This window comes from Podarcis filfolensis, assembly GCF_964270895.1.
Source record: "Podarcis filfolensis genome assembly, chromosome: 15".
NCBI classification, from domain to species: Eukaryota; Metazoa; Chordata; class Lepidosauria; order Squamata; family Lacertidae; genus Podarcis; species Podarcis filfolensis.
In genome coordinates this window covers 40,037,350-40,181,528 of record NC_139618.1, presented here as the reverse complement: position 1 = coordinate 40,181,528, position 144,179 = coordinate 40,037,350, and the positions used below count along the sequence as shown (strand labels likewise).

General features: G+C 43.3%; 2 protein-coding genes across 2 annotated transcripts in view; one reads left to right on the top strand and one right to left on the bottom strand.

The window, feature by feature from the left end:
• Positions 1-42,339, bottom strand: part of LOC310750701 (uncharacterized protein) — a 735,887-nt gene extending 693,548 nt beyond the window's left edge. Inside the window, exon 1 of the transcript XR_014542150.1 lies at positions 41,551-42,339. The gene's annotated coding sequence lies outside the window, so the exon portion shown is untranslated. The remainder of the gene's footprint in view (positions 1-41,550) is intronic.
• An 11,730-nt stretch (positions 42,340-54,069) lies between these two features.
• LOC310750532 (uncharacterized protein) lies at positions 54,070-132,179 on the top strand. Its single transcript, XM_083588859.1, has 7 exons — positions 54,070-54,788; positions 56,649-56,762; positions 90,666-90,719; positions 94,125-94,250; positions 128,652-128,707; positions 130,306-130,390; positions 131,053-132,179. Exons 1-7 carry the CDS (start codon positions 54,732-54,734, stop codon positions 131,083-131,085), a joined length of 525 nt encoding a protein of 174 aa, XP_083444985.1. The 5' UTR covers positions 54,070-54,731; the 3' UTR covers positions 131,086-132,179.
• The last annotated feature ends 12,000 nt before the right edge of the window (positions 132,180-144,179 follow it).

The following is a 144,179-nucleotide window of genomic DNA, read 5'->3' as shown; positions in this document are numbered from 1 at the left end:
ACTGCGGCATGCCAATGTAATGTGATGTCATGACATCACGTTACATTGCAAGTGCTACTGCGCACCCATAATCTGGGACCCAAATCGGTGTCCCTGCTTCACCTACTAAGTGCTTACCTGTGAAGCCTGGTTTACAAGTGTGCATCATCTGCAGTTGTGACCAAGAGAAAAAAACAGCCAATTATATCATCCAAACAGTACGAAGTAGTGAAAAATATGCTGATCATGTCCCATGGAAAATCAGAAGTGTCATCAGTTTTTCACTGGTCTGGTCATCATGGAGAATGACACTCTGATTGTACAGTTGCAATCGAAAATATTCATCCACCATTGCAAATCAGGTATATTACCAAAATTTACAGACTTTCAGCTGTTTGCAATGAGCAAATCAAACAAACGCGATGGAAATAGCTCGACCCAATTTGCAACGGGGGTTGAATAGTTTTGATTGCAACTGTACATATTTTCTTTATAGTTCTCATATTCTGGATTGTGATGTCTCCCTCTGTAATCTAAGGTAAACTTTGGTTGATACTCCTGCATATTTTCATATTTATTTTTCTGCCACCATGAGGACTAGAATGTTATTTTTAAAGTAACAATGCTGTGACACTCTGGAAACTACTAAATTATATAGTGGGGAGCACATTCTGTGATTTTCTGGGCAATGGCCATTATTTATCTAGCTCCCCTGCCTACATTCCATACTTGTGACTTTCAAGCTAAAATAACCTTATGCACAAATCATGATCTTACAGTATTTTTCATTGGCAGCAGGCGGAGGTGGGAGAAACATTTTAGTTTTCTTATTTTTATATCTGTGTCTTCTCCCTGCTAATTTCAAAGACAAAAGGCTAAGAGACAAATGAATAGCATGTAGCACACCATCAATTCAAGTCTTTCTCAGAAACAAAACAACAAAAGTCTAAATCAAGTGTCAACTTGTTCCACTGATACTCGAGTATTTATAACTGGAGAACAATTTGGTTGGAGAATGATGGAGGCGAACAGAGATTTAAAAACAACCAAGACCTTATCTGGTGGTCCCTGAAATTATCTCTTGAATAATGTGGTGTCGGGGCTTATCTCAGACGAACACCTTTATCCAAAAAGAACATTACAGTCAATCCTTAACTGTATTTTTCTTTTCTTTTTTGCATTTGTGGGATTATCCTGCTCTAATATGAAGACAGTAACTTGGCGTATTTATAATGTAGTTTTAGATTATGCTATCATTAATATATCTCTTCTTTTTATTGGGGGAAATACCACTGATAATTTTTGCTGTTTTCTGTCCAAACCGCTACCCTTCAGAGGCTTGCCATTAACAACCACTGGTTAATTGCTGTAGAAATAATAGACCTATCAAGTTGGAGGGGATCTTGAGGCTCATCTATTTCAATCCCCCTGCTCAATGAAGACTCTTCAGTTCAGGATTCAACAACTTCATCCTTGGCAGAAGACCACCCATCCTCTGCGCAAACTAGGTCTTCATTCTAATCATCTCTGTAACAAATGAATTTGATTGTTCTGCTAAATGTTTGAGTGTAAGCCATATGATTTGCTTTTCCCAATGTAGGTCTTTATTTACCCCCTTGTTCCTGATGTAGTTATTCACTCACCCCTTCTTCCCTGGCGGGAGGTACATCATATGTACCTCAGATAGAATGTAGTTGATTAAGGGAGCTGTGGACTCAACTTTTCTAAGTCAGCTACCCTGGCCTCAAGCAGAGATGGGAGGACCTGCCAATTTCAGTTCTCTTGGTTTCTCATTTTTCCAGTCTTCAATTCAGTTCCCCACATTTCTGCAGCAACTTGTGATTATTATTTTTTTTTAAATAAAAGATGCTCATGAAAATTCCATATTTCTTCCAAAAACACTTTTAATGCAGTTTTGACTAATGTACACACTTTTGCATGCACTTTCCCCAATATAATGCATTTTTGTACATTTTTCATTAGCGTATTATTTTTTATGCACACTTTCTCTTAATATAGGCATTTTTGTAAACGTTGGTTGGAGAACTGCACCTTGTGGATTAGTGTGAATATCAAAGGATGACTGTTTTTGGGTTTTCTTGATGTTTCAGTAAGTGCAGATTTGATGTATTCACCTTTAAATGGCCCTTACATCCCTTCTGGGTTTTAATTTTCTATTTTTTAAAAAATAAAATTAACTGTATAATCGGGGGGGGGGATACTTAATTCAACTGATTTTATCTCTATGGTAAATTTTTGGGTAACCTCATGGTGCATCACTTAGAAACTATAAAGTTCAGTGGTCAATAAAATGAAATATGATTGAAATGAATAATGAATAATAAATAAAATAAAATAAAATCCTTCCAGTAGCACCTTAGAGACCAACTAAGTTTGTTATTGGTATGAGCTTTCGTGTGCATGCACACTTCTTCAGAAAGCTCATACCAATAACAAACTTATTTCTTTATTTTGTTTCCACTATGGCAGACCAACACGGCTACCTACCTGTAACTAGAATAATAAATAAGTATTTTATGGGTTTGTTCAGAGGTTTTCAATCTTTGTGAGTCAATTCTACCCCTGTGGGGCTCAGAAGCCCAGTTATATCACCCCTTGCCTGCAGAGCTGGCAGCCTCTCACCCTTTTCCCAGCACCCTCCCTTGTGGAGGGTTCCCTGAGCCTCCTCTCCTCTCCCCTCTCCTTGGGAGTCCCCTGGGCAGCCACTGCTGCCATCCCTGGTCCTTGAGCTGCCCCCCGCCCCCCCAAAGAGAGGTGTATCCCAGAGGCACCATTCCCCTGCAAAACCTATAGCCAGGGCTGCTGCAATAAACAGCTGTGCAAGCCTTTGGAAGGCAGAGATGTGAGAGGGCATCTAAGGAGGGAGGAAAGGAAAGAGGTTTAGAGGCCAGTGTTGCCTGCGACATGCCTGACCATCATTCATGGCACACTGCTTGAAAACCATTGGGTTTGTTTATTTGGAAATCAGTGATTTAATATCAAAAGATGAGAGTCCTAGTTCTGTTGTCAAACTCATACTGAGGCCTAACTTGTCCAGTTAATAGGTCTGACCCTTTGCCCGTGGGACTGAGTTGTTTTGTCATCTGGGGCTGCCCAAATACTCACAAATGGAAAAGGGGGACAGGGACAATGCCAGATAGAGCTAGAAATGTGTTTTCCCCCTTTATTTTTAAATTATTAAGCTGACTTCATAATCAATTTAAGGAGAGTAACCGAAGCCTCCTTCTGCCTCTGGATTTGAATTGCTCTACCTTGCATATGATAGTTCTTGTCATGTAAACGCCTGCCTGCAGGGTCATCGTGGCATTAAAGAAATACATGCTCACCCGTGTAATTACAACTGTTGTCCTTTGGGGTGTTTTTGCTGCCAGTGCTGTTGTTACAAGAGCAGCCAAGGGAACTGAAATTGAGCTTCCTGGGAAGACTAAGAATCCCTTGAGAAGAACTTGATTGCCCAGAGAACCTTTTGTTTATTCATTTCAGAATGTATAAAGCACTCTGCATTCAGAGAAAACTCAAGCAGGAAACATAAAATCAATAATAAAATAGTGTTCAAAAGTAAAAAAACAAAAACAAAAAACAAGAAGAATTCAAATCTGCAGACTTAAAATAGACGACTGTTTTGGAAACTGTGAATTAGCGAGGTTTACCTTTTAATCTAAGTTTAGGGCTTATTCGCACTTTTGCTTGTCCCACTACTTTCCCTCAGAGAAGTCCACTCTTTGCTGCTGAATCAGAGCAAACATCAATCGAGTTTTCCGTAGGCTGACGTTTGCGCTGATTTAGCAGTAAAGAGTGGGTTTTCCCAGAGAAAGCAGCAGGGCAAATGGAAAACTGCTCAGACCAATGCCTAGAAAGTACAGGATAAGCGGAAAATTACTCGGACTTGTACTTTCTGGGCATAGGACAAGTGGAAGTGTGAACAAGCCCTTAATCAAAGATCTCCTCCTTCCATAGCTCCAACTTTCCAGAGTGATAGGCATGCTAACCCACAAAACTTCTTTTATTTATATTTTTATTAACTTTTCACATAGCCCATCTTAAGTGCATCACAAGTCTTGCTCTCCTGGCTTCAGCAAAAGGAACCTGAAGCCTGCGGAGCACAGCAGGAACTTGCGCTATGCTCCGCAGGCTTCAGGCGGCTATCCCTGAAGCCTCCAGAGTGCGGAGGGAGCGCTCCCTCTGCGTTTCGGAGGCTTCGCGTTGCTATCGCTGAAGCCAAGGAGCCTGCATTCGTTCTATAGGATGCACACACATTTCCCCTTAATTTTTGGAGGGGAAAAAGTGCATCTTATAGAGTGAAAAATATGGTACTTTCTTATTACTGTTTAAGGGAAAGAAAAAGGAAATTTAAAGAAAACTGAAGGAATTTGAAAGAATTTGAAGGCGCTAAGAAATGTTTTAGAAAGAATACCAAAAAAAAAACCAACCACCCAGTATTTTTTCCCCATAGAGGTTCCACTAATTATACCTCTGCTCAAAAGCATGTTCCATTGTGCTCAGGAACTGCCTATTTGCAGCACTGGATTTAGGTTTGTGCAGGCGGTTCTCTCGCAAAGGGCGCTGAGCCAAGAGGGGCCCCCTGAGATCTACCTACAGACAGGGCATCCTTGCTGTTGATCCTGGTACAGCTCCACTTGCTTCTTTATCCTCCTCCTTCCCTCTCTCCAGATGTCACTGCTGCAGTCAGGAGACTCACTTTTGAAGACCAGACACAGAGGGCAGTCGGGGCAGCTACAGCCTTTGTGGAGATCCTGATCCCAGGGGCACTTCCAGAGATGAGGGGGCAATAAAGGAGGCAAGCACAGCCCCCCCAAGAGCTGCAGGGCATGGTCAGGAGGGACTCTCCTGATGCCAGCTCATGCAGCCTGGGCCCATCAATGTCTCCTTGTGCACCCTGGATATGTAGGGGCTGGACAGGGCGGGTGGCTCTCCTCCTGTTCCTCCTCTTCCCCACTGCTCATAGCTGTCAACACTTCCTGTTTTTAAAGGGAAATTCCCTTATTCCAAATAGAATTCCTCACAAGAAAAGGGAAAAGCTGACAGCTATGCCACTGCTCCAGCAGCACCTCCAAGCAGACCACTTTGCGTTTCTCTTCCTGCAGGGTTTACTGGAAACACTTGCAGCAGGGGCCACCAAATTTTATCCTTGCTCAGGGTGCCCTATTACCAAAGTCTGCCCCTGTTGTTTGTGTTGATATCAAGCCTTGTCAGTCAGAGGAATTTGGCCACCCTCCAGGTGCCTGGCTTGAATCCTTGTGACCTCCTGTCTGCGACTCCCGGCAGGATCAAGGGAGGTCTCCAATCGGCGATTCTTCCCAACGTGAAAGAAGAACACACCATTCCTCCCCCTCCTCCCCCAGGGAGGGGAAAGAGACAGACAGAAATATATCTACATGTCTTTATTTCCGTCGTTCCAGCAGTACAGAGAAAACATGTCTGTACCCTCTGATACCCAGCTGCAGAGAGAGAATAACTCCACCCATGTACTTCCAGTACAGGGTCATGTGACACTCTGAGCTAACATCCGGTGCTCAGTGCACATAATAGACTGTTCCTTGTTCCCACGGTACAGTCCCAAAACATCAACATCCTGTTTGGCTTTCCAGCCATCTGGAGCACTCAGCAGCATTGCTCCTTTTTCGTAACAACCTCCCCCAAAAGAATCAATGCGTGTTGCGGCATGCATAGTGTGATCCAGAGAAGAAAACAAACAGTTGTTATACACATAACACTCCCCTGTTGTTTCAGTTCCACCCTTGGAACTACCCGCCACTGGTTTCCCCAGTGTACCTCTCTGGTTGTCTGGCCTCCAAGGAATGAGTGCATCTGCATTACCTCGGCTAGCAACTCTCTGTTGTGTCTTTGTCTCTGACTTAGACACAGCTCCAACCTGTCCTCGGTTGTGTACAACAGCAACACATGCAACAGCTAAATTAGCATACTCTTCTGAGTACCTTTTGGGTGGTTCGCCCTTTGTGACTCTCTCAGACCTGCGTATGAGGTGCTGATCCTCTCTGCTCACTGGTTCTGTCTCAGGACTCTTAGGAGAACCAGTTCCAATAGTAAACAGTGGTTCATCCTTCACCTGTGAAGGTCTATCCATTGTGTGAGATTTCCTCTCAATGACTGTGACAACTGAGCTCTCTGAGCTATCACTGTCGCTCTCAGTACCACTGTAATCTGTAAAATCATCATCATCATCTGAATCGTCCTCTGTGGGAAATGTGTGTACTATCACTCTCTCCTTTTCAGGAACACTCTCTAGAAATTTTGTGAGAATCACCTGACCAGATTCAGACAAAATTACTCTGTAGAGACCCTTTTCATATCCCACAAAAATGCCTCTGGCATTCTTTACTCCACCTGGAGCTTCTGTCCTCACATGAGACCCAAAAACCTTGAAATGGGCAACAGAAGGTTTTCTCTGGAACAGTTTCTCAAAAGGAAAACTTCCCAACTCTTTTGAAACCTTTCTCACCCACGCATGACAAAACGACATGAGTGACTCCGCCCAGAACTCATGTGGCAGATGTGAACTAAGCAATTGCGCATTCATCCCCTTTTGCAATACTTTGTTCACCCGTACACAGACACCCCTGTTCCACGCTTCCGCTGAAACAGCAACCTTGTGTCTTATCCCTTCCTTCTGCAGGAACCTCTGGAAATCCTGTAAAAGAAAAATCTGCTTCTCATCTGTGAAAAGACAATCAATGTTAGCATCATGCATATCTTTAACCTTGTCACAAAACTCCTGAAACCTTTCCAAGGCTTCCTGTGGTTTCTTTAACACATAAACCCAGACAAAGTTAGAGAAATGATCCACACACACAAGATAAAATCTTGCATTGCCTCTAGATGGTTCTAGAGGACCAATCACATCAGCATACACCCGCTGAAACGCTCTGTCGACCCTGGCCACCTTCTTGGCGCTCGTTTTGGTCACACCTGCAAGAGAAATCAAGTTAGACTCAGAATTACATTCCATGTAATCACTTTGCTCAAAGTCCAACAAATACAGTCCACCTTTCTGTCTGGCAGAAAGATATAACTCTCCATCTTTGAAGATCTTGCAGCTCTTATCATCATAGGACAGTTTCAGTCCTTTCTTTGCAATCTGCGAAACACTCAGCAGATTGAACTTCAATTCAGGAACCAAGTAAACATTGTGTATAGTCAGGTTCAGACTCTTAAGATACACAGTTCCAACCCCGGTCGCTTCCAGCTTCTGACCGTTGGCTTGTTCCACAGCGAAGCTTTGCTTCTTAAACGTTGAAAAAAGCGCCTTGTGTGGGGACATATGAAAATTACAGCCCGTATCGATCACAAACGAGTGTTCAACATCTGGCGTGGTTCCTTTCGCCATCAGGGCCTTTGCAGGTTTCACCGAAGACTTGGTATGACCTTTGCCTGCTGCCTCAGGCTTTGCTGAGCGGCCCTTCGCTCCTTTCGGCTGGCGTGGCTTCTTGCAGCTCCGCTGAAGATGCCCAGCCTGTCCGCAATTGTAACATCGGACAGCGTTCAAAGCTACAGCATCCTCTCCAGTAGCTACATCAGTGGGGGAATTAGAACTCCGTTCTTCCCTCCCCCTGTCCTTGGCATCCATTTTGAATCCAAGTCTCAGCTCTCTCACTCGAGCTAGTTAAAATCCCAAAAGCTCCTTTTGAGCTGTCTTTCTGCCTCTCTCTCAGGCAGGCAATCTCCAAGCTGTCTCAAAGTCAAAACAACTTTCGCTTTCCCGGCTCTGACTGAGCCAGCCCCAGGTGTCAGTAGTTTTCCACTTTCCTGACTGTCGTTGCTTAGCAACTGTGCATACCTCTTCGTTATCTCACCGCAAATATGCCTGGTATGCAAGGCTAGGCTCTCAGAGCTGTTTTTCCAAACGCAGCTCTCTCGTGAACCAGAGAATAAATCAATCTGCATTCACACTTTTAGCCCGATATTCAGCATACCTTTTTGGGGCTCCGTTGCTTGGAAAACACCCCCTCTTGGTTTCCAGCCGCTCAGCCTCTGGCAGCAATGCAGACGTTATCTTCTTTCCTTGGTGCAGAGGATGGCACACGATCCATCAACCTCTCACCTCTCATGCTGATTCCCATGGATCAGATAACCAGCAGCGTTTGCTACCATATTTTGATATCAAGCCTTGTCAGTCAGAGGAATTTGGCCACCCTCCAGGTGCCCGGCTTGAATCCTTGTGACCTCCTGTCTGCGACTCCCGGCAGGATCAAGGGAGGTCTCCAATCGGCGATTCTTCCCAACGTGAAAGAAGAACACACCATTCCTCCCCCTCCTCCCCCAGGGAGGGGAAAGAGACAGACAGAAATATATCTACATGTCTTTATTTCCGTCGTTCCAGCAGTACAGAGAAAACATGTCTGTACCCTCTGATACCCAGCTGCAGAGAGAGAATAACTCCACCCATGTACTTCCAGTACAGGGTCATGTGACACTCTGAGCTAACATCCGGTGCTCAGTGCACATAATAGACTGTTCCTTGTTCCCACGGTACAGTCCCAAAACATCAACATCCTGTTTGGCTTTCCAGCCATCTGGAGCACTCAGCAGCATTGCTCCTTTTTCGTAACAGTTTGCTCACTGCTCAAATAAAACTGCAGTTCTTCCACATTTCCTTTATCCTTCCTGCATCTTCTCAGACACTATGATGCCCATACAGGACCATGTAATCAGATCATAACCTCAACTCTGACATCAGTTCCTTAGCTGTTCCTCGTGTCTAACTAGAGCTTGAATACTATTGAGTTTTTGAGAACCAATTCATGTAGCCATTATAGAAGTATTACAGTATGCAGAACAATCTGTGTCAGCTCTCTCCTGGGAAAAGCTGGTTAGGTGCGTCTGTTGCCACAATGTATGACTGAAATTTTGGCACATGGCTTTGTGTGTGTGTGTGTGTGTGTGTGTGTGTGTGTGTGTGTGCATGACCTGTATTGAAAGTTGAATCCAGAACAATGCAGAGAATGTCTATGGAATGGGAGAAAGCACATTTTAGATTTCCAATGTTTCAAAGCCTCCTTCCATGCTCTTGTGTTGAACATCATTAGGAGATGTTTATTTTTTTAGTAACACCTATCAGATACTTAAGTCCTTTTAACTTTCATTTACTTTTTTCTTCTTTGATTGATGAGATGCCATTTTACATCATTTTATTCTTGGTCTGCAAGTTGTATTTCAGTTCAGGAGTAGGGCATGCTTGTGAGTGTGGAGGAGTCTCTGTAGGACAATTATGAAACATCATAATAGTCCTAGATAACTGGAAAGCTGTCCTATAAATGTCACAGATAACTCACAGCATGAGGTGAACTGACAAAAGGAGCTTTCAAAATCTGGCAATATAATTAATGACCTTGCATGGTTTCACAACAACAGCAAGAGAAAAACACTTGGGAGTAGAAATTCCTAAAAATCTAATCTTTAAACTCTTTGCTGCCCATCCTTACAGATTGGCAGCAATGAGTTCAAAGATTAGATTTATTGGCTGTGATTGCTTGCATCCTTTTCCCGTCTCCAATCCTCAAACACTTACTTGTTGTAATGGCCTTCTAAGGGTTGTGGCCAGTTTTTCATATTCAGAGTAGATCTATTGAAATTAATATATATGAAGAAGAGAAGAAGAGTTTGGATTTGATATCCCGCTTTATCACTACCCGAAGGAGTCTCAAAGCGGCTAACAATCTCCTTTCCCTTCCTCCCCACAACAAACACTCTGTGAGGTGAGTGGGGCTGAGAGACTTCAGAGAAATGTGACTAGCCCAGGGTCACCCAGCAGCTGCATGTGGAGGAGTGGGGAAGCGAACCCGGTTCACTAGATTATGAGTCTACCGCTCTTAACCACTACACCACACTGGCTCTTTAAATATATGACTAATTTAAATGAGTCAACTCTAAGTAGAATTTAGTTGAATACAGTCCTATGTTCTCAGAGGCTGGGCTGGTACACATACTTGAAACCAACAAGTTAAAATACCCAATGCTATAATAATGAAAAATGGAATAGCTGTTAATGTCCATTAAGCCCATACCTCTTAGGAGTACTGCAAGGTGTGGGGAACAGGATCTGACCAGCAGGTTGAATCCTGACCTCCCCCACCCTCCATTTTGACAGATATGTGAGGCCTTCCCTCTGCCTGTCACATATCACAGTGATATCAGAGGTGCCAAACTAAAAGAAAGTCCTTCGTGGGCATGGCTTACACCTTGAGCTGTGACTGCAGAGGAATATCCTATGAAGCAAATTAATATTTGTGCTTAAATCAAGCCCATGAATACTTGGGCAAGTATTAATAGGTTTGTTGTTTTGTTGTTTAGTCATTTAGTCGTGTCCGACTCTTCATGACCCCATGGACCAGAGCACGCCATAATAGGTTAGTTGATGCAATTCATTGGTTGTGATTAAGAGAAGGCCTTTTGTTACTTGGTGGAGATTGGCAGTGCACTTGGGGCCTGTTGGGTAAGTAAGAATAATCATCTCTATTTCATTTTCATGTTTTCATTCTACTTTTAATTTGTATACCACCTTTATATATTGCTATACACAAGGCTGTTTATAGCAACGAAATATACAGCAAATAACACATACCTTATAATAATCTGATCCAATACAAAAAGTCATAATAAACATAATAAACATAATAAACATAATAAACATAATAAACATAATAAACATAATAATAATAATAATAATAATAATAATAATTTATATCCCGCCCTCCCCAGCCGAAGCCGGGCTCAGGGCGGCTAACAACACTAAAATAGTGCAACATTCTAAAAACATTATAAAAATTAATTAACATCAAAACTGATGGCAACCATAGACTAAAGTTCTGTAAAGGTTGCAGGTTGGAGCCGCAGCCGAAAAAGCCCTGGCTTTTAACTTTAAAATATGGGACTTTAAAATGGGACGATTCATATCAAATAAAGTAATATACAACGATTGATTAGAGAATAATATTAGACAATAAAATTAACTCTCAAAACATCAGCAAATAATAATTAAACTGAAATTAACAACTACAACAATTAACTACTAAACTATGATCAATAAAAATAAGTCACAATGCATAAAATACATACAAAACCATATAAGAGGATCAAATTGAGAAACAAAGACACACGGTTTATAAAACTATCTCCCCCCCCCCGCCTCCTTTCTTCCCTGCTGTTTTTGCTGTTCTTGAAGTCATGGCCTGGGAGAGGCTAGTTAACTCAGCTGGACTACTTAACCCCAGTGGACTCCCACTGCCAGTACCAGCCTCCACAACATAAGCAAATCTGAAGTCCAGACTTGAGGGTACTTCTGTCCCTATCCAGTCTCACCAGTATAGCAGTTGTACTTTTTGACCCCAGGATTCTTAAGCTCAGCACTTTGTCCAATGATTTTGCTATAAATCTTGCATTTTAAAGGGTCTGAACTCCATAGCCTAAGGATTACTGTAACACCATGGAAGGTTTGTATCTCCAGATGCCATAAAACTTTGTTATCTAGCAACTTGGATCCCGTTAGTAAGAGACTGGGGGAATTAACGATGTAACACTATGACATGAAGACAGCAAGTTTTATATGAAGATTAACTTTTATAGAAGTCAACTGCACAAACGTGGGAAAAATAATGAAAGGTACTGAGAGGAGTTGTAATGACCCCATTCAAGTTTCAGTTTCAGGCTAGAAGCATGGGTATGTACTTTGGCAAAAGATTACGGAGGCTTTGCTTGGCTTAAATTTGATGGGACGATTTATGTGTGTGGGGGCTGATTAGACTGCCATGATCTCAGGGCTGAAAAGTGTTCAAGGACAGAAACAAATTGCCTTTCTCAATTCCCATAGCTAGGTGGTGACTGCAACTCAGACAAAAAAGAGAAACAGCAAAAACGTGCAAGTAATTCTTCCATTTGTTTCTAAAATTGCATTTGCCCATAGTTGTTGTGACAACATGGAATCCAGTTTAATTTTTGTAATAGATTCAAGTTTTAAAAGAAGGTTCTGGTTCTGTGGTTTTGTGTTATCCACAGTTTCCAGTGTAAACTCCTGAGCCTTCTAACCAGGTTTGTAGCCCAGGATAAATGAGAAAAAGAATTCTGAAGTCCTGACACAAACTCCTGATTCAGGTTCTACCTCTTGAATCTAAGCTCTAAGCCTTGGGAGAATGAGTGGTCAAGGACAATGGGAGTTGTAGTCTCAGATGGCACCAGGTTGGGGAACACTGGTCCAGGTATAAGAGAAGGGAAAATGAATCTGCAGAATACACACACACACACACACACACACACACACACAGAAAACATTCCTCCCCCCTTAAATCTTTGGTATCTGGGAGTTAAGTACCATTGGGGGAAGTCATGTGCTTTAAGTGTATGCTTCGTATGCAGCCCCCGTCTGAATCTTGAAATGAATCATACAACCAGACCTAGAATCTAATTTAAACAGCTTTAAATATACCTATACTTAGATTTGAATTGTTTCCCTCATGTGCCAAGTTTAGCATTTTGTGTTGCTGCTATAGTTCACATTATATATACACATGTGAGCCCCCACACACTCAACAGATAAGCAAAGCTGTAGCACCTCTTTCATGTCATCCTGAATACAACATCTTGATAAGAATGCAAAATGTGTCACCTTCTGCCAAAAGCAGCTTGGTATTGTTTTCTCTTGTGAGAGTCAAACCTTTTCATTTGTTAGAATTACTTTCCAGACATTCAAACTGATTTAATTATCACAGACAATAGAAAGCAGCACTGAAATAAGATTAGTTGAGGAAAAAATCAGATCAAGATATAAATTGTATGTTTTCTCTCTCCCCCCTCCCCCATTTCTACCTTCACTTTGGAGCAATCAACATTTCTTAGTCTGTGAGAAGCAACCCGAGTCACTTTCCTTTTGTTTCATTTTTGTTGGACAAGACCCTGATGAGATGGACAAGACCCCACCTGTTTTCCAGTAGATGGTTCAGTTTTTCAGCATAAGCTGAAAATTTAAGATAATTGTAGTCTACAAATAGGCATTGATTTGTTGAAACATACAAAGAGGGGAAATTAATGCCTGTACGTGTGTGTGTGTGTGTGTGTGTGTGTGTGTGTTACCACAACAGTTTGGGTTGCTTCCAGTTAAGTTACTAATGTCCATTAACTTTAATGGGTCTACTTTTAGTAGAACTAGCACTTGATACAACCCATTTTCTCAATGCAGGCGTTCAGTTTGCATGTCCAGTGAATGGTCATGGGGGTGGCACCTGACTCTGTCCCTCGTGCTGCATCTCTTTATGGATGCTTGAATGGGCCTTCCAGGTGTACAGACAAAGGACTCTGTTGTCATGATTGAGGTAGGGATGGCAGAATCTGTCAATTTCAGTTTCTCATTTTCCACCATCTTAAATTCAGTTCTCTATATCAATTTGCATTTTTAAAAGTTCTCATGAAAATTATTCAGCATTTTAGTGTTTATCCCACAATACATATCTTTGTGTGCAACTTTTCCTAACATACACATTTTCGCAAAGCAATTTTGCCTAACAGTGCACTTTTTTGCATTTTATTTGCACTATTATATGCATTTTTATGTACACTTTACCCTACTATAAACATTTCAAAATATTATTATTGCTTGGCTGGAGAACTGCATTGCAAACATCAGAAAAGGTCATGGAAAGTAAGAATTAGAGGGGGACTTCCAGAGAGGAAATGACAGACTAGGATATCAACTGCTGGCACTCCCATCTGCAGAGATAATTATATGGTGATTAATATAATCAAGATCATCAGAGTTTCAACAACTGCTATCCTTCAAAATCTGATCAAGGGACCACTTGTTAATGATTTGCTCATACATCTTCATCATGATACCATTAGGTGGTGACTTGAGTGTGTTACTCACTGAACCAGATAGAAGTTCACAAAACTTAGTTAGTCAGAAGTGGTGCTTTATATTGAATTAGCCTTCACACATTTTCAAGTGCAGAGTGCTCAAGAGTAGAGAAACCCAGAAGATACATTGATGGGTGGACTGGGCCTTTGATCAATTGTCTTTCTTGGGGACTCACAATTTGCCATCCACAGAGCTTAGTCTAACCTTCTGGCTTTGGAATATTCTCTCAAACATGAACCTGGTTCCAGTTCACTTTACCAGCTGTAGACTTTCTTCTTCTGTAAAGTCTCTGGGTAATGAGATCTTTGACTTAGGGAATGTAGTTCTTGTTTTGATGAGAGAGCATAGCTAAACTATGAAATTTGTTCCCACAAGCAGTGATGGTCACCAACTTGGATGACTTTAAAAGGAGATTAGACAAATTCAGAGAAGGTAAGGGCAATCAATGGCTACCTCCACTGTTGGAAGCAGAATGTGTCTGAATGCCAGTTGCTTGGAATCACAAGTGGATAAAATGCTCTTGCATCTGGTTGGCCACTATAAGGACAGAATGCTGGACTAGATAGGCCATTGTCCTGATCCAGAAGACTTTTCTTATGAGAGTACTCATTTGTTTATTATATTGTGAATTTGTTGTGTTTTAAAATGTTGCTATTTGCCCCATAGTATTCTGAAAAAGGGCAGAATACTATTAATTTAAATAAATGATTTAAAACTAAACAAAACAAAACAAAACATGGGGGTAGGTCAGTGAGTGAGATCCAAATATGCAGAAATACATGTTCATTCATTGGAACCTGTTAGCTGAACACTTCTTGGGAAACCTCATTTGCCCAAGTTTCTCAGATGTGCATTCACCCATACTTTGTTCCAGACATTATATGCCAGTTGTACTGCCACACACATAAATTAATTATGTGCTTCCTGAATTATTTCCTTAGGCATGGGAGGTCTCTTTCAAAATACATCCAGATATTTCCATTGAAAATAATTGCTGTTTTGCCACAATTGTGACTTGTAAGGCTTCTCAAATATTGGTACCTGTTACTTCCTCATGAAGAGCTTTATTGCTTGCAAAATCCTGCTCACTTTCAAGATTCAGATGCTAACATCTAGAAGGGTAGAGACCACCGTGCCAGAAAGCAGGGAGCTGAGCTGACTCTCTTGTCTAGGAAATGTTTATGGGTTGTTTTTGTTCCAACAGCCAGTGGTTCTACGTACTCTTCTAGCTAGAGTGTCTGGAAATGAACACAGGATGTCCCCATAGCACAAACTGTCATGAGTTACTTCGTCACTCAGCCTAGAAATACTTTTGGAAACAGAAATAGAAGCCCATTTATACCACATGACTACAAGGTGGAAGGGAAGCATACAGTTTTATGCTGTTTCAGTCATTGAGATGTTAGCTTAGTGGTAGAACATCTGCATTATGTATAGAAGGTTCCAGGTTCAGTCCCTGGTATCTCCAGGTAGGAATTGTAATGTTAGCTGCCTGAAACCCTGAAGAACTGCTGTGTTGATGTAGACAATACTGAAGTAGATGGACCAATGGTGTGACTCAATGCAAGCCTAGTTCCTATGTTCCCAAGAGCCAGGGCACATAAATACAGGCCAAAATAGATCAATGACGCATTCATCCAAATGATTGATGTGCCTTCTAAGTATGGCTGAGAATGAAATTAGCCACTTTCAATCCACTCCACAGATATACAATCTGGATACGAGACTGTACATTTGCTGGAGCTTGAAAAGTGAATTGCTGTGGCAGTATTCACTGCCTCAACCAGCATTTTCTTCCACATCAGAGACAAAAACGAATGTATAGCTTGCTTTTTATATTTAAAAAGTTGGCAAATATTCACAGGGCACTCGATGTGCTCTTCTATTTGGGTCAGAACCATACAATACACGGAGATAAGACATTCTTCCAGAGCTCCATTAGTCAAAAGAATGTGCTCAGTTTTTGGACCCTCTTCCCTCAAGTATCTCGTCACATTTCCACCCACCTTAGGAAAGTTTCACACCAGAGGTATTTAGAAAATACTAGATTATTAGGCAATGGAAGTGGTAGCACATTTGATTTGCATGCAAGAGGCTTCATGTTTGATCCCCAGCATCTCCAGGTATGGCTGGACAGACTCCTGCCTGAATCCCTGGAGAGCTTCTGTCAGTCAGAAGCTAGATGAACCATTGGTCTGACTAAGTATAAGGCAGCTTCCTATCTCCCATGTGTACCTGTCTGTCCTTTATTATAACAGGTGTTACAGTAACAAAAGAATATTCCAGGAGATCAGACATGAGAAAAGGCCTTTATACAAATTTACTTCAAAACATGATGTTTACATAATAACAAGATATGCCCCAAGAGCATAGAACATATAGAAAAACCACATACAATAGATTTTTTAGAAGCTTACTGAAAATTCTAAGGAGCTTATTGTTTCCTTAAAAGTATTACCCAGTGTTTCTGAGCTGTTACCATGGAGAAGAGGAGAAACTAGGAGATTTCCTGACTGTCAGGGAGTTCTCCTGTTAGGAGTGATCCAACCCTCAGGTGGTTGTTGCATAGCTGTCAACTTTCAGATTTGAAAATAAGGGACCAGCAGCCAAAATAAGGGGCCTGCAGCCTCACTCCAGTCTTCCTGTCCTCCTGCAGTCTGGTCAAACTCATGCTGGTAGCTTCGAGAACACTGTCCAATCAACTTTGTAACCAGAGGTTCAACTGAATAGAATCTGAATCACATGCACCACAAGGCCTATGCAGCCTCAACTTAAGATGGCTCCCCAGCCTGGCTTTGCACTGCAAAGTTTGCAGCAGCACGTGCAACAAAATGGCATCCAGCATTCAAAAAACCCCTCAGCTTGCATTAACTAGCCACACACAAGGCATGCAAGCTCTACCCCCCAGTCGTTCTTAGACTTCTTATTGGGTGAGCAACATAGCCAAGCAACACAGTTGGAGCCTCCCTCCTCCCTGGCCGGCAGGGAGGGAGGAAGAGGAGCTGCTTCCTTTGAAATTTAAGGGATATCATTTAAGGGACATTTAAGGGACATCCATCAATAAGGGACAGCAGCGGGACATGGCGCTGGAATAAGGGACTGTCCCTTCAAATAAGGGACACTTGACAGCTATGGGTTGTTGTTTCTTTTGTTGTTGTTGTTTTAAAGAGATTTCCCAATTGCACAAATTCTTATCAGACAAATGAGTGCAAAGCATGCTTTGCTCCTTGCTTACAATTAGGGGCATTTTCTCCATACAGGTTAGTAGTTCTTATCTGCTATGCAGTAACTGAGAGGACAATCCAGTGGCCTTTGCACTTATTTAAATACCAACTTAGAAAATATTATTACTGCCTCTCAAACCCAAGGCTTCTCCAGTTTGCACAAAGGTTGCCTGTTAAGCACAACTCAGCTGGTGGCTTAAACTGGCCCATTTTTAAAATTATTATTATTGAACAAATTATCAATCCATTTAATCAATTACAATATTACCCCCCCCCCATCCCTCCACAACAGCGGCAAGAGTCTTGATTGTACAAGGATGGAAGAATGAGGAAATCCCAATGAAAGAACAATGGCAAGAAAAATTGATGAACTATGCAGAGTTGGCTAAATTGACATACAAATTGCAGGACAAGGACAACTGCGACTTTAAGAAAGAATGGGAGCTTTTTACAAATTATCTAAAAAGACAACAAAATGAACTGGACTCCTTGGCAGGTTTTGAATAAACATCCACACATTTATTAGGTGAACATATGATAGACAAAATAAAGATATGTACAATTTTATAATATGCAGAGAACGATATGTGTAAAGAAATCAGAGAGGGGAGCTGAGGGAAGTCTTTCGTGGGAGGGAAATTGGCCCATTTTTAACTGGCAGTCAATAGGGCTTGCTCTGAAGGCTTTCAGGACTGACTGCTGTCAGCTTGCAAAGGAAACAGGACAAGTCCTGACACCATGCTGTTCTTCTTTGGGTGGTTGTAGGCTCAGAGGTGAGGGGCATATGTATGGGCTAAAAAAGAAATGAATGTGGGAGATTTTGCAGTCAAACACCACTGCATGATTGCTAGTTGGTATTTGAAGGGGTTAAGGATCACAGAGTAGGGTCAGTGAGCTCATGCCCCATCACCCCCAGTGAGGGAGGAAGTGATGTATTTCTTCTCTTCTCTTCCTTTCCTTATTCTCTTCTTTGTGATTTGAGCCATGGAGGGAGTATGTGCCTCACTATAGCTCCCAGCTTCAGACGTGTCTGAAGCACATTGCTGTATACCTGCTAAAGAATATTTTGCCTGCATTTTCTATTCTTGCAGCATAGGACAATATGTAACTGAGACCTTAAATCCATAACTAAAGTATATATTTAATTTATTTCAGTGTGCAGTCTATTCACTGCAAGCAGGGGTAGAAGGAGGTCAGCTGCCACATGCAAGTGATGCACAATAAAGAAAAGTTTAACAACCTATATTCTACACTTCACTAAACTGCTTAACAATGATATTTAAATTCTGCTATGGGCTGTCTCTTGTCTGAGAGTCTGTAAAACCCCACACTTTTCCTTGTTATGGGTCTATAGAGGAGTAAATATAATTAATATATTCTCTTCCAATTCCCATCAAAGAAAGCAGGACCACACACACCAGTTCCTGATTAAAAACATCCATGCACAGACCTTGGCTTGTGCTTGTCTTAGCCAGCAAAGAGCTCTAGCAGCTACATTTACCCTTTGCCTTTGAATATTTTCCTGCTCAGCACTTCAGCCCTGGTTCTGATAAGTTCTTACAGTGATGATTTAGTTCTAGGATCAAAACAATTTCATGCTGTATTTTCATTCTTTCAGCCATAAAAAATAAATGCCAACAGTACCTTACTTGTTAATCAGCCAGTCTTCTTCTGAACTCATTTGTCATGTTCATAATTTTTAAAGAAGATAGAGCTAGTCTTCTTCTGAGCGGAACTCCTTATTGGTCATTACTCTAAGTTTTGTGCCACAAGGATCTTTAGGCAAAGTTCGAATATTGTTTTATGACTCTGAAACTCTGACTTGACTAATAATGAAGTGAAAAGGCAGAGAGAGAAAAACCAATGGGACTGAATCAAATTTAAGATGAGAATAAATCAATATCATCTTTGCCTGCTACTTTCAACATTTTGCTACAGGAACAACGGTAAGGCAGACTCAATAGCAAGCTGTTCACAGCTAGAGACTTGCAAGATACAGGAAAGCACAAGACTGCATGATAAGAATTCTTAAGCAAGAGTTCAAAGGCCTCTGGGACAAAGATGAATGTTTTCCTCTAATCCATGATACTCTGATATGGCATTTTAGCACACATGCTATAATGGTGATGTTTGATTCCAACTTGAGTATGCAAAGATGGCAGAGACTGGGACAGTTAGCATGCTCAAACACCCTTCCACATATGGCCAGAACAGAACTTCAGAAACACCTGAACAGCCCTTATAATAGCATAATTGTGGGGGTATCTGACACTAGAAGGCATCTGAAGATTTAGTGAGCTTATACAGTTTGTGAAACAACACATTTTGGTTCATCATAACCTTCCTTAGGTCATAAGATTAAAGTTGATGTGTCAAGGCAACACTGGGAATCAACCGAACTGTTTTAGGGAATTTTATTGTTTCAAGGACTATTACTTACTGCTGTTGGTAAAGCACTTAAAGCTTGGGCTTCTTACAGATCAAAGAAAGCAATAGCTGCAAGTGGGTAACAGAAACGTCCATCCCCCCATCAATTGGATGGCTGTTTTTCAGCAATCTATCCTTTTGTTTTTTTTCTGTGCTGTCGCACCCTAATGCAAGGGTCAGCAAGCTTTTTCAGGAGGGGGCCGGTCCACTATCCCTCAGACCTTGTGGGGGGCCGGACTATATTTTGAAGAGAGAGAAAAATAACGAATTCCTATGCCCCACAAATAACCCAGAGATGCATTTTAAATAAAAGGACACATTCTACTCATGTAAAAACACCAGGCAGGCCCCACAAATAAGCCTGAGATGCATTTTAAATAAAAGGGCACATTCTACTCATGTAAAAACATGCTGATTCCTGGACTGTTCACAGGCCAGATTTAGAAGGCAGTTGGGCCGGATCCAGCCCCTGGGCCTTAGTTTGCCTAAAGGTAAAGGTAAAGGGACCCCTGACCATTAGGTCCAGTCGTGACCGACTCCGGGGTTGCGGCGCTCATCTCGCTTTATTGGCCGAGGGAGCCGGCATACAGCTTCCGGGTTATGTGGCCAGCATGACTAAGCCGCTTCTGGCGAACCAGAGCAGCGCACGGAAACGCCATTTACCTTCCCGCCAGAGCAGTACCTATTTATCTACTTGCACTTTGACGTGCTTTCGAACTGCTAGGTTGGCAGGAGCAGGGACAGAGCAACGGGAGCTCACCCCATCGTGGGGATTCAAACCGCCGACCTTCTGATCGGCAAGTCCTAGGCTCTGTGGTTTAACCCACAGCGCCATCCGTGTCCATGCCCTAATGTGTATCAATGCATGAATTATGGGGAAAAGAATAAGCATACCCTTTACGAAATTCACATGCAATTTAGCTAAATCATACCCCCAAAACTTGAATAAAAGCCGTAGCTAAGACATCCATCACAAAAGCTGCCCTTCAGAAATCTGAGCAGTGGTGTATATACTTTGTAAAAAATTTTTGAATAAATTATATATGCAATTGGGGTGGTGGTGGTGGGAGTTTGTACATGTCACTGTTACTACTTCCCTACTATTCCTGTTAGTACTGCTGCCTCTACTTAGATTACCAGACTGGTGAAAATATAATATCTGCATTCTTTTCTGTTCTTTCTGCTTCTGATAAGTTGCAGCTTCTTTTCAACCTTAAAATAAAAGAGGCTTTAAAAATAAGAAGCTAAGCACATTTCTGCTTTCACAGAGCACCTAGCCACATTAATCCAAATGTTTATCATGACGCATCCACCACTGCTGTAATTATTGATGGCTGATTTCTTGGGATGTGCAATGCTGTGCCAACTGGTTGCTTCTGAGTTCTGAGAGTATTTGTATGTAAACTGTTACTAATGGTGGAGTATACTTCAATTAATGTTTACATAGGAGAACAAACTTAAAGGAAATCTAGTTGTTCTCTGGCACTGTGAGCAGCTGGAAAACACCTTCAGAAACTTTAAAAAAGATATACACAGTTAGCATTCCATGAAAAGAGGAAGGAGAGGTAATACCCAATTTTGCTAAAAGAAGAATGCAGTTGCGCGTCGAGGTCCCCCAGGCCACCCCAATAACTCACACTTCACACATCAATTTTTGTTTAAGGTTTTTGGCAGGCCACAACTTTATTTAAACAGACACACATGAGTGGTTGCTTAGACATTGGTTACGACTATCTGTCCTTGCCCCAGGGACAGAACTGACTTCTGGATTCCAGTGGAAGCCAGTCAGGGAGAACCATATTGGGGAGAAATGAAGCTGGGCATCAGTCCCCCATCTCTCACCCTCATGCCCCCTGGGGCTTGCACGGCCCAAGTCCGATGCCAGGGACTAGGACGAAAGGGATGGCAAGCCCCTGGATTCCTTTAATGGAATTCCCTTTCCGCACCACCATTGGAGGGGTAGGCACTTACCCCTCCACCAACCAATTTTAACCAATGCCTAACCGCAACCTTACAAGTTGTGACGATTTGCTACGCAGTAGGCAAAAACCAAATGCCCCCAGCCAATCAGCCAAATGGACAAAATTCCTACCAGGCCCCTGCCCCAAGGCAGACGACCCCATGACAGGCATAGCAAGGTCAGAGGACAATGAATGGGGGGGGGGGGGTAAGGGAGGGTGGGCGGGTGATCTTGGCAAGCAGCCAAGAGCCCTGTATTGAAGACCTCTGACCCCTCCCACACTTTAGCAACATAACATTCTCCCCAGCAACACTCCTTGCCCAATCACAGCATGTGGCCAATTTGCCCAACAACAGTGGGGTGGCCTTTTGGCCCCCACCGCAACACGTGCTCTCTATTATGGAGATCACTCCATGACTGAAACGAGGAGGGTGGAGGAAAAGGAGGAGAATCTGAGGTGAGATTCAAATGCCCATTTAAACTCTCAGAGTGGAACTCTTCCCAAAGCTTCATTCTGCCTGACTCATTTTTATAAGTCATCTGGGCATGTGGCAAGGTCTGTTTGCTCAGATATGGGTACAAGGGAGCAAAAGATAGAGGGGCTGCTCCACATTTAGAAAGCAAATTAAATATATGTTGCTTGACAAGACACTTAATAAGGGGTGTCGGGACTACATATGCAGAATGTATAAACCGTGGTAATTAAGCTTTAGTGGAGACAATTTAGGCTGTCAGTCTAAATGCTTATGACATTCCCTTTCCTAATTTTGTCTGCCTTTGCAGTGTGAATCAGTCTATTTAAATTAGTTTATGCAACAAAACAAAACGTTTCTTTTCTAAGCAGGATAATCCAGGTATCTTCTAGAGCAGAAACACACACACACTTTTTGGTGTGCAATGCAAAAGACAGTTGTTCCTGCAAAGTACATGAGGAATTGCGATAACGGGATTGTGTGTGTTCAAATAAAATCCTCTAGAGACAGTTACGAAGTTTTGCAATATTTCTGGATCCATTTGCTTGTATATTCCTAGTATTTAAATGCTGGCAAAAAGCCCTGCCAAAGCAGCTCACATAAGCATTTATAATCATAAAATACAACTAAAACAATCTCATAACTACAAGACTAAAAACAGCAGTGTGCTCTTGTTTGTGTGTTTGTATAACCTTGTATAGCAATTCTGATCAAACAGATTAAAACACCCACTTCAAACAATTAAATACCCAGCTCAGCAACTTATTGAAATGGGAAAAATCTTTACAGTCTTGTTTTAAAAGCTAATAAAGATGTATATGCTTTGGGAGAGAATTCCACAAATGTGGGGCCACCACTGAAGTGGTTCTGTCTTTACTGTCCATTAGTCTAAAATATCTTAATGGTGGACTCATGAGCAGGGCCTCTGCAGCCAATATTAAAGCCCAGGTGGGTTTGTATGGGTGCAAGTAGTAACTGTGATATAATAAAGCAGTAACATGGGGAAGCAGAGCAGTGATGGCTTTCTTCCTCCTATGTTGAGGGAATGATGGTGTCACGTACTGGAGTGGCATTTACTATTTGCTAGTGTTCTTGAAGCTATCAGTATGAGTTTGACCAAACTGCGGGAGGCAGTGGAAGACAGGAGTGCCTGGTGTGCTCTGGTCCATAGGGTCATGAAGAGTCGGACATGACTAAACAACTAAACAACAAAAAAAGTGATGTAAACCTGGGTGGAGAAGGGCTGGCCATATTCTTCCTCATTTTGGTGATATGTATAGCATTTCTGTTAAAAGTTACAGTGGTACCTCAGGTTACATACGCTTCAGGTTACATACGCTTCAGGTTACATACTGTCAGAGCTGCCCGAGGTCCCAGCTCACAAAGGACCAACGCCGCTTCGTTGTTAAGTACGAAAGTCTTTATTGAAGTTCAGTTTCACTTCCAGAGCCGCAGCGTGCAGCTCTACGTCTCAAAGTCTAGACCGCTGATGCTCCGTCTGAATCTCCTCCCCCCAGACACCAGTTTAAGACTCTAGCCTTGCTCCACCTCTTCCTCTGTTCTTTCCGCCTCTGGTTCCGCCTGTCCGTCGGGGTCTCGCCCTTTCTAGACTCTTCTGACGCTGAATCCCCTGAGCCTTCCCTCTCCCTCCGGCGGGCTTTAGGAGCTGGTTCCCAATCCGGGTCTCCTGCTGTCCCCCGCGCCTGTACATTTGAACTTGGCGCGCGCGCCCAGCCAGCAACTTTCCTCCTGACCGTTTCACTGCTGCTGTCACTGCTTCCCCCTTCGGGGAGGCTAGCTGCAACTGACCTCCCCTCCGTTTCCCCACTCTCCGATGGAGGCGTGGTCAGCCCTGACTCATCTTCTCTCCCCGCTGGAGGAGACGCTGGTCCTGACACCTGTGACTCTCCCCCCCCCCACTACGCTCTGGTGGGGAAACTGGTCCTGATCCCCCGCTGCTGCTTTGGGGTTCCCCGCTGGCTCCTTGTTTCTGGTGCGTCCCCCCTGGCACCTCCCTTGCCCTGACCATCGGCGCCCCCTTCTGGGAATCTTCTGATTCGCTGGAGAAGCTCATGGAATCTCTCGGGTCACTGTCATACTCCCCTACGCTGCCCTCGGATTCTTCCCCTTCGCTCTCCATTTCCTCTCTCCCCTGTGCTCCTGCTCCCGAGCCCCTGACACATACGCTTCAGGTTACAGACTCTGCTAACCTAGAAATAGTGCTTCAGGTTAAGTACTTTGCTTCAGGATGAGAACAGAAATCGTGCTCTGGTGGCGCGGCAGCAGCAGGAGTCCCCATTAGCTAAAGTGGTGCTTCAGGTTAAGTACAGTTTCAGGTTAAGTACGGACCTCCGGAACAAATTAAGTACTTAACCCGAGGTACCACTGTATAGCAGTAATTCCTAAATTTGCATCTATCTTTATAAATATAAACCCTTATAAACCTGGCATTCACAAATTTTATGCACATTTCTTTTTTTCATGTGGTGTAGTGGTTAAAAGTGGTAGACTCGTAATCTGGTGAACTGGGTTCGCATCTCTGCTCCTCCACATGTAGCTGCTGGATGACCTTGGACTAGTCACACTTCTCTGAAGTCTCTCAGCCCCACTCACCTCACAGAGTTTTTGTTGTAGGTGAAGAAGGGAAAGGAGAATGGTAGCCACTTTGAGGCTCCTTAGGGTAGTGATAAAGCGGGATATCAAATCCAAACACTTCTCTTCTTATCAAAAGAAGAGGAAAAAAAATACAGATGGAAAAGTAACAAAGTAAAGAAAGAGAGAAGGTTCTGTGGAGGGTGGTACTGGACATTATGCAGCTTCAATACAGACATGAATCAACAGAAGTCTAGTGTCCAGATCAAGGGAAGTCATAGTACCACTCTATTCTGCCTTGGTCAGACCACACCTGGAATCCTGTGTCCAATTCAGGGCACCATAATTTAAGAAGGATATTGACAAGCTGGAACGTGGTCAGAGGAGGGCAACCAAGATGATCTAGGGTCTGGAAACCAAGCTTTATGAGAAGCACTTGAAGGAGCTGGGTGTGTTTAGCCTGGAAAAGAGGAGACTGAAAGGAGATATGATTGCCACCTTCAAATATCTGAAAGGCTGTCACATGGAATCATAGAATCTTAAAGTTGGAAGGGAACCATGGGTCATATAGTCCAGCCCCCTGCAACGCAGGAATCTCAGCTGAAGAATCCATGACAGATGGCCATCCAACCTCTGCTTCAAAACCTCCAAGGAAGGAGGTTTGAGTCCTACCCTCCAGAGCAGGAGAAAACAAGCATGCTCCCTCCTCCATGTGACAACGGTCTCCCTTGGGAGGTTGTGGTTTTTAAGCAGAGATTGAATGGCCATCTGACATGGATGCCGAAATTCCTACATTGAAGGGGGCTGGTCTACATGACGCTTCCAACTCTACAGTTCTGTTATTTTATAGAACATAAGTACAGCAGATTATTTTTGAGGTGTACTTTTGTTGTTGTTTAGTTGTTTAGTGGTGTCCGACTCTTAGTGACCCCATGGACCAGAGCATGCCAGAAAAGCAAATACTGCAATTATTACTAGTATGTTGAGGTGGATCAGATAAATTGTTAATCTTAATCCCTTGGTTTTCTTATCATGTGTGCACTTTATGTACTGTGCAGTTCAAGCCCTTTTGGCCCCCCCCCCGGAAGCATCAGGGGTTTTAGCGAATGTTGACCCACTGAAATTAGTAGATGTGGTGAACTTAGATCCATTAATTTAAATGGATCTACTCTAAGTAGAAACCCATTCTGCTCTTTTTTGTGATGCAGTTTCTCTACTTTAGTGATGCAGTTCATTCATTTGCAGTTGTCAGAACATAGACCTGTGGTCTACAAACCGCTCATTCCCTTTGCATGATGTTCACGCTCCTGTATAAAAATTAAAGGTGGCTTTCAAAATGTACCATGCAGAAAACAGCTTTGCAAAGCATAAGAAATACATGCTGAGCAGGCAATTATAAGCTTTCTCCCAGAAATGAGAATTTTAACTGCAAGTAAATGGCTTGAAAGATAACAGGCTCAGTGAGCATAATGGCTTTTAGGCAGATGGGGGATAATGCTTCCCTTAAAAAAGAAGCTTGTACAATAACTATAATATTTTACTCTTCTATGACACTTTCATCTTTATTTCGCAAACAACGTTTATTGGTAAGCCAGTATTTCTTTCTAATCAGATCTTTTGGCAACGGCGTAGGCTCTGTGTTTTGTGAAAAGCAGCTGCATTTTGGAGCAAATGAATTTTGATAGCTTAGAATACGATGGCGCATCTTGGAACAGTTATATGAATGCATATAATTTGCATTTTTATCTTTTGTGGTCCCCCCACCCCCCCTTCAGCATCTCCTATAAGCAGCAATGGAATGCTGGTCTGCTCAGCCTTACAGTGGCTGGTCCATTTCAATTTGCTGACCTGTTTCCACTAGTCTTTTGTTGGTGTTAGAACTGTTTCTCTCCTGAGTGGAAGATCCTGAGACAAAGGGGTGGAAACAGAGGGTGATACCTGGCACATTGCCAGGACAGGTTCAGCTGCAGGTCAGCACAGAGACTCAGAGACAAGTAATAAATTTAATTCTTTATTCAAGAAAACAGCATGCAAGCAGAGACTGCCCCCCCCCCCAGTTGTCAGGACTGACAATCTGCGTCTCCTACTTCCTCCTAAGTCTCCTCCCCAGCTGGGTGTCTCCCAAGCAGCCTTAAGCTATGCCTGGAAGGGACCATCTGTGCCCTTTGTTCTGTTACACACAAGGCTCTTCATGACCTTGGAGACAAAAGGGGAGGGGAACTTACTACAGTAGGAAAGGCAAGCTCCGTGGATACTTCTGACACCCTTGCCCCTCCTTCACGGCTTCATATGCAGAGTCTGAATTGCTTCCTGAATCTGGCTCTTCTCTCTCACTCAAGCCTGTTGCTTCTTCAGCATCCAATCATTCTGTCCCCCCTCTTTATCCTCAGATCTTTTCTCAATGTTCCACCACCACTCCCCTAGCTCTAAGCCTTCCTCTTCTGGGGAACCTTCCACCACTCCTTGTCATCCAGCCAGTCCCTGACACACATCAGGGGACAGAGCCTGGTAGGACAGGAAAAGAACATATAAGGCTGGTTAGCCAACATGGTGCCCACCAAATGTTGATGGGCCACAATTCCCATCCTCCCTGAGTCTTAGCCATGCCAGCTGGAGTTGGAGTCCAGCAACATCTGGAGGGTATGATGTTGGCTATCCCTTTTATAAGGTGTCCACTTACACATTGCCAAAAGAGAGGAATCATTACCAAAACAGAGGATACAGATTTGCATAAAGTTTATGTATGATTTTTATGCAAATATGTGTGATGCTCAGTCTGCTATATAGCTGCAAACTCTATATGAATTTCTCCTAATGCACACATTTTTGTATGCTATGCCAGTACACTCTTAACCCTCGTTATGCACTTTTGTAAATGTTGCTTAGCTGGAGAAATGCACAATGAGGTATGAATTTGAAAGGATGGCCGTGTTTTGGTTTGTGTATTGTTTCAGAAAGTGTGAATTAGGCAGGTTTGCTTTTAAATGCAAATTGAAACGAGTTTCTCTTCATTCCTAATCTTGGCTGCTGATTTGTTATATTTTGTAGCTAAAATTAATGTTTTCGATAAGTTTGTAGTCTGAAAAGAACAACAACAAGTTGGACTTCCTGTGGGCAGTGATAAGGCTACTGCGGCCTGTATAGCCAGCATGGTACAATGGTTACAATCCCAAATTTGGGCTGCAGATATAGAAAGACTTAACTGAGATTGTCATTGAATTCTGTGGTGTTTACTGCTGAGTAGACCTTTTTAGGATTGAAGTCTTAAGAGCAGCAGTGCTTCAATTAAGCTGACAATAGAGGGGGTGTTAGAACCTCTGCCTTGCACACCCTGAGCTACCAATGCTGCCGTTCTGTTCACACAACAGCACTTCTCCTCCCTCTCCCCTTCCCTGCATTCCCCTTTGCACCCTCAAAATCTGCTCCAGAGAATTGGAGAACCTCCAGAGCAGTTTTCTGGGGACATAGAAAGGCACCATTTTATGTTCCAGCCTGTATTTGTCACATACAGCACTGTTTCTGTTCACCTGCAGTTCATCTTCTTCCAAAAACTACGTCATTCATCGTTCACCATGGCAAAATAACTTTCACAATTCATGTGATTAATTGCATAAGTTATGTACCGGTACGTTATATTGTCATTATATTATCCCACCCCGTTCATTTCAATGCAAAGGAAACATAATGCTAAAGGGGGGGGGCAATCAATTGTGCGTCATTTGCAGACTAAAAACAACAACTGTATTTGCGGGATTGGTTTCCTTTCCAAACACGGGACAAATATGTGAACATTGGCAATTTCTGTGCATGTTTATTTTCATCAGGATTCTCCAACATCCCTATTTTGTTTACTTTATCTACCATAGAAGAATGTGGGGAGAGGACAATTTGTTTCAATGCTGAGATCTGTGGCATTTTTAAATGGTAATTTCTATTTTGGTACATATTGCTTAATACATTATCTTGAAAAATAAAATATACAAACCCCCACTAGCCCACTTAGCTAATTAAAAACAGGACTCATCATCCTAATTAGATCTGTTTTGATGTTTTAGCATTTTTTCCCATGGAACATTTCCCTCTTCCTCTCCTTCCCAAGTCACATTGCTCCCATGGATTCTCATTATTCACAATTAGATATTGGAATACGCGTGTTTCATAAAGAGGAGCAAGCAAAGCCCTTGCAAAACACGAAGCACATTTGGAAAAATGGGGACTTGATTGGTTATTTAGTTCCTATACTGCTTAATACATTTATCTCTGCTCAATGTATAGAAAACTGAAGCAACAACAGACAACTTAAAATACCACAAAACAGTTATAGATAAAAATGCTACATTAGTACAGATTTACTAATATATATAAATCAATATCAATTCATCAATATCAATCAAATCAATATCAATTCTGACACACCCTCCCTCTCAGCCTCCAGGTTCTCACACCTGGTGCAAACTCTCAGCTCACTCAACAAAGTCTCACCATGATAAGAGTTCCTGGAAACATCACCCTTGTCTCTCACCCTGGACTTGCTATTTTATGGGCAGGTCCAAGGTGGGTGGCACTTCCTCAGGCTGCCCACAGGTATGTCTCATTCCACACAGGTATGTCCCATTCCAGGTACAGTAGGTTGGCTGAGTTTCCCAGGCTGTCCAAAGAAAGGGAAGAGTTCTTTCTTCACCCTCAGTCCTGTCTTGGCTGGTGTGGTGATAGGACAGGGATGGGAACATCTGACCCACCTTAGCAAGGGTGTAGCTCAGCAATACCTGGAGGGCCAAAGGCTCCACACACCTGAATAAAGCAGAGTTTTTATGTCCTTAAATTAGTTTCTGGTAGCTGCGGAAAGGGTAGGAATTTCCCAGTGTAGGAATTTGTGGAGGGTTGTAAAGAAACAGCTCAGTTGGTTAGAGGCTGGTGCTGATAATGCAAAAGTTGCAGGTTTGGTCCCCGTATGGGACAGCTGCATATTCCTGCATTTCAGGAACGACAAGATGATCCTGAGGGTCCCTTGCAATGCTACAATTGTATGATTCTATGATACCTCTCTCTAAGATAAAACTGCATTGGACGAAGAAATCACAATACTTTTGAAAGGTGCTGGCTTGGATCCAATGGTGGTGTTGTGCAAGGTGAAAGAAAGAGAAGTGAGGGTGCCCAGTTTAACTAGTTTCCCCTTCTCCCTACATACAAACTATGCAATTCTGCAGAGTCCCCACCCCTGGGGCAGTAGCTGTTGGAAGAGGGAGGAGCAGGGTGCTGTAGCAGGATGTGGGTAGTAAGAAATCCCTGTTAGGAACCAAGCTGTGTGTTAGAGAGGGAGAGGGAGCGAACAAACAATTACCAGGCTGGTCTGTGCTTCACACTTGAAACACAGTGTTTATTCTCAGTACATTGAAATACATTATGACTTGACAGAAAAGAGGGGGTGGGGGTGAAACAAATTACTTTGCCTTTTAAATCAGGAGAAGAGGAAGCTTTGGAATGGTTGAATACTTGGCAAACCACTGGCAGTGCAAACTTCAAGACACTTAAGGACTTGGGCTGAAGCTGATTTATGACTATGAGTCGCAGTATTTCAGTAAACCATTGCCCAGGACAGAGTGCAAGTACTGTACCATCCCTGGCTATGATTTATGGCATTATGCGAGTATCATTGGTCCAGGATAATTGCACCAGTGCATTCCTACCTAATCAAAACTTTGGTCACTCAGCATTTTTCATATTGACTGGCTAGCAGCAACTATATATGATCTTAGCCCTACACAGACCTGTAGCGTGCAAAATATGTGCCCTATTGTTCAACTGCAGACATTTCCTCATAGGGTGATGCTACCGTACTAAATGTATTAAACCGTACTACTGTATTAAATGCAGCCATCATTACTGGATGCAGCATGGTGGATGTGCCTATTTATTTAAATGCATGGCTTGCATCTAAACCCATTGACAGAAGGCTTATCAGTAACTGCCAGCTGCAACAGTTAAATAGAGTTCCCATGTTCATGGGCAACATACATCCGAATAGTGGTGGAATCAAAGAATTATCAGGTTGGGGACAGTTGACCAAGAACCACTCTTGAACTTTACAGAGCAAAAAACAAGAAGTACCTGCAAAATTATCTTTGTAAGAAATAATATATCATGTTTTAATGCCCCAAGCATTTTTTTTAAAAATGATTTTTATCTTCCACTATAAAGTTTTCAAACCAGACACCATCTTGAAAAGATCTGTAGTCATGGTCCATGAAGTCTTTGTGCATGAGGTGAAGTGCTGCCACTACACTGCCCTCTTGGTTGCCATGATGCTGCCACCCTCTAGGACTGGTATAGGCAAGAGCACGTTGGTTTGGCTTGGGCATGGACATACATTGCCTGCCCCCAACCCAACCCTTCTGCCACCTTGACATCATACTGCCCCACCCCACCCTGGCCCCAACAAGTGGCAGCACTGCCACACCAGGAGGGTGACACAGCAGCACCTTACCCCAAGCATTGCAACTGTTCCTTTGTTAGAAGCATAAAACTGGACAAGGTAGACAAGCCTTCTTCATCCTGGTGTCATCCAGATGTTTTGGACTACAACCCTCTGTTGGGATTCGCAGGATACTGAGTAAGTCTGCAGGCTTCAACAGGCTGATGCAATACTCTGTGAAGTGCTGGGTCAGAGTGACTCAGCAGGAATATGATTGGCTATCACCTGTTTTAAAAGGAAAGCCTGTTCAACAGTAACTGTGGTGGTTGTGTGGTGGTTGTGCTGTGGCGTGGTGATGCTGTGGTGGAGAGTATTCGTTTGCCTTAAGGAGCAGGTACTCTGTATGGACTGTTTTTGTAAATACCTGTATATAGCTCACATTAAAAAGACTGCACTGGGAAAAACCTGGGACTCTGAGCGTTTCTGCTAAAAGCTGCGCGAGGAATTCGCGACACGCTCATCATCCCTTACCATTGGCAATGTTGGCTATGACTGATGAAATGTAGTCCAATAAAAACTGGAGGGCACCAGGTTGGGGAAGGCTGAGGTAGATCTTGAGCTCATGTTCTTTTGAGTGTACTGAGTGAACACACTTTATGTCAAGAAATACTTCTATGTGGCAATGACCACAAAGAACATTTCCAATTTGCTTTGCTCCATTAATTCAGGGAGAAGACTCTGTGGACGTCAACAGTGGCTGGAATTTTCCAGCATCTTCATAAATAACTGCAGAGCCTCCATTTTTGGATATATCAACAGAGATCTTTCTATTTGTCAATCCAATGTAGTCCAGTGACAAGTTAAACCATCAGATGATTTACAGCTTGGGGGGAGGGGAACTCTCATCTGAAAAAGTAAGCTTCTCAAAGTGATTTTTATGTGTGTGTGCCAAGATGATTTACTTAAAATTTCTTGTCATCTGAATTGGTCATGCCACTTAGCAAATCCTCTCCAGATCCAAGTAATGCATAAAAGGTCTCTCATGTTTCATTTTGCTGAATCAATACTTATTGCCATTGTTTCAATTAAGGAGGTTGATTGCAGTAAGCTCACGGCAGTCAACAAGATGCCATTGTGATCCATCAAAGGAAGTGATTCACTAACCTTGAGGGAAGGAGGAACTAAAAATAGCATTGCCTGCAATCCTTTTCTTCTACACACAGCTTCCTTGCAACTTCCAGTAATCAGGATCCTGTCAAAAATAAATTTTATCTAACCACTCTTCAGTGGCTCACAGAGCAAACAGCCATAGATGTTTCCAGTTATTTACATCACTGAACCAGCATTGCCATGGAGGCTAAGGATGGAAGTAGAATCCATTGAACTGGGGTTCTGAAGTAGAATCTCTCAAGCTTTACTGCCCAGACCGTGGTATGGCTTGCACTGGGTTGAACCTTCAGTGATAATTTTGGACCATTCAGGAGCAAATGGCAAGGGGTTAGCAAGCTTGTTCAGGAGGGGGACAGTCCATTGTCCCTCAAACCTTGTGGTGGGCCGGACTAAATTTTTTGGGGGGAAATGAACGAATTCCTATGCCCCACAAATAACCCAGAGATGCATTTTAAATAAAAGCACACATTCTACTCATGTAAAAACACGCTGACTCCTGGACCATTCACGGGCTGGATTTAGAAGGCGGTTGGGCCAGATCCGGCCCCCAGGCCTTAGTATGCCTACCCATGGGTTGAACTATGCAGTAGATGACCATTGGGATCACTTCTAAGTCTACAGTTCTATGAGTCAGCTCAGTCCAGTGTACAGCCTGTCAACACTTCCTGGAACTCTGAAAACAACTACCAGAAAGGCAGATGAAAAACCTGGACATACTGCTAACAGCTATGCTTGAAGATGATGCTTAGTAACAGGTCTTCATTGTGTGGGGAAAATCAGTTGTCCTGTGCAGACAAGATGAAATGGGTGGATCAGCTCATGGCTGAGGGAATGAGATTTGGCCTCATGGTCCCCCCTTTGTGTCCTAATCAGGGGGAACTTTCATGTACCTAGGATTGCTCTACATGGGGATACCTGCAGGTTACAACAGTGACTATCCACATATTTCATGTGGTCTGCACAGGGCAATTTATTCTGTAAGTTTTCAGATGTTTGATGATAGCCATAGGTATATTAGGAATGAGAATTTCTATCCTGACTTAGGGGTCATGAGAGAGGTTGAATAAGTTGGCTGAGGCTACCTCTGGTTTGCTTTCCCTGTACATAAAACTCAAATAACAATTCTTCTGTATACGTGATCTATGACTAACGGAACCTTAAGACATAAATCATTTTAATGGGATTTCCTATGTTAAATCAAACTGGAATTCTCTAGTGCAAAATGCTCTCTCTCGGATTAGTCAGTTACAACAAAAGATGTTCAAACCCTTCAAGAGACAGTAATGTGTGGTGGGGAAGATATGCTCCATTTACTTTTCAGAGCTTGCGTAGAGCTCATCATCGTCTGCATATACAGGACCACTTTTGCCACCAGTTGACTGGGTTTATGCCAAAGGTAGGGATTCTCAGGTCAGGTGGGTCAAATGCACCTCCAAGCCTTTGTTCCCCAGGACTCTCCTCAGCCACACCTCTCACCATCTCCTCTGTGCACCCTCCTCATGTGTTTCTCCCTGGCTGGAATGTATCCTTGAAGTCTGATGATACCTCTTACTTGCCTGGATGGAGAACAGAGAGGGGTATAAACAGGGCCAGGCCAAGACACTTTGGCACCTGAGGTGGACCCCATAATGGTACCCCCTCCCTACCAGGGAAGAAGGGATGAGGGAAGCTCTTCATCAGAAACAAGGGGGAAAGAAAGCTCTACATTAGGATCTGCTGCCCCTGTGGATCCTGCTGCCTGAGGCAGTTGCCTCACCTTGCCTCATGGTTGGGCCAGACCTGGGCATATGAAAATGTGTGCAGACACCTGCTTACTGTAAAATTTACACACACACACACACACACACACACACACTTTTGCATCTAGCCCAGCCCACTACTGACATGTGGCCCTCAGAAGAGAATGTGGCTCTCAGGCTAAAAATTGTCCCCCATCTTTAGTTTGGACATTCCAATAAGATATGGAGCTCCTCCTCATTACATTTCTTAATGTCTCTGGCCTGCCTTCAGCCCCCTTCCTATAAGTAAACTTGCATAACATGATATCTTCCAATTCATTTGTAAATCTAAAACAGCTGCAGATGAAATCTGAGATGCAGTGATAATTGATCTTGAAATGATCAATATTCCCATTTGAATTGAAGCATTCCTTCTAAGTTATGGTTAAATTTAAATCTATTGATTTAAATTTTTTATAGTTAGCTTTTCAAATTATTTCCCCCTACAGCAGCTTACATTGAAAAGGCCACACTCAGTGTGGTCTTTCAGTGGACAGGCAATTGTATCCCACCCCCCTGCTGAGAGCCTGAGGGCCCTGCCCTGCCTCTCTGCACTGGGTCCAGGGAGGGGCCTGACAGGCTTCATAAAGACTGCGGCTGCTGCTGCTGCTCAACAGAGCGCTGCTGCTTCTTTTAAATTGTTTTTAAATTTTTTTTTAAATGTCTTTTTAATTTTTTTTAGTGTGTTAACAGTTTTTAACCTACATCCTATGCCCTTTTTAAAATGGGGGGGTTGTTGGGCTGCTTTTGATTTTTTTTATTGTGTGCTTTGTGGTTTTGTGTTCTGATTTTATCATGTGGTATAGGGCAGTATATAAATTCTACTACTACTACTACTATTATAACTATCTTCTAGATGATGATCAGCCATAGACATTATGTAACACTACAAGATGCACAGACTTGGTTTGGTTAAGCAAGACAAAAATGGGAATAGCTGGATATCATCAGATTTTTCTAAAATTTAACTTTGCAACAAATGTTGCCAGCTAATTCCAGAGAATGGTCAATGAGCTCCCTCTAGTGCAAGATGAATGGCTAGCACCCAGATTTCCTTATTGTCATTTTAAACAGTTCATAGAATCATAGACTCATAGAATTGTAGAGTTGGAAGGGACCCTGAGGGTCATCTAGTCCAACCCCCTGCAGTGCAGGAATCCTGCCCACAGTCATGCCTGGGTGAGCTTGAACTACCAAACATGTTTAACAGCTAGACTCACATTTTATGTTCTGCATTATAACTTTATTGCATGCTTATTTTTATCATTGCTCTCCTTCAATAAAGGTTTTTTCCCCTCCTCCTCCTCCTGAATTCTAATTTCTGGAACACTGATGTTTTTAGTGCAAATTAGTGTAAATTAGTATAAATCAATGGGAAGTCACAGGTCCTGCCCTGAAGGCTTAGAATCAAAAATTGTGGTGGGGAACCTCCAGTCTGCAGGCCTAATTAGACATGACAACCCTCCGCATTGGATCCGCTGCAAGGTTTTGTCCAAGCCATGCCCACCTGTCAATCATGAAATCATAGATGACATTGGGGTGGGGCAAGGAAAAACATGAGCCCCTGACCAAAAGAAAAAAGAAAAGAATACAAGAAGTACCAACAGTGGAAGATTGGCAGATGAAGATGATGGATTTTTCGGAGCTGGCCGACCTGACTAGAAGAGTCCGCAACCAGAAGGAGGAGGAGTACCAGGAAGAATGGATGAAATTTAAAGACTATTTAGTTAAATATGTTAAGATAACTTAATTGGAAAAGCTTGCAAATATTAGATAGGCTTAGGATTTAAATATGTAAGGATAGGATTTAAGATGTTTAAAGATAAATTAGAAAGAATGAAAGATGTTAAGTGGCCAAGTTAATTTTTTGAGAAATTTGATTTTGGAAAACCGTTAAAATGATATATAATGAAATTCAACCAAAGGGATTTGAGGAAGTCACTTAATAATGTTACCAAGATTCAAATAGGATGTATGTATGTTTGTTTGCTTGTTTTAAAATTTTTGGAAAATTAATAAAAAAAATTGGAAAAAAAGAAAAGAAAAGAAAAGAAAAGGCAATCTGCTGGTAGCTGGTGCCTGCAAAATGCTGCAGCTTTGCCCATGCAGCTTGATTTCGAACTGTGCAGGCTACATCAAAATAACTATGTCAAAATGCCCAGCGGGTGTTGGGGGACTCTTGGCATTTGGAAATGGTCCCCCAGTCCTAAATCAACCTGAGGGAAGTCAAGTGGAGCTAGATGTAGGACCAGTAGATGGGAACATCATTTCTGGAGCACTGAAGGGGAGGGCTAGCGCATGCATGCCATTCCCCCCATAATGCACTTTGCCCCCCTTTTGAATGCACAAAGAAGGCTGTTCTAGGGGAGAAATCAGTATGTTTGAAAGCTACTTTATTAGTGGAGCTGGCTTTGTTGAAATCCTTTGCACCCATACTCAGGGAAGGTGGCAGGGGGCATGAAAGTTGTGCATCAGAAGCACTGAATCTTGCAGGAGTGCCAACTTGAATAAAATATTGTGGGGGGCCCAGGTAAGCCCTGCCCTGCACAATCTATCACATGACGCAGTGCACACACACCATTTGAATGGGAATGCCCATCAACTTCGTGGGGGCTCAGCCTCCTCAAATATTTTATTGTGGGGGCTGAAGCTCCCACAGCCTGTAGAAGTTGGCTCCTATGGGGTCTTGGTAGTGCACCCAGAGATTCCCCTTCCATGTTTGCCCACACATGTTATATGAACACCCAAATTAGGATACACAGAGAGATGTGAGTTTGGTGAGAAGAGACCTGTTTTGGCATTCTAATTCCCTCAAAGAATGAGAATGACATGACAGATAGCAGGAGCGAGTGCACCAGTTCCACCCCACACATCCCTGCACCATTCTCCTGGAGATGGAATCAGGTGTTCTTTCCTTTCTTGCTGGAATGGAGCTGTAGTAATGAGAGAAGCAGGAGGAATCCGACCCAGTTCACATTTAAATGTGAATCTTCCAAATTCACACTTCCCAAAGCAACACAAGAACTGAAGCACAGCATTCTTCAAAATGTTGTAACGGGTGCAGCAATGGAGACGCTAGGGTAATATGTGTCTCCATAAAACTGCATATATTAGTGAGGAAAAATGTATTTTGTTAGGGAAAACTGCTTTGCAAAACTGAATACTAATAATGTGTATATTTGGAGATAAATATTAAAATGATGAAATCTCACGGGGCATAAAATAGCAAACTCATATAGAAATAGGGAGGACTGAAGTTAAGATTAGAAAAAAGAGAGAAAGAAACTGTAATTGACATGCTCACGCATCCCTAGCTATATCAGAACCGAACTAGATGTGACATTAATTGTTTGAAGGCAATTAATATGTGCTGTTTTAGAAGAAAAAATATATAAGGAAGGTAATGGAGATTGCCCTCTGAATGCAAATAGCAGAACTGTAGAGAGCAGTTTTCATGGGGATCATGGGGTTTGTGTTTGTGCAAATTCCTTGCCTCCACCTCTCGTGGTCCCTGCCATATCCTACCTGCAGATCCTTCACATTACCCTACTCATCCTAGTTGCACATTGACTGCATTCAGATAATGAATGTTGCACCTATGTTGCTTCCTTATGTGTGACTGGGGACAGACGCTTACTTGCTTTGCCTCTTCAGTTACGAAGCAAAGGATCTTTTGCAGAAAGATTTCGTCTTGAAAAGGACCCAAGATCTGAGCAGCTGTTCCTCTGTTACCTTCTGCCTGCCTTTCCCCAAAATGGATTAAGAAAGATCAGCAAATGTTTTTGGCAAGCGTTAATCAGATCTCCAACTTTTAGCACAACATAAGCACCACTCCCAGTTTTATTTTAACATTGCTTCAAATGTCAACATTGTGCGGAGGATACTGCCTGCAATGGGACCTGCTTCTAGATAATCCCTTTGTGTTTACTGAGACAAATGTCTCAATAAACTACTTGCATGCTGATTGCAAACATAAAGGTTGCTTCGTTTTGAAAACTGTGATCTCTCTCTCCCTTTCTCTGTGTGTGGGGTGGGGGGCGAGGGAGTGCTGAAGTGGCATATGTTTTACTATCCTGGGGCTTTATTAATGAGCAACATTTCGTTATAAGCTAATTGAAACCTCTAGGCAGCTATTATTACTTTGAAATTGAGATGCCAGATAGGAAGACATGGAGCAGGTGAGCAGAAAGCATAATAGCAGTAATTCTTTCATTGGGAAGTGGAAAGAAAAGCACCGGAGGAAGCGGCGGAGGGGAAGCCACACATTTTGCTAGCTTCAAGACATATAAATGGGAAGCACTTAACTTGGGAAGGTTGCTGAAAGTTTTGACCAGTCTGCCTTAGAATGTACGTGATTTACGTCGTCTTTGCTTGGTCACTGTGATTGGAAGGAGATTATGGAGATTACATGAAGCCTGTAGACTGCTGTGGCAGGCACCCAAGATGCTGAACACATGTCTGTTCCTTATTTATATTGCTTTCTATTTAGTCTAGTGGAAAAAGTAGCGGGGGTGGGGGGCAGAAAAGAGCCAAATGGAAGGAAAGATGGGGGAAACCTCCAGGTATGCGGAAGTATGTGGAGTAAGACCAACATGTTTCAAATACTAACCACCTTCAGGACCCCCCATTCATAATATTTCATTTTAAAAATAGAAGACTGTATTATGTAAATCATTTCTATGGAGTCGAAGTTTGATAACAGGCAGTAAAAGAACAACAACCGTGGTCTGTAGATGAAATTTTAACCAAACTTGACCATGAAATAGTAGACTATATAATAAGGGACCATTTTGATATTTAAAAAAAGTAACAATAAAAAGCATTGTTGCAAAGGCAGAAAACTCTAAACCACCTACTTATTTGGTTGCCATGGCTTCAATGGAAACCTGTTAACCAACCAATTATTGAGTGTTATAGAAGGATAGTCATGTACATAGCAGGCTTGTTGAAAACCAGTGAACTTAAGTAACATGTCCTTGTCTTACTTAATTGGGAATAAGCTTCACAGAATTCAATAGGACTTATTTTTTAGTAGAGAGGGGTTGCGTCCAATGCTGGCCTACTCAGAGTAGAGTCACTGGAACTAATGGGCATGAGAATCTTGTGTCCCATCATTTCAATGGGTCTACTCTGAGTAGGACTTAGTTGACTGCAACCTGTGGTAAAGATGGCACTGATAGTTGGATATCGTTCATTACTTGTATGACTCAAAACAAATGTAGGCAATTATTGTATTCAGCTTAGTCAAGCACCATAAGATCCAGGAAGAAATAAATTTAAAAGTCAATTAAGAAGATGCTGGAAGATATCTCCTTGTTCATGCTAGACACCTAGTAAAATTGGACTGGGGGAGGCAGGGATTATCAGACAGCACCACGGCAACTTCGTGTTTCCTTCTTCTAAAAAGGAGGAACACATTATTACTTGTACAATCAAAAAAAAATTAGTAATAAAATGCTTATTCTATAGATTTGGCTTGCTTTTTTTGTGCTGTTACTTAAAAATCTTCACAATAGATCTTGGGTTTCTCTCCTAGAATAACCAAAGAGAAAAACCTGTTTTATCAAAGGAGTGGTTGCTACAATGGCTACACCAGTTCGTATAAAATAAAAGCACCAGGGATCTAATTGAAAGGAAGGGCTTTTTAAAAAAATAAAAAAAAGGTTGTAAAACTGGCAAGGCATGAAATCTAAGAGCCTGCAAAGCCAAGTGGGTAAGAAAAATGTTTCTGGCATGTTGAAATTTGATTCCTCCCACTCTGATGCATTCTCATACTGAATGTAGATGAAATATGAATGTAGCCTCTGTGGCCTTGCAGGGGGAAATGGATAGTTGGTTCTAAGGCCTGTGTGAGGGTTTCTTCATTCATTATCATCAACTCACATTAACAGCAGTAATTAGTCAATGCCAAACCAGCCGATGTCACTGAATTGTCTGAGACTAATTAAGCACAAATATTTCTTGCTTTCAATTTTTTTAAAAGAACCAATCTCTTAGCATGAAACTTTACATGGTTCTTCTGAAATACTAAGAGCAAGGTGGGCTGTTGCGTTTTGAATGGTAGCCAAATAAGTTCCACTCCCATTAAAAGCAATGGGCATGATGAACTTAGCTCCATTCATTTCAATAGGTCTACAGATGAGAGGCCTGGAGGGAGAAAGAAGGGAGACTTCATCCTGTGTTCTGAGCTTGTGTTTGTTCCTCCAACACCTCAGCTATTTCTAGGAGACACTAAACGGTTCTTGATCATGGCTTTCATCCATGAATCAGCCATCAGCTGAGCAACCCCTGTTGGCCCCAAACGGTGAAGAGTTCTGGTTCCAGTTAGCTATGGCAGTTTTAGTACACCTGATATAATCGTGCTGTTTAAACTATTGAATTGTATTGCATAGTTCATCAGGATGGACTTTTTAATTTTTATTTGTATTGCACCATGTACATTGATTGTGCTATATAAATAAATAAATAACAACAACAACTTTGGGTGCATTCAGATCCTGGGATCACTGCGTTGGTTTTTCTAGTTATAGCGCTAGTTCCCCACTGTTAGCTAGGAAAACTCACCAGAACAATGCAGGTAACCTAATTTGATGAAGTTTCAAGTAGAACCTTCAGTGGGACAGTGCCTCTCAGGTTCAGGATGGTGCATCACCTCTTCCTCACTGTCCTGCATTAGGAGAGATACCTCTACCAGGACCCTAAATCTATTTCTCCATCTCCCTCATTTTAAGCTGGTTAATAACATTTCTGCTGGATCAGGTCAGTGGGCCATCTAGTCCAGCATTTGTTCTCCTAGTGGAAAGCCAGATGCCCATGGGAAGCAGGACCTGGGAGCAACAGCACTCTCCCATCCTATGGTTTCCAGCAACTGCATGGTTTCCAGAAGCATACCACCTGGTGGACAATAGGAACAGAGGGCATGTACATTCATTGATTGAATTGGTGGCCTTGTGTTCTGACCAAGGATGCCCCTCCTTGCTTTCACCATCTGCATACTCTGACAAAAGTAACACAAGCCAATTAGGAGAAGGCAATAAAAGCATGGAATAGGCCCGAAACAAGAAAGGTGCTCATTGCAGCCAATCAGAGAACCCTTCCCTAAAACTGTATGTTTGTTATTGTGCTGTGTATTTCCTACATCTTGTGTAAATTGGAAATACCAATAAAAACATTTTGAAACTGCAGCTGGCTGATCTTATACTATCTTAAGGGACTGTTTCCACACAGTGAAAAGCCTACCAAGTGGCTCTCAGACAGGACAAAAGGAAATAAAAGCCAATTTTTTCCTATCTGAGAAAACACTGCTATGTTGGTGGGGAACTGAGGAGCGCTGCATATATGCACCTGCGTGAATCAGTTCTTCAACCAGTCTTTTTCCAGAGCGAGGGCTTTTTCCAGGTCTTTCTCTTCCAGCGTCTGACCTAGGACAAGACCTGGAAAGAGTGAAGCTGGTCGGAGCACCGTAGCAACTGCTCCTTGGAGTTCTGAGGCAGTTAGAATGCAGCTTGCTTTGAACGCTCGGAAGAACACAAATCATAACTCCAGGGTACTGGTCGTTTGGAACAGTTGGCAACTGCTTGGAGGCAGTTTGCATTTGAATACCAGTGTGATTCTGCAACTTTTAAAATACACTTTTTTGTTAGATGTAAGCTTATGTAAAGATTGGATGCAAAATGTGGAAATAAACACCCCAGCTGCCAGTTTCAAAGGAATGAGCAAGCAAGATTTGAAATAAACAAATACACAGATAACATTGGGTTTGAACACCACTTTTAATTACAGCAACTTTATTCACTAGTACTGGTGGATCTGATTGTCCAGTATCCCTTTTCTAAAAATGGAAAATTTTATAAAAACTCTATGGGGACAGACAAGTATTATCTCCCTATTAGTCTGACAGAGGTGTGGAGATGTCTGGTACTGTGAAATAATTTCTTGCTTAAGTTAGGGCCACTTTGTAAATTCATGATGAGGGGGATCTTTGAGTTTCCCAGCTCATTAGTTGCTTTCCTGGTCACTCGAATATCCATTCTCCCTACAGTCACTGTGTTGGTCCCCAGGTAGATGACTCCTTTCAGATTCGGTGATGTTCATGTGCTATGGACTCAAAATATTTCTTTGTAGATTTACAGGTCTTCTACAGAGACTTTTTCTGAACATGCTCGTAGGGATTCCTTCCCTTATAAAACGTGGGACTGAAAATATCCAGCAATCCCAATCTGAACCCCTGAATGGGAGACCGCCCTCAGCGGCGGAGCAAGCCGACTGGGCGCCTGGGGCAGTGTACGTGCCCTGTGCCCAGGGGCAGGGCCAGCCGCCCGCGGGGATGGGGCCAGCTGCCTGCGGGGCGAGGGGCACGACGCTCCATGGGGCCTCCGAGGAGTCTGTCTGCCTCCTCCCACTCAGCCACCCTACATCTGAGGGAGAGGCAGGGGTAGACCGTTTGGGGCAGCACGGAGCCTGTGGGCGCCCAAGCCACGGCGTCTCTGTATAGATAACAATTTTGCCGTGTTGTAGCAGGAAATCTCTTCCTAAATACCTGTGGTCTTCTGTCAAAGTCATTCCTAGCTGTAAATCACTGTGGGAAAGCTGTAAGGGGCAGAATTGTATTTACGGCAACGATAAAAACTGGAACTCAGTTCCGGCTCCTCTCAGGTTGGCCCTGTTGCCATTATAAGAGAGCAAGGAAGACGTTCGTGGTGAGTTCCAGCACCTCTTTTTCCAGCAAAATAGCACAGAGTTTCTACCTTGGGGCCTGCTCCACTGTCATGTTTGGTGTTTTTTGTTTTAGTAAACCATTTTGAAGGTTTTTTAAAATAAATAAACAATAAATATGAATAAAATATCACAAGCCAAAACTCAATCCATCCTGTAGATTTAAGTATCTGTCCATAGTCGCCTACTTGTTCTCAGAGGCCCAGAATCCACATTTCTTTGTAAGAAAATATGAAATAAAGTAAAACCATTTTTGCAGGCAAAACTAAAAATAAATAAATAAATGCGGGGGGGGGGGTGAGAAGAAATTTTCTACACCGGGTACCACCTGACCTTCCTTAAGGCCCCCTCCACTGTCATGTTTGGTGTTCAGCAGCAGGAGTTTTTGAAGGAATCCTGTAAGCAGGGCCAGTTGGGGGGGAGGTGTTGCAGGGGGGGCATTTGGCCTGAGGCAAAACCTCAAAGTGGGCCTCAGATTTAGTCACTTCTTAATATTTTTGGTATTTGATTCTTCTCTCAGCTTGTTTCTACCTGCAGCAGACCAAAATGTGACTCCCACTCTCAGCTTAGAGCTGCAAACAAGCAAATGAGAGGTGTTATTTGGTAAAAGACATGGTTCCTTTTGTTCGCAGATATTTCATCATATTTAATTACATCTCACTTCTTTGGTGTGTGGCGCTATTTTGTTTTGTGTTCCACCATTTAAAATTTTTTATTCTGCCTACAGCTGGAAGTGGCCTAGGTCTCTCTGGACCACTGAAACCGGGTGTCCCTGATCATTGTTCTTGCTGGCCAGGGCTGGGAGCAGCACCCAGGCACTCAAAGGCTTGGACAGTATTCTCTGTAAAACGGACTGCAAACACACACACAGAGGAAGCATGCCCCAGAACCTTTTGCGATTTGCAGTGTTTCTGAAGAAAATTCAAAAAGCACCATAGACGGTAGAGTCTGCAGTGAAATAAGCACTCCAGCATAAGTTTGCGATGAGATAACATTCTTTTTATTGTTAAAAGAGATATAGCATAAATATCTACAGGAAAATATAACTTATACTTTTCATTTATTCCCCCTATTTATAGTTAACCCTATGTTGTAAGCATCCCAGGGTGGGATACAGAAACATTCAGTTAAAAACAACAACAGAATATGGATAAGAAAATAAATATACACAACGTCCCCTGCTTCCATTTTAAAAAAAGCCAGTCACCGGATGGGAACCATTCCTTAGCCATATTGCTACTGAGCCTGGCATGGTTTCCGTTTTAATATGACTTTTATATCTCCACCAAATAGTGGGTTTTTCTTCTTCACATTCCAGTGTCACAGAAGAGAAGTACTGTCTGTATTTCATGCTTAGCTTTGGGTTTTCAGTGTCTGTAACACTTTCTGGGTCATTTACAAATTTTGGCTTAGAAGTGTTTATTTCACTCATTTTTCCAAAAATATTTTTCACCCAGAACCAGTGTTCCACTTAACAGCTGGAAAGCTGCAGCAAGAAACCCAATATAGATGGCCATTCCAGCACGTTGTTCTGTGGGAATCAGAGACACTCCCAAATTCCTTCGTTTGTTAATACAGAATGAAGATTCCATGCAATGGAAATCAGTACACAAGTACCCGCTGCCAAGTCCATCCTTGCTCCAATTGAAAAGAAGGTATAAATGAAATTCTTGTCTTTTCCCGGCTCAAAGATGTTGCATAGAGCAAAGGTCATCCAAAGAACGGTCACCGCATTGGCCACTGAGGCCATTGGCATCAAGTCCTGGGCCACAATGATTTCATCTGGCAGGGACTCTTCATCACTGAATGGTATACATATCATGTTGGTTTTCTTCATAGTAACTCTTCTTACAGAACAGGCACCCCAGATGCCAATGCCCACAATGCCTTGCTGGTTGCTGCCCATGATTTTGTCCACTTGCCACACTCTCCAGTCAAGGTTGGCAGATGTGGAGCAGATGCTCATTAGGCAGCCCAGGACAGCCAGGAGAAAGGCAGCTAGCTGCACGCAGGACACCCTGCACAACAGGCGGACTGGGAAGGACCCATCATGCGCCTGGGGTGGAAGTTCCGCTTTAGTGCTGGGAAGGCTAGCGATAGAAGGCATGCTGGAGAAAAACACAGACAAAAGATAACCGTTAGATACTTCGGCACAGTATCATATGGACATCTCCGAAAGTTTGAGCAAATAGTGATGTGCAGCTAAAACAATGCCACCATTCCATCAACTGTATAAACTGGTAAAATATTAATACATGACATGACTGAATGGCATACACAGAAAAAGCAGAAGAGGGGTCACCCCCTACTTATAGTTAATGAACTCTGAATAAAAAAGGTTATTCCTGCTCTTAAGTCTCCACACATGAAGTTAGAGGCACAAGCATGTCTGCTTCTTAAGTTGTTGCCATCTGTTATGATACAGTTCAACCCCCACCCCACCCCCACTTAAAATCTGGGGGGAAGTTGGGAAGAATCAACAGCACATAGCAGTTAGCTGGTGGTGCACTAGACACCGTCTCCTTCCCTGTTTAATACCTGTAACTTCTTCAATGAGAGCCAGCACCTCCTTCCTGCTTTCCAAGATCTGTTTTGTCACATATAACCACAATTGGCCATCATTTTTCTGGCTTGGGTGTCACGGTTCTCGGCTAACTTGATTGTAATGAATTTGCAGTCACATCTCTCTTCAATGGGTTCATTTCTTAGAAATTCATCTTTCTAATTTCCTCCATTCTGAAGCACCGCTGAGTTATGAAGAGTTTAAGTGTCCATCAATTAATGTCAAAACACAATGAAATACCCACCAAACTACATTTGACATCCACTAGAATACCAAATGAATTTACTAATGGCCTGCTCCTCTGCTATGAGAATCTTAGGAATTTGTGGAGATGGGGAAAGAGGCTCTTTTTACAAAATGTGAATTGGCCATTTATTAGGGCTCTTCAGTCCTTTTGAGAACTAGCATAATGATTTGTTTGAACTATCAGCAGTCCACAGGACCAAAAGGGATTTTTGTTCTGGGTTTCCTGGTGAGGTCTGTTGTGTTCTTAAGGAGCTAACCTAAGTAACCATCAAGTGTTTCCTATTTGGTGGTTAGTTTTTAACCTCTCATTGCTCCCGGAGCCTTGCTTGTGTGGTGGGCTTATTCTGTTTAATTGTTTTAAAATTTATATCAAAATTTTCTGGCATCCATGGAGTTGTATCGTGTTAAGTTCCACTCAGAATTCTCCCAATGAAATCAACTGAGATGGAACTATACTGAGTAGGATTTGCATTTAATACAAACCAAAGTCTTCAAGGCAGCTTACAAGCCAATCAGTAGTGAAATCCACATAAGTTTAAATTTAACAGTTTAAGAAAACAAACAGTCTGAAAGCAGACCACTTCATTAGCAAGAGCATTAAATAGGAACAAATACTGCATTGTCATTTGCCAAAAGTATAAAAAGGGATGAAGAATCCTTTTCAGCCTGAAGGCCATAGTCTATTCTAGGCAGCCTTCAGAGACCATATTCCAGTAGCTGGAACTTTTGCCTTTGTAGGGTACGCTAGATTCGATGCAAACTGACACACTCCATCTAGGGAAGCAAGAGGCATTATCAGAGTTCAAGGACACAGTCTGGTCCACTCAAGCACAGCTGAGAAAATATGGTCTGAGAAGAATATGGAGGGTCACTTTAAGACACTTGAAGATATTTATATGCTAATGCAAGAAGCCTTTGAGCCAAGATGGGTGAACAGGAGTGCTTGGTTTTTAGAAAATAGCCTTTATATAGTGGGCATAACAGAAACCTGGTGGAACAGAGAACCAATAAAAGGTAAAAAGGTAAAGGACCCCTGGATGGTTAAGTCCAGTTGAATTCAACTATGGGGTGTGGTGCCTGTCTCCGCTTTCAGGCCAAGAGAGCCAGCTTTCTGGGTCCTGTGGCCACCATCACTAAACCACTTCTGGTGCAGCCGAACACTGTGATAGAAACCAGAGCGCATAGAAAAGCCTCTTACCTTCCTGCGACAGCTGTACCTATTTATCTTCTTGTGCTGGTGTGCTCATTGAGGGGCAGTATTTCAATTTGAGCAGGAAAATGAGAGTACCCCTAAACATTTTTAAAGAAAAAAAGCACTGCCTGGTTGTAATAACAGGTGACTTCAGCTACACTACATAGTACTATTAATTATACTACTAGCTACATAGTACTATTAATTATATATACATATAAATGTCCAATTGCCAAGAAAATCCAACATGGTCATGTTTGATTTCAAAAGAGGAAACTTCACCAAAATGAATATATTGATAAAAAGGAAGGGGAAAGGCCAAACCAAGAGGGTCAAAACAGGGCAATTATACAGAAAATGTGTAGATAGAAAAATGCAAGTAAATGAAAATAAGGAGTCGTACCCAACTAACTCCTACTCAGAGTAAATTCATTGAAATTAAGAGACGCCTGCTTCTTGGGAGGAAAGCAATGACAAACCTAGACAGCATCTTAAAAAGTAGAGACATCACCTTGCCAACAAAGGTCCGTATAGTAAAAGCTATGGTTTTCCCAGTAGTGATGTATGGAAGTGAGAGCTGGACCACAAAGAAGGCTGATCGCCAAAGAATTGATGCTTTTGAATTCTGGTGCTGGAGGAGACTCTTGAGAGTCCCATGGACTGCAAGAAGATCAAATGTATCCATTCTTAAGGAAATCAGCCCCGAGTGCTCACTGGAAGGACAGATCGTGAAGCTGAGGCTCCAATACTTTGGCCACCTCATGAGAAAAGAAGACTCCCTGGAAAAGACCCTGATGTTGGGAAAGATGGAGGGCACAAGGAGAAGGGGACGACAGAGGACGAGATGGTTGGATAGTGTCTTCGAAGCTACAAACATGAGTTTGACCAAACTGCGGGAGGCAGTGGAAGACAGAAGTGCCTGGCGTGCTCTGGTCCAGGGGGTCACGAAGAGTCGGACACGACTAAACGACTAAACAACAACAACAACAACAAAGTTTATTAATTTCAGTTTGTATACCCTGAGTAGGACTAGCAATGGATATAAACCAATGACTGAGGCTGTGATAAGCACTGGACAATATAGGGCCATCCTGAGCACTACTTTCCAGCACGGCCCCATAATCCCCCCCCCCCCCGGGTCCATCCATCAAGTGCAAAGAGGCTTGGTGCAATGCCCTCGTCCAGAAAGACAACCTATTTACTGATTGGTGGTAGTTTTTCTTTTTACAGCAGATGCCTTGCATGGGGTTTATGTACATGTAGGCTGCTTAGTTCATTTCAACGGGAGAACATAGGAAGCTGCCTTATACCAGGTGAGGCTACTTAGCCCAGTATTGGCAGTAGGTTGGCAGGCAGAGGTGCTTCCTATCATCTGCTACCTAATCATTTAGACTAACATTTCCAGAGACTGAACTTGGGACCTTCTGCACTTATAGCACGCAGAAAGTGCATTCACCTGATGTGCTATTTTTTAAAGGCACACAAAAGGTAAAGCCTTAGAGATCAGCTAAGTTTGTTCTGGGTATAATCGACTGCGTCAGACCAACACGGCTGCCTACCTGAATCTAGAACAAAAGGTCATGTCTTTAGAAGATGCATCCTGGCATCTTTATAGAAGAACAAAAGCCTTTACTTGCTGATGTCTGTTGATTGGGTTGTGATAGGGTGCAGAATAAACCAAATCACAAAGCTGAAGTGTGTTAGAACTTTGGGGTAGCCAAATTGAAATCAACGCGGCCAACATTAGCCAAAACTAGGGAGAGGAGCAAAATTATATTTTGCTGGGATTTTAATGAGAAACTAATTTAGTAAGTACTAATTTTGTACTTTTTGAACCAATATGCAAATTGAAACACAATTATATTTCAAAATTTGCCCTTTGAATTTTGCAATGCAGTTCTCCAGCTAAACAGTGTGTATAAACAATGCATATACTAGGGGAAAGTGTATATATACATATAAATAGATGCATTAATAAAAACAGCATTCAAAAATGCATTATATTAAGGAAAATTTCTTGCAAAATTGTGTATGTATGACAAAAATTTGTACATTAGGACAGTAAAATGCTGAAGGATTTTTTAAACAAAAAACATAAATTGCTACAAAAATGTGGAGAATTTAAGATTTGGAAAAAAAAATAAAAACAGAGGAACTGAAATTGATAGATATCTACTCAGAAATAAATCTTATGGGATTCAATAAGACTTACTCCCACGCAAGTGGTGTTAAAATCGCAATATTCATCCAAGCCCTGGTAATTGTTGTCATTCATGTATAAATCATTCACCTGGAATGGTCAGGTGAATGACTACATTTTGTTTGTGAGTATAAGAAATACTGTATATTCTAGTAGCTAGAGAGCTAAAAATGAAAATGACAATTTAAATAACCCAAATATTTTCTGGAACATAAAAAAATATTTTCAATAATGCCATACTTCCCTTTGTTACGCAAGTATCCATATTTCATTTCTTGTTTGTCCCCGCTAGATGGCACTTACATACCACAACAGCCCAAATGGGTGATGTGAGCGGTCAGCAGGGGACAGCAGCAGGACATAAATCTAAGTGAAATGCTGGGAAAATGTTCTGACTAACTTTATGAAGGAAGGAGAATGGAAGCTTGCCATTATTACAGTGCCTCTGGAACAGAAAGATGGTTTTAAGGCAAGGCGGGGGGGGGGGGACGGACCCTGCTCTTATATATGTCACAAAATGAGCATCTTTCTCTTCAGCTCAAATAATTGTTTCATGATGTCTCTCAGAACCTGCATTGGTAAAATAGGGGACAATTCAGGACAAAATGCACCACAGAATAAGGGGCCCAAAATGGGCCATAAACTTAACTATAAAAAAGCAAATGAAGCTGTGCTTTATGAGAGCAGTGAGTCATATGTGGACCTTGGGAAAGATGGAGCTTTCATCAGAGTTGTCTGTTCAGTACAGCTTGGTAGAGATTGGGTTGGCTTTCCGAAGGAGCAGGCATGATCTGAAAGCAAATCTGAAATGGAAATTCAAATGAGCCTAAAACCTGGATAGCATAGAATGAGGGCTCCCTGTGGATATTCCTACAATTTGTATCTAAATCTGAGTGCACCTAAATCTGAGTTATGGGGGACCACCACTGCTAACATCTCAGCAAAGGAACATTGATATAAGGAATCAGGCAGTCTTTCATTTCATTGACGAGGATGGAGGCTAGTGAGGGGGCTAGCTCCAACTGGAGCACAGGGGGACAGGATCAGTCTATTTCCAGTCTGTCTCACTTTCACGTGTTCAACCATCAGTCCATTCTGCCCCGTTTTTGTGTATGAATTTTTCAAAATACCTTCTGTTGTTTTTGTACTGTTTTAAAAACTGTTTTATCTGGTTCATCATATACATTGAGATACATAAGAATAAGAATATCAAAACAGAGAGAAGGTTGCATTTCAGCTGCGTGCATTTTCTACTAGTTGCTTTTAAGTACTGCTTTTAACTATTTTGTAGCTGCTTTTAACAATGAAAATTCTGAGGTTTTCTGTCTGTCTCTCACACACAGCTGTTGCAGCCTTTATCTTTCAAAGGCAGCACGATCTAAATTAAATAACATCTAAGGCAATAGAAAACACTCAGGTGTAATAGTCAATTTTGATTACTTTGGGCTCTGACTCAAAAGCATAGCACCTTTCATACTTGTTTCTCCACACATTCACTCTATATATGGAGGAGGGAGTAGAGATGAGTCATTGGCCCCACCTACCATCCTCTAGTGTGGAGAAAGAAGTCTGAAAAGAGACACTCATATGCTTATGCTGTCGGCATGCGCGTGTCTGATGTGACTGGAAAGCTCTGCTGGGCAGGGCTGTCAACTGGGCAGAGCAGGTCTATGCTCACATGACTCTATGTGCATGTGCCCTCATGCAGACTTTCCTCTCTGCTTCAAAAGGCCTACTCATTCCCACCACATATGATAAAAAGTGCCTTCTTTTTTCTTGCATTTTCAACATATATTTGAACTGGTCTTATACATTCTTGCTATCTGTACTGGTGTTATGTACCATCTATACATCATTTTCATATAGTTCTCTTTCAGTAAAGAACAATCTGTAAATTTTAAATTAGTTTTCCACAATCTTTCCCAAACTTCAAACATTACATTGTGACCTGTGTCTTGTGCCCATTTAATCATGACTGATTTCACCTCTTCAACTTTTGTTTCCCATTCTAGCAGAATACTATATGCACCCTTCAGCAACTTTACCTTCCCTTCCACTTTCTTTGAAACCTAGATGTCGTGTAACTGAACCCTTTCTTATTGTCTTCTTTGTATATCTCATGTAATTGCCAATAGTGTAACCAACTCTGAAAGTGGTCTTTTATTTCCTCATAATCTCTTAATTTCCATTTTCCTTCATAGTCTTTTAACAAATCCGCAAATGTAAGCCATTTTACTTTTTTACCAAGTGGGAGAAAATACAATTGTTGAAATAATTTGTTATGTTAAAATTGTTAATAAAAATTATTATATATAAAAAGGCCTACTCATTAAGCATCCATTTCATTGCTATCATGCCGTCTCAGAAAGGAGATGCTGTGGGGCAGATAGTAATGGGGAGTTGGAGGTGTATCAAGCATGCCTTGCCCTGCACCTGCTAAGGTAGCCTTCTGGTTTCATATGTGGTAGAGGAGGATGCTCAGATGCCAGTGCTGAAACAAGATTCAGCTGCCAGAATGTCTGGTTTCTGTGTTCAGAACTTGATTGGGATACCTCTCCACTACGGTAAAATCCACTTACAACATCAGTCTTTCGTGGACACCTCGGACCCAATTTGCAGAAGCTTTTCACAAGGGGAAGTATTGAATTGTGACAGCCTCAAGATGTCTAGGGGGTAGGGTGCCAAATGTCCTGGCTCCACTGGCCTCTCTCAACCCTCTATGACAGCAGCCTGTGCACGAACGATGACTTATCCAGGATTTAAACACCACACAGCGTCTTCCTCTTAAGCCCTCTCTCCAATTAGGATAATGGCGTTCTCTTCTCTTTTAGCAGCCGAGGCCGGCCCGCTCGGCGCCATGTTCCTGGCTCCACCTACCAATTGGGATACCCATTTTGTCCTTTGCCACAGGCAGCAAAATGGCTTGGGCCCACCCTGAATGTCAGGTGCTGCAGCCAATGGGTAATTGGAGTGTGGGTGGGCACAACCCTCCTCCATGGTTTGAGTGAATCCATGGATGAGGGATATTTGAAAGGGGTTTATGATAAATCCTAAGGCTCAGCAGGGAGGTGGAACCAATCTGTTTGTTTATTTATCCTATTTATGTACCAAATAAATATAAGTTCTCTGGGGGGCTTCCAATAAAAACTTAAACAACTAAATACAATACAAAACCATTGAAACTGATACAGCACAAATTCTAATCCAGCAGAAAGCAGGCATCAGAAAATGAAGACAGGACAGCAAAATTAAATGCAGCACCAAAGAGTAAGAATATAAGTGAAATCAAGGAAAGGCTTGAAGACTGAAAATGAAATTCTGCCATTTGCAGCAGTGGGGTATGGAAGGAGCAGGCCCCAAAAGAAGTGGCCCCCCAGGTAGCAAAACATTTGGGACATAGTGCTGTCAAGACCTGGTGCCAAAAGGGCTAAGGAGGTCGGAGATGACTGCACCTTGGGATTCCCTCCCTCCTTATCTTGCATAAAGTTTTTCCTAGCTCCTGCCCACTTTTTTTAAAAGCATGTAACTAGACCCATGATCACCAGGGATGCACTGGCGGAGGAAGGCAGGTGCAGGGGGTGCGGTGCGCACTGGGTGTCAGCCGTGAGGTCGGGTGACATCGCTGCGCCACCCCCCCTGCTCGCTGCATGGGCAGTGGGCCACTAGGGACGATGCTGCTGCAGGCAGCTAGCAGTGCCCCCCCATGCTCACCGCCCGGGTGGCAGGAGGCTAAGGACACTCGCCGTGCGGGCGGCTAGCCCTGCCCCCACACCACTCCGGGTGCCAGGGCAGGTAGCTCTGCCCCTGGAGGGACGTAGCAGCAGTGATTTATTATAAAAAACTTCACCTCTGTCCCTCAACCCCTCTTTTCCTACTTTCCTACTGTGTAAAATGCCAGCTGGGGTGAGCACTTGTGGGGGGGGGGGCAGGCGGGTGTCAGCTGGATCTATGACTGTTTAGTTACTTAATAGTTTTTTTAAAAAAAAAGTCTGTGGGGGTTCTGACTTGCTCCAATAACCCTTATCCTAGTAGTTCTTTGATTTTGTTTTATGTTTGTCTGGGGACTCAGCTGTGCAGCTGCAAATAAAACGTTTTAAGTGTGTTGTAAAGTGCAATATACAAATGTGACACTAGATGGCGACAGTGAGCTATGGCAATTTCAACTTTTTTTTTTTTTAAAAAAAAGCATTTTCACAGTGTGTAGTAGACACATGTGTGTAGATTCCACCTGAGTCTTGGGACCCTTTATAGTAAATGTGACTAGTCCAAATAAAGTTCTATGTGTTTTTCAGTTTCTTGTATGGTTTTCTTGAGTGCAAGTCCAGCTTCTAAATCCTTGTGCCCAGACCAGTGGCCAGTTGGTAGATCTGATTGGACTGGGCTAGTCGATAAGGAAGCTTGTTTAATTGACTTACCTTTTATACCCTTATCTTGACAAGTTCTACTCGAGAAATTGAAACATAACTTTAAGGTGACATGGGGCCAGAGTGGAAATGATTTGTTTTTTTGCAGTATAGAATAGCTTTACTGTTTTTAAAAACCTGGTATTTCTTCACCTGTGTGTTTTATAGACAGGGAAAGAAAAATATTAAAGTTGAAGATGATGCTCTTAGTATGGATAGTCCACAGCAGTTCACCTGTAACATCTTCTTTAATTTTGTAATCATTTATGTTCTTTATAATTTATATTTTCGTGTATGCTTGTCTTATTTCTAGTGTTTCTGCAAATAGATTTTTGTTATATGTGTGAAACTCAATCAAATGTATTTTAAAAATGAGGGGCCTGCTGGGAAGGGTAGACCCTCCATGTTAGCAGGCAGGTCATAGTTTCTTACTGAGAGGTAGTGTGGGAGAGGCAAGCAGGGAGAGACAGCAGGGGGAAGGCACAGTGCAAATATACCAACAGGAGCACCGGAATGGTTCTGCCAATGTGTTTGCACTGCACCAACCTCCTCTCCCTTTATCCTCTCCCTCCCTGCAAGCAGCAGTGGCCCACTTACCAGAAAGATAACATAGCAGTCAGAGGCAGTAATGCTTCTGAATACCCGTTGCTAGAAACCACAGGATGGTAGAGTGTTTTTGAGCTTGGTTCATGTTTGAGGGTTTCCACAAGCATCTGGTTGTCTAATGTGAGAACAGGATGCTGGACCAGGTGGGACCCTGGTGTGATCCTGAAGACTCTTCTGATGTTTTGGTTCTGCCTTCAACAATTTTTAAATAATGTTAAAGAGTATTAAATCTGGATCCACAGTTGCACCAAAAATTCTCCTTCATATCTGCAAGTGAAATTGGGAAAGGGGAAAATTCCATTTGATATTCTCCAGGTGGGTTGCTGAAATTCTCCCATAGTTGAGTAGGAACTCAAAAATGAAAAATTGGCATTCCTATGTAAGGGGGAGTGGCTGCATCCATTCTGGTCTCTTTGCCTATGGATATACACACTCCTGGGTTTAAAAAATCCCATGGAAATAAGCCCCTGCCAGGCAGCTTTGAAATAGTGATCAAATAGATGATCAAAGGTTGGAATGGTCTCTTCTTAAAAGCAGTCAAGCAGCCCTTTGAAATTTATGTAAAATGTTGTACTACAGTAGGGGTTCCACCACCCTTATTCCTAGGGAGAGGCCTCTAAAAGTTCATTTGAAGTAGCTAATTCAAACAGTCCATAGAATATTTTTTTAAAGAATACCTGGATATCATAAAAATAAGAAATCGTCTCTCTGTCAGTTTTAAGAAGGCAGTAGAAACATAGGAATCTGCACTAAACTAGAACCCTATTGTCCAAACTCTGCAACGGCACTTTCAAGGGCTTCAGACAGGATATTCCAGCCCTGACTGGACATGTTGAGGATTGAACCTTGGGCATTCCGCTTGCAAATCAGAAGCTCTGCAATCAAACAATGTGGCACTTCTGCACTGGGAATGTTTTGGAACAATGCTGCACAACAGAGAATGTGGTGTCCTTATGATATATGATTCTATTTACTATCCTCTGTGTCTCTCTGTTCTAGCCTGGTATCCCCAGCTCACATGGAGTTCTGCCCCCCTTCTCCTTCTTGGTGCCAACCGACTCCAAGGACCTCCCCCTAGTCTACGTCATTCAGACTTGAAATCCTAAACCTGGCCTTTGCCTCTGCCCACTAGTGCCCCACAAAGAAGGAGCCCCACTCCACCTTGCCTGGCAGTCTTGTCCTCTGATGGTTTCCATCACTGCCCTTTGTCCCCTGCTAATGCCCATCCAGCTAGCTTTGTTGAGCTGGCTTGGCTCATTAGCATAACTGAAGGGAGGGTAGGGATGGAGGTTCTGTGTTTGGTAAAGTTTAGGGAAACCTTGATTAATTCAAACTTTTACTAAATCATAATACATTAATGGGGAATCTAGACACCCACCCACCCAACTCATGGGTAAAGGTAAAGGGACCCCTGACTGTTAGTAGTGGACGACTCTGGGGTTGCAGTGCTCTTCTAGTTTTACTGGCCAAGGGAACTGGCGTACAGCTTCTGGGTCATGTGGCCAGCATGACTAAGCCAATTTCTGGCGAACCAGAGCAGCGCAAGGAAATGCCGTTTACCTTCCCACCAGAGCGGTACCTATTTATCTACTTGCACCTGATGTGCTTTTGAACTGCTAGGTTGGCAGGAGCAGGAACCGAACAACGGGAGCTCACCCCGTTGCGGGGATTTGAACTGCCGACCTTCTGATCAGCAAGTCCTAGGCTCTGTGGTTTAACCCACAGCGCCACCCGCCCACCCACCACCCATCTCATAGCAATATGTTAATCAATCAGTGCATTTCTCAAGAAACTCTCCTGGCACTTTATAAATATAGTACTGCTACTGTGCATTCCACAGGGAATTAAAGAACAGAGCATCAATGCTTTATCAAATGAACGGTCTAACCTAGAGATATGCTACCAGTGGCCTTTCAGATATTGTTGTCTGACAACTCCCACCATCTCTGATTATTGGCAATGCCATCTGGAGCTACTGGGAGCTCTGAAAGGCCACTGGTTAAATTTGACTCATTACTAGCAACTGCTCAAACAGAGGTTGTCCAATACAGGAATAACCAATCTGGAGTCACAATTCATGACTGGATGATCACCAATATGGCACACTGCACTCAGGGGATGGACGGACCCCTCAATGTCAGATTTGTAAGAGGACTGGTGAGTCACAATTATTTTATACACACCTTAAAACTGGTAAGAACATGCTCTCATGTGGCTAGTGTATCCTCTCAGGCAGAATGCAGTTTAGTGCAAATGTATGTTGACTTCTGAATGTTGCCACATTCCAGAAACTCCACAATTGGTCTTTCAATTTTTAAACAACTGTTGCGTCAAAAGGATGAGAGGGATTATCCTTCGTACTGACATCAGATTTCTAGTCTCCCAGGGTTTATTTAAGAAACAAAACAAGGCTATATTTGGAAGATATTTATAAACACCTGAATGGCTCCAATTTTATGATCACAGAATAAAACCAAATGTAACTGTGTAAAGCAATGCTTTTCATTCTCCTGCCCACATTCCCTTTAATGTGAATTTGTTAGGCTACGACAGCAAAATACACCTATTGAAAAGTACTCACTTGGGGGGAAAACACATTGGGAGCTAGAACCACGAAAAAAATACAGAGAAATAAAAGCTGCCATCACAAAAGCCCCATCCACACATTCCCTCACATTGGTCTGGGCATTCCCACTTGTGATTTTTGCCTTGGATTTTGCTTAGGGAAAGACCTCTGAAGCCCTGTTTTCCCATTCATGGTTCCTATAATCAATAGTCTGCTTTTTGTGTTGTCTCTACCTTCAGCTCCGCTCACTCATTGCAGAGAGTCAGAGAATCAGAAAACCAGAGAATCAGACAATCATTCGACATATACAAAAGGATCCAGGACCCTTGCAATACACACATTTTGACCACACAGTATATCTTTGGATCACAATTTTTACATGACTGACTGCTAAACCAGGAAAAGTAAACTGGAAGTGTACTGCCCTACCTCTCCCACTGTTCTCCAAGTTCTGTGCAAAATATCCCTGCATATGGGAGCTCATGTAAGGCCAACATTCTTTGCTCCCTATTTTTGGGGTGCCTGCTTTTGTTTGCGTGTGTCACCATTTTTATGTGGCTGCATTTATTATCACTGTGGGGTTCAAAATCCAGAAGTGGCCCATGCCTCCAAAGGCCCTGAAAGTGTCTGGAATGGAGATGCCAGAATGAATGGAGAAGACTCACACCAACTGCACTTCTCCAAGCCAAGAGTTGAACAGTTGACTTGGAGCTCATCATGTAACTCATCATAACAACATGGACTAGATGAAGACAACTTCATCTATGCCTAGTGTTATGAGTTTCGGGAACATAGACTGTATGCCAAGACCCTTCTAACCCCTGGATGCAGCAGCTGTTAAAATATAGCTTCCTGATGAGGTGACTGCCTGGGTGATGGGCCATTGAAGGGAACAAAGGAAGTGGATCTCTGTGAGGTGGCAAATGTGTGCTCCTCCCCCTCAACTGGCTGGTATATAAGACAAAGGTGAGAGTTGAGTGATGTGAGCCAGAGGAAAAAGCAGCAAAAAGGCAGAGAGAGAGAGAGAGAGAGAGAGAGAGAGAGAGAGAGAGAGAGAGAGAAAGCACCATGCCTAATATCTGCTGGAATCCAAGGCTATGGCTATGGGAGAAACAAGACCTTCTTGGGATGTTAACGTTCTGAACCCCTCCATCGTAGGCTCAGGTTGTATATACAGTGGTACCTTGGGTTAAGAACTTAATTCGTTCTGGAGGTCCGTTCTTAACCTGAAACTATTCTTAACCTGAAGCACCACTTTAGCTAATGGGGCCTCCTGCTGCTGCCGTGCCGCTGGAGCACGATTTCTGTTCTCATCCTGAAGCAAAGTTCTTAACCTGAGGTACTATTTCTGGGTTAGCAGAGTCTGTAACCTGAAGCGTCTGTAACCTGAAGGGCATGTAACCCGAGGTACCACTGTAAGTGTAAATAAACCATATATCATAAAGACAGCACAGTCTCTGCTGTGCCTTATTCCTAAAGGAAACATGAATCCTGTGTAAGGACCTGGAACCCCTGGAATCTCACCCTGCTCAGAGATTGAGGTGGCATGAGACACTATTTAACACAAGAACATATGAACAGTCTGCTGAATAAAGCCAATGGCTCATCTTAGTCCAGCTTCCTGCTCTCAGAGTGGCCGGCCAGATGCCTATGGGACCTGAATACAACAGCACTCTACCATCTATTCTAGCTGCAAGTTCCACATTTCATTCATTAATTGTGCATCAAATAGAATTCAGGCCAGCATCCATGGGGTTCACAGGTGGTTTCCCATCCAGGCATTGATCAGATTTCCTTAGGGTCATCAAGGCTGCTGCACCATGTACTGCCAAGCCTTGCTCTGTGGCAATTGCTTTCGCATCACGTATTATCAGAAGGAAGTTGCAGAATCTGGCTCTTCTTTTCTTTTTTTATTATCTTTTAAAATATTATGTAGCCTTGTCTTGCCAAGAATCGTAGAACCGTAGAGTTGGAAGGGACCACAAGGGTCATACAGTCCAGCCCCCTGCAATGTCGGAATCTCAACTAAAGCATACATATAAACTCTTCTTAAATCAGTTCACAACAAACTGATGCAAGAAGACAGAGAGATCTCCTTATTTGGAACCAAGATTAGTATTCCTTTTATTGCACACATCATATCATTGTTAGCAATGAGGGCTTTTATGCTCATGGTTAGACCAGTCAGGTCATAATGGGTTATAAATTGTAGGTGAATCAAGTGTTCCTTCTGCAGACTATGGTACATGTTCAGTCCCATTAAGAATAATGACGCGAATAACCATAAGCTATTAATTTTGATGAGCTCTCTCTCTCTCTCTTACACACACACATATATATACGCACACACACATTTTATTGCCTCACCTTAAGAACAGCAAATGCAGGCACCATATTAGAAGCAACGTGAAGCTTTTATCACTCACTCCCTAGGTATGAAAAACTGGAGTGTGTAGTTAGAGTTTGCTTAACAGGCTGATCTTCAAAACCCTCCAAAGAAATTTATTTTGTTAATCGGTGCTAGAGAAAAGCATACATGGCCTGGTCTGAGAACACGCAATGCAGACAGTTTGCTGAACTTAGGCAGGTCTGGGTTGGGTTGGTGTCTAGATGGGAGACAAGCTTGGACTGCATGATGGAAGAAAGGTTGGATGTAAATTTACTAAATAAATTAATATAGTCTGCTAGAGTGTGGTTGTATTACAGTCATACCTCAGGTTGAATGCGCTTCCGGTTGAGCACGTTCGAGTTGCGCTCCGCGGCAACCCAGAAGTAATGGAGCGCATTACTTCCAGGTTTTGCTGCTTGCGCATGCACAGACGCTCAAAATGACATCATGCGCAGAAGCAGCGAAAAACGATTCGCACATGAGCAGACGTGCCATTGCTAGTTACGTTTGCTTCTAGATGTGAACGGGGCTCTGGAACGGATCTATCTATTTATCTATCTATCATCTATCTTATAATCTGTAATTTTCAAATTTACAAACAATAATCAAACAAATATTTTTTCCAACATAAATTCCCATGGACTTCCCTCTTCTGCTTTGTGGGTCCTTATGTTAACCCCCCCCCCACATCTTCTCTGTTAATCCAATTCTATTAAATCTCCATTACAACCATAGTCCAACATTTAAATGCAAGTGTCATTCCAATCCTACTAATAATTGTAATTGTTTACAGTGATTTTTAAGGTAAATTATATATTTCCCCCATTATAATTTTTTTCCTGATTCCCAATTCTTCCAATCAGTTTTGCCATTTCTGCATAGTCCATCAATTTAATCTGCCATTCTTCACTGGTAAATACTGTGTCTTCTTTCCATCTCTGGGCTAATAGTATTCAGGCAGCAGTGGCCACATATATAAAAAGTCTCTTCTGGTCCCTTGGAATTTTGGCACCTACAATTCCTAGAAGAAAAGCTTTTGGTTTTTTAGAAAAGGTTATTTTAATCATTTTTTTCACTTCATTATATATCATCTCCCAAAATCCTTTTACTGCTTTACAGCTCCACCACGTGTGGTAGAATGTGCCCTCCTGTTCCTTACATTTCCAGCATGTATTTGACTTTGCTCTATACATTTTAGCTAATTTGCTAGGGGTTAAATACCAGCAATACATCATTGTCATATAATTTTCTTTCAAAGCATAACATGCTGTAAACTTTAAATCCCAGTTCCATAACCTCTCCCATGCTGCTAATTGTATATTATATCCAAAATCCCTCGTCCAGTGTATCATAACTGATTTGACCTGTTCGTCTTTAGTATGCCATTCTAATAATAGTTTATACATTATTGAAAGTAATTTAGTCTTATTTTCTAATAGTTCTTTCCCCAATTTAGAGGTTTTGTTAGAGAAACCTTTCTTTTTGTCCATCTTAAATATATCATTATGTTGATGGTGTTGTAACCAATCAGTTAGTAATCCTCTTATATCTTCAAACCTCTTTAATTTCAACTCATGATCTACTCCCATTAATAGTTCTTTATAAGATGCCAGTCATTTCTCTTTTTGTTGTTGGTTTGTTTGTTTGTTTTGTTTTTTTTAGAGATATCACCTCCAATGGGAAAAGCCACCATGGTATTTTTTGTTCTAATGAATTCTTATTTTTTTCCTGTACTTCGTAGATCGCTTTCCTTATTACCTGGTTTAGGAAAGCTCTATGTACTTTAATGTTCTGGTAACAGAAATATGCATGTCAGCCATATCAAAGCACAATGCCATTCTAAATGAAAGCAGAGAACTCACAAAGGAGACAGAAGTTGTGGTGGGCATAATTCTATCATAATGTGTTTGCCCTCCATCTCTCCCAAGTAAAGTGTGATATAAACCTTGTCCATCAACATATGACTCCTTTAGGATTTATGTGCCTAAGCCTGAGTGGGTATGGAATTTCCTGAAAATCTTCATTGAGCTTATTCGCATAAAACTTTCCCAATTTCTGACATGTGCCTTGATCTTGATGATCTTGATGAGTTATTTCCCCCCACACTTTGCTATAAGTAAGAACAATTTGTACATTATATGCATTATTATATACATTATTATATGTGTTATTCTACTCATTATTATACTTTATATCACGTTCTGCATACGTAAAAATTATACTGTGATGACCAATATTTGTAAGCAAAAAAGATTAATGTATTGTGAAAGTACAACAACCTGTACGTTGGGCCACATTGTCTCCCCCTGTTGCGTGGGAGGAGGCAACCATTTTTAACTGCTGAAAGCCATATTCCCTCATGGGTGCTCTGTTTGGGGCTGCATGCGGAGTGTGGGCAGGACCGAAGCCAGCTGTGGTCAGTGCCAGAAGCAGGACACACATTCCTCTCTCCCTTTCCCTCCCCATCTGGTGTGAAAATGTGGGGTGGACAGATCAGTCATGCTGGAGGTCTGAACTATAGTATTTTAATGCAGAGTGCTTTTGAAACTAGGCCAAGGGCTAGACGTGGTAGGGTGGATGGGTAGATGGGGAACTTCCAGCCTGTGGGCCAGACTTCTCCCACCAAGCATTTCCTATTTGGTCTGCAAGGTTGCTTTCCTGAACACACATCCACCTGCCCCACATCTGAGTTGTGGGGCAAGTAGATCTACAGCTTCACAAGGAAGGATTGAACTTCCTGCACATTCTTTGGTGTGCACGGAATTCAATCGCACTTGGACAGTATCTCTTTCCCACCTCCGAGGGCCAACTTTAACAGGTGGATGTGAGAACCCACCAGCTGGTCACCTGATGTCAAAATGACATTGGATGAAATGGCAATGACACCAGTTTCTGGTGAGATCTTACAACATCTTGCTGAAATCTCACAATATCTTTCTGGAAGCCATCACACAGACCTGGCCTGCTGTCCTAGCTCTGAATGTTCTGCTTCAAACAAGATGCCTTTCCATCGCTATAACCCTATGAAATTATGACGAATTAGGCCTTTTTGTTCTTTCTTTTATGGAGAGATCCAGAATGGCTTCTTACACAATAGTGTAAGAACAGAAAGGGAAGGAATATGTCAGGGAACTGCCATCAGGGCCGGAGGGAGAGAGCAAGCTCCAGAGGGATTCCAGAGAGCGTCCCGGGATGGGGAGAGGCAGCCCATCTTCTGGGGAAGGGAATCAGCGTAGCAGCAGTGGAGAAGGGGGGCAGATGGGGGAATCGGTGAGGCGGTCCTATGACTCCTCGCCGGAGACCAGCGGGGAGAGCACGGGTCCTCCGCTGCCCACACCCTCCCTGCGCAGAAGGCTTCCGCGCAGGGAGAGTAGGCGGCGACTAGGCGTCAAAGAGCTTCTTTGCTGGAAGAAGTTCAAGAAACGCCCACTGACGGATTCTGCCAGCGATTGAGACAGCCATGGGCGAGTGGCTGTCCGGACAGAAAAGGTTCACTCAGGCAACCCAGCCAGGTGTGGCGCCGGTTTACGCACGAGCAACCCCTAGAACCATCACAGAATACTTCGGCAATCACTACAGTGTCAAAAAACATCACATGGGAATGATTGATTTGCATACATTGCCTGAAGAAAGAAGCATAGAGACTTGGGAATTAGCTTTGTAACACTTGTGGTGGGAGAGCTGTCTGAGTTTGTTATGTTTATTAATCATGCTCTTATGCAAATTGTGAGTAAATGGCACTTAAGTAACATTAAACTGGGATCTGACATCATGTGAATTTTACACAAACCTGTTATAATACTTACAGGTTCTAAATCAGATCAGCCTTATCTTGTTATAAGTAGCCACACCCCTAGCTGTGGCTCCAGCAATGTGGATCAGGATGTTCAGATAATTGTGGCATATGATGAAGCCAATCAATGCATTACAAGATTGTAAACATGACAGTGAGATGGTGGGAGGTGGAGAAGTCTCCATGGGAATGGCTGTCCCACCCAGCAATGTTAGGTCACATGCAGCAGCTGTCAAACACCAAGAATATCAAGTTAAGCTCTAGCTGCTTTGGAAGGGAAGTAGAAACCTCTACATTAGACTTTCAGAAGAAGCAGTACCATTCTGTGCTTTTCCCACATGGAATAAATGTTCCACTTCATTGCCATCTTCTTTGTGTTAGATGAGTCAGCAGAGGTTGGAAAGTGGAAGAGTTAATTTTCTGTGAAACATGTGCTCCAATTCAACTATTATTGATGATTGCAGTTGTGGAAGAGAGTGGAAATGTCTCATTCAAAGTGAGGGCAATTCTTCTTCACACTGATTGGCTATAGTGCATACCTAAGGAAAAAAGGACCATTCAACATTTTTTTAGAAGGCTTGTTCTATGCCCAATAAGCATGGGGCGCTTTTGCCTGCCGACACAAAATATTGGCAAAAAGCTGTGCCATGAGCCCTGCAAAGAGGATGAGAAAGCCTAGGTGAGGCTGCTTTCCCTGGAGCTTAGAGCAATTTTGCTTTGAGAGCACCCCACCTGCTCACACTCAGCAGAGTTTCCCAAACTTGGCTCTCCAGTTGTTGTTGGACTGTAACTCCAGCCATCCCTAGCTAGCAGGACCAGTGGTCAGAGATCATGGGAATTGTAGCCCCCTCCAAATCACTGGGGGCCCATGTTTGGGAAACCCTGGGTTAGAGCCTTCACTGAGCAATTTTGGGTTGTGGGTTGACAGGGCTGGAAAGGAATTTTTCTCTCTCAACCTGTTTGGCACTTGGTTGGGTTTTTTCACCTTTCTCTCAGTGAAATTATGGCCTTCCTTTGTTAGGTGAAGAACGTTGTTTGTATGAGGGTGGAAATGGCACTGGGCAGGATCAACATAGTATAGGGGGGCCCCATAAGGGGCCTGAGGGAAGGATTGACCACAGCAACCTCAAGCTTGAGGTATCTGCCTGGTAGGAATCTGCATCCTGGTCACTCAATGAGACCTTGCTTGCTTGGCTTGTACCATGGCAAGGTTCAACATTGGCCGACTCCAATGGAACAGGTTTGGCGTGGTCCAAACTTGGTGGCTCCAATGCCATGCCAACTCTTACCCTGCCTGTTGCTGTCAGTAGAGATCTTATCGCATCTCCGTTGTACAGTCTTCTTATTTTGCTGCTCTCATTGGTCACATAATGTACCTGCATGGGCAGTTACTGCATTAATGCAGCTGTTGGAATGAGCAGTAAACAGGAGCAAAGTGATATGAAATGACTGCAGCATGGTGGGATGAAGGAAGTAAATAATTCTTTTGGATACTTCATCCTGCCTGCTTTTTTTTCAAATCAAAAATTTGACTCTCACAAACACAATATTCTGGATGCACACCCTAATGAAATAGGCTGAAATTCATGTACAGCTATAATCATAGCTCCCAGTTGTTCTGGGTTCAAATCTTCATCAATCAAATAAAGACAAACTTACATTTTGAAAATAATTCTATTCCTTCCTTGTATGGGAGGGGCACACATTTGCTGCTCCCTCCTCCCCTGCAAGACATTGAGAGATGGACTCTCCTGCAGGCATAATGTGGGCAACCACATGGGGCATTTGCCCTATAGGGGAGAAGTGGAGAGCTGGCTTGTTAAGCTCACCCCACACCTTCTTCCCATTGAGCCTCCCTCCCTCCCATCCCCTTTCTAGTGTGGGCTCTGCTGGTTACCTTCTTTGAGGGGACTGAGTAGGAATTTTGACACTAATTGGCCTGTATCACATCTTTGTCACCTACTTCAACCTGTTGTGTGTTGTTTGTGGGACAGGAGTGGTTTTTTGTTTGAGTTTGGCTAATTGGCATTTGGTCTGGGTGGGTGAATGGATCTTAATATCCAAGCCTAATATCCAAGCCAGAGTGGTGTTGGGGTGAATTTTGGCCAATGGGGTTCAGCTGAAACCCTCCCATCAATTCACCTCATTGGTTTTGGTTAATTTGGTTGAATTATTCTGATTGCAGTTTCCTTTTTAGTTATATTTTAATAAATATAACCTGTTACCCATCTTTCTGGTCTCAAGTCCTTTTGGGTGTGTTGGCAAAGAGATATTGTGGCTGTTTGGTTTACAAAGGAGGTTACGCCAGTCCAAGAATTGTTTTTAAAACAGTAAGTCTATACTTTTAGTACCAGGAGATGGTGCATCACTTTCCCCATCAACAACAAAGTTTCTTATAATAGCTCCCCATATTCACATCTTTCCAGCAGATAGCTAGTGTAAGCTGTGAAACACGCACAGAGACACACATGCAAACACAAACCTGTGAGCTAGAGGAAGAGAGGAGGGGAAAGAGCATGCTATCATACCCACCAGGAAATGAGACTTCATTTTCACATTGACAAGGGGAAAGACTGCTTTAATTTTGCTTCCTCCCACCTTCCTTCCTTCCTTCCTTCCTTCCTTCCTTCCTTCCTTCCTTCCTTCCTTCCTTCCTTCCTTTTTCTTTCTTTCTTTCTTTCTTTCTTTCTTTCTTTCTTTCTTTCTTTCTTTCTTTCTCCCTCTCTCTTCCCTGCCCCATTTCCCTCATTTCCCTTTTGCTTCCTTTCTTTCTGACACAGCCTGTTTCCTCATTATTTGAAATACAAGTCCTCTTCATACCACAGTTTGTGCACTCCAGACCCAACAAATCAGAAATCAAAGCACAAAGTTGCTGCCTAAGGGTAATGCCAGGAAATTATGAAGCAACCTTAAAATGGGACTGGATGTAGGCTGCATGTATACACAGACACAATCATACACACATGGTCTGCCTAGGGTCATCTAGTTCCTATCTCTAGATGAAGGATTCTTATTGTGAAGAGAGTTTGAATCTTTAACGTCAAGGGCGGGGAAGCATTTTTCAGCCATTTGGAAAACCTTCCAGGGGTCACATACCAGCTCTGGTTGTCTGGCTGGAGGCAAGCATGACAGACCAATAGGGACAACTCTGAACTTGGTACAACAGGCTATACTGTATTCCAGCTGCAGAAAAGTCTGAGGTTCCAACCCTCTTCCACCCAGGCCAGCAATGCAAGATGAAAGCAGTGAGCAGGGTGTGGGGCAGGTCAAGTGAAGAGTGTAGTCTGGGGAGGGGACATGGCTCAGGGGGATTCCTGAGGAACGGACACAGAGGCCTGTAGGGCTGCATTCTATTCCTGACCCTGTGGTTTCCCACCCCAGATTTACATTCATAGTTAAGGTAAAGGGGCCCCTGACCATTAGGTCCAGTCGTGACCGACTCTGGGGTTGCGGTGCTCATCTCGCTTTACTGGCCGAGGGAGCTGGCATACAGTTTCCGGGTCATGTGGCCAGCATGACTAAGCCGCTTCTGGCGAACCAGAGCAGCGCACAGAAATGCCATTTACCTTCCCACCGGAGCGGTACCTATTTATCTACTTGCACTGACGTGCTTTCAAACTGCTAGGTTGGCAGGAGCTGGGATCGAGCAACGGGAGCTCACCCCGTTGCGGGGATTCGAACCGCCGACCTTCTGATCGGCAAGTCCTAGGCTCTGTGGTTTAACCCACAGCGCCACCTGCGTTCCACATTCAGAGTTATGTGTATGCTAAAAATTAGCGAAAAGGTAATCAAGTCTTTACATCAGGGTCAGGCATTATACCGCTTTAAAGCAAGCAGAGTTGCAGCCTCTGATTCTGGTGCTCTTTTACTAGTGGTAATGCAGTCATTCCATATCATCTGGGTCATCTCAACCTACAATACATTTTCCCTCAGAGTGAGGCATGGTGGTTGAGCAGGCCTCTGAGAGTACCCACACTTGCTTTGCAGTGGTGACAAATACCGTTAGGAATTTCAGTTTACCATTGTGAAACTTTGAACAGTATTTGCTGCAGCAACAGCAAATACACCCTATGAAGTTTCACAGCAGAAAAATCTGAAGCTTTTAGATAGGCAGCCTATGGGCCACCTTATTCACAATGTTTCCTCAGACTGAGGCACAGCTGAGCAGGTAGACAAGCAAGCTGGCTGGGGCTGATGGCAGCAGGACTCCAACAACATCTGGAGGGACTAAGGTTCCCCCTGCTTGAAACACTTCTGATCTTTCCGTTCATGAGAAGTTCTGACAATTGCCTTGGGAGCATGGGAGCTCTGACCAGCAATGTACCAGTGGTTGCCAGTGCCTGGGGCATGTGCATGTATGCTGGGCAGGGTGTATGTGTGCCAGCCCAGCCCTCACAACCACTGCCACCAGAGCAACCCCAACCTCACCAGAGCAAAGTGGAGCAGCACTAAGCTGTCTGTCTGCCTGCGCAGCGGGGAGCCCAGCTGGCCAATGGACGGGGCCTTTGGCAGGCAGAGAGGAGCACCAGGCTGTGCTGGGGGTGCCTGGGTGTGTGTGCCTGGTTCGCACCCCCTCAAAAACCATGCACCCAGAGCCATCACTCACCAGGCACTCCCCACACTATGCCCCTGGCTGTGACAGTCATATTATTAAATGGCAGGTTACAGAACATTCCGACTTACTATTTAGATGTAATAGCAGTAGGGGACTATACAAGGTGCAAACTTAAACATGGCCAGGAGAAAGAATAAGCCTATTGTTTTCTAGATTCAGTGACATACAGTAATGGTCCTGTGATTGGGCAAGTGAAATGATGGTCAATGGAGAGTATATTCTTATTCTTAATGTGCCACCTAGTGCCAAAGTAGGCTCCTAAGTGGTTTACGTGTATAAAATCCAGTGACACAAGCACTGAAATATAAAATCCATAATTAAAATACAAAACAAAAGAAATCCCATTATAAACATACATAATTAAATTACACAAAAAAATAACCTCCTTGCAACACACAGTTTTAGTAAAACAGGTTAAGAGATCAAAGGAATACTGCTGTAAACAAGTGTGTTTTCAAGAAAATCTTTAAAAAACACACAGTTTTTAAAAAGCTGGTGGAATGCCAATGTAGATGGGGCCTTGTGCACTTCAGCAGGGCATGCAATCTGTAATGCTGGTGTCACCAGTGAAAAAGCCCACCTCCATGTGATAAACACTGATAAACACCAGATTCCATGTGTTAATACCAGGAAATGGTGAGGATGTTGGTCTTTCGGGTAACCTGGTCCAGTGTTGCTTAGGGCTATCTATGCAAATGCAGATTCCTTAGCACTGCAGTGGCAAGATATGTGCCCAATAAGGGGCACTGCTAGGCTGCATCATTGTGCATCAGCTGCAGCCTCTGGACCAGCTGGAATTACAACCCCTTGGGAAGAGCAGCAGCAACCCATTGTTAGGGGGTAGCTGTCAGAGTTACATATATTATTCTATGAGATTGCTTGTGGTGTGCTTGGTCCTGTGTCTTGGGAATGGGAATGAATGAATGAATGTAGAATAGAATAGAATAGAATAGAATAGAATAGAATAGAATAGAATAGAATAGAATAGAATAGAATAGAATAATACATAGCTAAGAAGGCTTCCCTGTGGCCATAAGATAATAATAGAAGATTTGGAAAATAATTTTAATTTGAAAAGAAGAGAGGAAGAGGAACAAAAGCTTCACCCTTGGAGTCTTCCAGATAATTAGAGCAACAGAGAAGCATGCCTGCATGGGTCCCTCCTTTAGAGCATAGTAATTGATACAGCTGTGGGTGGAATATTCACATTCACAAAACTCTCTGAAGTAGCCCAGGCCTAAAAAGGCTTGCATGCAAAGAAATCTCAAGAAGGAAGACAGGACTTTGTTTAGAGCTGCATCTTAAAAGTCCAGTCCTAGGCAGCCATGATGAATTTCAATTCATAGAATTAGATTGGGAATTTTAAGATAGGGTCTTCTTCTATTCAGCTGTGCTGGGTACAAGTGTGTGGGGTGGAGGGAGACATCACTTCCACTCTGCAGGCTTGCATGGTGAAGCAAATTAGCACTGGGAACTATAAGGAGCTTTACAAATCTACTTTGCTCTTTGCCAGTCTCTTCATTCTCATTTCCTGCTGTTTGGCCATTGCTAGCGGATTGTTTGGTTTGTTTGCTTTTACCTACACTACTCATGGAGGACTGAGAAATTGCCCCCCCCCCCCCCGGTTATGTCCAGGTGTCACATGGCAACTTGTTTTTCATTGCCAGCACCTCCTCCTCTTCCTGCTGATGCTTCTGCTGCCACTGGCAGCCTAGCAGCAGCAACTTGGGGCAGCAACTTTGGGGGGGGGGGCTGAAGTCACCTCAGCTCCTAGGAGCCGCCCCCCAGCCTGACATGCACACCGACACAGGGGCACTTGCCAGCCGCCCAATCTGCTGCTGGGAGAAGTGTTTGCTCTTTTTACGAAGGAGGCAGAGAGAGGGAGAGAGAGAGAGAGAGAGAGAGAGAGAGAGAGAGAGAGAGAGAGAGAACAGTTCTGGGAGGCACTGCTTGGCAGTGATGTGGGTGGGCAGCTCCTTTTCCTTTTCTCTGCATTTCCTTCCTTGAAAGGGGTGTTTCTGGTGTGGCAGCGCCTCCCCCAAGCCTAGTTGTTGTTATTTGGTTTGACGCACCTGTCTTTCCCTGCCGACGGCTTGCAAAGCACTCAGGGCTGGGTTTAAGTTTGATGAGGCCCTAAGCTACTGAAGGTGATGGGGCCCTTTATATGTCCAGCTGTCCTTTGTCAACAACAAAGTCTCACTGTCTTTTGTGTCGAATATATGCTCTATGGTAATTTATGGACCTAATAGGTATCTAAACCCATTTGCACATAACAAAATATGTATTTTATCAAAGTAATTGTTGAACTGAAATACAATTAAGAAGAAGGTTATCTTATATTTTGGAAATGTACATCCACTTGTTTTTTTCCCTTTAATTTTTTTGGGGGCCCCAAGAGAGTGGGGCCCTAAGCTATAGCTTTTTTTCCTTATAGGTAAATCCAGCACTGACAGCGCTGCATGGCCTCACTCAGCTCACCTGGCAGTGGGGTAGGGGATAGGGGGTGCATCCTGCCCCTGCCTGGCTGCTGAGTGCTCATCCAGCAGCGGGGGAGGGGGGACTGGTGCACAGAAGGTGATGTTCACCCTCCACATGCCCCACCCCCACCTGGCATGCAAGCGCTTATGCAGAGGTGGGCGGTGGTGGCCCCATCAATATTGGGGGGGGGGTGTCTCAGCCCCCTGCACCAAAATTTTGAGGGGGCTAAAGCCCCTTCTTCCCCCTATAACCAGCACCCCTGCTTCTGAGTAAACACGAATAAACATTGATAGGATCAAGCCATACGTCTTTGTACGTACATGTGAAAGTGACGAGCTCATTGTTGTCCTGTGCTGAGCTCAGTGGAGGGAGAAGTCAGGCAACCAGGGGCGTACTTGCCTGGAGGCAGAGTCCATATGCAAAGTTCAGTCCAGTTCTAAGGTCAGGAATATCTCAGTTACAGGTAGGTAGCCGTGTTGGTCTGCCGTAGTTGAAACAAAATAAAAAAATTCCTTCCAGTAGCACCTTAGAAACCAAGTTTGTTATTGGTATGAGCTTTCGTGTGCATGCACACTTCAGATTCTATGTGAACTGAGATACTCCTGACCTTAGAACTGTGAGTCAAGAAAGCTGAGGGTCCAAGTTCATGAGAAGCAAGAAGCAGCGAGGTCTGGCCAGGAACAACAAATGTTGTTTCCAGCAACTGCCTGAGTCTGGAAACTCTGCTTAAGAAAGCTGGAGCCAGCTGCTTCACATCAGGAGCAAGAAGGCAGATCAGCAGCCAGTGGAGTCACTCTGCCTTCTGCTCCTTCAGGCTGCTGCTCAGCAAGTGAATCCATTCCTGGCCCATGGCACTCATATCTCCTGGAAGCTTAAGAAAAAGTATTTAAAATTTTCCTGGATCCCACCCTTTTGGGCTTCACAGTGGGAATGTAGTCCATTCTGCAGCATAGCAGAGGGAAAAGGTGACGATGAAAGAAGTTTTCCATCAGCCTGCGTTGCCCATGGACCACCTGACACCATCCCTCTGATTCCAGCCATAGCCAGCCACTCTGCATGGGATGGAGCAGGGGAAAGTGACATTTCCTTTAACCTGTTCAGGGATGCCTGAGGAATTCAATATTTACAAAACTCAGATGTGAGATGACCTGATTCACACCTCTCAGCTTCATGTGCAGACTGGAAGTTAACTGTCCTTCAGATTTCACACTTCTCTCAGTATTGTGATGCATTTCTTGTCTGTTAAAACATATCAAAATATGCACTTAAAACATGTCTTGAAAGGAAAAACATTTGCACATATATTTAGATAAGTTTTTTAAAAAATGCAAATCAATGAGAAATGGAATGGGATTGTGTATAACAACAGACAAAAATTATAAATTTATTTAAAATCTTTGTAATTTCAGCCACTGGCTTGGCTTTACTTTTACTATCAGATGTGTTCACCAAGCAATGACATATTTATCATTGATCCATAATTCACTTCTATTACATCAGAAGGAGGAAGAATCTCTGCCCTGTGAGCCTAATTATGGCCTGGGCCTCCCTATTTGTTCCACCAGGCTGCTTTTGCTAAGCCATGTACCCCAGCCCTAGACCTGACATCATATATGATGCCATGCTTGGTGGAAGGGGCCTTGCAGGCACCCATGCATGGCACTTTGCAAGTTCTGGCAATCAGCTGATCACCGTGGCTTGCATAGTGGCTGTCTTTCTCCATAAAGTTTTAATTCAAACTATGAAAACAGGCCACCTGATGTCATTATGACATCAGGTGATTGACGAGTGAACATCCACATCCACCTGTCAAAAGGTGGAAGGGGGTGGCGGAGATCCAGTCTGCCAGTCGCATCCAGTTCCCCACTGGATATTTAATTTTTTGTCCTTGCTGAAGATGTTACTTTCTGCTCTTGATGTATGCAGTCTATTTTTTAAAAATGTAAATGTACACATTTATGCTGTTACTTTTTGGGGTTTTTTTTTAAAGTTAGAAATTTCTTATAAGAATTTTGTTCTTATAAGAAAACAATTAGAAAAACAACGAATAAAATGAATACATGATGACACAGATTGAGAATAGAAATATTAGCCCAGCCTCACTGTATTGTACCTTAATTTTGTTAGCAATACCTTGAGATTCTACGCTGGAAAAGAGAAAGTGGAAAATTGCAAAGGACTGAAGAAATGTGGCTACTTCTGGGCACCATATTTAAAGCAGGACATAGAAAAACTGTGCACATCTGGATGAGGGGAACCAGAGATGATGAGGAGTTTATGCACAGGCTTTATTAAAGCAATAGCACTGACACGGAGAACTCAAAATCAAATGTCAAAGCACAGTCATAGGAAACACCACATTACTAATATAGACTCACCCACCCCTGCATGTCCCTGGAACAAAACCACCACCCCTTCCTTTAGCCCCCTTCCTGCTTCTGAGTTACACAGGCTTTCCCACTCTCTGCCCAAAGGTGGGTTTTGGTAAAGGGTTTTGCATATGCTTTGCATAGCAAAGCTCTGTAGCTCTGTTAGCAGTGGTGAACTTAGGTCCGCCACACCTCTGCCAGCCCTTGAGGTGCCTTCCCAATGCCTTCCTTTAATGTAAGGAGGTGCCCAACTTCAGGAAGGATGTGTCAGGGTTCTGGCAGGGCCCTAGAGCCCTTCCACCTCCTCCCAAAGCTGGGAAAGTGCAAACTAAGCTTGGGGAAGGAGGTGGGACAATTCTGGGACCCTGTCAGAGCCCCATGCCTCATTCCCAAAGCCCAGCGCCTCGCTTACTGGGCTTTGAGGGAGCAGCCCCTCGGTTCAGCACCCACTGCTTGAGCACTGGTTGCACAGCTCTAAATCTGTCCCTGCTCTTAGGGGCAAACTACAGTCCTCAGGATTATTTGTGGGAAGTCATGTGCTTTAAATGCAAGGAGTGGATGTGACCTATGGCTCCATGATCTTGTGGTTCTAAGAGCAACCTGAAACCTGCTGGAGTTTTCAAATAAAAACAAGTTGCTTTAATGCAAGGTGACTGCTCTGTAAACAGTTGAGAAACATATTGTAAACAGAATCTTAGCATAAGGTACATTTGTTGCAGTTGAGTTGTTGTTTTTTACTTTAAAATGATTAAATTAAATATGCAGATTAAGTAAACAGGGGCTCATTTCTAGTGTATATCTACCAATATGGTAACTTCTATTAACACTCAAAGAAAAAATCATCTCCGGGTTGCACCTCAGGGGGTGGAGTTGACATTCATATGTAGAATGTAAGGGTGTTAATTGGTTTGACTTGGGTTTTTTGGTGAGGTGTGTGTGTGTGTGTGTATCACTCCATATGCTAATTAAAAACACGTCTTTGCCTATTAGTCTCTGGAGAATAGATTTGTTTTTTCTTTTCCCTCTCCCCACCATACCCCTCTTTCAACCGAAAGAATAGCTTTTCAATGACATGAAATGTTTCTAACTCCAAAGGACATCTCCTAGGAAACATTTCCCCCCTCTGAAAGAAAAGGAGTGATTTGTTGTTGTTGATAAAAGAAATGCATTACTTATTATTTATAAAAAGGTAAGCGTACTATTTTTTCTTGACTATAAACTAAGCCTCATATAATCAAATTAATATAGCTGCTATTATTACTATTAAACGTGGATAATTAAATAGAAAAAAGGTAAAGGTAAAGGAGCCCTGACAGTTAAGTTCGGCCGTGGACAACTCTGGGGTTGCGGTGCTCATCTCGCTTTATAGGCCGAGGGAACCGGCGTTTGTCCGCAGACAGTTTTTCCGGGTCATGTGGCCAGCATGACTAAGCCGCTTCTGGCGAAATCAGAGCAGCGCCGCTGGAGCGGTACCTATTTATCTACTTGCACTTTGATGTGCTTTCGAACTGCTAGGTTGGCAGGAGCTGGGACCGAGCAACGGGAGCTCACCCTGTCACAGGGATTCGAACTGCCGACCTTCTGATCAGCAAGCCCAAGAGGCTCAGTGGTTTAGACCACAGCGCCACCCGCGTCCCTAATTAAATAGAAACATAATGACATTCCTGTTATTTATTTATTTGAAAAAGAAAGAGCATGGAAGGAAGGAATCCTTGGAAGTTTTTGATGGCCATGAATATTTGGCACCCCAGCTGATGCTACATTGCAGATACAATATATCTGACAAAAAAAATGGATAGAAAATGATCAGAACTCTCACAACTATAGGGCAAATTATAGGGGAGAGTGCTATTGTTCTCAGATCCTGCTTGTGGGGTTCCCATGGGCATCTGGTTGGCCACTGTGAAAACATGATGCTAGACAGTGTCCTAGTTCCTTTGACTAGAAGGGCTACTGGCCTGACCCAGTAAGCTGTGCTTCTGTTCTTAAATGTCCCCATAGCTTTATGGTTTCCCTGACTGCTCAATGGTATGTATGAAAAACCATGGGATTGAATTAATGTGGACTAGGTTCCTTCTGATTCAGATGTACACATAACTATGGGAGAACCTGATATAATTTGAACACTTGTCTTGATTCACTGTTCTTTACAGAGAACTATGGCATTCTTGTATGCGGTGGCTCGTTTGCTTTATCTGTTCACTTGAATTATCCTCCCATTCACAGTACTAGAAAAGCAGATGTCCAACAGATGAGCAACCCAAGGCACTACTTAGGATGGGAGGGGTTTCCCCACACTTGTCACTAAGCCTTGTAGGGTTGCCATATTTTGAAAAGCAAAAAAGACATTTGCCGACTTCCACTCTTAACTATGAATCTCTATGACGACTCTCATTTCACAGACCCATGAAAAAGAGGACATGTCCTGGAAAAAGAGGACACATGGCAACCCTACAGGAAGGGCTTTGGCTGAGGAAAGAAGCTCCTTTGGAGTTTTACTGGATTCCACACTGTGTGTGTGTGTGTGGGGGGGTGGTGATTCAGGTAAGCTTTCCTCAATACCAAAAGGTGTGGCCAGTTGGGGCAGAGGCAGTTAGCTTCTGGCTTGCGCTTTCATCCTTACCAAGGCAGCTAGGAGGAGGTTGTGATATAGTACTTGCCTTTGTGTTGCAAATTTCCTTCCTTAATGTTAATCAAGCTTTGGCCCTATTTTACTCCATATGTTTTATCCCATATTGTTAACTCATACCAGACATTTTGAAACCGTTATGCTGGTCCTTCCCAGTCTGGCTTCCAATTCTTATTCAGACTCAGTTCAAAGTTCTATTTGTAACATGTAAGGCTTTTCATGAAGGGACGCGGGAGGCACTGTGGGTTAAACCACAGAGCCTAGGACTTGCTGATCAGAAGGTTGGTGGTTTGAATCCCCGCGACGGGGTGAGCTCCCGTTGCTTGGTCCCTGCTCCTGCCAACCTAGCAGTTTGAAAGCACGTCGAAGTGCAAGTAGATAAATAGGAACCGCTCCGGTGGGAAGGTAAACAGTGTTTCCGTGTGCTGCTCTGGTTCGCCAGAAGCAGCTTAGTCATGCTGGCCACATGACCTGGAAGCTGTACGCCGGCTCCCTCGGCCAATAAAGTGAGATGAACGCCACAACCCCAGAGTCGGTCATGACTGGACCTAATGGTCAGGGGTCCCTTTACCCTTTACCTTAAGTCTTTTCATGGGCTGGGATCCCTGTATCTACCTGGGCTTTACGACAGGAGTGGGGAACAGGATCTGACAGGTAGTCCAGATCTTGAGTTGCCCAGGCTTCACAAGCCACTTGGACAGATGTCACAATGACATCAGGTCACTCAGTGTCAGAGTGCACTTCCAATTCTTTCCTTTCTTTCTTTTCAGGTGTGGCTTAAATTTTTAATGCCTGAAAAGAACTTTTGTTTCCTTTGCAGCCTGTCTCATGTGCTTTTTTAAAAGTTTCTTTGCACCCCTGGCTGGAATTGAAGCAGGGCATGCAAAGGAAGCCACACCATGCCCCACATCCTGAGTTCAAGTTGGGGTGGAAATGAAGGTTGGTACTTTTTAAATTTTGGCCACCCCTTTCCTGGTGCTGTGCAGGGTAACAGACAAGGCACCAAATTCAATAAAGCACCGACTTTCTTTGATGCAGAGGGAAAATCCAGAGCACATACAGAGTGCACCCTAATTCATTTTCAGGTTGTTGTTTTTTTGTGGCTTGAAATTCCACGTCCCAACTTTCCTGCAGCTGATATCAGGCCCTTTATGGATGGATGTTGTTTGCCCAAAATGGCAACATTTAAGTCTGCCAGCTGGAAAATCACCACCACTACCTTAAGATCATCTACAGCAGGCTTCCTCAACCTCAGCCCTCCAGATGTTTTTGGCCTACAACTCCCATGATCCCTAGCTAGCAGGCCCAGTGGTCAGGGATGATGGGAATTGTAGTCTCAAAACATCTGGAGGGCTGAGGTTGAGGAAGCCTGATCTACAGTGACACTTCTCTGAGTGCCATCTTATTCTGAAGCACAGATGGTGGCAATGAGAGAGACCACCTTCTTAGTGGTGGCCCCTTTTTGTGGATTATTTTCCTTAAGGAGAATCACCTGGTACCTACTTTAATGTGTTCTAGTGCCACAGTATAGGGCCACATAAAGAGGCTTGGAGGGCCACATTCACCCCCCCCCCAGGTCTGAGGTTTCCACCCCTGACCTTAATAAAAATAACTAAATAAAAATAACTAAAATAACTAAAATAACTCATAAATATAAACAAATAAATAAATGTGCTTTACCTCTTTCTTCTGGGTGTGGGTGCAAAAAGGATATCAGAACTGTGACCTAGCTAGACGCCTGTCTTTGCTCTTTCTCTGTAAGCCCTCCCCTCCCATTTTTCAGTGGAAGGAAACCAGCCAGTAGAAGTAAACATTAGATGACAGGCAAAACTAAGACCTCTGTGGCTCTTTTCCCAGAGATAGTCAATGTGACTTGTCACTTCCTATTACAATGGAAGGGTCTTGAATCAAACTCAACGTGAGACTGCCATCTAACTTTCATAGATACAGTGTGTGTTTTGATTAGACTGCCCATATGTTCAGTTGGAACACGAAATGGCACACTAACATATCTGGCTAATGGCAGAGTTGATGCCATGTTGGGCCAGAGGGAGCTGCCTTGTAATTTCAGCAGCCTCTGACCCTTCCCCTCAGGAACAAGACAGATGCCCATATCCTGCTCATCGTTCATGTAATGTAGGAGATAACCCAGAAAGGCATGGCTTCTGCAGATATGGTGTCTGCCCGTGCTTTGTCTCATTAATAAACATGACCATTTGCATTGGAGGGGGAAAGAGGGAGTGAAGTCAGGCCAAGGCAACATCTTGTATCTGTGGAAGCCAGTACTTCATGGGGGACAATATAAACAAAACACTAGCCAAGGTAGCAAATTGGACACACACACACACACACACACACACACAAACAAACACATAATATAAATACACTGAAATAAGAATATTGGGGAGGAGGGATCTAGAGCTACAGATTCTCTCCCCCTCCCCTTTCTTACTATATGGCCATACATATGGCCATACATGTTTGAGAATGTAAAGGCAATTTTTGAGAAACAGCATAGGCAGCCATTGAACTTCTTTCCCTCAAATAATTCTGGGAACTGTAGTTTGTTGAGGGTGGGGAGTCCCTCTTGACAGGTGGGCAGGGACTTAGAGGTGACCAATTTTTGTTTACACAGATAAAGACAGTGTATACACCACAGATGATGAGAGCCCAGAGTAGCGTACACACCACAGAGTGCTGACTTTCACCTTTAAAACCTTTTATGGCTCAGGACCCCAGTAACGTCTGTAGCATAGATAGCATCCAGACCCTTAGACCTTCATCTGGGATCCTTTTCCAGGTCCTTCCTTTGAGAGATGTTCAGATGTTCTACTGACAGTGGGTCATCAAAGCTGCTTATGTTGTCATTTGGGAGCGGGGTTGTTGTTTTTATGTGTTGTATGAAAGTGTCAGTGTTTTATATGATTTCCCCCCTTTTTTATTGGCTAATAAGTTTATGTTTTAAAATGTAAGCCACTTTGAGACCCTTTAGGTACCAGGTGAGTATTGCGTGGACAGGCGGAGTCCCCAGATCCCGCGCGGTCCCCCCCGTCATGTGGAATAACGAGTCATGACAACATGCTATGGGATTAAATTGGCCACAACTTTATTAAATTTCAAATGTGGGTAGACCTTGGCTCAGGCATTGGGCGTTCTCCCTCCCCAGTCCCCCACCAGGGACCTAGGGAGCATCAGGGTTATCCAGTGTGGGGGGGGGGATGGGCCGGCTCTGGAGAACATATGTTCAAGCAGAGATAGCCGCCCCTGTTACGCTGCCGCCGCAGGGGAGAGCAATGACGACCTTTCGGTGTACGGTCAAAGCCTCCCTTCAGAAACCCCTTTAACGGGGAACCCTGGTATCGCCGCCGCAAAGAGGAAGATGGACAAAAGGATTCCGCCCAAGGCCTGATACTGCCAAAGTTGTGACGTTTTGCTACGGGAAAGGCGAAACCTGCCAATGCAGGGAAATTCCTTTCCGGCCCTTTAACAGCGACCTTAACGTAGCAGCGCCCACATACCTGTGAAGAAAAGTTAACCTGCAAAACCTGTGAAGAAAAGTTAACCTGCAAATAAGACATTAACTGAGGGTGGGTAGGGTGGGAGGAGCTCTGGAGCCAAGTGAGGATTCCCAGGTAAGATCCTCCCTCTATTGTGTGGGCAGGTAATCCCTCCCCTACCTGGCCTGGTCTCCTTGGCAATGCTTCCCTCAGGTGGGATTGGACAACTGACTGAGGTAGGCGGAGACCTCCAGGTATCCCACCTGAGGGAAGGCAAACCAAGCCTATGCTGTTGGAGCCGCTCCAGATCTAGGGGCTGCGCGCGTCCACGCAAAGGGCGCCCCCCGTTTTAAGCGGGGAGCGGTCAATATGCTTTAATGATTATGATTATACATGTAAAGCACATTTTAAAGCACTTGGCTTCCTCCAAAGAATCCTGCCCTTCCCAGAGCTACAACTCACAGCACCCTTATCAAATTACAGTTCCCAGGATTCTTGGGGGAGGCCATGTGCTTGAAATGTATGGTGCGTATGCAGCCTCATTATATTGTTCTCTTTTTCAGCCTTTGTAATCCTTTCCATCCTATTTGCTTGGCTGTGACAAAATAACCTGTTTCAGGGACATCCAACTCCCAATAATCTGCGATCTACTCACAGGATTAAAAAAATCGGCAGTGATCTACTCATTGTCGTAAAAGGACTGGCAGTGATCTACCCAAAGTTGTAGAGCTTTTTTTAGGAAGCCAAAGTTGGGGAGGAGGTTCTTTTTTGCTTTTTTGTAAGGAGATCACTGAGGGGCCAGAGATCAACCAGGATCTACCAGGAACACCTCATGATCTACCAGTAGATTGCATACTTCAATGCCTGTTGAACCTGCCTGACCTGTTTGTTAGTTTGTGCTGGAATAACCATAAGCTAGGCATGTGACAGGAGACCCATGCCAAATTTGGGACCCTAAAATAGCATCACCCCCCTTCTATTGTGGAGGGACTAGCTGCTCAGTTTCAGGTGCATTCCATTGACAGGCCCTTCAGATCTCACTCTGATTGTAAAACAGAATAAAATATAGAACCATGAAACTCTTGAGTGTCTCTAACGGTATATTCACTTGCAATCAAAGTATCTCTCTCACAAACCCCCTGCATTCTTTAGATCAAGGTGGATTAAGGCGCAAGTGTTGTCTCTGTTCTTCCTTTCCGACCCCCTTTTGATTTACATCTGAAGAATGAACTGCTCCGTTCATAACAATAAAACCAGAAAGTAAAGTTTCTGTCTCACTTCCCACATTTTCTACCAGGCACACTTATTTCCTTGCCAGATATATCAAAGGGAGTGGATGGTGATGAAAAAGAGGGGAGAGAAACATGGAAATGTTCCCTGAGTGAGTTCCAGCTTTGAGAAGAGTGATTTAATTAATCTCTCTTCACCACCAGTAAAATAACACAGGTCTAATTGGAAGCTCAGACGAATCCATTGTCCGAGTGATCAGGCTGTCCTTGGAGGTAAAAAAAATAGGGGGGTTTGGGGGGAGAGAAAACAAGGCATTGAAGTATGTGGCTTTATTAGGAGCTCTGCCTTATTGTCTGCTGTTTGAAGTGGTGGAAAATTGACTATGAAGCCATAAAAAGAAAATTAAGACACATAACAACTTTGTTAAGCTTGCATGTAAAGGCCTGTGTTAAACACACTTATGCAAACAGATGGAGAATTAGGATAGTGAAAACCACATGCAAATACACACCAATAATACAGCCTTGTAACTAGGATGGAAAGGAAAATGCTACCAGCTCTTTCCAAGGACTTAGTCCTGGCTCACACTACGCAGGTGTCATTGCAATCCATATAAAAATGCCCATCTTTTCCCATTTACATAGTGTTCTCATTTATTGTGCCTGGGAGGAGAGATGTCAGAATTCCATTGAAAGTGGAAATGTGAGCAGAAATGGTCAATGTTTGCTTATTAATCTCATGCCCCAAATAGAAATCAGTCCAGCAAATCCATATTCACTGTTCTTGTTGCTCTTGGTTTGCATACAATAAGTAATCGGTTATCTCCCCCTCCCCTTTATTTGCATTGTCTTTCCTTTGCAATGAGATGAATGGAAAGGAATAACATTAAAGGTAAAGGGACCCCTGACCATTAGGTCCAGTTGTGACCGACTCTGGGGTTGTGGCGCTCATCTCGCTTTACTGGCCGAGGGAGCCAGTGTACAGCTTCCGGGTCATGTGGCCAGCATGACTAAGCCACTTCTGGTGAACCAGAGCAGTGCACGGAAACGCCGTTTACCTTCCCGCCGGAGTGGTACCTATTAATCTACTTGCACTTTGATGTGTTTTCGAACTGCTAGGTTGGCAGGAGCAGGGACCAAGCAACGGGAGCTCACCCCGTTGCGGGGATTCGAACCGCCGACCTTCTGGTCGGCAAGTCCTAGGCTCTGTGGTTTAACCCACAGCGCCACCCGTGTCCCTAGAATAACATTACGGCAATGTAATTTATGACAAATACAGGGCGGAATGGAAATCAGTGCCTTGTGACATCCTTACCTGCAGCTAATTGCAAGGCAGTCCTGGGTAGAGATGGACTCCTTCCATCTCACCTTGGATCATCTCAGAAACCATCAGAGTTCTTCTGGAAAAAGAGTATGTGAAATAACTTGAATCAGTTCTGTGAGTCAATCTGCGAATTGATCACCGCCCCACATCATCATCATCATCATCCTTGACAGACAACTAATTTTAGCTCCGTCCCCAGCCTCCTGCCTGCCAAGACCTACAAGAGCAAAACTGAAACGAAGGAGGAGGAAGCTGCTCTTTCTACTTCAAGGGCTGCTTCATACCACCAACCCCAAACCTCAAAACTGTGAGCTGCTTATGCCCTAGGTTTCTGTCTCTCGGGTTAAGTTCCCCCGCCTCTCTTTCCTAGAGTGACACCAGTCCATTACAGTGGTACCTCAGGTTACATACGCTTCAGGTTACATACGCTTCAGGTTACAGACTCCGCTAACCCAGAAATAGTACCTCGGGTTAAGAACTTTCCTTCAGGATGAGAACAGAAATCGTGCTCCTGCGGCGCGGCAGCAGCAGGAGGCCTCAGTAGCTAAAGTGGTGCTTCAGGTTGAGAACAGTTTCAGGTTAAGAATGGACCTCCGGAACGAATTAAGTACTTAACCCGAGATACTACTGTATTATTCATTAGAGCAACACGATGGTGTTCTGCTTTGACATAAATTTACTGAGGACAAACAAAAGATGAGCTCGCTGGAGCAGGCCAGTGACCCACCTAATCCAGCGCGCTGTTCACACTGTGGCCATTCTCCCCTCCTGTGGTTTACAGCAACTGGTAATGTAGTGTTCCTGGGGTAACTCAAAAGTCAATAAAATCACTGCCAGGGGTTGAAACCAGTGCTTTTTTTTCTAAAAAAAATGTTTTGACTCAAGAAAATCACCATTTTATAGGTCAAATTGGGAAAAATAAATACAGTAACTGGACAAAAATACAAAGATTCACAAAATGTTTAGGGGTACCTTGCATTCCCCCAGAAAAAAGCACTGGTTGAAACATAGAAAAAGCTTCATTTTAAGCTTAAGCAAGAAAGAGACACAGAGAGTTTACAGTCCAAGATTCTGTGCACCATGCAAAGACTTGAAGCTCACATGAACACTGCATATCTTGAATCTGCATAAGCTACTTGGGGCATGATCAGCACATTTGGACATTTCATTGCTTACAGAAACATGTTCCCACCTTCATTAAACAATGCCATGGCAACAGGGAACTTTAAGCACAGTTGCAATTTTAACTTGGTCTGCTGTCCATATCAACTAGATGTGACCTTCCATTCTTAATTTACCACTGTCTTTGAGTTCCTTTGAAGTTCCCTTGTATTCTTGAGAATACAAGCTGATTCTCACTGCAACGCACCAAATGATAAGGAAGTGAGGGGCCCAAAAATGGTGCTATACATAGAAAATAGTGCCCAGATTGCAGAGAGAAATGAAAAAATGCCGTTTGAGCAACTAGGGAAGAAGGCAACCTATTTAGCTTGCCCCTATTCACCTCATTATTCAGATGGCCCTCTTACCAGCTGCTGGAAGGAAGTGGTGATTGTGGTCTGGGGCAGCTGCAAAGGTGCAGGACGGACTTTTGGTATCAGCGCAGGCCAGGGGAAGACATCACCTCTACCAGCGCACTAGGCTTCTAGGGTTCACCCATGATTGCAGCCAAATCAAAACATATTTAACTACACACTGATGGAAACAATCCTAGTCACAGAAAATTTCCAACATTTCATGAATAGGGAAACATTTCCTCTCATAGAAATCTCTGAAAATCAGCAAAATGGCAGGGAGGATTTCTGCTTGATGCTGATGAAATGTTGGCAAAATGACACACAAACAACCTTTGAACTAAGGTCAACTCTGCCAAGGTCCCAAGCAGTGACCATATTCTCTTTCAAGCCACCTGTTGTGGGACAATCTGATAAAGAACTTGGCCATAATGATAGAGCTAGAAATAAAAAACAACAACGAAGGAAAACATTTGAAGTAAGAAAACAGTCAGTTTCTGTTACTCTCTTGTTCCCCTTTTTTCAAGTCTTGAATTCAACCCATTGACACATCACTGTGCGATTGTTACTTTTTAAAATAAATAAATGGCTGCACCAAAATTCAAAATGCATATTTCAGTTTATTTACACATTTTATGTGCATTCCTGCTTAATATCTTCTGCTGAAGAGTGGTATGTAAAATAAATAAATAAATAAATAAAACAAATAAATAAAACAAACAAATAAATGTTATAATGCAAATTATGTAAGTCCTCATTAAAATGTGACCCAAACACATTTCTCCCCCATTCCTACCCAATGGGTGCTGTGAAAATTCTGTTTGTGCTGTTAAGGCTATGATGATCCACTAATCCAAGCATGCTATTGTTTGATGTTGCATCCATCAGTTGATGGATGCCCTTTTGTGACCTAGCCCATCACGTCCTCCTCATGAAGTGTTTAATAACCCTGGATGCAATAGCAAAATAATGAGGAGGGTATCTGAGAAATAAATAAATAACTTCCCCCTCCCAAGTGAGCAGAATGAAGAGAGGATTATCAATAAATGATGCGAACACAGAGAAAAATCTGATTTTAATGAGGTACTTTGTTTTCTGAAAGTACCTTGTTTTCTTCTCATTTCTTTGATTACAGTCACTTCTCTGTTCTTTGCCACTGCCCGCTTCAAGAACTACTTGAAACAGGTCACCGTGTGCAGCAATTGATTTCTGTTTTCAGTTCAGCCTAATTTTGCAGATGTTAAAGTCAATGTATAATGAAGTTGTGGTGATGACTACAATAAAGAATGATCCCTTCAGAAAGGGAAAATAAATTAGCTACCCATCAAAACAACAGTGTCCTATAAAAGCTAAAAGTAAAAGACCAAAACACATAGCTTCCCCATGAACCATGGGGTAACTGGCAGCAAGTCCCACTGGGGCACACAAGCCTATGGCAGATGCTAGCACATAGTTTGGCAGGCCAACAAGTCCAAAGTCCAGCCAGGTTCCTGCCTCTGCAGCCAACCCAGGGATCAGGACATCTGGAGGTCAATCCTGCATAATCACCGTCCCAAAGAGCTTGCTGGAACATCCAAGCTGTGGTCCAACCAGCAGTGGAAGTTCAGGAGACACAGCACCTCAGGTCTGCTTCCCTTTTATACCTTACATGCTGATTGCAGCATCTGGGCTTGATGAGGCATGTGATCCTCACCTGTTCTGAGCCTACTCCAGCAGAGGAATCACAAACCACCTCCCAGAGCTAGCAAAAGCCCTACCTGGCCAGCTAGTGGGCTGGGTTGTGGGTCCTTGCTTGACTTAGCCTCCTAGAATGTCCAACTGCTCCTTAAGCCTCAGAGCTCTGCTGTGTTTGGGGAGACAGGGGTCCCTCTGGCTCTGCTGATGGGTTCTGCTGCTCTGGTTCCCACCCCCTTGCTATCCTCCGTCATTCTGTGAGCATTGTCTCCATCAACCTCTCCTTCTCCACCCCCAGCTTGCCCCAGTGTGTCCCAGTCCCAGTTACACTCCTTGCTGCAATCCTTTTCCTCCTCCCCGCAGTCCTGCCAGTTCTCGGCACAGAAGAATAATGGCAACCATAGTTTGTTCAAGGTGCTGGGAACTGTAGTTCTGTGTGTACCTTATAATTGTAGTTTCTTCTTATAGGAGCCCAAATGAGTTATTTGAGAATGTGTCATCTGAGGAGACAGGAGGTCCTGGGGCAAAGGCAGATGGATATGCACGAAACCTGTTGATGTTTGCTTCTTACTTCATGCTACAGTTATTACTGCTTATATTTGGGCAACTGGACATATTAAATATAGCTTGTTCAGACTGTGGCAGGAATCCACCCAGCTGCGCTGCTCTGGGGTCGCCTGCAGGGGGTCACCTGGCTCACCTGTTCAAAAATTGTGCACCTGGGGCCATGGCCCCCCTGCCCCTCCCATGCTACGCCCCTGGTCCTCACCGGTTTGAGTCTCCTAAAGCTTTCGACAGGAAAATCTTCTATGAAATCATTGATAATATCAGCATCAGTTTATACAGTTGCTTCTCACATGAGCCAAACAGAAAAGTTTGCTGTAGGACAGGATGACAGCACGTATATTCTAAGTTTTCACAAAACTGACTTGGAAACTATCTGAGTACAGCTTCATCATGACATATTGTTGGATATTGCAAGGGAGTGGAAAGAACTTGCAGCTCTTGAATCAGGATGTGGTTGATCTTCCAAGCGGTGAGCAAGGAAAGAAACATCTGTGTGAGCTACGACCAGAATTGACAAAGTTTATCTGGCCAGGCCTGTTTCCTCTTGTACATCAGAAAGGTCATTCTCATGCCTTTGCAGAATAAATACATTTGTAGGGTTAAGCATTGGACAAGCATGCCTCAAACACAGAAATGGAAAACTCAGGAAATTCATCTTAATGTTGTAGCTAATGAGTTCGTTCAGAGTGCACTAATTAGAAGAAACACTTTCAATGTGGAAAGAAGTGTAAGTGCAGGATTCTTTGTGTTGTTAACATCATAAGCCATGGGTCATACGTAGATGAATACAATCATAGAACTGCAGAGTTAGAAGGGACCCTGGGGATCATTTAGGCCAACCCTCTGCAATGCAAGATACCCAGCTGGCCCATACAGGAATCAAACCAGCAACCTTTGCATTATCAGCACCACGTTCTAACCAACAGAGCTTTCCAGGCCGATGCACAAAGGCAATCAGTAGTGAAAGTAAAGGTTTTCCAATAATAATAGAAATGAATGCCTTCTATGGAGGGGGGGGGGTTACTTTGCATGGACTTTCTCTCAGTTTACTATTTTCTCAATTTTAAGCTCAGCTCTTCACATGTCCATATTTTAAAAGAGTCCTCAGTGTGAATTTTTAGTAAAGCAATGTCCCCTAACATAATGCATTTTATACATTATTTACCAAATATATGCATGTGTATGCACATGTATTGTGTTTACACTTTACTTACCCAGAGAACTGCATTGCAAACGTCAGAGAAGCATGAAAGGATGGCTGTATTTTAGTTCGTGCATTGTTTTGGAAAGTAAGTTAGGTAGATTTACCTTTAAATTCAAGCTGGATCATTTTTCTTTTCCACCCCTAGTCTACACACAAAGGTCTTGTGTGACAGCGTTGCTTAACATAGATTTGGGCACTCACGAATCACTTTGTGGTACAGGAAAGAGATTAATAAACATTTTAAAATTATTGCAACCCTTCCAGTTAATCTGTATTACATTTAGCAATTGTTATCTAAGATACACCATGATCATATAGACATATATTCTGCACAAGATGATTTAGTTTAGCTATATCTGATGCTACTCTAACCTCATCAGACATTTTGTTGGGCATGTTACTAATTTTGATCACAGAGCTGCAGTTTTAACCATTCGCACTCATGTTCTAATTAGAAGTTATGTTTAGAAGTGTGTGTGTGTGTACATGTAAAGAGGAGATTTGGCAATGGTGGGAACTCAGGCCAGTATCAAATTGTCTTTCCTGTTTTCCTTTTTCCTTTTTAAAATTTCAACCATTCCATAAAATGTTAAAATTTAAAATGTCCAAGGCATCTAACAATTTACAAGTTAATACATATTGTTAACAAACATAGAAGATGAACTAAGAGACCAAGTCGGAAGCAAGTCTACAAATATTATGAGGCAGCAAGCTTGTTTTCTCCTGCTCCAGAGAAAAGGAGATTCCAACTAAACATCAGGAATAACTTTCTGACAGTAAGAGCTGTTTGCCAGTGGAACAGACTCCCACAAGATGTGGTGGGCTCTCATTCCTTGGAAGTTTTAAAGCCGAGGTTGGATGGCCATCTGTCATGTATGAGAGAAACATTTTGTCCATAACAAAAGAAAACGGAGAAATGGTTACTGCAGACAGATATAAACAATGCACAATGGAGCAGTCAATAATATGTCCTGGAATACAGTCAAGTCCAGATAAAATCATACTTTGCATGAACCTGACAGCCATATGCTGTCTTTTGATGTAAGTCTTCAGCGAACACCATTCAGCTGCATATTCTGTGTTATGTTTAAATAAATATAACATTTTCTCCCAACTGCTGGAGTGTTGAGTCTTCTTTGCGATAGCAAATTAGGGATGACTACAGGTCAGAGTCTGCCACATTGCACTTCCTTCCTTCTCCCCTTCAACCACTGGGTGTGCGTCTGTGTTTTGAAACAGTCTTATACACAGAAAAATACGGTAGATTGTCCTAAATAGGTTTACATAATTAGTAAGAACAGCACATGCTCTATACACTGTCTGATTCCTATCACTCACTCATTTTCCTGTGAAGCTTGCTGTCTAAAGCTGCAACCAGAAGCAGATAGCTAAATTTTTATGACGATGAAAATTCGGGCAGTATGATCTTCCAAGTTGTACAATTTCCATTTAGTTATTTCATTTCATAAAATTTATACACTATTTGATTGTAAAAAACAACAGCCCTCAAAACAATTTACAAAAGAGAAAACAGAAAAAACCGGGGGGGGGGGGGATACAACCCCACTTTAAAACAAACAGAAGTTAAAATACCGTCATAGCTTTTCCAAAGAAATCTGGGACCTGCAGCTGCTGAGGGTACTGTTGGTTGAGCTTATAGTGGCTACGGTGGTATCTCTGTGCTATATATGCATGATTACAAATGGCCATTACAAGACCAAGCACCATGAACATGTCTCATATCCCCAGTACACAAATCTATGAGACAAATGCACTGGCTTTTGGTTCTGGTATTAATTTACAAGGCACTTAACTGCTTGAGTCCAGGGTAGCTCAAGTACTGCCTGATCCCTGAAGTCTCTGCCAGATCACTTTGTGGGACTCACTGTTAGGCAACTCCCAGGGCTTGGATGCATGGCTTGGCTTCCACAGGAGCCATGCATTCAAAATTGTGTGTGTGTGTGTGTCCAATTTTATGGAAATCCCTTCCATTTGACGTCCGACAAACGCCCTCCCTGCCCTATCAAACCTCTGGCATCTACTGAAGACTTATTCTTCTTTATTGCAGCATGCTTTTAACTGAATTCTGATTTTATGGTCTTAATTCATTTTATTTTCATTGCTTTGAGTTTCTACACGCAGCTGAGAGACATCTGTAATTAAGCAGTATATAAACTAACCGTTATGTACTGAAGTTCCCACCCTGGGCCAGCAGGGGGATACTGTAGATAGTTATGCAAATAAGGGATCGAAAGTGACGTTCAGGGATTGGATAGTTTTAGAAAGCTGTTACAATTATGTGTACTGGAGCTCTATATAAGCAGGCTGACTGAACCCTTTAGTTCAGTTCTGTTCTGGCCTCTGAATAAACAAGAGCTGTTGAAGAATCGCTGTGTCGTCTGATATGTTCACCCACAACTTAACACTAACTAAATGAAATTTAATAAAAATTGATGCAAAGCCCTTCTTAAGAGGTAGCAGCACCCGTCAACCCTTAGGGATCAAATGTAAACTGTCCTTGACACTGAGCCTATACTTTCAGATATCACATTTAAGCTCCTCCCCTAATTAATTAATTAATTAGGTTATTTAAGGGCACTATTAAACAAAAAGTACCTTTCTGTCTCATCAACTAAGGACATGATTCTAAAAAAGGTACTTTCTAGTTTCAAAGATTCAGTCTCAATTCTTGGATGGTGGTGGGCTTTATGCGTCTGTTTATTTTGGTAGAAAGTTTGCCCATATATGTATGACTCTTATTTCAAAGCTGCATGCACCTCAACATCAGATAAAGAGTGAAAAGTCTGCACTCTTCAAGGTAATTTCCAGCAGTCCCAACCTTGGTTTGGTCTACCCGATTTTGTGGTAGATATTAATCATTTCCTTTAGCATCCTTTGTATATAAAAAGGGTGAGCATCAAAAGTTTTGCTAGATTCAGCAGAAGAAAACCGAAGCACGCTACTCTCACCACAATGCACTCCAGCTGTTTGATTTTGCTTTGCTTTGGAGTGTATGCCAGTTGCCGGCCAACAGGAAAATTATTAGCTGCCCTTATTGAAACTCAGAAATACTTGCATCACGCAATGGATCAAGTGGTATGTTATAACTATATACAGAACCTGGTTGACTTTGTCTGACTTGAGGCTGCAGTCCTATGTACACTTTTCTGGGAGTAAGGCCTACTGAACACAGTGAGTCTTACTTCTGAGCGATAGGACTGCAGTGCAAATTTATATGTATATGTAATACTGAACCACATTTTGTATTTTGTTTCTTACAGCATATGGGGAAACTCCAAATTTTAGACTATATATATATATATATGAAGCGTTCTATCCAATGTTAGTTCTATTCAGAGTATATCCAATGAAATTAATAGACATGGCTTATTGGGTCCATTCCTTGGGTTGAATAGGGCCCATTATCCTTGACTTTTATACTATACATCGACTGCAATTCAAGGGTGAGGGAATGGTAAAGAAAACAATAATAGAATCATAGAATTGTAGAATTGGACGGGACCCAAAGGGTCATCTAGTCCAATCCCCAGCAATGCAGGAATCTCAGCTGAAGCATCCATGACAGATGGCCATCCAACCTCTCCTTTAAAAACACCAGGGAAGGAGAGTCCACCACCTCTCGTGGGAGTCTGTTCCATGCCAAACACTCTTACTGTCAGAAAGTTCTTCCAAATGTTTTGTTGGAGTCTCATTTCTTGTAACTTGAAGCCATTGGTTCAAGTCCCACCCTCCAGAGCAGGAGAGAACAAGCTTGCTCCCTCTTCCATATGACAGCCCTTAAGATATTTGAAGATGGCTATCGCATGTCTCCTCTTTTCCAGACTAAACATACCCAGTTCCTTCAAACGCTGCTCATAAGGCCTGGTTTCCAGACCCTTGATCATTTTGGTTGCCCTCCTCTACACACGTTCCAGCTTATCAACAACCTTCTTAAATTGTGGTGGCCAGAATTGGACACTGGATTCCAGGTGTGGTCTGGCCAAGGCAGAATAGGGTGGGAATATTGGTAGTGTTACTTCCCTTGATCTGGACACTATATTCCTGTTGATGCAACCAATCTAAGACAGCAATAGTGAATCTATGGCCCTCTTCTTGTGGCTGTTGGGAGTTGGTGTCCAGCAACACTGGAAGGGTCACAGGTTTCTGAACCCTAATCTAATATTTATGTACAATGGAACCTCTACTCATGACCACAATCCATCCCGGAGGCCCGTCCTTATGGCGAAATGGGTCACTGGGAGAGGCGCCGTGGTGCGCAGGCGCGAACGGTGATCGCCGCTACTGTGCGTGCGCGAATGGCGATTGTCACTCCTGCGCATGCGTGAACAACGGCAAACCTGCCGGTTACTTCCGGGTTTGCCACGGTCGCAACTTGGAACGTCTGCGAGTGGAAGCAGTTGTAAGTAAAGGTTCTACTGTATAGAATTAAATTAGTGGAAATTTACATTTCCGCCTGATGAGCATTCAAAAACCTAATAGGATACTGTGAAGTTGCAGCCACTAGAGTTCCCATTTTAAAAAGCCAAAGAGTAATAACAATTAATGCATGCACTTACAGAGATAAATGCATGAACAACGATATCACACTCTCCTAATGCATCACAAACTAGTAGCCAGAACTTCTGTAGTCAAGGGGACTAAGGTGGGAGATCATTGCAGAATAGTTGGAACATAGCATATAGGTAACCTAATGTGTTTAAAGTTACCTGAAGGGCAATACTGTGCATAACTACCAAGAAGTGAGTGAAGTCACAAGTAAGAGGTTTCCAGATTTATGTTTTGTAATGAAAGCTGAACATTCAGTGAGAGGAGATACTGCATCCCTGAAAGAGTCACCCCCTACAGCTGTTATGGAAAAATACCCTTGAAGAAGAGAGCTGGAAGGATCCAGTTATGTCTAATATTTACTCTGACTTCTGTTACCTAACTATGTTTTGTCATTGTTATTTTCAGAAGAATAAAGACCTCTCAACACCACTGGTAGATATTCCAGAAAAACAAAACCCGGTAAGAAAGTAAAAATGTTCTTGATTTTTTTAAAAAAAAAATTCTTTGAAAAATTTGTGGGGAAAAAATCAAACTAAGTATTAGCATGCCAGATAAAATCATAGAATGGTAGAGTTGGAAGAGACCACAAGGGTCATCTAGTCCAACCCCAGCAATGCAGGAATCTTTTGCCCAACATGGGACTCCAACCCCTGACCCTGAGATAAAGAGCCTTGTGGTCTTCTGATTGAGCTATCCTCTAATATATTGGTATTTCTGGGAGAAGTACTTGTATGTGGAGTGCAGGGCCTGCCCACCCAAGAGGCCAGGTGAGACAGTAGCAGGATCCACAGAAGCAGTAGGTCTGGATGTAGATCTTTCTTCCTCTCTTTTTCCTGACATAGATCTTCACTCACCCCTTCTTCCCTGGTGAGGAAGGTGACACCATTTTGCACTTCGCCTCAGGTGCCAAAATGTCTTGGGCCAGCCCTTGTTGAATGTACCAGTGCTATATTTCTATTTTTTTTAAAAAAAAAAGAGGTGCTGGAACTCCTCACCATGAATGTCTCCCTCATTTTCTTAGAATGGCACTAGCACCCATTTGAGAGGTGCTGGAACTGAGTTCCAGCTGGAAAAAAAGCCCTGCATAGTACTGTGGCATTTGGATGCCCTGAAATAACAGTAGTTCATTATTTTTGAAATAGGTTTGTTCTGAGATAGTAAACTGTCTCTGAAAATAATGGATGTTAAACTGAGACACGCTCCAGCTAAAGTTAAGTCATACTAATATCATTGTAAATTAGTTGTGTGTTGAGGTCCCCAAGCCACCCCACAAATAACACACAATTGACACATAATTTTTGTTTAAGGTTTTTGGCATAATTTTGGCCACAACTTTATTGAAATACAAGAAACGTGTGTGGTTGCTTAGGCATTGGTTGCGACTATCTGACCCTGCATGGGGACAGACTGACATTCGCATTCACGCAAAGTCAGAAAGGGAAAACATTTTGGGGAGAAAGATGGAGTTGGGTACCATGCCCTCACCTCTCCCCAAATGCTCCCAGGGGCTCTTGCGTGGTCCTAACCCCTTGACAGGGGTTCGGACAAAAGCATGGTGAGCCCCTGGATTCCTTTAATGGAATACCCTTGCAGCAGCAGCATTTGGAGGGGCAGGGACAGCCAATCCATACCCCCCCACCAACCAATTCCTAAACCAATGCCTAACCGCAACCTTACAAGTTGTGACGATTTGCTACGCAGTAGGCAAAAACCAAATGGCACCAGCCAATCAGCCAAATGGACAAAATTCCTACCGGGCCTCTGCCCCAAAAGCAGATGACCCCATGACAGGTATAGCAAGGTCAAGTGAACAACCTAAAATTAGGGAGAGTGGGCGGGTTATCCGGTGCGCGCAGTGAAAAGAGGAAGCTCAGCGCTGCACACAGGGCATATAAAGGCTATGGCTGTCAATCACAAAATGGCAACATATAAATCTCCCCAGCAACAAGCAGAACTCAATCATAATGGTGACCAACCCTCTTTTCCCACCCAACAACAGTGGGTGTCTTGTTAGCCCCCACCACAACACGTGCTCTCCATGAAGGAGAACACGCTATATGCATAACTTTGACTTGACTGACTTTCTGGTTTCAAGCCACATGTTATAAGTTGTCCAGAGACAATTTCTCCCACTGGTATGTGCTGTAACATGGGGATGGGGAACCTTTGGCTCTCAATATGTTGTTGGAGTCTCCCTACAATCAGCCTAACCAGAAGGACCAAATAGACAGGGAGATGAGAGCAACACAAGCTCCACATCTCAATTAAAATAGTCACCTGAAATCTACAAAGTGTGGATCACTTTACAGGAAGTATGTGAGAAGAATTGGACTTACATCTTTTTTTAAATATAAAAAAAATCTACAATGCAACAGTGGGGATATCATTGATGTATTAACATTGATAAGTGAAGCAGACTGCCGGTATCAGGATTTAATTGGGGATCATGAATGTTACTGTGCTTGAGAATGTCACATTGTTAATAAGTGTCTGATCTAATTATTGGGATTTTATAAGTCCAGAGCATGTTGATCTCTCAGAATTAGCATCTGGCATTTTTATATCTAAGGGAGTGCACACTGTTTTAAGTGTTGTGCTATATTTGCTGCAATTAGATTCAAGAATGAACACATAGATAAGCTCTAGGTAGTCTTTCTGCTAGTATCTAAGAATCTTTGTTTTGATATCATAGCTGTGTCATGACCCTGTCTTATATCCAATATAGCGGTAAGTAATGGTCCAATCAACACAAGGATTTGCACCTGCAAAACACGACCCCCTTCCCTCCATGCCCCTCTAAATCTGCTCTGAAGCAGGTTTGGGGAGAGAATAGGGCATATTGTGGAGGATGAGGAAGTCCCATTATACAAGGGTAAACCCTTACGCTGATGGGATAGTTGCTTATGACTACATTGAAAACACAGGACAGAGCCGTTCCATTTTGTCATCATGGTGAGGATTACTTAGCTGTGTAGGTCAGGATGTATTCCTTCCTGTGGTCAGTGCTTGTTCAGGATCTGCATCTCTATTCAGATAGAATTGGGGCTCGAGCAATTTTCCCATGCTATTTGTGGGTGGGAAAATTGGGCGTGGGTGGAAGTGCTTGCTTCCCTCCATGTTGTTAAGGTGCAAAAGATTGGCAGCACAGGAGCAAAAGTACTGCCTGGATTAGGAGCACTGGGGAGAGCTTAAAGCCTCCACCAGTGCTCCCAGTTCATCCCAAACTGATGTACCTAATAAGTTCCTTAGCAGCAAAGGAACACCAATATTTCCTGCATTCCCCAGCCGGTGGCTGATCAGTTGAGCAAGAAAGGTGAGTGAGTCCCGTCCCTCTGGCTTGGCGGACTGCATTTAACATGTGACATGTGGTCTGGTCACCTATGGAGTAGAAAGAGATGCCCATTATTTAGGGTTGAACATACTGGAGGCCTTTTAAATCTGGATCATGGGGGTGGGTGGGGTGGAGATGACTGTGAGAGGAAATACTAGTTGTGAAAATAGAAGACATGACTCATCTGCAGTGGTGGCACCAGAAAAAAAGAAGAAGTCTTTGTTGGCACAGAACAGGTAAAGTATATTTCTCCGTGGGAGAGAAAGAAAAATAATAGCATAAGTTGATGACAGGAGTTCAGAAATGGGAGGGGATGGGGGGCAAGCTCCTTGTTTGGGGGGCACTGCCCTCCCTGCCTCTCGTCCGGTGCTACCTATGATCATTTGGAGTTTCTCAGGTAAAAGCCCTACGGAAATGAATGGGATTTGAACCAGAATAGGCCCTGAATTCCACAGCTATGCTGTAGTGCTGCCATATTTAACAATGGTGTGTTGAATCTGACAGATGACCTTAAAACAATCCTCTCATTTCAGAAACAGTGCGAAAAGAAAGATTTGAAGACATTTAACAGTTCCATGGATTCTGTGCCACAGTTCCACGAATATCATAATCTTAGAAGCAGCCTTCATGAACTTGCCAAGAGGTGGCATTCACAGAATGTAAGTACTGTAGAACTGTTTCAGTTTTCTCTTAAATACTCACATTAGGCATAACTCGGTGGTTATATGAGGGACAGTCAATGTGGTTGGACCGTCAGCCCAAGCCAGAAATCCAATGGTCAGAGATGATGGGAAATGGAGTCCAGAAACAACAGGAGGGCACTATACTGGCTGCATCTGATGTATAGGGTCCTAGTTTTGGGCTTAGTGGCGGAAATTGGTGACTCTTAGGCTGGATCTAGACACATCAAAGAAGCGTTTCAGTTTAAAGCACTGTAAATTCAAATAGGGAAAACAGGTAGAGAAAAACTGGGCTCCACGTCGCCATCTGGTGGCACAGTGTATATCACACATACAACGCACTATAAATCACTTTTTCTTTACCAGCTTAGCTGAGTCCCCAGTGGATTATTGCTATTTTAGCATGACAAATCCAGAGCCGTAGCTATGATCATCCCCACACATGATGTTGCTGCAATTTTGAGTTATGAAGCATAGATACAGTAGTTGCTCACAAAGAGCTGTCTTATCTGCAGTGATGCAAAGCAGGTGTTTGCACAGAGCTGGTTAATCCTGAGCATAGTAAATGGATCAAAGCTAACTGATTGGCTCCATTCTATTTAGGAGCAGTGATGGGGCCAAATTCAAAACTTGAAGAGTTTGAAATCTGAGCTCCCACAGTTCCAAAAATGTTCAACCCAATATGAGCTTATACCCAGCTCATAATGGGATTTATCTCTGCCATTAGACAACCCCCCCTCACAAACAAAAACTCTGACACTTGGAAAGGGGGGAGAAGGGAACCAGTATCAGGGAAAGTTCACTGGCCCTTTACCTGGACTGGACTGGGGAAGCTTGAGCACAGTAGTTCAGGCACTGGTGACTTCAGAACTGGGTTTTTGTAAAGTGCTTTTGCTCTGGATCTGAAAACTGCAGTTCCTGCTGAACACTGTATAGCAGCTGAGCAGGAGTGAAACCTTGCCATCGTAGAAGACCTCTGCTTAGAGATCTGCTCTGGTTGTTGATTTGTTACCGGGCCAAGTTCAAGACGTTACTATTATTACATAAAGGTCTTGGCACCTTAGGGGCAGCTTACTTGAAGATTCACCTTACCCCACACATACCAACGCGATTGTTTTGCTCTGTGGAACTGTTCATTTCATGCTGGGATGCAGGGGATATATGGTGTTGCTTTCATTGTATGGTGTGGATGTGACTTAGGCCTAAATGAGCATCACAATGCAGTAAGACACTTGGACATTAAGAAACAGAATTAGCACCTGCATGCAAAAAGGTGAAAGGTTGAGAGACAGTGGCTTTCCCAGTCAAGTAAATACTCACAGTATATTTATTTCAATTTCCATCTTTGAAAATAAGCCATGCTGAAGTTAATTTCTACTAGTTGTAATTAAATTTTGATGCTCATTCACTGACCCATCTTCTGAGCGTGTGATTGCCTTAGCACTGTACCCCATCTAAATGAACTTCTGGTTGCGGAGACCACACTCACTAAAGACTATTATTACTTGATGATAAAAATCAATTAACAGTGATTTTTTTGATTACAAAACAAGCAATTATTTAATGTCTCTGTGTGCATGCATAATAGCTATGTTAATCACACTCATCAAATGAAAAATCTGTTGTAAGAGCAGATAGGTAGTTGATATTACGGTCTCCAATTCACACCTGATCTACAACTTTGGAACACCACATCTTTCAACACCAGTTTTCTTTTATTTTTTTTAATAAAAGGAAAGTGACCAGAATTGTAAAACTTCAAAAGGAAGCCCCAAGCAACTATTGGAAAACTTAAAAATATTTCTGAAGAGACTGCATGATGGCAAGTGGTTGAAAACAGAAGCAAAGCAATGAGACAAAGAAAGTTTTTCAAATGCTTTGTTATACATTTTCTTTTTTTTTATAAATATTTATTAGATTTTCCAATTTTATATAAACACAAAAAGAAAAAGAAAAAGAAAAATATTAAAAACAAGTCAATTTCAATAACAATTTTTCAATAACATGTTTCTTTGACTTCCTCATACCTCCCCTTCTTGTTTTCTAATTCAACTTGTTAATCCAGCAAATCCTAGTCTCTTAACATTCCTTTTAAAATAACACCTTATTTTCCACTCAACTTTTTTAAATTTAGTGACTTAAACAATTTTAATCCCTATTATCTTTATCATAACAGCTAGAGACCACAAAAGTTCAATCCAACATCTTTTCAAAGTTCATTAATTTTGTAATGTTTCTGTAAATAGTCCTTAAATTTCTTCCAATCTTCTTCTGCCGACTCTTCTCCCTGGTCGCGGATTCTGCCGGTCATTTCTGCCAGTCCCATACAGTCAAACAACTTCATCTGCCATTCTTCCAGAGTGGGTTGCTTTGTTATACATTTTCACTGAGCCAAGTTTCGTGAAGAAGACCAAATGTTCAGTGCATCTTCTCCAAAGAATGTGGAATTGTATTTTGGCTTTATTTACTTATTTGATCACCCTACACCTACAGAGGTTTTAGGCAGTGTGACCGGTTCCCCCATGCAGGGGGCAAGGGCACCTTCCTACGCCCTTCCCAAAGCCTAGTTAGTGCTTGGCCAGCTTTGAGAAGGAGAAGGAGAAGAGGGCTCTAGCACCCTGCCAGAGTTTCATGCCTGCTTCCCAAAGCTCAACGCCTCCCTTGCCCAGCTTTGGGAAGGTGGCTTTGCGCTGTGCCCCCCACTTCAAATTTTGGCCTCACACAGGATACCATGTTACCAAGGTCCATCCTGGATACCTAGCACTTTTAATTTTTGCTTAAATTTTATTTATTTATTTATTATTTGTTTGCTTGTTTGTTCAGTTGCTGTTTCTATAAACAGGAAGTAGCATTTCTTTTAGTGGGTGAATTTTGGTAATCGTGCTTTAAGCCATTTTGAGTTTGTTTGTAGTTTGTTTGTGTGTGTTTGTGTGTGTGTATACACAGTGGAACTTTGGTTTTCGAGCGTCTTGGAAGCCAAATGATTAGGAACCCGAATGCTGAAAACCCGGAAGTGAATGCTTCCATTTTGGAACGCACCTTGGAAGTCTAATGGCTAATAATAATAATAATAATAATAATAATAATAATAATAATAAAAAATTATTTATACCCCACCCATCTGGCTGGGTTTCCCCAGCCACTCTGGGCGGCTTCCAACAAAACACTAAAATACAATAACCAAGGCGTGCTTCTCCATTTTCTCAATGGAATTTGCTGACGGCTCATCACACCTCGGTTGTCGAACATTTTGGAAGTTGAACGGTTTTCCAGAATGGATTACATTCGACAACCAAGGTTCCACTGTATAATATCTATGAAATACAAGGTTGATCTTAAAATGTACAGGCATCACAGATTGTGGCCAATGGCAAAGAGGAGAACATGGTCATATAACATACTGTGTGAGCTTCATTCATTCTTATGGATAGCTCAATGGTAGGACATCTGTTTTGCATGCAGATGGCTTCAAGTTCATTCCCTAGCATCTCCAGGAGAGCCACTACTAGTCAGTGTAGAGAAATACTGAGCTAGATGATGGTTTAATTCAGTATAAGGCAGCTTTCTATGTTCCTATGGATAACAGATACTTCAGGCATATTTGTATATTCAAACATACCCCCATGTTGTAGGTTAAAAATAAGTCTATTGAAAGATTTATATGTGAATGGAAAAAGTGATGTGCACTATTATTATTTATACAATGGATTTTATTTATGCTATGCAATTATTTATTTTGTATGCAACCACTCCTTTATGCTTAAGAAAACCAAAATAAAACTGGTATACAGATACCAAATGTAAACCATGCATTTCTGAAGGGTTTGTAAATGGCTAGTGGAGTGCATGTGACTTTCGAATAAATAATTTTGCCTAAATACTGTTTTGTTTTTATTGTGAGAAAATATTGTTGTTGGCATCTGTGGATAAAGAGGAGAGGTGGGAGGCACTGGCCAAGGGAAACCCCAGAGGAGGAAGGCTCAGAGTCAGAGCATTGGTGGTGGGACACAGGGAGGAGGTCAGAGGGAGGAGATTGGGACGAGGGGCTAGATGTTGAAGGGGCAACAGGGTTTAGTGAGCAGGAAGAACCTGGAGCAGTTCAGGGAGCAGTTCAGACTCTGAGCAGAGCAGGAGGGTCAAGAGGCTTCTGAAGAACCCTGGGAGCCTCCCTCTCCTGCTGTGACAAGCTCCCCCCCCCGCACCCCTTTCTCCAAGAACGTGCAGAGTAATGAGGAGAGCAGAGCAGAGGTCAGAAATGGGCAGACACAGTTTGAGACTGTTTGGGAAACATCCAGAAGAGGGGTGGAAGGCAGGGATCTTCAGCCTTGCTAACTGCTCCTTAGGTGCAAGACCTACTGGGAAGTGTTCCCAAGTTGTATGTCATTTCCTTGAATAAAAAGTTAACTTCACTGACAATGGAGCCCTGCGTCTTTTGTGCTGACCTGCATCTGACTCTAGCTGTGACATCCATCTCTCTTGAGCAACAATGGAGTGCAGCTTCTGGTGAAGTCAAACCTCTGGGTTAGCAGGACTGAAGCGACCTCCCTGGGCAGTGTCCTAGGCTGACCAGAGGACAAGACCCCTTGGCCTCTCTGATGTGCTCCCAAGGAAAGCAGAGCAATACACTTGGCATAATACTGGCTGCAGGAGTTGCCTGAAGGAGGCATACAATGCACCATCCCACCATCTTAGGGACTCAGGACTTGTGTAGGGTTTACTCCTTAGTCTTTTTTCTCCTGAAGATATCCTGCAAGAGCAGTGGAGGTTTAGGATCAGAGTTTCCCTTCTCCTAGATGGGCTACACTCCCAGGTTGATGGTCCCCATCCGCCCCTCACTTCCCTCTACAGCACCTGCAGAAACCACCTTCTTGACCATTGGACCCATTATTGGTGTCATCTCCTCAACCAGCTGGTGCCTGTCTTCACATGCATGGGAAGTCCCTAATTCACCAAGGGTTTGAGACCCATCAACTACCCTCACCTGGTTTAACCGGCCAGTCAAAGCCATTTCCCAGGGTGTGGCTGCTGTCACATGCTTTTAGGAGCCACAGGTGGAAGCTGAGTGCAGGGTGGGAACCAAAGGTGGACAAACTATCCCAGAAGGAGCACAACGTGTCCCACACCAGAGGAACTATCCCTCCCCTAACACCCCATGCACCCCTATAAAAATATATACTATGATAAATATACAGTATTTGTAGCAGGGCTTTTGCAGGATAGCACTTATTGACCTTTGCCTTCTCAAACATGATTTTCTTCTCTAACCACATTTCATGAATTTCATATTGTAGAGATGGGATGAAGATCATCAAAATTATTATTCTGGGAAATCCAGAATTCATTAGCATTTTAATGCACATTTCCCACAATATTCACATTTCTGCAAACAATTTCCCCTAATACCATGAATTTAGGTATGCCATTTGCAGTGACTTATTCATGTTAATGCACTTTCCTCACTATTATATATGGATTTTTGTATACACTTTTTTTTTTTAAGGAGAACTGCATCACAATGTTTTGAAGAAATGTGAATTTCAAAGGATAGCAGCATTATGGTTTGCATATTGTTTGGGGAAGAGTAGATTTCTAAATTTCTCCCCAACCATAGATCCAACCATAGTGACAACTCTTAAATCACTAATATAACCGTTCTTTGATTCATTTCCCACACATTTACCAGCAGCAGCAGCCCTGGTCTTGTGTGCCCTGGGGTCAATGACAGCATCAGAGCCTAAGTGGGAGCATCTCTCCCCCAGGTCCCTCCAAGCTGAAACACCACCCCAGTGCTTCAGGGTGCTCACCAGTGTGGGATGTGCCTCTGCTTTACTTGAATCCTTGCTTGAACCTGCTAGTGATGATATATGGTGAAACCACAGACCCAGATGGAACCAGTTATTTCCCCTGATCCCATGATAACACAGAGCACTAAAAACAATGCTCCCTTCCACAGATGGATTTAGGAATGAGAACCAAACATTCACCCTCAGTCCTGCATGACTAGGCATTCAGTGAATGGGGAGGCCTTAAACAGGTGCAGCAATGCTTCCACATGATTATTTGGATGTCACAAGGCAATCAACAAGTGGATAGGAGTAAGTTTTTCTCATTCTGTCCCAATATTAGAACTCAGGGGCATCCAATGAAGATGAATGTTGGAAGAGTCAGGAAAGACAAGAGAGAGCCCTTCTTGACAGAGTACATAGGTAAAAGGTGGAATTTACTTCCACAAGGTATGGACCAACTTAGATGGCTTTAACAAAAGATTAGAAAGAATCATAGTGGATAAGGCTATCTACTGGCCATGATGACTATGTTTTACCTCCACTGTTGGAGAGTATACACCTCTGAATATCAGTTCCTGTGAAATTAAGAGAGAAGAGTGCTATTGCACTCTGGTCCTGCTTCCACGCTTCACATAGGCATCCGGTTCTTAAGTTCTTAAAATAACTGTGGGCAATTATGCAAAAGCAGACTTGAAGTTTTTGTATTTTAGATCTTACATTTTTCCAGGAAACTTTTTCAGGAGGGTCTCTGAGGGAGACAATCAATGTCAGTTGCTGGGAAGTGGAGAGAGTGGCTGTTGCACTAGGGTTCTGCTTGCTGGCCCTCAGCGGCATCAAAATGCAGGATTTTGGCTTGATACAGGAGGCCTCTTCTTATGTTCCTAACCAGTTAACGCTTTTAAAGCAGAGGCAAGGAACCTGTGATGTTCCAGATGTTGCTGGACTGCAACTCCAATCATCCCTGACCAGTGGTCAGGCTGACAGGGGCTGAAGTTGTAACCCACCCACTTCTGGGGGGCCACTAATTCCCCACCCCCTTTCTATTGGGTGGAATCAAAACACACAACACAATGGAAACCACCATTTTGCTTGCTCCCCCCCCAAATCTCTTTAAGGCAATGATCATTATTGAGTATCATTAAGCATCTATTGGTCATGCTGTGCAGATTTTTTTTATTTTTTAAAATCCTACTGGGCACAGTCTAAAGAATCATCACACCCCCAGACAACCCTGCAAAACAAACAAACAAATAAAATCATCATCACCATTATTTATTAAATTTATATACCACCCTATTCCCACAAGTCTCAGGGGGGGTTCACAAGATAAAATTACAATATAAAACACAAAATACGTATTCAAAATATAAACAGAAACAGCTGAATAACCCCCCCAACCCCCCCCACATTAAAACAGTTTAAAAATTTATAACAACAACAACAAGCACAATTAAAAAGCAGTTTAAAAGAATAAATGCCTAATTCTTGTTCGGGAATCAGAAACATCAGAAAATATTCCCTGTGCTGCACTGAGTGGGGACATTTTCTGCACTTCCTGATTAGTATTTTCACTGATTAGGTTGCAGATAATCCACTGATTAAAGTGCTCTTGGCTATTTCGGAGTGTCACATAAATATACATGAATGCAATAGGAGGGGGAAAGAGTAAACAGACAACAAAAACCAGATCTATTAGCATGTTCTATTTTAAAGAAGGGTTATATAAGACAGCTGGCTGCATTCAATGGTGGCTGCTCAGTTGTGGCTGGTACCCCTTTGGACTGGTATGGTATAAGGCAGGCATGTCCAAAGTCCGTTTTGGGGGTCTAATCCGGCCCACCAGTCAGTTTAATCCGGCTCCTGTGGCAGGTAAAATCCCTGAAAAGCTCAACAACTTAAATCCTAAAAAAACAACTTCAATCTTAAAAAAGCTCAACTTTGGTTGGCCCTCATGCATGTTCACTTCATCAAATTTGGCCCTCTTTGAAAAAAGTTTGAGCACCCCTGGCGTAAGGCAAAGAGTCGAGCAGTAGGTGGAGCGAGATCCAATGACAGCCAGAGCCAACTATTTCTAGTTTTGTTCCTATCGTCTTCCTTTCACAGTTCTACAAAGGCAATAGTGAGACTGAGCAGGGCAGTGACAGCTAGGACTACAACCCTCTGGACCACCTGTAAGCAAGAACACAGGCAGGTGGAGGCTGAGGACAGAATGTGTTCTGAATGTGCAATGCCCTAATTGCCCAGAAGGACCAGTCTCTTTAGTGACAGTCTGCTGAAATACAGAATCGATTAGCAGAACAGAGAGGAGGCAAATTGTAGGTGATTACCCTCCACCCTGTCATCGTTCCCTTCCCCAGAAAAACAAACAAACTTATTCTGAAGATTTTCCCTTGGAACGTATTTTGGGGCGTGGGATGAGGCCCTACAGGCAGGAGGAGAGGACCTCCAGTAGCTTCCTCTCCCTGTTCTACTGAATGATTCTTTCCATCAGCAGTCACTGCTGGATGGCACCCGCAATCCTTACTCCCGTGAAAAATGTAGAACAATGTCTGCAACGACATTTCACAAAATGCCAAATGACAGAAGATTTTCAAATTTGGATTTGCTGTCAACATTTGCTCACAAAATTTGACATCAGAATGTCAGGATTGAAAGCTGAGAATTTTACACACACACACCCCTTTGGTCAATCTAAGTTGATTTTTCGTAGTTGGCTAAGTCAATGAATAAGGTTAATATAAAATTGAATTAATTAGCTTGCAGACAATCTAAGAGATGCTGTCACATACTAATTGCTCCCCTATAGCGCCCAATCTCTCCTGCTACATGCCATATGTTTTCAAATGCTAACTGCAACCGCACAATAACATTCACATTCATACATTATGTGAATTTCAGTCAAATTTTCATTTAAAAATTGCACACTAGGGGAAATTCACATTTAAATGCTGGTGAGTTTTTTTAATGACATTTAAAATAAATATTCACAAACCAATGTCAAAATGTGGAGAACTGAATTTAAGACTAGAAAAATGAGAAACCGAGAGAAACAGAAATCAACCAATTTGTCAGTCCCTGCCCTCAGGTTCTATTTGCAGGCTTCCTATAGGGTGGCCACTGTGAGAAAGAGCATGCTGTAGTAAATGTGCCCTCTGTCTGAGCCAGCAGGACTTTTCTTACATTTTCATAGGAATGACTAGAAATAGTAGCAAACTTTACAGCATAGACAACAGTTCATTAAGATTAATCACTGAGCTTAGTGTTATAGTATAACATTCTGGGAGTTCCATCATTGCTCCATCCCTGCATTCATTCTCCCATGTTGTCATCAGTAAACTCTGGGGCGTAAAGGCCGGATGCATGTAACAGCAAGACAATGCACATCACAGATGTCTCCAGTTGGCACTCTCCTCTATTAAATGATGGGAATGTACACAAGCTGTGTGCGTATGTGTCTTTATAAACACTTATGCATGACTCTGCAGCTCCCCTGATCTGAAAAAGTCTGTATTGTGAACTACACAGAAAGTCTTGTGTTTATTGTTTTAGCAAACACATGGGCTAGAACATACAGTAGGAAGGGATGAAATAGCCTCCAATTCATAAAAGACCCAGCAGGTAATGTTATCCTCCTTGACCCTTTCAGTTCTCTACTGTCCACTTTCATTTCCTCACCTTTTCACACCTTGCAGCATCCACAATGTGTCTCTTTGTTGTTCACTCTCAATAGCAGAGATCTGAGCCTTGGACTTGGAATGTCAACATACAAAGGATAACAAGAGCTCTGTTGGATCAGACCAAGGTCTATTTGTCTAGCATTCTATTTCCATCAGTGGTCAGGCGGATGCCTCTAGAAAACCCAGGAATAGTGCATGAAGGCATTTCATTAGACAATGTGATTTTGCCCTGTGCTTTTATTGAATGTGTTCTGTGCTCAGGTGTTCCCTGAGAAAAATGCTGGTTTTGATGCTGTAGTAAATTTTACCCAACACGTTCATGCTATAAGGCACACTATCGTTACTGGTGGGCAGGACCCAAAGGCAAAAGTGCGTAGAGCAACAAACGTAAATTTCACCACTCTATCCTGGAAGGCAAGAGCTTTATCAGAGGACACATTCCAGCCAGGCAAGAAACATTCCAGGAGGGTGCAAAGCAGTGTATGGGAGGGTATGGCCTGGGTGTGTGACCCAGGAAGGGTGGGGCTGAGGGAGAGTGCTGAGGGCCATTTCAGAGAGGCGTGGAGATTTGCTTTGTCCCCTGAGACCTCCCTCCTTATTTTGATGCTGAAGAACTGGCCACAAAAGTCATGACACATTAGTATTTGGTGAGTCAAATTTCCCTCTTCATTCTTGTGGGACCATCACACCCCCTTTAAAACTGGAGAGGGAAATTCAGCACATTATTATCACAATCACCACCATCGTCATTGTCTTCTAAGAATTTTTTTCCTTCCAGTAGCACCTTAAAGACCAACTAAGTTAGTTCTTGGTATGAGCTTTCGTGTGCATGCACACTTCTTCAGATACGTATCTGAAGAAGTGTATCTGAAGAAGTGTGCATGCACACGAAAGCTCATACCAAGAACTAACTTAGTTGGTCTTTAAGGTGCTACTGGAAGGAAAAAAAATTTTTTGTTTTGACTATGGCAGACCAACACGGCTACCTATCTGTTCTAAGAATTTGAGAGGGAGGGGAGTTGAATTAACTTTCTAAATCTACTTTCTGGCTGAGGTGGTCAAACATAGGGCCTCTATTTTTTTACACTTAAAAAACACACACTTTAGTGGTTGTTAATCACAGCCAATAAGACTGAGTTTCTTCTGGCTATGCTCCTTTTCCTGTGCCAGTCAAATTCCCATGGAAATGATGGAAGGCAGCGTGGTTTCCATGGTGATCTGGCTCAGGAAGTAGAGCACAGCCGGAAGGAAATCAGAATGTTGTGCGGTTGTGGAAACTGAGGTATAAAGAATAAATATATAAAAATGCTCAGAAACTATCTCTGTTTCTTGCACGGTAGCAAAGTTAGATGGTGTGATTTGTTTCTTCACTGCATTTTTATAATTTGTTTATATGTTAGAAGACCTCTAGGGGTTAAAGTCAAAGAGTTCAAGAGAAGCAGAGAAGGGGGTGCTGGACACTGACACCCCCATGCCGCTTTCATTGGGAAAGGGGCGTGGTTTAAGCAGCCCGGTCACCCCGCCACTTCCCATTGTGCCCCACCCCTTTCCCTGCAAGGGTTCAGGTGAGTGCAAAACGCCTTGGGGTGCAGCAAGCTTGGGGGGGCTGGGGGAGGATGCAATGTCAGTGGGATGATGGAGGGGGAGATAGCAGGCAGGGAAGCTGCTGGGCTGGTGGGGGAGGGAGAGAGACCCCCCCCCCCAAAAAATGAAGGGAGGTGCAGCTGAGGTGCCCCCCCCATTTCGAGTATTCCGAATAGCAATCTGGATACTATAAACACATGCAGAAATACAAACGTTTCCTAAATTTCAGCTGGGTTTCCTGCATTCCAGGGGGTTGGACAACCTATTTCTTAATAGGTTTAATTGGGTTTGATGCTTTCTCTCTGCATGTCATTCCCTGAACAGCTTCCTGTGCAAAGACAAGGCTTGCTTTCATTGCTCTGTTCATTTGTACATTTGACTAGTGTTGTGTGGAGGGAAATGCAGCCCCTGGGCTGAAAAATGTCCCCCTCCTGTGTTTGAAATTCTAGAATAAGAAACTGCCTCTTTCCCCTCAGTTGCTATGTCTGTTTGTGACATCACAGGAGACCATACATAGACTGGGCTGGGGAAACTAGGCCTCAAGGGGGGCATTTATTAATAAAGAAATGATGACTGAGGAGCCCCCCCCCCCCTTGTGACATGTGTCACTCTCAGAAACCCTCCTTGGCACCCACCAAGGCCCCCTGACCCTCCCATTTTCCCAAAATCTGTTAATTTTTACAGTGCTGCAAGACTGTTTGTTTGGGCAGTTGAGGGATTGGTATTATTTATTTTGGCCTTTGTGAGAGATAAATAAACTGGTTCCTTTGACTTAAGGTCTCTGAATCCTTTGAAATAAAGTGATCTGGACAAAAAGGGTGAATTAGGAAACATTTTTATTATACACACTTGCAAGTGGGGTGTGATGGGATGTTGAGCTGCTTGTGCGTAAAGTTCCTAGTCCCTCAGTGTTTGGCTAAGTCCACAAACCACTGTCTGTAACGGAGCTCCATAAGCATGGCTCCGTCAGTCGCTGGCAGAATCCGACAGTGGGCGTTTACGGAATTTCTTCCAGCATAACAGCTCCTTAACGGAAACACGTCTTCTGGACTCTCTACGTGACAGTTTCCGGCGAGGAGTGGGTGTCCCTATAGGAGGTCCTGAAATCTCCCCGCGGTTCTCGCTGGAATTGTCTCTGAGCCATTCTTCCGACCCGCTTTCCCTTGGAGCTCTTTCTCTCCCCCTGCTGGTTCCCTCCTCCGCTGATAAGTCTCTCTCAACCTCTGGGAGCCCTTGCACCACCGGTTCTTCCGATGACAGTTCCCTGACATGGGGTAACCCAAGATCAGGCACATCTTCATCAGGAAAAACACAGCTTATAAAGTCACCTGTCCAGCCGCAAGTCCCTCCTTCCATGCCCACAAGAAGGGGCGTGCCAGTTTACAGAAGTATCGCGTCCGCCTTATTAACATTTTACCATTCCACTTCCCATGTTAATCATAATACAAAACAAAACAAAAAACAATACAATACAATACAATACAATACAATACAAATACCTTTGTTGGCATTTCAAGTTGACATTTCAAAATGGCATGAGATACAAAGTCTTTTTTCTTCCTGTTTCCTGTTTCTGAGAGATTTGAATGGGGAAATCCTTTCGATTCCTCAATCATAAGAGGCAGTGGGGTGAGGGAGGCCAGGGCCACATCCACACCATTTAAAGTGCTATGAAGCCGCTTTAAACACTCATGGCTTCTTCCCCCAAAGAATCTGGGAGCTATAGGTTGAAAAGGGTGCCAAGAGTTGTTAGGAGACCCCCGTTCCCTAACCCTACCCCTGACGCTAACCCTAACTCTAACTCTAACCCTAACACTAACACTAACCGTTAACCCTTAACTAGAGCTACAATTCCCAGTGTTCCCTGCCAAGAAGGGAACCTAACCCTAACTCTACCCCTGACGCTAACCCTCTCTAGCCCTAACGCTAACCCTTAACCCTTAACTAGAGCTACAATTCCCAGAGTTCCCTGGCCAGAAGGGAACCCTACTCCTACTCCTCCCCCTACCCCGACGCTAACCCTAACTCTAACCCTAATCCTAACGCTAACCCTTAACCCTTAACCAGAGCTACAATTCCCAGAGTTCCCTGACAAGAAGGGAACCCTACCCCTACCCCATCCCCAACCCTAACCACAACTCTAACCCTAACTCTAACCCTGTCCCTAATCCTTAATCACCCTAACAACTCTCTGTCCCCTTAACCACCTACAGTTCCCAGAATCCCTGAGGGGAAGCCATTCCTGTTCAAAGCGTCTTCATAGCACTTCCAATGGACTAATGTGGCCTAATGTTCCCTCCCTCATTTTCTTCTCTCTCCCCACTGCCCCATCACTTGCAATGCAGCAGATGTCCGCCTGCAGTCTCCCTTCAAAGCTCCTTCTCTCAGGTCTGGCCACGGCCTTGTCCATTGCTCACTGCCAGTATTTCAAGTTCATTTCTCCAATGTAAATAGGGACGTCCTGCGGTTCTCTTCATGACTTTGAAGGCTGGACTTGGGAAAAACCTCACCGGCTCCAGATATGAGCCAGATACTGTTGACATGAGCCAACAGTGTGACGCGGCAGCTAAAAAAGCCAATGCAATTCTGGGCTGCATCAATAGGAGTATAGCATCTAGATCAAGGGAAGTAATAGTGCCACTGTATTCTGCTCTGGTCAGACCTCACCTGGAGTACTGTGTCCAGTTCTGGGCACCACAGTTCAAGAAGGACACTGACAAACTGGAACGTGTCCAGAGGAGGGCAACCAAAATGGTCAAAGGCCTGGAAACGATGCCTAATGAGGAACGGCTAAGGGAGCTGGGCATGTTTAGCCTGAAGAAGAGGAGGTTAAGGGGTGATATGATAGCCATGTTCAAATATATAAAAGGATGTCACATAGAGGAGGGAGAAAAGTTGTTTTCTGCTGCTCCAGAGAAGCGGACACGGAGCAATGGATCCAAACTACAAGAAAGAAGATTCCACCTAAACATTAGGAAGAACTTCCTGACAGTAAGAGCTGTTCGACAGTGGAATTTGCTGCCAAGGAGTGTGGTGGAGTCTCCTTCTTTGGAGGTCTTTAAGCAGAGGCTTGACAACCATATGTCAGGAGTGCTCTGATGGTGTTTCCTGCTTGGCAGGGGGTTGGACTCGATGGCCCTTGTGGTCTCTTCCAACTCTATGATTCTATGATTCTATGATTCTATATCCCTGTAAGGCAAAGGCAAACAGGTGAGTGGGATGGCCCCCATCCGACAGCGTCCTCCCAGACTCCTCCTCTGTTTGGCTGCCTGTTAACAAACAAGGCTTCCAAACCAGTTTGCATCCATCACTAGCCTGAATGCAAACTCTTCCGACAACCACCCACCAGCTGCAGCCTCGCCAGGTCCATTGCCAGACACCAACCAGCTTCAGAGTTGAATATCAGTTGCCTTCAAGTAGAGATCCCACCAGCAAGTAAACTTTGTACTTGCCTTCTCCTTGCTCCACAGCATCCCAGCACTGGGCGATTGCCTCCTTCCGCTTGCCAGCTTGCCACCACGGGGCAGGAGACCACCAGGGCTGAGTGCCACCGAGCTGCCCATTTCTCTCTGGGGAGGGCAACTGCTGAGGCTTGCACCTTGGCCCACATTTATACCAGCGATGCTGCCAAATGTTTTTGTGACATCACAGTCAACCCACAGACAATGGCAGCAGCTGGGGAGGCATCATCACGCCCCCCCCCCAGCCCTCACAATGGTGAGTGCAGCTCAGCAGCCAAAACATACCTACACCCCAGGGTGTGCCAATATCTGTGAAGGCCACACCAGAAACCCAAGGGGGCAGGAGGGGGACATTTTTCAGTCCAGTGGTTGCATTTCCCCCCACACAACACTAGTCAAATGCACAAATGAACAGAGCAATGAAAGCAAGCCTTATCTTTGCACAGGAAGCTGTTCAGGGAATGACATGCAGAGAGAAAGTTAGCATCTCAGGAAAAAAGCACCTTTTCATCAATCAAACAATCATTTAGTGTATTTGACTGAAAGCCATTACAAATCCTGTTACAAAAGCACCAAACTCAATAACCCAAATTATAGCTCCCAGATTCTTTGGGGGAAGAAGCCAGGTGGATGCCATGTGAACTCAGCGATGTGTCAAGTGATGGCTACATACTACCTCCAGGTTCAAAGGCGGCATATTTCTGTATATCAGTTCCTGAGAATCACGAGGGCTGTTGTGGTCAGATTCTGCTTGCAGTTTTTGCACAGGCATCTGTGAGAACGAGATGCTGAACTTGGGACACTGGCCTGATCGAGGCAGCTTTCTTATGTTACAAAGGAAGACTTCCAAGAGAATACATTTAATCTCGCACTCCAAGAATTGCAAGTTTCAGAAAGGCACATAATGCACTCCAAAATCAGAAATTTTGAAACCACTCCAGCACTGTGGCATTTTGCTTTTTCTCCGCATCTCTTATCTGAACTATGTTCTGGCAGTTTCTTTGAGTATCTTTTTTCCAATTTATTTTTATTTGGTAACCATTTCTCCATTTCCGAGGAAGGAACAAAAACATTCCAAGGTCTCAGTGTCCCTGACTTAAGAGTCTGACTCCTCAGACCTGCCTACCAAACGCTCACTGGCTGGTGTGCCTTTGAAGGTGACTCGGAAACTACAACTAATCCAGAATGCGGCAGCTGGAGGGGTGACTGGGAGTGGCCACCGGGACCATATAGCACCAGTCCTAAAGGCTCCCAGTATGTTGCCAAGCACAATTCAAGGTGTTGGTGCTGACCTTTAAAGCCCTAAATGGCCTCGGTCCTGTATACCTGAAGGAGCATCTCCACCCCCATCGTTCTGCCCAGACACTGAGGTCCAGCGCCAAGGGCCTTCTGGTGGTTCCCTCATTGCGAGAAGTGAGGTTACAGGGAACCAGACAGAGGGCCTTCTTGGTGGTGGCGCCCACCCTGTGGAACACGCTCCCTTCAGATGTGAAGGAAATAAGCAGCTATCCTATCTTTAAAAGACTTCTGAAGGCAGCCCTGTTTAGGGAAGTTTTTAATATTTAATGCTGTACTGTTTTTAGCATTTGATCGGGAGCCACCCAGAGTGGCTGGGGAAACTCAGCCAGATGGGCGGGGTATAAATAATAAATTATTATTATTAAAAACAAAACAGTATTTAGGCAAAATTATTTATTCAGCGGCACATGCACTCCACTAGCCATTTACAAACTCTTCAGGAATGCATGGTTTACATTTGGTACCTGTATACCAGTTTTGTTTTGGTTTTCTTAAGCATAAAGGAGTGAATGCATACAAAATAAATAATTGCATAGCATAAATAAAATCCATTGTATAAATAATAATAGTGCACATCACTTTTTCCAGTCACATATAAATATTTCAATGGACTTATTTTTAACCTACAACATGAGGGTATGTTTGAATATACAAATATGCCTGAAGGAGCGTCTCCACTCCCATTGTTCAGCCTAGACGCTGAGGTCCAGCTCCGAGGGCCTTCTGGCAGTTCCCTCCCTGCAAGAAGTGAGGCTACAGGGAACCAGGCAGAGGGCCTTCTCGGTAGTGGCGCCCTCCCTGTGGAATGCCCCCCCTCCCATCAGATGTCAAGGAGATAAAGAACTACAGAACTTTTAGAAGATAGCTGAAGGCAGCCTGTATCAGGAAGTTTTTTATGTTTGACATTATTTTTTATAGTTTGATGGAAGCCTCCCAAAGTAGCTGGGGATAAGTAATAAAATATTATTATTATTTATTTAACTAAGAGAAAAGTTATGAACTAAGCGCACGAACAAGATGTAGTGTGTTCACCATTTCATGTTTTACTGGAAAACCTTAGGTCACTGTTAACTGGTAGGCAGGGCCTTGGGGGGAAATTCCCCCTTGAAACTGACTCATGACTTCAGCACTGCCACTACAGTGTCATCATAATTTCACCATGGCAACCAGCTGCTTCATTTCCACTTATTTGAAAGGCAGGTCAGTGAGTATTTATTTTATTTTATTTATTTTTGTATATAATATTTATTAAGTTTTCCATTTTTGTCCCAGCCAGGCAGAGAAACGTTACAAGAGGCAGACAGCAAGGAGTACATCTTTGTAAGAAGAAGAAAAACATACACTAGAGAGAAGGAAGGAATGAATGAATGAATGAATGAATGAATAAATAAATAAATAAATGTTACGTTTTCATTCCAGGGTTGGAGAAATAAAGCCCAACTTGCAATAAATTTGTCTGCTTGACTACTACTTAATGCTATCAGATTTTTCTCAACCAGTCTGTTATGGCTGGAGGATTTTTATTCTCCATTGTTCTTCTTTCGTTAATTCTCTTTCATTAATTTTCCTTCACGGTTTAACTCTTTGATTCATGAGTGAGGGGCACTTTCCATCAGTTCCCCCCTCTCTTAACAATCCCACTCCTGAGGTATCCCAATTTTGCCCTCCAGGTAAGTCCTGTCTGTATACCTTCGCCAGACTCTCAACCCTTAATACCTAAGCTATGAGGCTCCTTCCTATAGCTATAGATATTCTCCTCAGAATGAATGTTCCACTCAAATTCTAACCAACTCTCTCAGACAAACACTGAGATCCAGCACCCAGGGCCTTCTTGGTAGTGGCGCCCTCCCTGTGGAGCACCCTCCCACCAGATGTCAAAGGAAAAAACAGCTACCAGACTTTTAGGGGACATCTGAAGGCAGCCCTGCTAAGGGAAGCTTTTAATATCTGAAGGACTATTGTATTTTAATATTTTGTTGGAAGCCACCCAGAGTGGCTGGGGAAAACCAGCCAGATGGGCAGGGTATAAATAAATTATTTTTATTATTCTACTTCCTGTCTCCCATCTCAAATCAAGCCCTATCCCTTAACCTGAATCCTGTCTAACATCTCAAATCTAGCCCTATCCAACTCTCTCCCTTTTATTCTCCCTCCCAAATTGCAGCTCCTCCGTCCTCTGTGGGTAGCTGACTTTGTAGCCACTCTGGTGGAATTTTTGCAGAACTGCCTCACCAGACTCTAGTCTGGCTCTGCTATCCGTCACAGCAGCAAATCACAGCCTTGAGGGCTCACTACTTTTTGGGCTGGACACATAGCTGTCAACTTTTCCCTTTTCTTGCGAGGAATCCTATTCGGAATAAGGGAATTTCCCTTTAAAAAAGGGAAACGTTGACAGCTATGGCTGGATAACTTTCAACAGGAAAGTGGACCAACACAAAAAGTTTTGTTTTTATTTTTTTAAAAAAGATATTTATTAAAATTTTCCATTTTATACAAACCAAAAAGAAAAAGAAAAAAAGAGGAAAAAAAATTAAAAAGAAAGAATATTAAAAACACATAAATTTCATATCATATTTTCCAATAACATATTTCCTTGACCTCCTCATACCTCCCCTTCTTGTATTCCAGTTCAAATTGTTCATCCAGCAAATCCTTATCTCATAGCATTACAGCTATAAACCTTATTTTCAATCCATCTTCTTAAATTATTGTAACTTATACTTTTACTTATGTACAAAAAAGAACTATTTTTTCATATTCTTTTGTATCATTACAGCTGATAACCCCTTAATTTCAATCCAACATCACTCAGTGTTCCTTAATGTTACAATATTTTTGCAAATAGTCTTTGAATTTCTTCCATTCTTCTTCTGCCGATTCTTCTCCCTGGTCACGGATTCTGCCAGTCAATTCTGCCAGTCCCATAAAGTCAATCAATTTCGTCTGCCATTCTTCCAGAGTGGGTAGATCTTGTGTCTTCCAATACTTTGCAATGAGTATTCTTGCTGCTGTTGTAGCATACATAAAGAAAGTTCTATCCTTTTTTAACACCAATTGGCCGACCATGCCCAGGAGAAAGGCCTCTGGTTTCTTCACAAAGGTATATTTAAATACCTTTTTCAATTCATTATAAATCATTTCCCAGAAAGCCTTAATCCTAGGGCACGTCCACCAAAGGTGAAAAAAAGTACCTTCAGTTTCTTTACATTTCCAACATTTATTATCGGGCAAATGGTAAATTTTTGCAAGCTTGACTGGGGTCATGTACCACCTATATATCATTTTCATAATATTTTCTCTTAAGGCATTACATGCCGTAAATTTCATACCTGTGGTCCACAACTGTTCCCAGTCAGCAAACATAATGTTATGTCCAACATCTTGTGCCCTTCCCTGCGGGCCCAATCAAAATTGGGGAAAGAGTACATGAGGCTGCTGTGAGATTTTAAAGCGAGAGGAGAATAATAAAAAATGATAAAGAAAAAAAAATTCAATACTCTCAAACACAAGTTCAAAGATATGGATAACATTACATCTAGTTTGAGACTTGTTTTTGTTGCTCTGGAGGATGTTAGTCAGGTCAGCTACTAATTGAGATGCATTAGATGCTCTTTTAATATTACCCTGCTGTGTTGGAAGCACTGATCCACAAGTAGTTTCTGTGGGGTTAGGAAGTTGTACCTAAAATGACCCGTGTAAGTTGGGCTAAATGTGAATTTTCCCTTCACAGAACAGGAACTTTGCTGTGAGCAGCAGTGGGGTGCTGATTGTGTGGGAAGGATGCATGCAATGAAATGTTCTCCCAACTGGTGGGATTTCCTTACAGATCATCAGTTCCCATGTAGTTAGAAGGGCAACTTCTTCGCTAGAACGTTCTGTTAGATGGGCTGAATGCAATCTCCATCGGGTTTGTCAGAGGCAGGGCCTTTCGGGGGGGGGCAAGGAGGGTCATTTGTCCTCTGACCTCAACTTTAGACACTTTGGGAAAAGAGGCGTTTGAGAAGTTTCACAACTTTTTTCCTCCTAACATATTGGACTAAAGTATGACAATCTCACAGCAAAGAGCTGCAAATTTAAGCAAGTGAAAACTGTGATTTGGTAAAGGCACTGGAGTGAATGACTACTATAGCCTCAGCACACAATCAGCAATGAGGGAATTATGATAAACCTAGGTAGGTAGGAAGACAGCAATGAAAGAATGATAATACCCTAGGTGCAGAAGTATAAATGAAAAGGATTGATTGAGAGAGGATACAGTTGTAGATAAAATGTGAAACCTAACACTATGTCCACAATTGGGAAGAGGTGACACTACCTAAGTAACTATTCTAACTGCAGACTAATAGTATAAGTAATTAAGACAAAGACAAGTGACTTCAAACTTTATTTGTTGTTAACAAAAATAATCTAGGGACTTAAAACTCTAGGGGGACGGACAAAAACCTACTCAATCTTTCTAGCTTTAACTGTATGATGTCTGATGGTGAGGAATTATTATTTCATTCTCAGCTGACAAGCAAACTGCTACAGATGAGACATGTTTCACAGGCTGTTCACAATACTTCAAGATGACACTACTCTCCTTGGAGTCAGTTACACAAATTAAATGGATTTACAGCACTGTTTCAAATGCAAGGCATTGCTGGGGACTTTACTTACCTGCAGTTCAAGCAGTGCTATTTTTTCTAGAAAAAGAGGTGCCAGAACTGACCATGAACGCCTCCCACATTCTCTTAGAATGGCACCCACCTGAGAGGTGCCGGAACTGAGTTCTGGCAAGTTCTGGCTGGAAAAAAAGCCCTGTGTTCAAGCATCCAAATTCACAACAACTTCACCAAGAATGCAATGAGCTCACATGCTATTTTGGGGTTTTTTATTTTTTTAAAAAATCATATGCTTCCAGTTGGCAAATGATAATCAGAATTCACCAGTTATTTCATGTTTTCACAAGTTGGCCACCAACTTGAACACCTTTAAAAGGGGATTAGACTAATTCATGAAGGATGAGGCTATCAATGATCATGATGGCTGTAGTACACCCAAGCTATACTACCTGCAAACAGGAAGGCACTTCAGTGGATGCTCGGGTTGTGAACATGATCCGTGCAGGAGGCACACTCGCAACCCGCAGCATTCGCAACCTGCAGCGCCGCATCTGTGCATGCATGGGTTGCGATTCAGTGCTTCTGCGCATGCACAAAGTGTGATTTAGTGTTTTTGCGCATGCGCAAGCGCTGAAACCCAGAAGTAACCCCTTCCGGTACTTCCGAGTTTGGCACGGTGCGCAACCCGAAAACATGCAACCTGAAGCATCTGTAACCCGAGGCATGACTATATTGCACGCAGGTTGTGCTTGTGTGCTTCCCATATGCATCTGAGTTGGCAATTGTGAGAACACGGTACTAGACTAGACAGGTTTTTGGTCAGACCTAGCTGGGCTGTTCTTGTGCTCTTATGCTCATCCCTCTCAGTGATAACGAGAAACTGCTTTCTGGAAAAGAAAAGAGGAGAGGAGAGAAGCAGCTTATCAGATACATTTGCCTGAACACTAAAATCTCTGTCCTCATGGGAGCTGATCTAGTTCAGTGTTGGTACCTATAGAGAGCCAAATTCTCAGCGACTCAGACATTATGGAAATTATCTGAGACCTTTCATACATAGAGCTGATAGTAGGGCTGTGCACACAGGCACCCAACTTAATGCTTTGGATCAAGACTGACACGACCGCAGATGATTAGCACCAGACCTGACACAATCTGGGCCAGATCCAGGTTTCAAACTGAATTAGAGGACTTGCACAGCCCTATGTGTTCAATCCCTTCTCATCACCAACTAGTTGCTTCTAGTTCTCACCCCTCATATGCTTCTGTGACCATCTCCCTTTTTTGTAACTCTTGATTGCTGTGGGTAAACTGTCATGAGGCAAACTGGGTCTGCCACAGCCCACTCTGGGTAAATTCTGGACTGACCTGAATGAGTTTGGTATCTGGGATTTGCCTAAAGCTGGTGCACAGTACTACTGAATAGTATGTGTTAAAAGTCTGCTTATGGCTCCATTTCACATTTCATGTCTTGTGTGGGTGTGTCTGATGGTTTCATTGAATACCTATATAGCTGAGCCAGGAACTAGGAGCTGAGTCAGGAAACACAGAAACACACTAGAACAGGAGTGGATGGAATGCATCTTGAAGCTCTGGAATACCTCGTTTGCCTGGATATATGACAGAGAAGGACGTGAGTGTGTGTGTGAAAACTTGTTGTTGTTTAGTCATTTAGTCGTGTCCGACTCTTTGTGACCCCATGGACCAGAGCACGCCAGGCACTCCTGTCTTCCACTGCCTCCCGCAGTTTGGTCAAACTCATGCTGGTAGCTTCGCGAACACTATCCAACCATCTCGTCCTCTGTCGTCCCCTTCTCCTTGTGCCCTCCATCTTTCCCAGCATCAGGGTCTTTTCCAGGGAGTCTTCTCAGGAGGTGGCCAAAGTATTGGAGCCTCAGCTTCACGATCTGTCCTTCCAGTGAGCACTCAGGGCTGATTTCCTTAAGAATGGATAGGTTTGATCTTCTTGCAGTCCATGGGACTCTCAAGAGTTTCCTCCAGCACCATAATTCAAAAGCATCAATTCTTCAGCGATCAGCCTTCTTTATGGTCCAGCTTTCACTTCCATACATCACTACTGGGAAAACCATAGCTTTTACTATACGGAATTAGAGGACTTGTTATATGTGAAAACTAGCCAACTGCAAAAAGCTAACATGCGCATCTATTGATCTGCCCATCACTTGCATGTAGTCCCTGGAAGGATGTCCACAAGGGAACGGGGTCTTCAGTCTGAAAAAGGTTCCAGTTCCTACATTAGAACAAGGAAGACAGGCATGCTTTGAACACATGAGGAATACAGTACATGGCTTCCTCAGACAGGCTGTTTGCATACTGAAACTTCAACAGACAAGACCAAAAACTGCATAATTCCTTTGTTTCCAAGGCTTGAGTGTTTCCCTGACCTGTGTCCTGACCTGTATTGCAATTTGGTTGAGTCTTAAAAAACAGCATTTGGGAACTTCTGCATTTCTTTATCAGAGCTGTCATTAATGCCCAAAACATGGAGTGTGTGTTTGTGTGTTTGGTGTGTGTGTGTGTAATTTTTTGCACAATAGAATGTGCAAATGTCAAGCTGAGAACTGAACCCCACAAAAATATGGCCCAAATATGGCTTGAAAGTGTTAACGACTTATTTTAGGACTCCAGAAAAGGCTCTAAACCTCCCCTGTCTGAATCTGTATGTCTCCCACACAGGCATGAGTGTAGCCAAGGGTTGAGTTGGAGCTGCCCCCCAGATCAAGTAAAACAACAGAAATACTTAAGGAACTGACCAATCACTTCAATTCTGCCCCCCTAACAAAAGTCCTGCCCCCAAGTCCTGACCCCCTAACAAAAATCCTGGTTACACCCATGCACACAGGGAATATATCCAGGGACTATGATAAGGCTCTTTTTCTTAAGGCATAAGAAATGCTTCCAGATCTATGGCTGAAAGGCACTTGAGAAATGCAAAGCAGGGACATTTAGCATTTCTTTTCCTGTATTCTTTGCATGAGAGTGACAAGAAAAATGGTAACATCAAGGATGTGAAATGGCTGAAAGGCATGAGTCATACTGCAGTTACATCTTGCTTTGTGTTTGATAAACCTCTGTGTTTATCAAAAGCAAAAAGGGCACCATTTGCAGCCATTCCACTTGCACTGAATAAACAAAGCTTTCACTTTGAAACAATTCTCTCTCTTGCTCCTTAAAAAAAAGAAAAGAAAAAAAGCCAGTACTGTAGAGAGAATAAGCAAACCCTTGTGGGCATTTGAAGTCAAACCATGGTTTTCTGAACAAAAAAAAGTAACCCTCAGATACCAAAGTTCAATGATACAGGAGTAGATCCTAATGCAATAGCAGTTGAATAGTACTGGGAGAAAGATAAGAAAGGGGACCAATAAGCAGAAGAGAAGAAATAGATTAATTCCATGGATGGATACTAGAATGCAGGGCCAGTCCCAGTATTAGGCAGAATGAGACAGCCTTCTCAAGAGTAAATGACTGGTGGGCGCAGGAGCAAGGGATGGTGGCAAGGCACTGGCGAGCAGAGCTGTGCTTATACTTAGACAATTTGTTTTTTAAGGTGTCCAGCAATATAAACAGCAAAGAAATAAATGAAAGGGGGTGTCATCTTGTCCTTTGCCCCAGCCCATGAAATGTCTTGATGGATGTCAGTCTCATGCATTTCAGCTGGACTTAGTCCAAATTAGCTGCCTGAAATTCAGTTACAGATAGGTAGCCGTGTTGGTCTGCCATAGTCAAAACAAAAAAAAATTTTTCTTTCCAGTAGCACCTTAAAGACCAACTAAGTTAGTTCTTGGTATGAGCTTTCGTGTGCATGCACACTTCTTCAGTGTGTGCATGCACAGGTATCTGAAGAAGTGTGCATGCACACGAAAGCTCATACCAAGAACTAACTTAGTTGGTCTTTAAGGTGCTACTGGAAAGAAATTTTTTTTTTTGTTCTGCCTGAAATTGTAATCCTATCCACAATTATCTGGGAATATGATTACATCTGAGCAAAAATGCATAGCATTGCACTACACATGTCAGGGAAATACGTACTCCATGAGGAAACCAGCACTACACAAGAACATCAGAAGTGCCCTGCTGGATCAAAACAAGGGGCTATCTAATACTGCATCCTGTTTGAAACATAGGCCAGCTGGGAAGACCATGGCATTGGATTAAAACAACCACCTTCCCTCTGACTACCATAGCAACTGGTGATCAGAGGAGTGATGCTTTTGAAACTTGAGATTAGATGCCAAGGCTCCAGACCATGAATTCTTGGAGGCAGATTATTCCAAAGATGGCATCCCTGAGGAGGAGATGTATCCACCCCGTTACGACTTTATGTAGAGCTGTAGCCATCTTCTCCCCTGAACACAAAGGAAACACCTTTGCTGCCAGACTTTGATTGTTGGTCTACAAACTCCTCAAAGGATCAGGAGTCCCCTCAGCTTGAAACACTGAGGCCCAGAAGAAGCCAATGACTGCAGAAGAAGTCCTTTAACTGCCCAGATGCAGCATTCAGGAGATGAAGCGTCCAGTCAATGAATGCCTAGCCCAGGCTATAAAGATCTTCCAGTTGCTCTGGGGTGCCACTGAAACCCTATATTCTGCCTCAACTGTAGGATCTTGAATTGTGGTACTGAAATCCATACCTAGGTCCTATCTAATTAGCTGATTCTGCCTGCCTTTCTTTTCTGACTGCCAGGAACTACTGACCTCCCCTGTGCGTCGCCATCACCTGCCTGTGGTGGATCAGGATACTATAATGTCCAGTGTTGCTCTGATCCAAGTACAAGAGCATTCTCTTCCAAGAAGCATTTTAACCCTCAGAAAACTTTTTTTTAAAAAAGACAATTATTATTATTGCTTGCAGAGGAGCAACCATCTTAGTGTACAATTTGCTGACATGTCTTTGACAGACTACAGAGCCTTGCAAGTACTCTTCACCAAGTGAAGCAAACATTTCTATTGAGATCAAAGGTCAGTCATATCCCCCAAACAAATGGCTGGGGAAAACAAAGGAACTGTCAGAAAGCAGAAGCGTGACCACCTGAAATAAACTGGTAAAGTCTTGCATGTATAGCTAGAGAGACCAGGATTGTAGTGTGTGTGTGGGGGGGGGGGTTATGCATTGGAACTCCCCACCCCACCCCCCACGCATCACAAAGCTGCTGTAGTTCAAGGGTGAAAAGATTGCTTGTTCAGGTGGGAACATTGCAATTCTCTTCCCAGTGTTAGAACAGAGCAACTAGAAATCCTCTCCCGATGTTCCTTTAACTGGAAAGGAGGGCAGAGGTAAAGGGGATGTTAGCTCCCTTGCCTCATTCTTGTTCTCATCAGCCCCGACAAGGCTCCTCACTTCGCACAGCGACCTTCCAATTTCGGGAGGGTGATGAGGCATCAGTGCTAGTGTGTTCTTTCCCCTCCTACAGAATTATAGCACATCCTAGACTGCCTGTTTGCGGTGCCCATTCTGCATGATGGCACCTAATTTGCCTTAGAGACAGTAGCAGGTTCCACTTCAAATGGACTCTACCACAGAATTTGAAGTTCCTTTGCTGAATCCTGTGGAGCTTTCTCCCCACACCACTCTGCACTTCCATGAACAAAAGTAATGTGTGTCAAGCAGAATTAACTAGACCTGTGCACAAACGGCCTCTCAAATTTGCACACTCTACTTGTTAGCAGATAAATTGCTGCGTGCTATTTCACCAGATATGTCCAGGAGAAGAGAAATTCTCCAGCTGTTTCTCAGGATTTTGGCTCACCATAACAAAACGTCCAATCTCAACCATCACATTATACCCCTCCTCCAGAAGGACAGACAAGGCAAGACAGAAATCTGCCTAGTTCTCAAATAATTGCAAGGACTAGTGGGAGAGAAAAACACACACAGTGAGATTGAAATTGGAGGCTTAAATTATTAGGCTGTACACAGATCTCATTCATTTACAATTTGATTTTTTTGTTACTGACAAGGTAGTTAAGACACACACACACACACACACACACACACACACACAAAAGAGCAGTGCTGTATGCAGCATAATATTAATAGAGACTAATTAGGAAAAGATTAGCATTGGAGAAAGAAAAGCATTTTGATTCATCTTGTATGTGCCTGCCAATGCATCTTTTGATGCTGATTATTATTTTCAAGGGGTTGATGTTTACAGAGGTTTGATTAAAATGAGAAATGCATATTAAGATGGAGCACACAGGTGCCAATTCTCAAATGATAATGCCTAAACACCCCCTTCTCCCAGAGCACAATGAACTTTCAAAGGGTAGGGGGAAATGGGAATACTTCTAAGATCTTGACTGTATATTTTGTGCATGAATGTTCTTGACAATCTGAATGGCATACATGAAAGAAATGCCACTTGTTACTTAAAGCACACTGACTATTCCCTGTCTCAAAAGATGTGCAAGAGCTTCCTGGTGGTCCATCCTTTTGCCACAAAGACGTGGGAAGAAAACACCAAGGAAAAGAAATTGAAATGTGGTGTTTCTCTTTTCAAAAGCACACGAGCGATGTAGCTCAGTAGTAGAGCGAATGTGTAGCATACAAATAGTCCCTGATCAATCTCTGCTCTCTTCATGTAGGGCTGGAAAACCCTGTGGAATTACCACCGCCCCAGTGAAGACAGAACTGAGCCAGATAGACCAATGCTTTGTCACTGTGTGTTCCAGTACCTACCTAGCTATTGCCTCCACATCTGCCACTTGGATGAGTGCAGAATGTGCTTAGGGATCATGTGGCTTGCAGCTATTTTTAAAAAAAGAAAGATTTTGTTTACACTTTTCATAGTACAGTACTTTACAATAGAAAGCAAATTAAACAAAAATAAAAACAAAAAAGAGAGAAAGAAGGCAAAGTCCTTTTTCATAACTCTTGTCCCACACAGAAAGAGGTGAACCCTCCCAGCTCTCACCTGGGAGCTCCCCTTTCTTCTCCCAACCTCCCACCCCAGGAGATGTTCCCTTCCCTGCCTCTCACACAGGGTCCGTCAGCAACCAGCCATCACCTTTATCTGAATGCAGTCCCCTCACTGTGTGACCAGGCGCAACAGCCCCAGCCCCCAGGGATCATAAGGAAGGAGTAAAGACTCTGATGTGTGTTATGGAATTAAAATTAGGCCACAACTTTATTAAACTTTCAAATGTAGGAAGACGTTGGCCTAGGCCTTGGGCATGTATCCCTCCCAGCCCCCCAACCGGGGGAACTGGGGCACATCAGGGTAAATGGGATATGGGGGTGCTCTGCAAGACGTAAGTGTAGCAGGCAGCCCAGCCCATATCACCGCTCTCAGGGTAGTTAACTGACAACCTTTCAGTGTATGGCCAGTGCCACCTATACAGTGGTACCTCAAGTTACATACGCTTCAGGTTACATATGCTTCAGGTTACAAACTCCCCTAACCCAGAAATAGTACATTGGGTTAAGAATGAATTAAGTACTTAACCTGAGGTACCACTGTATATATATATATATAACCCCTTTAAGAGGGGGACCCTGGAATCACCGCTGCAGGGGGTGAGTCACCATTTCACGCCCCCCCCCCATTAAAGGGAAGAAAAGACTAAAGGATTCCACCCAAGGCCATAACCGCCAAAGTTGTGATGAATTGCTGCGGGGAAGACAAAACCTGCTAATGCAGGAAAATTTCTTTCCGGTCCTACAGCAGCAACCAGTCAAAGACCGTAGTAAAGGTAAAGGTAAAGGGACCCCTGACCATTAGGTCCAGTCGTGACCAACTCTGGGCTCATCTCGCTTTATTGGCCGAGGGAGCCGGTGTACAGCTTCCGGGTCATGTGGCCAGCATGACTAAGTCGCTTCTGGCGAACCAGAGCAGTGCACGGAAACGCCGTTTACCTTCCCGACGGAGCGGTACCTATTTATCTACTTGCACTTTGACGTGCTTTTGAACTGCTAGGTTGGCAGGAGCAGGGACCGAGCAACGGGAGCTCACCCTGTCACGGGGATTCGAACCACCGACTTTCTGATCGGCAAGTCCTAGGTTCTGTAGTTTAACCCACAGCGCCACCCGTAGTAGCACCCACTAATCAGGAAGAAAAACTTAACCTGCAGCAAGAAACATTAAACAAAGGGAGGGTAGGGAGGGTGAATCTCCAGAGCTAACTGTCTGGCTATTGTCGGCTCCACCCCTTATTATAAATGGGGCTGGCCCCACTTGATTACTGAGGCTGGGTGTGAACCTCCAAAAATTAACACTAAGAAGCCAGCCCCCTTCTACTATTAAGTTCCCTGGGAACTGTAGCCCCGCGCGCAATCCTGCAAAGGGCGCCCACATATAAAGTGTGAGTGCTCATTAACCCAGAGTAGAGGACAAGAAAAAAGCAAAACAGAGCAGAAGCAAGGGCAAAGCAATGAAAGGAACAGAAAGCTAAAAGTAATAAAGGAATGAGAAAGTAATAAAGGAAACTAAACCTGAGCTCTATGCTGAAGTCTCTAACCGCTTGGAGTTTGGGGTAAATGTAATAATATTAATGACCTTTCTATTCATGAAGGCCTTTTAAATAACTTTTACTGCAAGGGCCTCTCAGTTTTATACTGGGATGGGCTTTTTTGTGATTTAATAATGTTTCTTGTTTTAAGAATACATTTGTTGTTGTGTTTTGATGTGGGATAAATATATTTATATTTCTCTTATGACCTACCCAAAGAACTTGTGTTATGGGGTGGCTTCATAAATGCAGTCCTCTCACAAAGTCTGCAAAAAACAAATTATAGAGATGAGCATGCAGTATCTCCAAATCTGGGAGAGTTGTGTGCAGCTATTGACCAAATGAAAAACAACAAAGTCTTCACTGTGGGCGGAACTGAACTTACACAACAACTTCACAAGCTCATCAGAAAAATCTGGGAGAGAGAGGAGATCCCAGCAGACTTGAGGGGTGCCAAAATTATTAATCTCTTTTAAAAATGGTGATAGAACGGATTGTGGACTTTCCTGCAGTGGAAGCCGGCCTCCCCAGGATGGTGGTGGGCCTCTCTAGGCCTTGCAGCCTCCTCCCAATGCATGCGATATCACACATGTGCATCACACGCATGTCACATGCTTGTGCAATGCCCCCCCCCCACATTGGGTGGAACTTGGTGCGCCTGTGCCAAAATATTTCAGAAGCACATACTTTTACAACAAACAACAACAACAATATTTAATTTATACCCCGCCCTCCCCGGCTAGAGCCGGGCTCAGGGCGGCTAACACTAATAAAATCACAGTTAAAACATAATGGGGGGAAAGGGGGGGAGAGAAAAAAAATTAAAATACAGGTTAAAATGCAATTTAAAATGCAGCCTCGTTTTAGAATAGCTGATAAATCAAGACCATAAGGGGAGGGAAACATAAGGGTCAGACCAAGTCCAAACCAAAGGCCAGGCGGAACAGCTCTGTCTTGCAGGCCCTGTGGAAAGATGTCCCGCAGGGCCCTAGTCTCTTGTGACAGAGCGTTTCACCACGTCGGGGCCAGTGCTGAAAAGGCCCTGGCCCTAGTTGAGACCAATCTAACCTCCTTGAGGAACATGCAACAACAGAACCCTTTTGTCTTTACGTCCTTACCCGTCAGCCAAGGAGCTGACAGCTGCAAATGTGAGCCTTCCTATCATGATGTAGACTAAGACTGAGATGGGGTGCCTGGCTCAGAAATTAAGCCGAGCTACTTTCCCCCAACGCTTGGGGCTTGCATTCAAAACATATGCTGACCAAGTATACCTTTAGTTTTGAAGACATACTGTCCAGAATTCTACTATCTCAGCTTTGCCACCTTTCCACCCCTAATATGTACAATGGCTTTCAACCCTAGGTATTAAATAAAACAGCCTATGCCAGGGGTCAGCAACCTTTTTCAGCCGGGGGCCGGTCCACTGTCCCTCAGACCTTTGGGGGGGGGGCAGACTATATTTTTTGGGGGGAAAGGAACGAATTCCTATGCCCCATAAATGACCCAGAGATGCATTTTAAATAAAGACACACATTCTACTCATGTAAAAACACTAGGCAGGCCCCACAAATAACCCAGAGATGCATTTTAAATAAAAGGACACATTCTACTCATGTAAAAACACGCTGATTCCCGGACCGTCCGCTGGCCAGATTGAGAAGGCGATTGGGCCGGATCCGGCCCTCGGACCTTTGTTTGCCTGCCCCGGTTTAAAAGCACAATACACATATCACCCTTGGTAATTCTTCTTTTTGCAGTATTGCATTCCTATGTACAGTGGTACCCTGGGTCACAGACCCTTCAGGTTACATACGCTTCAGGTTACAGACTCCGCTAGCCCAGAAATAGTACCTCGGGTTGCAAACTTTGCCCCAGGATGAGAACGGAAATCGCAGTAGCAGCAAGAGGCCCCATTAGCAAAAGCATACCTCAGGTTAAGAACGGTTTTGGGTTAAGAACGGACCTCCGGAATGAATTAAGTTCTCTTGGGAGAAGCCAGAGGGGAAGCCAAAAAATAATTAGTTTTATTCTATAGAATCACACATGACAAGAAGGGACGGTAGTGCTTTGGACTTCCACACAACAGCAGCAGTTGAGAGCCACCTCCCAGACATGATGCTGTAGAAGGGATTTTCTAGAAGGCCAGTTGGTCCCTTTTATATTTTTAGTATTCTTACTCTTATCCCCTCCCTCCCTCTCCTGTTTGACACCCAGTTCTTTATCCTCTGATGGATTCCAGGAAAAAAAGAGAGAAAACCCTTCAAGGGCACAAAAGGAAGACAAAAAGGACATTTTTCTTCAGAGGCAATTCTTCTTCCTTTGTTAGATCATAAAAGCACATTATCTGTAAAAAATCATTTACTCTCTATCCAGCCGAGCTTACGTGTTCAAGACCAGCACACCGATAGCTTCGTGAGAAGAGATACTTTGACATTTTATTCACATGGCAGTTGGGTTTTTTCCTCTTTTCTCTGCCCTGCTCCTGAATTATATAAAGCCTCTTTGAGCCTCACTACTGGATACAATCAGAACCCGCCAAGCTGCAAAGTGAGGGCTTCTTAAGCCTTCTGAAATACAGTCAGCAGCAAACATAAAACAATAAGAGCAAAATATTTGCTCACCTTAAGCTTGCATTGTACTGATTACTTGAACACACACACACACACACACACACACACACACACACACACCCCTTGAACATCTAAACCCCCAAACATATTTACATTTCAAATGGCACACATTTTCTTTCTTTCTTTTTTAACTCTTTTAAATGAAGAAAATAAACAGTTCAAAAAGAAAACCCCTCAGTTTTATTTCAACCACATATTACTGCCGTGGCTTGATATTCTTGTGGACAATGGCTCTGCTTCTCTCTTCTAAACAAAAATAGAGACTTTTGAATCTTTTCATTTCAAAAGTAATGCTTCTGCTCTTTTTAACCCTTCAGGTTAAACTATTATGCTGCGACGTGTCCTTGCATGCTAGATACCATCAGAAACCTGCCCAGCATCCTGTATCTAATCAACAATTCACAGGCATACAGGGAAAGCATTTGCACATAGAGATTTACATGCAATGGCTTCCACACAATTGTTCAGGATTCATTATTGTGTTTTTTTGGGTGTCTCAGCAGAGAGAAGACTCCAAGGGTTGTATCCAATGCTAATCCTACTCAGAGCAGACTCACTGAAGTTAATGGATATGGCTATCTTAGATTCCTTCATTTTAATAAGTGTACTCTGAGTATAGCTTAATTGGATACAGCCCCAGGCTTCCAATAATTGCTGAACTGGCTTCTGCAGCACAAGGATTCTAAGCATGCTCTCTCTCACATTTTTACTAATATGGGCTCTTTTCATTCTGATCTTTTCTCATACATCACCATTTTGAAGTAGCTTTTGAAAAATTAAGTAATGAGACTTCAGACATGGCTGATGAGGTCTCTGACAGTGCTCAACAAGCTGAAAATCAACTTCAAAAAACAAATGAATTGGAAGCTGCCACATAACAAACGAGGCCATTGGTATATATAGCTTAATGTTGTCTGCATCAACAGTGGTTACAATTTTGGGCCACGTTCACAGTCCACCAACTCTCTCAGGGCCACACACCAGCTACGGCCAAAGCACACATATACACTCGCCAGAGACACAGCATACAAAGCTACATACAGACCACACATATGGACCACGCAGCATACTCACCATGCATTCAAACATATAGACCACACACAGATATGCATCACACATACATATTAGCCATACAGTACACACAACCCACAAACTGAAGGTTTTTAAACTTCCATCTGGCCATCTGTCAGGGATTCTTTAGATGTGATTCCTGCCCTGCAGACAGTTGAACTAGATGACCTTTGAGGTCTCTTCCAACTCTACAATTCTGTTATTCTACATACAGCACACACACACACAGATACACACACAATTCATATTCTCTATCAACTACAGAAACAGTGGTCTCCTTCCTTCCCATTGTGATTTGGAGGAGAGGAAATGTTGTTTGTTGCTCTTTAGAAAGACAGTATTTCCTCTCCTGTTGCGGTGTTGTGATGCTGTCTCTGTTCTTCGGGCAACAATCTCTGAAGAACAAGAGACACCACTCATCACAACACAATGCTGCAATGGGGAAGAAATGCACCAACTTATTAACAAAGGCAATTCTTCTCCCTCTAGCATGGCACCATTGCTAGATGGTCTTGATGCTCAGGAAAGAGGAAGAAGCACTAAGATATTCTAGGAAGAGTACTGTGCCAAAGAGACAAGGAGCACTTTTGCAAGTAAGTCAGGAGCAAGAGGAAGAAGCAAGTAAGTCAGCAGCAATGGGGTCACAGGAAGAGATTTTGCTTCCTGTCTATACCATGGAAGAAAAACAGTGGCCCTTACAATAATCTTGAACTCCAGCCAGCATCGCCAGTGGTCAAGAATGGTGGGAGTTGTAGCCCAACAACATATGGAGAACTACAAGCTCTGCATCCCTGACATGCATTGATTGTTGGTGACTTTCCATGGTTTCAGCAGAAGTCTTTCCTAGCTCTACCTAGAGATGCCAAGGTCTGGACCATTTCCTTTTGCATGCAAGCTATGTGTTCTAACACTGAGCTTCCCTGAAGCTCATTTTTGCTTTTGTTTTTCCTAGAGCAAACCAACTGGCAATGATGCACCCATTCAGCGCAATATATGAAGCGCCTCCAAAAACAACATTATGAATCCTTGGCATTACCCAGCAAAAACTGTTTGATATTACCTCGAGCCCTGGAGGTAATAAAACATAGCGCCTGTGTCATCCACATGTGATTTGATAAATGAGCTCACCTTTCCATGAGCTTTGTTTCCAGTTGCTCTATTTAATGAGAAATATGCTTCACTACACTTGACTCATTTGCTTGTACTCCCAGCTCTGCCATCATATATAAAGGCATGGGCCTCACTAACTCACATTCTGGCTCCTGGGGATATCATCAGGGTACTTGTTCAACAGGTAGAAAGCCACATATCACGTACGGGAGCAGTGTGAGGCTTCCCACTTTACACATTTTACCAGTCCTCGGAAAGGGGTTGGAAGAATATGGAGAATGCAAGCTAAGTTTATTACCAAAGTTTATTGTATCACTGCTTGGAAGCACTTGCAATTAATAGTAGAATTAAAATATTTCCAATAAATTAATGCAAATAAAAACTAAGGGAGCATTCCAAACCCAAGAACTGCCAAGATGAGCAGTTTGGAAAAGGTGCATCTGTGGTTGAGCAACAGAGGTCCCTCATCTCTGCTCAGCTGGAGAGACACTGGTGTCAGTTCTCTGTCCTGGCTCAGCCAAGGCTTGGGTAAGTCCCCCAAAAGAGGTGCTCTGGGAAAGTGAAGATGGAAATGGGGAGGGGGGAACTTGCCCCTATTCCAAACTCTGCTCAGCTCAGGCACATGACCTGGTAACCCAGTGGAAGATACACTCACAAAATGAGTGGTGTAATGGTTGTTTTCTCTCCGTCAGGCTCAAGTTGGCCCAGCCAGCAGCAGCCCCACTCCTCAATGGAGTTTGAAACAGAGGTAAGTTACAGCAGCATCATTTACCCCGTCATATATTGAAGGAAGATGAGGACAGGTGACCCCACCTAGGCCCGAAGTCCCCCCCCCCAACCAGGCCTCAAACTGTCCAAAATTCCTTTAGTCTTCTAAAAATCCAAAACAGCTTTTCTCTGCTTTTCTCACAAGATGCTGTGGCAAGGGCAAACCGTTACTTTTTATCAGTACAAGAATGCTTCAAAAAGCTAATGAATAGACTCTGTCAGAGCAGGCCTGAGACTGACTTTTATCTCACTCTAGTTGCAACATCTTTGGACATGCTGAACTACTCTCATTCCCCCTTTCCTGGGAAGGGTGCCAAGAGGCCACAATAGTCCCAAGACAGCTTTCTGTACATGCTCAGGAACCTCAACATGGGGCAGGACTCTGGAAGAAGGAGGAGAAAGGAGGAGGGAACTGGAAGGGGTATATATGCTTTCGTGCATGCTTTTCGTGACTTATCACACTTGCTCCTTCTACCAGTTCATGGATGGTAGAAATAAAAAGCCTTTTCTCCAAAACTATTCCTTGAGTGTCTGTTGACTCCCACTACCCTTTCCCAGGCGCAATATTTTTCCCACCGAGGGCAAAGCCTCATAAGGCTACAATATTACAGCAGCTTCCTATAGTTTGGATTGCACTTATCCATTATGTTCCCCATGCAAACACACATTTGGTTTTGCTAGACTGACTATTGATCCATCTACCTATAAGATTTCTTGCCCAGTCTTCATTATAAGGTCCCACCATAAGTGTTACAGCAATAAAACACGTAATTATGAAAAAGGACAAAACCATTAAAACTGCATCACAAGCAAAACCCTCCCAAATGGAGCATGGTAATATCAATTCAATAGAAAAAGTGGGTTCAACAAAACAAAAAACCCTGTCAACTCTCCAACTGATAATATGATCGCCATCTTTGAATGCCTGAAGGGATTCAATATGACCTTAACCAGGGGTAGGCAACCTGAGGCCCGGGATCCAGATGCGGCCCAATCGCCTTCTCAATCCAGACTGCGGACGGTCCAGGAATCAGCGTGTTTTTACATGAGTAGAATGTGTCCTTTTATTTAAAATGCATCTCTGGGTTATTTGTGGGGTCTGCCTGGTGTTTTTACGTGAGTAGAATGTGTGCTTCTATTTAAAATGCATCTCTGGGTTATTTCTGGGGCATAGGAATTCGTTCATTTTTTCCCCTTCAAAATATAGTCCAGCCAACCACATGGTCTGAGGGACGGTGGACCGGCCCACAGCTAAAAAAGGTTGCTGACCCCTGGTTTATTTCAAATCTTGCTCTCTAATTCCTTTGGAACTGGCAGCGGGGGTGTTTATTTCCACATTTTGTATCCAATCTTTGCATCAGCTTACATCTAACAAAAAAGTGTCTTTTAAAAGTTGCAGAATCACACTGGTATTCAAATGCAAACTGCCTCCAAGCAGTTGTCAAATGTTCCAAATGACCAGTACCCTGGAGTTATGATTTGTGTTCTTCCGGGCGTTCAAAGCAAGCTGCATTCTAACTGCCTCAGAACTCCAAGGAGCAGTTGCTACGGTGCTCAGACCAGCTTCACTCTTTTCAGGTCTTGTCCTAGGTCAGACGCTGGAAGAGAAAGACCTGGAAAAAGCCCTCGCTCTGGAAAAAGACTGGTTGAAGAACTGATTCACGTAGGTGCATATATGCAGCGCTCCTCAGTTCCCCACCAACATAGCAGTGTTTTCTCAGATAGGAACAAATTGACATTTATTTCCTTTTGTCCTGTCTGAGAGCCACTTGGTAGGCTTTTCACAATGTGTGTGTGTGTGTGTGTGTGTGTGTGTGTGAGAGAGAGAGAGAGAGAGAGAGAGAGAGAGAGAGAGAGAGAGAGAGAGAGAGAATGAGGACTAAAGCCAGAAAGGATTCTTTCCTGAACAGTAGCTGTATTGGTCTGTTGCACCAACTTTCTTTCAAGGGTAGAATGCATAACTTTGGTGGGATCATGCCTGACATTTTACCAATGGAGAGGGAAGGGAGGGGAGCATAGGAATGCAGAGGAGGAGTAGACTAGACAAGAGCCCAATTATCTGCATGGAGGGGGTCCCTAGAACAAAAGGGGTTGTGCGGTTGTGCAATTTCTTCACCCCCAGGGAAGTCTGATTCCTGGCACTTATGACTGCAGGTACAGCAGACTTTTCCATTCCTACGTCTCAAGGTGGGAAATGCAGAATTTGCCCTAGAATGATGGCATTGTTTTAGCTGCACATCACTATTTGCTCAAACTTTAGGAGGTGTCCATATGATACTGTGCCGAAGTATCTAACGGTTATCTTTTGTCTGTCTTTTTCTCCAGCATGCCTTCTATCGCCAGCCTTCCCAGCACTAAAGCGGATCTTCCACCCCAGGCGCATGATGGATCCTTCCCAGTCCGCCTGTTGTGCAGGATGTCCTGTGCGCAACTAGCTGCCTTTCTCGTAGCTGTCCTGGGCTGCCTAATGAGCATCTGCTCCACATCTGCCAACCTTGACTGGAGAGTGTGGCAAGTAGACAAAATCATGGGCAGCAACCAGCAGGGCATTGTGGGCATTGGCATCTGGGATGCCTGTTCTGTAAGAAGAGTTACTATGAAGAAAACCAACATGATATGTATACCATTCAGTGATGAGCAGTCCCTACCAGCTGAAATCATCGTGGCCCAGGACTTGATGCCAATGGCCTCAGTGGCCAATGCGGTGACCGTGCTTTGGATGGCCTTTGCTCTATGCAACATCTTTGAGCCGGGAAAAGATGAGAATTTCATCAATACCTTCTTTTCAATTGGAGGAAGGATAGAGTTGGCAGCGGGTACTTGTGTACTGATTTCCATTTCATGGAATCTTCACTCTGTATTAACAAACGAAGGAATTCCGCTTCCGGAGGTTTTGGGAGTGCCTCCGATTCCCACAGGACAACGTGCTGGAATGGCCATCTATATTGGGTTTCTTGCTGCAGCTTCGCAGCTGTTAAGTGGAACTCTGGTTCTGGGTGAAAAATATTTTTGGAAAATGAGTGGAATAAACACTTCCAAGCCAAAATTTGTACATGACCCAAAAAGTGTTACAGACACCGAAAACCCAAAGCTGAGGATGAGACAGTACTTCTCTTCTGTGACACTGGAATGTGAAGAAGAAAAAACCCCTATCTGGCGGAGATGTCAAAATCATATTAAAACGGAAACCATGCCAGGCTCGCTAGCAATATGGCTAACGAATGGTTCCCGTCCTGTGACTGGCTTTTTTTAAATTGAAGCAGTGGACGTTGTCTATATTTATTTTCTTATGCATATTCTGTTGTGTGTTTTTTTTAACTGAATGCTTCTGGGATGCTTACGACATAGGGTTAACTATAAATAGGGGCAATAAATGAAAAGTATAAAACTGTTATATTTACCTGTATTTTATGCTATATCTCCGTTAGCAATACAAAGAATGTTATCTCATCGCAAACTTACGCTGGAGTGCTTTTTTTGCTGCAGACACTACTGTCTATGGTGCTTTTCGAATTTTCTACATTTCAGAAACACTGCAAATCGCAAAAGGTTCTGGGGCATGCTTCCTGTGTGTGTGTGTGTGTGTGTGTGTGTGTGTGTGTGTGTTTGCAGTCCGTTTTACAGAGAATACTGGCCAAGCCTTTGAGTGCCTGTGTGCTGCTCCCAGCCCTGGCCAGCAAGAACAATGATCAGGGACACCCGGTTTCAGTGGTCCAGAGAGACCTAGGCCACTTCCAGCTTTAGGCAGAATAAAAAATTAAAAATGCTGGAACACAAAACAAAATAGTGCCACACACCAAAGAAGTGAGATGTAATTAAATATGATGAAATATCTGCGAACAAAAAAGAACCATGTCTTTTACCAAATGTGGGTGTCACATTTTGGTCTGCTGCAGGTAGAAACAAGTTAAGAGAAGAATCAAATACCAAAAATATTAAGAAGTGACTAAATCTGAGGCCCACTTTGAGGTTGTGCACCAGGCCAAATGCCCCCCCCTGCAACCCCTCTCCCAAACTGGCCCTGCTTACAGGATTCCTTCAAAAACTCCTGCTGCTGAACACCAAACATGACAGTGGAGCGGGCCCCAAGGTACAAACTCTGTGCTATTTTTCTAGAAAAAGAGGTGCTGGAACTCACCACGAACGTCTTCCTTGTTCTCTTATAATGGCAACAGGGCCAACCTGAGAGGAGCCGGAACTGAGTTCCAGTTTTTATTGCTGCCGTAAATACAATTCTGCCCCTTACAGCTTTCCCACAGTGATTTACAGCTAGGAATGACTTTGACAGGTATTTAGGAAGAGATTTCCTGCTACAACATGGCAAAATTGTTATCTATACAGAGACGCCATGGCTTGGGCGCCCACAGGCTCCGTGCTGCCCCAAACGGTCTAACCCTGCCTCTCCCTCAGATGTAGGGTGGCTGAGTGGGAGGAGGCAGACAGACTCCTCGGAGGCCCCACGGAGCGTCCTGCCCCTCGCCCCACAGGCAGCTGGCCCCATCCCCGCGGGCGGCTGGCCCTGCCCCTGGGCACAGGGCACGTACACTGCCCTAGGCGCCCGATTGGTTTGCTCCGCCGCTGAGGACGGTCTCCCATTCAGGGGTTCAGATTGGGATTGCTGGATATTTTCAGTCCCACGTTTTATAAGGGAAGGAATCCCCACGAGCATGTACAGAAAAAGTCTCTGTAGAAGACCTGTAAATCTACAAAGAAATATTTTGAGTCCATAGCACATGAACATCGCCAAATCTGAAAGGAGTCATCTACCTGGGGAGCAACACAGTGACTGTAGGGAGAATGGATATTTGAGTGACCAGGAAAGCAACCAATGAGCTGGGAAACTCAAAGACCCCCCTCATCATGAATTTACAAAGTGGCCCGAACTTAAGCAAGAAATTATTTCACAGTACCAGACATCTCCACACCTCTGCCAGACTAATAAAGAGATACTTATCTGTCCCCATAGAGTTTTTATAAAACTTTTCATTTTTAGAAAAGGGATACTGGACTACTCAGATCCACCAGTACCATTGAATAAAGTTGCTGTAATTCAAAGTGGTGTTCAAACCCAATGGAAACAACTAAATATTTGTTTATTTGTGTATTTGTTTAACAGATTGGTGGAATTGGACAAAACTAGCAAAATGAATTTCAGGAGGGATGAATGTAAGGTTCTGCACAAATATATGATGATGGAAGATATCTGGATTGCCAGTAGTACAAACAAAAATAATCTAGGGGTGTTAGTAGACCACAAGCTTAATATGAGTCAACAGTGTGATCCACCAGCAAAAAAAGCTAATGCTATTCTAGGCTGCATCAACAGAAGTTGAGTGTCTCAATCAAAGGAAGTAATAGTCCTGCTTTTTCTGCCTTGGTCAGAGCATACCTGGAGTACTGTGTCCAGTTCTGGGTGCCACCATTTAAGAATTATATTGACAAGCTGGAACGTGTGCAGAGGGGGCAACCAAGAAGATCAAGGGGCTGCAACCAAGCTATATGAGGAATGATTGAGGGAGTTAGGGGTGTTTGGCCTGGGAAAGAGGAGACTGGGAGATGATACGGTATCCATCTTCAAATATCTGAAGATAGAGCAAGCTTCTTTTCTGCTGCTCCAGAGGGTGGAACCCAAACCAATGGATTCAAATTACAAGAAAGGAGATTCAAACTAAACATTAGGAATAATTTTCTGATGGTAAGAGCCATTTGACAGTGGAATAGACTCTGTTGGAAGGTGGTGGGTTCTCCTTCACTGGAATTTTTCCAACAGAAGCTGGAGGTCATCTATCAGGGATTCTTGGTCTGTGATTCCTGCGCTGGACTCTTGAGGTATCTTCCAACTCATTCTATGAGTCATGTAAATCTTCTTATAATTGAAACAAATAATTTCAGGGTTGTGGGTTCAAGCCTCATGTTGGGCAAAAGATTCCTGTTCCCTTCCTACTCTAGAATTCTATGAAATGTACCAGTGGTTTTCCACCAGCGTGCCGTGGCACCCTGTGGTGCCTTGAAGGATGGTCAGGGGTGCCTCAAGCAACACAGGCCTCTGTCCCTCTTCCCTCCCTCCTCTGATGCCCTCTCATGTCTCTGCCTCCCACAGGCTTGTGTGTCTGTTCCTTGTAACAGGCCTGGCACCCACTGCTGCCTCCCAAGGTCAGGTGCTGGCCTCATGTTCACCTTTGGCCAGTCTCCGTGGGCCACTAAGGCTGTGGGCACCCTGTTCCCATGCCCCTGTGGGACGGCCTGAGGAGGCACCTCTCTTTGAGGTGGGGTGGGGGAAGCTCAGAGACCAGGGACAGCTGCCTGAAGAACTCCCAAGGAAAGGGAAGAGGAGAGGAGGCTGAAGGAACACTCCACAAGGGAGGGGGTTTGAAAAGGGGTGAGAGGCTGCCGGATCTGCAGGCAAGGGGAGACAGAACTGAGGCTTGGAGCCATTTTCCCACAAGGGAGCCACAGAAAGCATGTAGCTGGTCAAGGGAGCCGTGGACTCAAAATAGACCATCTTCTTCCTATGAACTGTCCAAGGCCCTGAAGAACCTAACTCTGATCACTCTGGTTATCTGACTCAGCAATCTTTTGCTTGGTTATGCAGTCCCTGCCTTTGGTTCCCACATTTCCCTCCCTGCCCCCATACTTCTGTGGGACCTGCTTTCTCCTTGTCTTCACCCTTGCCAGAGTCAGTAGCTGTATTGAATCAAGTAGAATTCTGCTGCCCTTTGAATGCCCTGGTTTTAGGCACTGCTGAGTTGATACCTGAACTGCCCCATCTGGCCATCCACAGGGGAGCAACTAAAACTCAGCATTCTTCTATAGAGAAAATTGCCAGATTCCCCAACTTGAGATGTTTGAGATCAGATGACAAGATGGAATGCAAGGAAACAACACTGTCCAGGAGAGCTGCTTGCTATCTTCTTCCTGAACCTTCTCTGACAGCTTATTGAATGGCTGCCAATTGAGGTTACACTGTAGCCTCCCAAGTTTCTCTAATTTCTTACTCTACAGAAAGCAATTTATGAGAGCTTACAGCACTTTCTGCAAGAAAAATAAACACACTTTTAACAATGACCTGACCACTAGATTTTTTCCCCCCAGTGAGAACAATAGCTACTGATTTTTCTTTTATTGGTAAAGAAAGCTCAGTGTGTGTGCAGGTGAGTGTGCATATTGGGCTGCATTTATCTTGGCAGGTCTGCAGTTTTGAAATATTAATCATCTTAATGCAGAAAAATATGAATCTCTTCAAGTTTTGACTTCACATATTTGGCAGCACTAAATCCACATTCAGGATGGGCTGCCCGCTGGAGCTATTGGAAGTCCCAATGGAAAAAGAAGGGGGGAAAGAAATCCATTATAAAGTCCCAATTAATCTCAACAATCTCAAGTATTGATCTTCCTTTGCCTTTTATCAATTTGAACTCCTTGTTTGAGAATAACTCATTGCAGGTAATAGACTGAAATAACGAAGTCCTACAAGGTTATAATTGACATTATTTCCTAAAAGGCGTCCATCAGAAGTTATTGGCCTAAAAATGATTTCCCAGATACCATAGATAATCTGATAATGTTCAACATGGCCCATAAGGGGGCAGAAGAGGAAGCCAGATATCAGGGGCTAAGATACTGAGCTTTGAATAAGAAGATGCACAGTTCAAAACTCATTGCTGCCATTAAATTGTTAGCTGGCCTTAGGCAAGATCCCTGCCTCTCTCCAACTTAGCTTTCCTCCAACAATGCCAGCATAATGTTACTGAGATTTCTTCTTTGTTTAAATCAGGCACAGTTAATACCCTGGACACTGCCTTCTTAAACCAGGGCTTTTTGTTTAACTGAAGGGCCACATTTCCTTCTGGGCAACCTTCCAAGGGCCACAAGCCAGTGGTGGACAGGGCTACAGGCAAAAGTGGGCGTAGAAACTAATGTGCACAGCCCCACCTCCCAATTCACACTGTGGCCTCAGTCTGAGCCCCCTAGTTTGGACGGACCCCCCCCTGAGCCAACCTGGGCACCATTCACCCTGCCCCAGATCAATCTGAGGGCAGGGCTAGTGTATGGACTAGTCATATGATGCTAGCAAATCAGGAATGTGAGGGCAAATGAAGCCTATTCAGAGAAGCACCTCCTGAAAAAGTAAACTCTTTCTTTTGTCATGATCGAAATAGTTGTGTCCGTTCCTAATAGTGCTGGACCTAAACCTGCTCTCTGATTTATTGAAAGCTATTGAAATGTTCTTCCCCTGTGAAATAAGGGGCTCCAATTCTTCTGCTTTTTTCTACCCCAAGGGCACTAAAATAGCTCTATAACTTTGATCTATGCAGTGTGGAGATTATGAATTCAGCTCCACTGGAGAAGAAAAATGTTTTATATGTGCATTATAACACTGTGACACCAGATGGCGCTGTGGAGTTTTGATTTGCCAACCCGATTTCTCATACAAAGTTTACAACGCGTTTAACTGAAATGTTGATTTGATGTGTCTGGATCCAGCTTTTTATTGTTGCAAAGATGCCATTGATGATGTTCTTGTTTATCTTTCCATTAACAATTTCTCCAGTGCTCTACAACCTTCCCAGCTGCCTGTGGTTCCTCAGATGTCTCCCGCACACTAAGAGACATCAGAGAAATGAACCTGGCTAAAATCAGTGCAGTTGCTGATTTAGTGTTGTATTCAATGTAGTAGTACTTCTACAAGGTGTATTTTTGAACCCACATACATGTCCACCACATATCCAGCATACACTAGTGAGAGGAATGGAACCTTTTGCATGGAGTCAGGATGTGTATTCAGAAACCATGTGTGTATTCAGAAACCTTTGCAATTATACATATTAAAGAACGTATCACACCAGGAAGTAGACAAAGATTGGTTTATTACGCAAAAATGACAAAAGTATGGGGGTTCTGCTTTAGGCAGTGAGGTTACACATGCAGCAAACAATCATTAACTATATTTGCACTATATTTATTCTAAAAAGTATAAGAGTCCCTAATTATCCCCAAATCTTGAGAGGGAACACAGGATTAAAAAGAAAGAAAACCAGGGGAGGGATATACCTGATCTTAGAGCAAGGAGAGCACAAGTCAGGGGTTTGAGATCTGTGCCTTCTGCAAGTGTTAAGCTCTCCCCTCCAGAATCCTATGCCAGCAAGCCATCATGTGTAGGACTGATCCTTGAGATTCTTGAGGAGTAATGGCATATCTTCTGTAAATCCACTTAGTGATGCACAAGCCTTGACGGAGCTTAAGTAGGAGAAGAGCTGAATGGATCTGTCTATCTATCTATCTATCTATCTATCTATCTATCTATCTATCTGTCTATCATCTCTATCTATCATCTATCAATTTATTTAATATACCACACTATACCTAGAAGTCTCAGGGCGGTTCACAGAACAAAATCAAAATAAAAAAAACGCAATATATATAATCAAAATAAAAACAACTACCCAATTACACCCCTCCCCCCCAAAAAAAAACCCAACCACATTTTAGAAGGGCATAGGATGTCAATCAAATCAACCAAAGGCCTGGTTAAAAAGGAACATTTTTGCCTGGTGCCTAAAGGTGTATAATGAAGGTGCCAGGTGAACTTCCCTGGTGAGATCATTTTACAGATCAGGAGCCACTGAAGAGAAGGCCCGTTCTCGTGCTGCCACCTTCTGGACCTCTTGAGGAGGAGGCACACAAAGGAAGGCCTCGGAAGGTGATCTCAGGGTCTGGGTAGGTTCATATGGAAAGAGGTGGTCCTTGAGGTACTGCGGTCCTGAGCTGTTTATAACCAGCACTTAGAATTGGGCCTGGAAACTAATTGGTAGCCAGTGTAGTCAGACCAGGATCAGTGTAATATGCTCAAACCATCTTGCTCTGGTGAGCAACCTGGCCGCTGAATTCTGCACCAGCTGAAGTTTCCGAACCCTCTTCAAAGGCAGCCCTATGTATAATGCATTGCAGTAATCTAACCTTGAGGTTACCAAAGCATAGACAACAGTAGTTAGGCTATTCCTGTCCAGATAGGGGCATAGCTGGGCCACCAGCTGAAGCTGATGGAAGGCACTCTGGGCCACTGAGGCCACCTGAGCCTCAAGTGACAGCAAAGGATCCAAGAGTACCCCAAAGCTATGAACCTGCTCCTTCAAGTGTAACCCCATCCAGAGCAGGCGATTTCCCACCCATCTGGTCTAGGGAACCACCCACTAACAGTGCCCCAGTCTTATCTGGATTGAGTTTCAGTTTGTTGGCTCTCATCCAGTCCATTACCGAGGCAAGACACTGGTCCAGCAATTCCACTGCCTCACCTGCAGATTCGAAGGAGAAATAGAGCTGAGTGTCATCAGCATATTGCTGACAATATACTGCAAACCTCCGGATAACCCCACCCAGCAGTTTCATGTAAAGTAGATGTTAAACAACATGGGGGGTAGGATTGAGCCCTGCGGAAGCCCACATTGAAGGTTCCACGGGGCTGAAAAGCATTCCCCAAGTAGCACCCTCTAGGAATGACCATCCAAGTAGGACTGGAACCACTGCAAAGTGGTGCCACCTATCCCTAGTTCAGAGAGTCGCTCTAGAAGGATACCATGGCCAATGGTATCGAAAGCAGCTGAGAGATTGAGAAGAATTAGCAGGGACATGTTTCCTTGTCTCTCTCTCTCAACAGAGGTCATCATACAGGGCAACCAAAGCAGTTTCTGTGCCAAAACCAGGCTTAAAACCTGATTGAAATGGTTCCAAAAGCAACTGGATCTGGTCTGCGACCACTTGCTCCAGAACCTTGCTCAGGAAATGGAGATTAGCAACTGGTCAATAGTTAGTTAGATTTTCCAGATCCAGGGAAGGTTTCTCAAGGAGGGGTTTTACCACTGCCTCCTTCAAACAGGCAGGGACCACCCCCTCTCGTAAAGAGGCATTGATCCCCTCCCTGGCCCAGCCAGCTGTTCTCTCCCTGCTGGTTTTCATCAGCCAAGAGGGGCAAGGGTCTAGAGCGCAAGTGGTCGCCCTGACTGATCCGAGCACCTTGTCCACATCCTCTAGCCTTCGCAACTGAAACTCATTCAACAGAACTAGACGTTCAGAAGTTTTATCCTCAAAATGCTTTGCAAACAAGTCACAGCGAGCTACCATTGGTTCTATCACCTCCTTTGGGCCAGCCTGTAAAAGGCCCTGTACAACATGGAAAAGCTCTGCCGGACAACATAATGAGGATGGAGTGGAAGCAGCAAAGTATGCCTTCTTTGTCAATAATGAGCCCTTACCGGTGTTCGGTTGCATTCATTTGGATCTTTCCCCCATTTGCATTCAAGCCGTCTCCCAGCTTCATCAGTTACTCTCAATGGATTGAATCCAAGAAAGTATGTGAAACAACTTACACTCATTTAACAGAACCTCCCTTCCCTCTCCTCCTGACATTTGGCCCTGCACCACTAGCCCAATCTACCACGAAGAGTTGGGGAAGCCCCCAAAGCAGATTTTGGGAGTTATAGGGGACACACAGAGGAAGGATAGTGAAGAAAAGTTCTGCTGTTTGAGTGGAAATTGTTCCACTCACACAATAACCTCATAGGATACAGGCCAATTTGAACAGCACAGCTAATGCAAATCATAGGTGCACTTCCTACCATACCAGTGGATATTCTTAAGAAAAACAAAAATGATAGAAAACAGCCTAATTATCATAACTTTACTGACAACTGAAAATGTGGAGAGTTGATGTCATGTGGAAAGCTTCTTAGAGAACTGGGAAATTAACTTGGAACTCACCAGTCCCAGTCAAGTAACTGCAACAAGCAAAAATGACTTGCATGCAACAGTAATGCCCTCAAAACGCATATTTTCCAGTTCTGAAATCTTTATGGTCAGCTTTTAACATCTCCTTCATAAAACACTATGGCCCAAGGGAAGGGACTGTTTGGTAACCCTGAATGGCATTTAATCACTTTTCCTCTTTCCATTCCAGAGGTGTACATGGGTTTAATGAATAAAATCTCATTTTCAGCTTCCAATCTATTTTGCAGAATATTGAACAGAGCGCTCTGAATTTATTACATGGGTTTAAAACAGTGTTCTACAAACCCAGTCCCATTTCCATATTCACGGGAACTGAGACTGCCAATTTCAAATTAGCTCAAAATTCAGAGCGCTAAAGTTGGGTGAAGCAGGTGGTTAGGCCTATAATTAATCCATACACTTTTTCTCCAGCTGGAGATGCGCCAACCATTTTGAAACTTAGAATGCAGTCACACTGAAAATGGCCAAACAGCAGCCCTGGGAAATAAGTCCAATGGATTTAGTACTGGTCTGTCCATAGGATTTCAATGTTATCTGACCAAAGGTGCAAATCAATTGCTACAGAATAGAAATGAATGTTGGAAGGGGTGTAGCTGATAGAGGTTAAGCACCCGGCATCTCCAGGTAGGGCTGGGAGTGCCCCCTGCCTGGAATCACGGAGAGCCACTGCCAGTCTGTGTGGGCTATGCAGACAACACTGAGCTAGACGGACCAAGTATAAGGCAGCTGCCTATCACCCCACATTGCAGAATTACAGCAAAACTTAAGAGTGCTGGTGGCGGGAGTGTGTGTGTATCAGCCCTTCACACCAAAGGTTCCTGGGTGGGAAATACATAAACATTCAAAATTAAGCATCAAAATGTATGCAAACTAAAGCAAAACACAACTTGATTTTCTATGTGAGCTCTTTATAGAAGGGGAGTGTTTCTCAAACTTGCTTTGGGAATTTTCATTACTGCCACCATTGTCAATTGCAATGGTGCCAGGAAGCATGGCTAGAAGCACCACCCTCCAGCCATGGCAGCAGTGCTGCTCTTGCCCCAACTTCGTCAGATGAGCTGCTCCTCCATCTAGTATATTGCATTAAGCACTTAGTGGCTCATAAATTTGAAACTTGGTATTGCTGAATATGCCACACACAATTTACACTTAAAGCTTTTTCATACTCTGAACTACTTTGAGCTTGACCATCACCCTATGTCATATCACACGATGTCTGAACATCTACTGCCATGGAGAGCAGTGGCATTTTCTTCATGCTTTGGATCTGTACAAAAGACTTTCCATATCCACCGGTTCCCCACAGACCCCATGAGCACTTGCCCAACCCCCAATGCACTGCAGACAGTTCTGGAGCATGTTCCAGGGCCCACACTCAGAACACGTAGAACACCATTGGGCTTCCTTTTATGCTCCAAATGTGCGCCTATTATACATGCAATACATACCCATGAGGCTTCACATTGTTGGGGAAGTTGGTAATCATTCAGGGAAACATGTCCACAACTGTTCTCCTCTCACTGAGAAGCACTGACAAATGTCCAGGGAACCCTCAGGGTTCAAAGCCACTGATCTACAGTTGGATCAGCTGTATTAAGACCATTATTTCTGTAGAGCAATGGGACTGACCTTCTACTTACTGCTGTTATGGAACCTGCCATGATCTAGGGCTTCAGAAAAGTGCTACTTTGTCTTTGCATAATATTAAACTCATTGATCTAATCGTACTGCTATTTGCACAGTCAGATTTTAAATGGAGAAATCCAAGTCAGAGTTGAGCTGCATACAAATGTTCTTTGTGGTGAAAATTTGAGTATTCATCAAACATAAAAAACCACACTAAAATGCAAATTTGAAAAGCCTTATTAATTTTGGCTTCAGAATGAAGCTACTATCATTAACTCCCTCTCTGAAAACCTATGAAGTGAAAAGTCTTTCTTGTTAGCTTGATACTAAACACAGAGATAATGAACTGGGGTGGGGGTTGGGGAGAGAGACAAAGACAAGAACCGCGTACCAATTCATTTCAAATTTGGATACTTCATTTCTTTTCTTTTTCTGAAATGTTTGCCATTGTAACTAATTTAGATCTTTAGTATTATATTGTCATTTTCTCACTTATCCACAGACTGTGAACAAAGGGCAAAACAGAAGAGGTGATCTATTAATGATGGATGGGCATGTACCATTGATTACCCTGGCAATATGAAATGCTATTGTTGAAATACTGTGCATTATCAATCAAAAGGTAACCAGGTATGTATTGACAGCCCCCCTGACATTGATTTGAAGGCCAGTTAGAGAATGACAAGGCATCAGTGCATAATTGTATATTCCATCTTTCTCTGACAGTCTAAAATTGTACTGTTTTGGAAACCTGGATATCGTGTGTGTGCACACACACGCGCACACACACACACACACACACACACACACACACACAGATGTTCAAGAGTTTGAAGTTGGTGCACATCTGTGGCACATGAGTGCAGTGGAAATGACTTAAACTGGACATCATTGTTGGATGAAAGCCTACAACTTGCCACAGCAGGTAAGTCAGTTGGCATGGCAGTAGGGAGAGGATTAATTCCTTAATCTGTTCAATCTTTGCTGATGGAATAGCACTCCACTCAGGGTTGGAAAACATCCTGCATTCCTCACTGCTCTCTGAGCCTCTGCACTGCCTGGCAAATTTGTTTCACACAGAGAACATGCTCAGACCAGGACTTAGGATGGGGTAAAGTATTTTTCATTAGACCAAATTGACTGGAGCAGCATTCTTCAGCCTTTGGACTTGTCTTTAGATTTCAACATGGATTCCACTTTTAATTTGCTGGTATGTTTATAACCTGTAAACAAACCTTGTTTTCTGTCTCTCTTCTTGCTAAGGACTAAAAGATACCATTGTTCCCTTACATTATTATTGAGTTGATCAGGAATGGCTCCAAAGAGCAGCAGAAAGAAAAAGCCACAACGTTTTGCTCTCTGAGGTGAAGGACAGAAGAGAGTCACTGTTGTTTATTGGGAGTGGCGGTGTTGCAGGGAGATTGGTGTGGTGCAAACATTTTAACGAAGCCAGCCGTGGGCTGCTACCAATAATTTGCACCGTACCAACCTCCCTGATACCTCTTCCCTCCCTGGGAAGCAACAGTGATCCACCTGCCAGGACATTAACCTAGCAGCTCCATCCCACTTGGAAAGCCACTTCTGAGCACTGGATAGCAGCTCCCCATCCCCTGGTAGTTCCTGTTATTCCATTCACTTGCCCAGTTTTATTTCATAGGACCTACCCTTTTCTTCTGATTTCTTCTGATTTATTTCTGTATTATTCTAAACTGCCTGGGACCTTACAGTGAAAACAATGATAATGATAAATGAAAGTTCTTTCGCAAGAATTAAAGTTTGCCCTCTTGTTGTTTTTGTCACTGTTGTAAGCTTTCTCCTGTGAAGTCCCCTCAGATATAGGTTTCTGCTTCCTTTGCATTCCTTCTTTTGAATCAAGGTTTGGCTAGGAGAATTATAAAGATAATTCCATAATTGGAGCATGTGAGTTTTATATAGCTTCAGACCATTTGCAAACCACCACCCCCGGTCTTACTCATGAACATGTAGACACTGATAAACCACTTCATCAAATCAATATAATTTTTCTCATATGTATTACTGAATGG

Excerpts from the sequence above, each read along its gene's own strand:
- LOC310750532 (XM_083588859.1), top strand. The coding sequence starts at position 54,732 with ATGTGGCACTTCTGCACTGGGAATGTTTTGGAACAATGCTGCACAACA. Across the intron at positions 54,789-56,648 it reads GCTGCACAACAGAGAATGTG|CTCCGCTCACTCATTGCAGA; the intron begins GTGTCCTTATGA and ends CTCTACCTTCAG. Across the intron at positions 94,251-128,651 it reads AGAGGTGGCATTCACAGAAT|GCTCAAGTTGGCCCAGCCAG; the intron begins GTAAGTACTGTA and ends TCTCTCCGTCAG.